The 144,179-nt window shown below is 40.4% G+C and overlaps 1 protein-coding gene and 1 long non-coding RNA gene across 2 annotated transcripts; one reads left to right on the top strand and one right to left on the bottom strand.

Annotated features, from left to right (window-relative positions):
* The first annotated feature begins 29,516 nt into the window (after positions 1–29,516).
* wnt7aa (wingless-type MMTV integration site family, member 7Aa) lies at positions 29,517–51,588 on the top strand. The gene is made up of 4 exons (XM_052017663.1): positions 29,517–29,656; positions 31,283–31,509; positions 33,511–33,782; positions 49,498–51,588. The coding sequence occupies exons 1-4, from the start codon at positions 29,586–29,588 to the stop codon at positions 49,975–49,977; spliced, it is 1,050 nt and encodes a 349-aa protein (XP_051873623.1). The 5' UTR covers positions 29,517–29,585; the 3' UTR covers positions 49,978–51,588.
* Positions 51,589–63,375: 11,787 nt separating this feature from the next.
* On the bottom strand, positions 63,376–85,397 carry LOC127571806 (uncharacterized). The gene is made up of 4 exons (XR_007956517.1): positions 85,332–85,397; positions 78,933–79,072; positions 78,062–78,149; positions 63,376–64,217 (listed from the first exon to the last, which is right to left on the bottom strand). It is a non-coding gene; the product is annotated as an uncharacterized LOC127571806 (long non-coding RNA).
* Positions 85,398–144,179: the final 58,782 nt, after the last annotated feature.

The raw sequence follows: 144,179 nt of genomic DNA, 5'->3' as shown, positions 1-144,179 counted from the left end.
AGAGAACGGCCTGCAACACTTTAGAAATTTTCATAGACCCATGAAGTTGTGTCTCCTATGTTAGTTAATATCATAGCACAGGAGGCGGCAATTCGGCCTACTGGTCTATGCCAACTCCTGGCAAAGCATTCTAATCAACCAATTCCCCCTCTCATTTCCCTCTAACCTATTCTGTCTCAATTGCCCATCAACTCCTTATTTATTGTCCTGCCAATACACTAGGCGTAACTTATAGTTGCCAATTCACCTACCAGCATACCTTTGAGAAGTGGGAGAAAAATGGAGCACACAAATGAAACCCACACAATCACGGGGAGAACTTGCAAACTCCACACAGATAACATCCGAGGTTAGGATGAAACCCAGGTCACTGGAGCTGTGAGGCAGTCTGACACACTCTGATGCATGAACATTCATGCGTCACTCAGCTTGAAGCAGCTATTATTCCACTTTTCTCCCTTCCTGTGCTCAATGAGCAGGTTTCCGGTTTCTGGTTTCTGTCATTCTGCTGTGTGGCAGTTTGTTGCCTGTGACTACAGGCAGTTGGCCCTGATCACTGGAGGGGCATCAGAATTGAACACAATCCAGGCCACAGCCACTCTCCACGTGATATTCTCCAAATGCTAATGAAGCCGGATTGAACATTATGTACTGTTTCTGCTCTCAACTGTATAGAAAGGGTGTGGTACTGCAAGAGAGGGTCAGGAGGAGGTTTACAAGGATGGTTCCAGTACTGGGAAGGTTCAGTTTTAAGGAGCGATCAGTCGGGGCTGATCTTACTGCAACAGAGGAGATGGAACAGAAATTTAATCAAAGTGCATACTATTATGAGAGGTCCAAATATGGTGAACAGAAGGACCCATCTCCCCGAACAGAGAGATCAATTACTGGCAGCCACGGATTTAATGTAACAGCTGGAAAAATTCAAGGGAGCAAAGGGAAAAAAGAGTGGCAGTGACCTGGAACTTACTCTCCGACCTACATGTGTGTCTGCATGGCTCCATGAAACAGTAAAAGCCAATGAATAATAAACATTCTCAACTAAATTTATAAATATAATCTTGCCCTTTTGTATACAAAGATCAACCAATCACTTGTATTTTCCCTTAGTATCCATCATCTGTGTACCTCTGCTTGTTCTGGTGCTCCTACCCTGTGAGTTCCACTGTGGATGACCTTGAGAAGCTTTAGAAGTCATGACATTGGAATGCACCACCTCAGTAAAGGTGATATCAGAGCAGACTGTCTGGATAACAGGTGACAGCAAAGGCACTGGTGGAATGGCAGGGCTGATAGGAAGGATGTTGATTTCCTGATGGAGCCGGCTCCAGTAGAGTCCTCCTCTGTGCCCTCTGTGACAGGACAAGTGTGCGACCTTGCCCATTGGTGAGCTGGCATCTATGCTAATTTTGCCCCCTACCATGGCATCATCATCCTGTCTTCCTGTGTGCTTGTTTTCCCCTGAAATATGAATTAACAGAACAAGTTAAGGTAACAATAAGGGAGGGGCCATTGTTAGCCCATGCAGCTTACAAGTCAGAGGAGAGAGTGGCTTGTTATAGAAGTGGAATGTGAGGAGGAGGATTGGGTATGAGGATATTGTTATTTTTTATGCTTTCAGCCCTGCCGCAGGTCATACCCACAGTAACATGGGCCCTACTAATGGTCAGTACTCTCCATCATTGGAATGATATTGTGCGGGCATATCTGACACACCTTCTCCCTCCGGTTGGCTCCTGGTGCCTCTGATTGTGTAAGACAGGTAAGTGTGCCGGTGTTGCCTGATGTTTTGGGTGTAAATGGTTGTCATGGTTGAATAGCCAATAATGTTTGCAACTTGTGAGACACACGAGGATGCAGCAGTGCCAGTGAGTATTAGCTCTGAGTCCTGATTGATAGCGATGGTACAGTGATTGGGGCATGGTGGACAGAACAATCCCTCAGGATGCTGGTGCAATTAGATGGAGGATGCATTTGAAAATGCTTTCACCGATCTTGATCCCTAATATGTGGTAACTGAACTCCCAGGGCCACTGAACTGTCCTCGGGGCTAGACCTCTGCTTTCACCTCCACAGACTTAGTTTTGTTTGCCATCTGAGGATGTGCCTGAAGAATCTCCTGGTCCTCTGAGAGAGGATCTTCCTTCTCTTCCTCGCCCCCGCACTGAGGCCTCCAGTGCTGTCCAAAAACCTTGGAGCTCTCACTCTCCATTCTTCACTGTTCTAAGGTCAGAGTCACTTCCTGCACAACTATCAGACCATACTGAGAGTTCTGTGTACACGTTTGGTCTCCTTACCCACAAAAGGATATACTTACTGTAAGTGCAGTGAAGATTCAGCAGACTTTGTCCTGCGATAGCAGGTCTATCATACGAGGAAAAATTGAGTAGGCTAGGTCTCTATTCTTTAGAGTTTCACGGAATGAGATGTGACCTCATTGAAAAGGTACAAAATTCTTCGAGGGCTGACAGCGTAGGTACACCAAGGATGTGCCTGGAGTTTTCTGGAGCTCTGGCTGGGGAATATAGAACTAGGGATCACTGTCTGAAATATCAGAGGTAGACCATTTAGGACAGAAATGAAGAGAAATACCTTCACTCAGAGCATGGCGAATCTTTGGAATTCCCTACCTTGGAAGGTTGTGGAGGCTCAGTGATTGATTTCATCTAAAACTGAGATTGATTTTTGAATATTAGTGGAATCAAGGGACATGAGTATAGAGTAAGAGAATGTTCTTGTGGTAAAAGATTAGCCATGATCTTGTTGAATGGCAGAGCAGGCTCCAGGGGCCAAATGGCCTACTCCTGTTCCTATTTCTTATATTCCTATTGTGCATCTTGGTGGAAGGTTAACTTTAACTGGAATTACCCATCAACAGTATTGGTTTCAGATGCATCCAACCAATCTCAGCACAGCTAACACCGCAGGCAGCCTACATGGGATTCAATGGCATGGGTTATGAAGCTTACCCTAGTTTTTGGGATCTGTGAATTTTGTCCTTTCATGTTAGTGCCAGTTTAGAGTAATTTAAAATCCCCGGCCTTGACCACCAGGGGCTGCCGTTAGTTCAAACTCAAAGGCTGTTCGTAGTAGCTGGTTCCTTTGTGGGAGGATTTTACCCTTGATCAATAGTGCTTACCTATGATTGCCAAGATCACGGTGAGGACAGTTTGGAAATGAATAAGTCACAATGGTTTTTGCTTCTAAAATCAATTTGAATCAATTTAATGGATGACCAAAATAGCAAACGAAAACCTTTCTATTGACTGGCCTACTAAATCAATGTCGTAGTTTTGACCTGCCTTAAACCTGTAAGCAGGTGCTGTCTCAGGAATGTACTTCAAAGGAAACTGCTCCATTTACAAATGGGAAAAGCTGAAAGGTCATTTAGTATTGTAGTTTTTGTTTGTGTCCAACTGAGCAAAGCTGCTGTTGTCAGAAACTCCCAAGGTCAAAAAAGGTTTCAATTGTGTTAAATAATCTTACAAAAAAAAGGGGCATTTTTCTGATTTAATAGTTCATCCAACCAGTAAGATCATCAATCTGAGCTGGTCGTTGCACAAGCAAGATATCTAATCAAACTTGTACTTCAACTGATAACAATGGCCCAAACTGATAAATTAGTGGAAGAAAACAAACTTGGAATTTTTCATGAATTTCAGTCCATTTTTCTTTGTAACATTCTTAAAGCTGCTCTGGTCTATAAATATATTTTTAAAAATTTATGATTTCTGCTGGTACTTGGTGAAAAGCACAGTAAGAGTAGGACGATCTCCTCAGCTTTGTTTACAAAGAGCGCTCTTTCCACTCTACAATATGAGTCCTTAACAACAATAGAAATGGGAAATGAAGGCACAGAGGGGTGAATAATTATGTAGAAGAAGATAATTAAAAATAGAAACCAAGTAGAGGCTGTCAGCTGTTGTCAGTAACCTTGACCTCAGAAGGAAACAAAGAATTGGGATTCTCTTTCCTGCCTTCTATCCCGTAAACTGTCTTAAAAAGTGGCTGTGAGCAAGACAGGCTCAGCTGTTGTGCCACAAAGATACAACTTGTATACTCCCATGACAAAGAAATAGAGCAATTATGGATGGTTGACTATAAACTGGGGATGAAGAATTGAATTTTTAGGGTATGACAGGAAGAGGGGAAAGATGTTTGGAATGGGAATTCCAGAGAGTGGGAGGTAGACATTTGAAGGGATACCTGCTCATCATGGGGCAAAGGTTGACCAAAAGGCACAATAGTCTGGAAGAAAAGTGTCTATTTTATGCTGTGGGGAAGTGGACACATCTAGGATTATAGCTGAATAATCTGCCGAGACACTTTGTGAAAGTCACAATTGAAGATGGGTCATTTGGACAAGGTATTGGGGAATTTCCATCATCCATGGAACCATACACCAGCCTTTAGGATAACTGTCAGGTAAACATACAGCCCTACCTCAGCATGTAGGAGTGACTGTCAAGTAATCACCCTCTCTCTCACTGGAAATTAATGCACCCAAACATAGCCACCTGGCTATGCTATTCCTGCTGGTTAGCAATTTTAATTCCCAGGCATCACTAAGGGGAAAATAAGATACCTGGATGCCCCGGAGTTCCTGACACTTCCTCAGAGGCCCTAATGGAGGAGCTCAGGACAAGGTGGAGTGAATAGTTTCACGACACCTACAGAAGAATGCAGGGGAACATCTAGCAGAACCAGTCAAAGTTTCATCTACAATACCAGTCACGTCATCCATCCTAGGCTCCAGATTTAATGCAGGAAAAACCTTGGTGACCTGGCAAGAGTAGCAAGAGTCCCCATTTTCAACCTTACACCATCATATCTCCTGTTTTTTTTTCATTGTTGCTGGGTTAAAACCTCGTAGCTCCCTAACCAACGTAACCAAAGGAACACTGAAGGTGCCCACCCCTTCTCAAGGGAAGCTATGGATAGGCCATAAATGCTGACCTTGCCAGTGATGCCTACATCTCATGAATAAATAAAAGCAGTCAAATATGTTCTGAAACCGACAGAAGCCAGACATTATTCTAAACACCCAAGTTTATTCTGTTGAACTCAGGATTAAGGTCATGTACTGGCTAGTTGTTAATGCACCTGACCAAGAGATGACTTCCATGGCTAAAAGCAGCCAAGACTTAGAAAAGGAGTTTAGTGACCTTAGAACGTCAGGTAAATAATTAGCCCCAGGTCTAGCCCAACAGCATATACTGTTGCAGGTAACCATTAGAAGTCTTCGATAGCCAATGTGAGGTACACTGCTTTGTGGCATTGCTCTTTGGACAGATAAGAGGAACTGAGAGATCACCAGTGCACACTGGATGCTGGCTTCAACTGAAGAGTCCCTCACCTGATATCTAATACACTTCTGCTGGTTGCTGAGAAGATACAAAGCTTAGTTATGCTTAGAAAAAAAGCAATTTGGTATCTGGATATCCTTCTGGCCCTGAGAAGAGTCATTCTTCATTAATTATTTCATGAAGTTGACAATACGCACAATCAGAAGAGTCTGATTTTCTGATTTCTGTTTTTTTCTGTGCCCATTCTGATATCACAATGAGGTACTTACTCTACTGCATAGACTTGGGAGGAATAGCTGTGGTGGGCAGTAACAAGGAGCTCTGGGCGTAGAGTGCCTGGCTGCAGTCTAGGTACTGTCTGGCCTAAATTATTAATTGACGCCAACCAAGGAATTTGCTGAGAGGGGTAGCGGGAATGCTGCCATCTTATTAAAGGAGAGTTTGAGGAGAGTACAGGAGTAATAAGACTCTCCTAATCCTTTTCTAGTGTTTACTTCCTGCCTTGGAAACTAGAAAAATCTCTATCGAGCTGCCTCATGGCCATGTACCCGCCTGGTTGACAGAACGGACCACTTGGTCCATTGTTGCCTACATTGTTGTCAATTTGCAGAAATCCACTGGTAGGTAACTAAATGCACCTAGAAGATTTTTGCTGTAGTATCGTTATTTGCTTTACATAATTGAAAAAATCAAAAACTTCTGATGCCAGAAATCTGGAATTAAAATAGAAAGTTTTGAAAACACTCAACAGGTTAGGCAGCATCTTTGGAAGGAGAAATAGAACTAATGTATCCGATTGAAGACTTGTCATCAGAACACATGGTGATGAAGGATCTTCAATCTGACATGTTAGCATCGTTTCTCTTTCCACAGGTGCTGTCTGAATTGCTGAGTGTTTCCAATGCTTAATGTCATCATATCATTTGTCTTCCACAGTCGAGGATGGTGAAATCATTAGCTACATCCACAACCAACAGGGTTCAATTGTGATCATACTCAGACAAGATGTTTCCAAAGTCAAATGCTTTTAGCTTCCATTGTTGCATTGCAATAATACTGGGTACAGCTTCCTGAGTTAGCTGTTAATGTGCAAGATGAAGAGATGCATTATCTAAACTACCACCTGAACAATGTGTGGTGTCAATACTGAACCTGATGCATGTAGGGGCAAGGCCAAGGAAAGCCCCACCATTAATTGTGCCACATTCTTCAACGGGTCTCTGTACAGTTTCGGGATCTGACAGGAAATATATAGGCAGTTACTGTCAAGGGTAGGCTGAGAGGAAAGACAAGTTTCATTTCGCTATATATGTTGTGAAGGGAATAGAACACAGGGCAAGGTCTTCCCAAACCCTGCAGAATGAACCCTCCAGTCTTACCAATGACCAAAACAGTTTCTTGCCTCTGTCTACGATCTCCAAGACCTTCTCTAGTGGGAACAGAAAACAGAGAAGGTTCACATTTCTCCTGGGCATGACTGCTCTCCACAACCCCCACTAGCTTCATTACCCCAGAGTTGTAGATAGGGAAACTGTCTGGGATTAAAATCAGGCCTGATACATTAAATCAAGGTGACAATACTTCCTGTACCAAAGCTATATAAAATTCAGATCAAGACTAGATGTCGTAGCTGCCACTTGGATGCATAAATGACGTCACAATACATGCTCATAATAGTCACTCTGGATGCTGTATAATGAAATCACCTCAACCCTTGCCTCTAGCACCAGGGAACATGGCCCTTCACTGCAATATGCCATCGATTGCAATCAATACTACAATCTCAGAGCAAGGTGAGAACTGCATTGCCAGTGGCAGTCAAGGTACAAGTCAAGTCAAAAAGAACTGACTATTTTATATTCTCTCTCTTTAGAGACCAGCAGATAAAGATTGTACACATTTTACTAGGGTTGTAAACTGCTCTGGGGTGGAGGCTGCCATTGATTGCATGGCCATAATGTTGCAAGCATTGCACGATTCCCTGCCTTACACCAAATCTAAAGGTTTTCTACTCCCTCAACATGCAGTTGGTGCACAACCATAAGCAGAGAATCAGGTAGGCCAATACCCATGACCTGGCTGTGGTGATGACACATTCACTCTCTGGTGGTTCACAACAATTGAGGCACTATGTCAAACCAATGGGAGGCACCTGGATGACAAGAGCTTTCCTCTGGTGACGTGGCTGACCATGTAGAATGTTCATGAAAGCCGAGCTGCTGCTTGAAAACAGAAAGTGCAGACGAATGGTGTGCTGAAACTGGGCTGCTCTGGAAAATCCCTTCAATACACGGCAGTGTGGATAGTACTGTGGTACGATGGTCTACTGTGTGCTGCACAATCTTGCCATCACAAGGGCACAACCCTTACCTCTAGCATCAGGAAGCAGGAACAGTAAGTGTGCCCTTCAACTGATGTTGCTTGGCAACAGGTTCAACTTCCACAGCAGCAGACAGGGTATTGGGGCCACTAGAAACATAGGAATACAGGAGGGTGCGGTATTGACCAATGGCTGAGGCTTGCAGTGCAGTTATCCATGCACTGGGAGATCCCAGCATGCAAGTGTAACAGATAAGGCTGGAGTATCTGGAACCATTTTTAGTCAGAAGCATTGAGTGGGTGATTTGCCTTGGCCTTCTCCTTCCACTTGCATGATAACAGTGAGTGGCTGGGATCATGTGATATACCCAAGATTGTGGAGCTGAAGCTTCCTCTTTCAGCTGGACATCTAACCAAGCTCTTCCAGCTAGGCTAAAACCTGACATCACATTCGACAAAGTGGTAAGTTGCCAGGGTATGTCCAGCCCACAAATAGCAGGGCAAATCACACCCTACCAGTTATTGCCCCATCAGCCTACTCTCACTCATAAGCAGGTGAATTGTCGACAATGCTATCTAGTGACACTCAACAATAACCAGCTCGCTGATGCTCATTTTATGTTCTGCCAATACCACTTGGCGACTGACCTGATTTCAGATCCAATACAAACATAGTTAAGAGAAATGAATTCTAGAAGCGAGGTCAGAGTGACTCCTCTTGACATCAAGATAGCAGTGTGACACCAAAGACAGTCATAGAAGTTATACAGCATGGAAACACGCCCTTCAGCCCAACTCGTCCATGCTGACCAATTTGCCTACCTGAGCTAGTCCCATTTGTCTGCGTTTGGATCATATCCCTCTCAAAGGTCTCAAATAAGAATTAAAGTCAATGAAAATTGTGGAGAAAATTGTTTACTGAATAGAGTCAAATCTTGTCCAAAGGGAGATGCTTCTAGTTGTTGGGGATCAATCATTTCAGCCTCAGAATATTGGTGCAGAAGCTCCTCAGGGCCAGTGTGCTGGGTGGTAGACTCAACCTGCTGCTTCAATCATTACCCTCCTTCCATTACTAACATTAGAAATGGAGTTGTTTACCAATGATAGTTCCTGTACTGAGGTGTACCTCACTCAGCTCTTCTTTCTGCAGTGTACTTAACCATCCTCTGCCATCGTGAATCCTTTCACTCCTAAACTTTTCTGATAATGGCTGGAATTTTGCCTAAAATAGTAAGTTTATTTAATTGAGGTTATAATCTAGCTAGTTATTGTTATGTCAGAGTTTAATGTTATTGCTGTCCCTTTCTCATTTTACCTTTTGAAGTGGCTTCCTCGACCCTTAATGTTGCTTTGTCCAGTGTATTAAAATTAATATTTAAGCACGTTAGGGGATTTTTCACTTACCATATTTCCCTGCCACATTGCAGCCCTTTGCTATCTGCAACTTTTCTTTGCCATTAACAGTTGAGAAATTGGTATTTCATATCTCACCCAATGACAAGCAGTAACAAATGAAGCTGACATACAGCCAGGATACGTAGGCAATAATTCTTTGCTAGTCAACAGAGCGGCAGTGGGATTGCCCAGCAAGTGTGGCTTTTGTTTCCCGAGAAAGATAGGAAAGTGGTCTCCACCTCCAGAAGAAACCACTCTACAACATACAAATCTGAAGGAGCTGATAACATCCTATTAGTAGCTCTTGGGATGACCATTAGCTGAAAGATAGGCTAATAAAGGGAAGCTTGACCCTTGCCTTGAGAATTCCTTGTCAACATGCCAGAAGGAAATGACATAAGTGGCAGAAGCCTGACCTAGGAGTTCGGTACGCTATATGTATAAGGAAGGGCTGGGTTTGGAAGATGAATCGCTAAAACAATAATTGTCAGGAAGAACCTTGACAGGGTGGATCAGCTGTGATAACTGGCCTTTCAAGGTAACAATGTCTACTGTCAAATAAAGTGATCCTGTGGCAATAGGTCTGTCCTCAGAAGTGCCAAGACTTGCGTGATTACAAATATTATGACAACAACACAGGCCTTGGATGTAGTATTGATTCTATTGTGAACTGAACCGTAGACAGTTTATCCAAGTAACCTGAAAACAAGCAACTTGTAAAATACTGCTCAGATTTAATTCTACTGGCAATTTATTTTTTACTATTCTGGAGCAAATACTGGGATTCTACATTGAAAGATTTAGATATTTATGTCATGGTATTGATTAAACTTTTGAGCCGATGTAGATTTGATGTGATGTTTTTGACAACAGATTGCTCACTGCTGCTTTTGTTAATCTTTATTGCATGGTTCACCCAAGCACAAATACTCCCAGATTGTCACTAGGATCTGAGTGATTTTAAGATGGTTGACATATGCTATGACATTAAAATCTTTACAGTACATATAATGAATGAAGCAACATTGTAGGTCTTGGCCAAATGGTAAAGAATCGTGAAAGTCAGGAACACTTACAAACTATAAAAGGTAACAATCAACATTTTAATTCTATTTTAACAAGATCAAATTTTAAGAATGATATTTTAGAATTACAGAAGTATTTTTTTATGTAAAAAATTCCTCCCTATCAAATTGAGAATGTAATTTTTGTTTTGAAAACCTCTGGGCCTAGAAATTCAGTACCTATCTTTCCATTTTACCAGCATGGAACACGATTACCGTTTCCATGTCAAATTGTGCAACTCTGGAGTTCTGCCTGGTTCCTTTGGCCATGGATTTTGTTTGCACGGATGGTACTTTTCTGCAGTTGGCACATCCACTGTTCCAATTTTGAAGCATGTCTATTGTTGGAGCCTCTTAGCCCTCCCTGATTTTCATAGCCCTGCCCCTGAAAAGGTCCCAGCCCAGCAATGAATCCTAACTCGGGTACATTCCCTTAGTCACATCCTCTCCTTTGGGCTCCCCCCCACTAAAGTATCATCAACCTCCTTCCACTTCCCAATCATGGATCTCTATATCCAACCCACTGATCACCTCCTAACGTGCCCCATCCACTGACATGAAAATCACCCTCTACTCACCTGCAAACTCCTTGCATGCATTTTGGAGAAGACAGCCAGATTGCCACCACCATTGTGTGATGAATGCTTCCTTCTATCACATTTGAATAGCTTAACTATAATCTAAAGTTATGTCCCCTTCTTCTGGAGTGGTTAATTATGTTTAGCCTTAATAGGTGCGTGCAGCAATCATGATACAAGTTCAGTATAATGCAGGCAGTGACCCAGCTGCATACTGTATGCTAATCATTATGATTGCTGTGTATACACAGATACTTATATTGTTCTTCATCTAGAAGTCAGCAATGAAAATGGATATGCATGTGGTGAAGCACTGGGTATTAATGGCTGACAGCAGGGCAGAGGGCAAAGAAGATGCATTCATATCCAAATCATTCATGTATTCAACAAACAGCAAGGGTACCTGTACCAATGCTTCACTGGCTTCCAAACACAAAAATGTTACCCTCTGCCTTCTACGATGAAGCCAATTTGGATCCAATTTGCCAACTTGCCTTGGATTCTATGGGCTCTAACCTTTCAAAGTAATTTCCAATATGGTACCTTGTCAAAGGCCTTACTGAAGTTCATGCAGAACACATCAACTACATTGACCTCATCATTACATTTTATTACCTCTTCAAAAATATTAAATAAAATTGGTCAGATAGGATCTCCTCTTAGAAAGCCATGTTGTTGATTTTTGATCAATCCTCGTCTTCCCTGTATGTTAATCTTACTCCTCAGAATTTTTTCCAATAACTTTACTGTCATTCTACACAAAGGTCTGTAATCACCTGGCTAACCCAGCTGCCCTTCTTGAATAAAAGGTACCACAGCTGCTGTCCCCCAGACATCTGGCATCTCAGCTGTGGACAACAAAGATTTAAAAATCTCTGTCAGAGTCCCAGCAATCTCCTCCCTGCCTCTAGAGCAGCCTGGGATACATGTCACTAGGCCCTTGGGATTTATCCAACTTTAAGCCCACTAAGACCTTTAGCCCCTAAGACTTTAAGCCCTTTCCTCCCTACCTGAATTCTCCAACTACAATGTTCTTGTCCTTAGTGAATGTGGATGAGAAGTATTCATTTATAACCTCACCCTTCTCCTCTGGCTCCATGCACAGATTACCTCTTTGGTCCCTAATGAGCCCTACAATTTCCCTGGCTGGTAAATAGTTTACTCAATAGTATTAATTATTTGCAAGCATTTTATGGTGCCTTAAAATGTTTTAAATTTAATGTTATTTTTAATTATATATCTCATGTGAATGGTTTTTAACTTTCTCTATCACAGACATTTAAAAGAGTTAGCAGCCAGCCATAAAAGCCTATTGGAGAGTTTTGTGGGTGGCTGGGAGCCTCCTCACAGGATGGAGTCGACTTCACTCGAGGGATACTCACTTGCGGAGGGTCAGCTACACCGTCCCTCCGTATCCCGAAAGATTAGTGCTGGTAGGCATGAGCCGACAGCCCATAGGAAATCCCACCCTTTGTGTGGTGACTTACTGTCATTTACATAGTCACAAGGACAGCCTGCTGATCACAATCAGATGAGGCCTGACCATTAAAATGGTCCACGCCTCATAATGATGATGTGGCTTCCCTGCCAATTGTATGCTGGCCAACAAAATATCTCTTGTTATTTTGGGTTTGCCTTAATAAATCCAGGCCAAGCAATTCAGCAGAGCCATTGGATGTACAGCAGGATCCTTAAGTCCTAGACACAGTTTTACTTCACTGGTACTATGTTGTATGGTTCCAATAGGTTTAATGTTGTTTCAATAAAAGGCATCAATCTTTGCCTTTTACAAATTTATCATCCAGATTGAAACTGTAACTGAAACATTCTACAGACCAGACTCTTTCCCATTTCCCAGCCCTGACCCTATTCCCTCTTGCTCTTCTGCCCAGCCCATTCCATATCCATTGCCCCAACACACTCCAGCTGCATTCCATCACATCCTGTCTCCACCACAGTCCTAGAAACAGGCAGAGCTGGCCTTCACACTGCATAGGCTTGTTTCAATGACATCTAAAGGTGATCTGCCTGAGGTGGTCCCAACCCATGGAGTCCCTACTTTGGAGGGGTTCCCTTTGAGAAGAACTTAACTACGGCTGTGGCTTTTCCTTGGATGGCCCTACCACTGAACCCAGCCAAACTGCAATGCTGAGTCTCTGCACTATTTCTTGACCTTGACCATCCCATCTCAACCTCAGCTCATGTCATCTCACAAGCTTCTAATTCTAACTGCCCCCATTCTTCAACCTGACCCTTCAGGTCCTGATCCTCCCCCCAATATGCATCCCTCTCCACCTAAATCCTCTCTCCACCACAACACTCATTCAGACATTGCTGTGATCTGTAAACCACACAACTTCCTCCTTATGCTCAACAGTGGCTGAGTGAAGGAAAAACCTTGAGCATGTTATATGTGGTCTATTAACCACCATACTCTGTACCCCATGTACAGGAGGGGTTTGCAGTGGCAGACCCTTGTATATAACATGCATGTTCTGGTACACATTGCTCTTGTGATTTTCTTGGTGTGGAAGAATCTCAAGGTCGTTACATGAAATGAAATATTATTTTATTGTCAGAAAAGTTTTCTTGTATTCCAAAAGTTCAAGGTACAAGGATCAATCTGGAAAACTGAACTCAATGAAAGGCTGAATGCAGTAAATACTTGCATCTTTTAACAGGGTTCTTTAGGTTACTGTGCATTATAACAGCCCAATAGTGATTAATTACCTGTATTCTCACCAAATTCATCTTTTTATTTCTTTACCATACAACTAAATAGGTTAGATTGGTTGGTGGCAGATTAAGTCAGGTTTGTCCGGTTTGCAATAATTGTATCATGCCTATATTTTTGACTAGATGAAACAAAATGCATAGACAACAGTACATTCTTCTATGCAGGTATTATCCAACCTCCTAGTGTGTGTGTTCTGAATCTAAATAAAAACCTTTTTATGTGCAAGTTCAGGTGATATATTAATCTGAGGTATTAACTGTCTCTCTGGGTGGACTCATTGATATCAATAAAAAGTGGTAACATGAGTAAGGCCATTTGACCTCATCTGCCTGCTCCACCATTCAATAAGATCATTGCAACAAACATCCTTATCAATAGTCTTCCCTTAGCTAAATTCACCACAAAATAGTTCATTTGTTGGACCTTGCTGCCTTTAATGTAGGATATCAAGTTTAACTATGTAAAAACACTGACTGCACTTTCAGAATAACTTTAGGAACATTTCGGGATGTTCCTAAAGATAGTACTAAGCCACTATATAAACAACAATTATTTCTTTTTAAAAAATGCACTTACAATTGTCCCAACTGGCAATGCATTCTATGTTCACCAGACATAACTGCCTCCCTATTGTATCTCTTCCTGTTTTAGAGCCCTTGACAGGCCAAAGACAGACAAGGGATTACCTAGACTGAAAACATGCTGATTTAACTATTTTAAGTAGACATTTTTAAGGTAAATTTAGGAGAGACAACAGCAAGTCAAAATCAAGCACAAAATATGAAAGTTGTGATGAACAATCACACACAATAGTAAATCTGTTTTTTTAAAGATGTTGATTAATCAGCTGTGTATTTCAATTGTTTGCTATTTTTATAATTCAATGAAAATGCTATAGGAGTTAAAGCAAACACATATACTATTCAATATAATCATAAACAAAAAGTACAGAAAAACACTTTTTAATGCTTTTGTTGACATTAAAAATTATGTGACAGTGAAGTCTTTGAGCACTTCTTTTGCCTAATAGAAATCTCTGATTTTCACTGTTGCACCAACTTCCCCCAAGGTTTCTTTTAAATGGAACTGCAATTATTAAAAACATGAAGGGCATGGAATGTTATTTTGGAAAAAGAAAGGGAATTTTGTAGACTCAGGTGGATCTAACTGGAGTTTTATATCTATTATATCTTTATTGATTAATAATGTCACACTTCCCATTTTTTAACTTCTTGCAGTGTCTCAGGTTTCTAATGTAGATAAACTGCAACAGCTTTCTGTGAATGTAACGTGGCATGTAAACACACCCACAGACATGCTGGTGACCTGCTTTACATGTCACAGCAGTAAACTGCAGTAAAAACTCAACTTGGAAAACAGTGTATAATTTTTTTTAACTTAAGTAAAATTCATCCCTACCTAACTTCACACCATTTTGTTTGCTAAACTCTGATGAAACTGTTGATATAATTGCATAAATGGTCAAATAAAGCAAGTGAATGCGTTCACAATAAGCTTCAAGCTTATCTTAAACAAGCATCTTGAAATGAACTTTACATGACTACAACCAGGCATGTCCAAAAAACTCATTTAAGCAAAATGATTGTTTTATATACTTTTCAGCAGCCTACCTATTATGTGCAGTTTCTGAAGATAAACTTACTTGTAATTTTGACTCATGGGGATTGTTGATTCATCTTAAAACTCTCAAGTTCATGTGCAAGCCACAGCAGGAGAATGTAATGCTTGATTGATGAGATTTGATAGGCTTGTTATTCAATAGATTTGATTGATTTACATGACAAGCCCCAATCAGTGAACAAGATACTTCTCTGTTGAGAATTACATAGTACTTCTTTGCACACAACCACAATACTGGCTCATAAAGAATTACAATTCTACCTCACACATTTTCCCACTTAGCTTTCTAAGCAGCACAACTGATCACAGAAACACTAAAGACTAAGCAGACCCACAATAACAACTGCACTTTTATAGTGACACTCATGGAACAAGAATCCCCCAGAGCCCTTATAAGCAAGAGAATAGAAGAGAGTGTGAGGAAAGCTATCTTTAAATTTGAGGAGCTGATTTGTTCGAGGTACTTAGGAGGAAGCTCGAGAAATGCTCTTGAGAGCTCTTTGAAGAACAGTTATGGGAAAACAGGAGCAGCAATAGACCGGACATTATGCTCTATGGCATCTTCATAATTGCTCAAGAGTTTGACCTCTTTTGGTGAAGTAGGGTTAGGGATAAAGGAATAGTAATGCATCTTAGGTGGCATGTAGGGGGTGTATTGGGACTTATATGTGGCAAAGATTGCTGAGATAGAGTGGAATGGGACTGTTAAATTATTCAAGATTTCAGTTGGATGGTGGATTGATGCCAAAAGAAGCTGCACAAAACTTTGCTCTGAGATTCCAGCGTGAAGGCCTGCTCTGACATTTACAATAGCCTGTGAATCTTTCTGTTGTGATTTACACGCTGAACAACTGGATGGCAATAGATTTGTCGCTGTACTGCAAGGTAATGTCTTTCTGAGATGAAGAGAAAAAAATTGGAGAACTATTTGCAAATTTAAATTTTTTTAAATAATTGTATCAATTTGCTTCATCTGCACATTTACATCTGTACATTTATAATGCACTGTTTTTAATGTAAGTCTACTTACCATCATATTTTATGAAGTGATTATACATTATGATTGCATGAAGTTGGCTAAGAGGATGGCACCAATATATCCAGGTGTGTTTGTGCAGAGCAAGGGACTGATATAACCTGTTTGCACTTTGTTTCTGGAGATGAATTACATTTAGGGATAAGACAGTTAAACTGTGGTTATGTTGGCTGGGGTTTTTGCCCTTCGTAGTCAATGAGTGAGTCACTGTATTAAGCAGGAAATTATTCAGAGTGTACCTTCCAAGAATAGGCCCAGAATGCTTGTTGTCTTTTCAGTTCTTCTCAGTTCTTGGCAGATGATGAATAATTGAGTAATTCCCTACCTGCGTCTTTATGAAATGAATGTTACAGTGAAGGCTACATTTTACCTGAGGATGACACATCTTATGGTTGGCAGCAAGAGTCATTGTGAGGGGGTCCTGCTGCTCACTGGACATCCCAGCAGGCACAGAACTAGCTCCATCATGGCTCTGTAATTCTTGGACTGTAATTCATTATAGCTGAATCCCATAGCACAACTATTATGGAGAAGACTGCACTAATCCCCCTCCATCAGCTACTGGTTATAGATGGCACAACATGATGGAGCTTGTACAAAGACAGAACTTTTGACATACAATTTTGATACCTATGAAAGGGTATCCTCTATTACAACAAACGTTCCTATTGCTTTACTGAAGTAATGATTCTACCCCGCTTGAATTGATTAATCTCTTTATTGTCTCTTGAATAATCACTTTTCTGGCTTTAATGTTTTCTTTGCTTATTCCCCCATGCCTTTCTACAAATCCTTTTACATGGCTTGCTTTTGACCAAGCCATTAATAACTGATACTTTGTGGTTTGGTGCATCACGGCATTGTGGTGAGGAACAGCTATACAATGAAAATGATGTTTTCACTATGACAGATGAGCCATACAAACCAGAAGCTCCAAGATTTCACTCCTGGCCTTTGCTGAATTAGTTAAACTTGGGAAGGGTGGTAATTGGGTGCCATAGCCAGCCTCAACACTCCTGGGTTATGAAGGAGGAAACTAATTAACTATCATTTCTGGTTTGTAATAACCAATGCTGCAATGTTGAAAGAAGACAAGAATGGATTTGGTTGTGAAGTACTCCACATTCACAGATCAGGTATTAAAAGGAAGAATTGGTTGTTGCTCCTGACATCCCTCACAGTGGAAACATAAATGGTCTTCCACTGAAATGTGTAAAATAGACTGCACTTTAAATATTCCAACTGGAAAATTCTAGACTTTGTGACAGCAGGTGAAAATCCGTGCAACTCTGTAAATAATTATCATGCATTTAGTTAGTTCATTTCAATTAGACAGCCTTTATATGGAGTATAACCTGAATTGAAGAAAAGCTGGTACTTTTAAGTTTGATATAATTGTTTGACAAAATCTGGTAAACATTGACCTAGACCAGCTACAGATTCAAGTTCTGACCGCTCCCTCTCGGAGATGTGGAAAAGGAAAAGTATGTTCACTTACTTAAGCAATTCGACTGAAAAAGTACAAGCTTTGGTTAAACCCAATAAGACTTTAAAAATTCATTTATTCGTTTTCAGGATCTGGGCGTCACTGGAAGAACCAGGATTTATTGCCTATCCCTAATTGCTCTTGAAAGAGTAGTGCTGAGTTGCCTCCTTAAACCTCTGCTGTCCTTCTGGTGATGATACTCCCATAGTGCTGTTGGGTTGGGAATTCAGAAGGACCAGTGATGTATATCCAAGTAAGGCTGTGTGACTTAGAGGGAAACCTGCAGGTGGTGGTGTTCCCTTGCCCCCATCCTTCCTGGTGGTAGAGGTCACAGAATTGGGAATTGCTGATTGAGTGCCCTGTGTGTGTAACTGAGGTGCATTTTGTAGATAATACACATTGCAGCTCCTGTGCACTAGTAGTGGGGTGAATGAACACTTAGGGTGGTTGATAATGTGCATTTAAGGGGCTGCTTTGATGTGAATAGTGTCAATATTTTTGAGAATTGTTGGTGCTGTATTCATCTGGCTTGTGAAGTGTATTCCATCACACTCCTGACTCGTGCATTGTAGATGATGGGAAGGCCTGGGGGGGGGGGGGGGGGCAGGGGGGTCAAGAGGCAAATAAAGTTTAGTCCAATTGATAATGCTCTGGATTAAATCCTGAAGAATCAGGATAACTACAAATATGACAATGGATATTTAAAATATAATTAGAGAAGATGACCATCGTAAATCTGGAATTCCCTGTAAAACATTGACTGAAAATTTCAAAACTGAGGTTTATGGATTCTTATTAGGCAAGTATATTAAGAAAATGCATCCAAAGTGGCTAAACGGTGTTAAGATGCAGATTGGTCAGGTTCTAATTGAATGTTGGAACCAGCTCAAAATGCTGAATGGTCCACTTCTGTTTCTACACTTTTTTAAATAATGCAAGGATAAACATCTAGGAGCTAGTTTTTCTATTTAGAGGTCATTATTATTACCAAAAGCTGGAACACATTAAGACTATTGTGGCTTTCTAAAAATGATTTTAATAGCATACAAAGATGAGTGAGTATCGTAAGGTAGATCCAGCACCATTAACTTGAGGAAGTAGAATAACCACTCTTTCCAGAAACCATCTGATTCTAGACTTTCTAAACATCCTTCATAGCATGTACACACAAGATCTTTCATCTCATCAGCTTAGATTCAAATCTCTTCCCCAGAGATGAAAGCTTACTCTGAACCTATAAAACTCTCAAATCACTGGATTAAGACAAGTTATAGACAAAAGACAGAGGCCTGTATACGATTCCCATCAAGGGTCTTTTTACCCTTGCAGTTTCTCAACTCTACCCACAAGGATTCTACATCTTCTGATCCTATGTCACTTCTTTCTAAGGATTTGATTTCATTTTTTACCAACAGAGCCACCCGCCCCCTCTGCCTACCTGCCTGTCTTTTCGAAAGGATGTGTATCCTTGGATGTTTAGCTCCCAGCTGTGATCTTCTTTCAATCATGACTATGATGCCCACAACGTCATACCTGCCAATTTCTAACCGCACTATGAGCTCATCTACCTTATTTCGTATACTGTGTGCATTCAAATACAATACATTTAGTCCTGTATTCACTACCCTCCTTCTCAAATTTGTCTCCAATGTTGCCTGAAGTTAAATTCTTGTCCTTTTCTAAACTTTCTGTTTTATTCTTTATTCTGGAGACTTCAGTAACCTCTCCTGCACTCTCCTTCCCTTTTACTTTATCCATATTCTTCCAATCTGTTGAACAACCCCCCCCCCCCCAACTATTTAGTTTAAAGCCCTATCTACAGCCTAGTTATGTGATTCGCCAGGACCCTGGTCCTAGTGTGGTTCAGGTGGAGCCTGTCACATCAGAACAGCTCCCTTCTTCCCCAATACTGGTGCCAATGTCCCACGAATTCAAACCCACTTCTCCCACACCAATCTTTGAGCCACACATTTAACTCTCTGATCTTATTGACCCTGTGCCAATTTGCACATGGCTCAGGTAGCAATCTAGAGGTTATTATCTTTTTTGGTTCTGCTTTATAATTTAGTCCCTAGCTGCTCAAATTCCCTCAGCAGAACCTCTTTCCTTGTTCCACCTATGTCGTTGGTACCCACATGGACTTTTGCGTAGAGTGTTCTTGGGGCAGCCTGCAATTGTCGCCACGCTTCCGGTGCCAACATAGCATGCCCACAACTTTCTAACCCGTACGTCTTTGGAATGTGGGAGGAAACTGGAGCACCCGGAGGAAACCCACACAGACCTGGGGAGAACGTACAAACCGCTTACAGACAGTGGTCAGAATTGAATCTGGTTGCTGGCGGTGTAATAATGTTACATTGATTACTGAGTTTAAGGAGAAGTCCCTTTGCTAAGTTAATTTACATCCTATTCTGAAATTATGGTGTGTGTGCTGGATAGAGAGTAGACGGGAGAAAATATTTTGAGAAGAGAATATTCTTGAGGCATGTGGAGTACTTAAAGGCAACAGTTTTACAGCTGACTAAAATGCATGAAATCCTTATTTCTTTTTGAAGCAGGAATTAGGGTTTATGCATTTATATGCACAGGAAATTTTCCTCCTTATAACGCTTAGATACTAGACAAAATGCATTCTGTCTGTCCTGACCTGACTATCCCTGTAATCGATGGACCAGACCATTTGAATGGTCCAGTCATAAAGTGACACAGGTTTGTAATCTGGCATGACCTTTCATCTAGAAATGGGGATATCAGGAAAGAGTATCCGATAAGCCACCATGACTGAAGTTCAATAGAAAGCAGGAAGATAAATGCGATACTTGCCTTTGCAAGTCTACGGTTTATTCTTTCCAGATCCCCAACTTTGAGTGGAGGAACTCACAAGTCAGTGCCAAACTCTTTCGGTGCCTCGTAGTTTAGCTGACCGGAGGCAAAAGATGAGGGTCAGAATAGTCCTCCCACCTCGATTGCACACTTGCTCTTACCCCCATTCCTGCTATAGGCTCAGACATCTGCTCTCTGCTTACTGAAAGATCCTGGATATTCCAGGGTAAATGAAGCTTGCAAATTGCTGTCATGAATTCTCTGCACCCTGGGAATAAACAACAGCTATGGATTTCTTTTATGACAAAGATCTGGAGAAAGAATAAAATGCATATTTGTCATACCCTACAGGCTTTCTCAGTTGTTCCAAAATGCTTCGCATAAATTGTACTTTTGTTATGATGTTGGCAAATGTAGCATCTACTTTGCACACATCAAGGCCCCAAGAAAAGCAATGACCCAGTTCATCTATTTTTGATGGCATTGGTTGAGATAGGAATGTTGGTCAGGACACACTTTGTTCTTGGAAAATTGCCATAGAATCTTTAATGATGACCTGAGCAGATGACAGAGGCATCCAAAAGATAGCACCTGAAAACAGTATTTGCACATGGTTGTATTGTGTGGTCAATGTAGATTATGCATTCTAGTCCATACATGGGACTGTTATGCACATAGTCAAGGATTTGAACCTATAAATTTGAAATTCAGAAGTATCAATTTCAAAAAAAAACTATGTTGAGTATTTGTTATAACATACAGGACTATTGGGTTATTTGAGTGATAAGGTTATATATTGCAATTAATAACTACACTTAAATATATTGCAATGAATAAATATATTTAAATATGACAAGTGGGGAAGATAGCACCCAAATGGCAGAACAAAATTGGATTATAATATTGGATTTTGCCTTGCCATGTCTCCTGAGGGTGTGGTGTGGTGGAGTTACAGCAAAGGAATTTTGTGAAGCAGGCTGAAGTAAGATGCAGCCATTCAAATCCTAAGCCAACTCTGTAGTAGAGGGGGAGAGACCTGAAGAACGCAGGAATACTTCAATAGAAGCTAAGAGTTCAATAAATACTTGAAAGGAAAATAGTGTCAAAGGTTAAATAAAAAATACATGGTGTCACGTTTGAATGGAGAGGGGAATTTTAACAAGTCACTGGCTTCTTTGTCTTAATAGTGACCCTGAAAAAGACATAATGTGTAATGTCAACTAGAAATGTATTGCAATCTACCAGTATGAATTATGTGTAAAAGTAAATCAGTTTATAAAACCTCTTTATTGCTTTAGTGTACTACTAATGTACATTGTTCTCAAAGCCCAGGAGGGCATACTGTGCAGAGAAACGAACAAGATTTTTATAAGTACAAAAGTTATTTTGTTGAATTTTTTTTCTGATTGGCTGGTTGGCAGAAATCAGACTACCACCTGCCCACACACAACTGCAGCTAACCTGATTATTTCACTTCTCAAGCCCTCTTTATTAATGCTGGTAGCTTGGAGTGGAAATCTAGTTCATGACTTCACTATCATTGGGCTGGAGATCAATCTAGTGCTTCAGAGATTAAAGTTCTATGGCCATTTAAATGCCACTTTATGTTGGACGGGAGGACATGGACAAGCTAGTATAGCAAGATTTATGCATCAGAAACAATTCCTTATGTTTGCATCTTGCAAGAGGGTGCCAATTATTTAGACAATGAATCAGGTGGAGACAATTTCAAAATATGCATTTGAAATAATGCATGAATGTACATCTCATGGCTGGATGTGCTTCATCATGGAGAGAGCAACAGCTTCAGAAGTTTATGTGATTAGGACATTGAACTGAACGTCTATGGATAATAATGACTTCTGGAGGAGCAGCTAACACTGCTGCAAAAAATTTGAACTGCACTCTTTTACAAAGTTTCCAGGATCTAAATGATTCTATTGCAGGTGAGGTTTCTGAGGCTGTGACATGCAGAATCTAAGCAAAAGTAGATGGCCCAGAGTTCTGGGTGACCATGTGATCCACATGCAGAAAGCAAATATTTTCCATGACTTTTCACTTGAAGTGCCACCAGTATAGCTTCTTCCATATTCTACAACATTTTATAACATGAGAATGGAAGAATTCAACTTAGGAAACCATATCCTAATTCAAAATTGTATCTTTTTTTTGCAGTACCAAAATAGTAATAAAAGTCCAGTAAGACGAATGAAGTACTGAGCATTGCCCTCAGTTAATATTTGTTGCTCAGCAATTGTCCAAGGTTCTAAAAAGATATATAAAATCTCCTTTAAAAGTTTAAGTGGATAACCTCTATTTTGCCATCCTTCAAAGTTATGTAGTATTTCACAGGACCAAAATCCGAATTAAGCAAATGTCAAAACCAGGGTACATAATTATAATTATATTCAGTGAGCCACAAAACTGACATTGTTTTAATGCATACATTTCCCCAAACCAGAAGCCCTGGATGAAACAAGAGGTTTGCAAGCTGCTGAGGACTAGACTTGTGTCATTAAGACTAGTAATCCAGAGTCCTGCAAGAAGTCCAGGTACAACATACAGAAGGTCATTGTGAGAGTGAAAAGGTAATTCCGTGTGAAATTAGAGGCATAATTGGATGCACGACAGCTGCATCAGGGTTTGCATGCCATTACTTCCTATAAGGCAAAACCTAACAGCATAAATTGCAGTGATGCTTCACTCCCCGAAGAGCTCAATGCCTTTTATGCATGCTATGAAAGGGAGAGTAACGCAACACCTATGCGAATCCCCACAGCATCCAGTGACCCTGTGATCTCTGTCTCGGAGGCCAATGTCAAAACATCCTTCAAGAAGGTGAACCCTTGCAAGGTGTCAGGGCCCGACAGTGTACCTGGCTAGGTACTGAAAACCTGTGTCGACCAACTGGCTGGAGGGTTCAAGGACATCTTCAACCTCTCACTGCTGTGGTCTGAGATTCCCACTTGCTTCAAAAGGGGCAGCAATCGTACCAGTACCCAAGAACAGCAGGGTGAGCTGCATCAAACACTATCAACCAGTAGCATTCACATCTACCATAATGAAATGCTTTGAGAGGTTGCTTTTGGCTAGAATTAACTCCTGCCTGAGCAAGGACCTGGACCCACTGCAATTCGCCTACTGCCCCAACAGGTCTACAGCGGACACAATCTCACTGGCTCTCCACTCTGCTTTGGAGAATCTAGATAACAGCAAAACATATGTTGGGCTGCTGTTTATCAATTACAACTTGGCATTCAATACCATCATCCCCTCAGTATTAAACACCAAGCTTCTAAACCTGGGCTTTTGTACCTCCTTCTGTAACTGGATCCTTGACTTGCTCATCGGGAGACCACAGTCAGTATGGATTGATGATAACATCTCCTCGTCGCTGAAAATCAACACAGGCGCACCTCAAGGATGTGTGCTTAGCCCCCTGCTCTACTCTCTCTACATTCAAGACTGGGTGGTTAAGCACAGCTCAAACGCCATTTATCATTTCACAGATAACACCACTGTTGTCGGTAAAATCTCAGATGGCAATGAGGAGGTGTGCAGGAGTGAGATAGACCAGCAGGTTGAGTGGTGTTACAACAACAACCTTGCATTCAAGCAAGACCAAGGAATTGATTGTGGACTTCAGGAAGGGGAAATCTGGAGAACACACACCAGTCTTCATAGAGGGGTCAGCGGTGGAAAGTGTGAGCAGCTTTAAGTTCCTGGGTGTCAACATCTCCGAGGATCTATCTTGGGCACAACATATTGATGCAATCATGAAGAAGGCACGTCAGCAGCTCTACTTCATCAGGAGTTTGAGGAGATTTGCTACGTCACCAAAAACTCTTGCAAGTTTCTATAGATGTATGGTGGAGAGCATTCTGACTGGTTGCATCCCAGCCTGGTATGGAGCCTCCAATGCACGAGAGGTTGCAGAGGGTTGTAGATTCAACCAGCTCCATCATGGGCACAACTCTCCCCACCATTGAGAACATCTTTAAGAGGCAGTGCCTCAAGAAGGTGGCATCCAGCATTAAGGGCCCTCAACATCCAGGACATGCTCCCTTCTTGTTACTACCATCAGCAGGAGGGGGGGGGGAGGTACAGAAGCCTGAAGACCCACATTCAATGATTCAGGAGCAGCTTCTTCTCTTCCGTCATCAGATTTCTGAACGGTCCACGAACCAAAGAACACCACCTCATTGCTCCTTTTTTTTTGCACTATTTATTTATTTTGCAATTTATAGTAATTTTATGTCTTTGCACTGTACTGCTGCCACAAACAACAAATTTCAGGTTACATAAGACAGTGAAAATAAACCTGATTCTGATTCTAATTCTGAAAGTTCTTTTCTTTCCTGAACCAAGACTGCTCCTGCAACTTTGTGGACGGATTTTGTGATTGGTGGCTAGCAGCTGTGTCACAGTAAAAAAAAAAGTCCATGAAAATCTGGTGATGTCTATGGCAAAGGCTTCCAGTTTTCCATTATCAGGTGCATTGGTTCAAGGTTTCTGATTTCCAGTGGAAGTGTTGTCATCTAGCAGGCTGATCAGCCAATCATACTGAAGCATTTTCATGGTCAGCAGACTACAAAGTAAAAAGTATTAATTTTACTTTGTAAACATTTTGCAGAAAGCAAAAGAAAGAGCAAGACATCCAATATTAAGGTAGAAGCGAAACTGTTAATAAACTAAAATATAAGAAATATTTTATAAAGGATGGAATTATAAAATAATTGTCATAGAGAATGCACACATTAATCCTCCTGTAATTGATTTTGCAGGGCTGGAAAAGTTGTTAAATATTAATTTTTTTAATAAGTGATTTAAAAACTCAAAGTATTACTTTGCTACAGATGGAGCAGGTTCTTTCTTTCTTTTTACAGTATTTTAATAAAATCCATGAAAACAAAATACAGAGTACATGCATCAAAAAAAGAGTAAAAATACTACTGAATACGTTGTGTTAAATCATACTTAAGATCACAGTACTCTAATTTAATAATCACATATAATAGTACAGTGAAAAACTTGTCTTGCATACTGTTTGTACAGATAAATTCATTACACAGAGTAATTTACTTTTTTTTCCCAAGCAATTGATAATGTTTTCAAGACTTTTAAAAAGTTAGTCCATTAAGCTAGTGCCTTGAATGAAAATAGCTTGGATAAGGTAAGTGGCCAGGGATTCCTGCTTCCCTTCTATTGGACAAGCGCACATTACTATGCCGTGACATGAGTTGATGAGAAATATTGCTGGATATGAACAACTTTTCTATTAAAGGTCAGTTTTTTTTAGTTTTAAAGCAACTTCAATTGCTCTTTTAAAACTACTAGTATATTCGTATGCCATCCAGCAGTATATTCAGAGTTAAAGTACAATAAAATTCCGAATCCGAATGTTTATAAATCATTATCTACTCTCCCGAGGGGGTCTCGATATTCTTTTTCCGCAAACTACTACCCCCATTTCTCTGTCTGACAGAATACATAAATGGAAAGATGGCAATATTCTGAGACAATTGATACATGACGTTTTATAAACATCTAAAACATTCCCCCAACGCACCTCTTGCAAATTATGTGATTTTCAAATAAATCCTTAGGAGGGCACTGTACACTAATCCTACACCGATTGTCACGGTGTCTGGTGTTAAACCTACTTACCTTCATTATAGTGTCCACTTTCACATTAACTTAACACTATACTGCTCCCACAGTATTAACCTTGAACTTTGCTATTTCAATACACTATACTAAAATGACTTTGCATTCCTGTCTAGATATCCACAGTCCTATGATAAAGTTTATCTATTACTAAACTGAAACTTCATCATCTGACCACACTTATCCTTAACTTAAGTACAAGATCAGAGTCATACTGATTCATCTAATTGGGAAAAGTGAGTTGGGGTACATGTTATGCAAATTTGGCAGCAAATCGCTGTCAGGTTCGATCTGACCCCAGATTGGCCTTGGGTTTGACTCGTGCTTTTGAACTGGGCACAGGGTGGAGTTCTACTTAATCGTAGTTGGTGGTCACTTTTAGCATCTGGGCATCTCAGCACCTGTTTTGTTTGGAATGGAATCGGCTAAATGCCATGGGAAGTTAAAAGCTCTAAACCACAGTTAAGATAATATAAAATGAGATGAGATATCTTTATTAGTCACATGAACATTGAAACACACAGTGAAATACATCAAAAGTTAACATTTGTAGGTTTTGAGAGAATGATTCTCAAACTACAGTCCAGTGTCATCCCCTCAGACTCCTGCCTCCAGTACATTTCATTTCTACACCAGTGCACCCATTTGGGGGTCAGACAACCCCTGTTAATTAGACTCCCAAATCTGTGGTAACTCAACCAGACTTATGATTTTTCTTATTTGATGGCTTTGCTTTTGGAAGTAGGTATTTGCAGCGATACTGGTTTGCTGTCAATAAATCCTAAATCAATATACCAACATCTGCTTTTATCAGTATTTTATATCGAAATGGATAGGAACATGAATTCATACCAGTTTACCACCGAGGCACCTGTGCAGCCCAGCAAGGCAAGAGCTTAGATTCTTCGTATTATAGATATCTGCCTTTGAGCAGGTCTGCAGTGTAACTGCAACAGTACAATGTTTGATTTCTATTACATACTTTAAGAAGTGCTCCCCCCGCTACTGCTTTATCCCCTTCTATATTTTCCTCATTTTTGCAGCGACCTTCATCGGATTACGCAACATCCATTAACCCCGTTGTTTATCTGCATTAATTTGTATTCTCCGTCAACTAGTGGCACTAAGGTGTGCTTGGTGCTCGAATCAGCACCTCGAAATATAAGGTGCAACAAATAAAAGTTAGTTGCAAAGTATGTTGTTTGTACTGCGCATGGTTACTGAATGATGAGTTGAATCAGATTAATTTCGCGAAACGCAAGGTTTCCATGAGAGGTCGTAAAATATGTCCAAGTCATAAGTTTTCTTTGAAGTCTGAGAGAGAGAAAGAGAGAGAGAGATGGTGGTGTGTGTGTGTGTGTGTGTGTGTGTGTGTGTGTGTGTGTGTGGTGGGAGCTATAAGTAACATCAAGGTTTCTTCCAGTGATGTTGTTTAGCAAAAGGCAGCTAGCACTAGGCGACCGGTGATGGAGACCAAATTGTGCCGAAGAACACGAGCACCGTCACTGGCCGACTTAACCAGCGAGCTGCCCCGTTCCAATGGTAGCTGCATTGAAAGGGGTGAAACTCCTGCTCTCTGCTTTTATCGAATATAATTAGCTGGGGCGATTTGGATTTGTCATGGGCAACACGAAAAGCGAAGCATCTTCACAGGAGAAGCAGAACTGGATAGCTCATTTGTAATAAGTTATAAGTTAACTTAAAAGTTATTGATGTCTCCCTAACTGGTGGAGATGTTTAATGGATGTTGTATTCAGGGCGTAATATCATGGAAAGTTTCTTTCAAAATAAATGAGAATCGTTATAGTAGAGGAAGATCAGTTCAAACAACATTGCCACCCCAGTATATAACAATCGGTTTTACGTTTTAACTCTGAGCTTTCACTGTGAATGCTAAATTAACAACATTAACAGGAACAAAATATCCACTCAAATAATCCATACTCATTGCAAACCACGTGTTAATCAGTCGGAAATGATCGGATGCTATCGGGTTTGTCCACACCACACCAATTGTCCGGAATATACGGATTTCACAAACTGGGGCCAGTACTGAAGCTTGGACAATCCTGCCTATAAGGAGGAATTGAAAATGCAGGTTTGTCCGCTGGACTCTGTGGATTTCCAATGTTTTATTTAGCCAACTTTTATTTCCGCTTTATTGGTTTTAGGTCATTACATATAAGCAAAATAAGCGTTTGTAATTTCTGTAAACACTTCGCCCCTGAAATGTAGTCAGTCTGATTGTCAAATGTCTCGATTATGAAACAGACTAAGTATGGGTTTTTTTTGTCTGATGAACTTGAATGGGATAATTGGTTCAAAACAACCGAATTCTTTGGGTGTTTGAACTGAGTTGAATTGCTGCCCAGCAATCCGAGCCCTTTCCTATTCAGGGCAGTTAGTGCTATTTAAATCTATACGGCAGCCACCATCTTCTAGATTGTCCTGTAATGACAGCTCCGCGTACAGTTTGCCGGGGTGCTGAATGAGTGAGCAGCTCATTCAGCCGAACAATATTTGAAAGAGTAGGATCGGCTGGTGACAGAAATATAGAAGGGTAATTTATTAATCCAGACTCAAAATGTGAAGTGGGGGTGGGGGAGGGGATTTAGAAGACTATAAAAATCTAACAAGTGGAAAGGACCCAGCTCGTAGTCAGAGGGCGGCGCGCTGGGCGGTTCAGTCACACAAGTGCCTCAGTCCCCTTTTTTAAAAAAAAATCACACAGGATAAGGAAATCTTTACTTCATAAACTCCTCATCGTTAGCACTAAGTTCTTTGCGGCAAACAACTGTAAAATTCATGTGATAAATCGTCAATGAATGTTTATCTAGGGGAAAGACTCTCTTTAAAAGTCGATAAAGCTGACATAGATCACAATAGCAGCGCTCAATAGCGTGCGCGATACACCAGCGATGAAAATATCTTATTAGATTGTCCTACCCAAATAATTAAAACAAGTTCATATTAAGGTTCCTAATCTTATCTAACTTGTGGGTGCAGGATACTCTGGAGGAAATCCATTGGTGCCTTGCTTGCACTTCAGTTCCGCTTTTAAAAATGGAAACTTGTTAGAATTCTGCACGACCTTCGTTGGCAAACCCCTGGCCCCCACCCCACCCCTCCCCCGGAATAAAAGGTGAGTGTGTACTTTCAAAAGGTATTTTGTGGGTCTGCTGCGTTTTCCGAACGTACACGCCCAAATAGATGAGATAGATATATAGAACCTGGAGGAAGATCCAGGTCTCATTGTGGCGAAAGCCTGCGATCCAGTGCGATCTCTCACCCAGCCGCCCATTTCAATTTGGAAACGCGTGACATGCATACAGATGATGGATAATCTGTAACAAAAAGAGTGCGGGATATCAATTCTCCACTGGGATTTACAATTTACGACGGTTTTACTTTGAGTGCACTGTGACTGAGTTCACAAGGGTTGGCTTGTCTCTGAATACCTTGGACTGTCTCTGCCTGGGACTCCAATCAGCACGGGAGGAATCGCAGCCCACCGCACAAAAATACTCCTCAGCATGAACCGAAAAACCAGGCGCTGGCTCTTTCATATTTTCCTCTGCGTGGGAATCGTGTACCTTAAAATAGGGTAAGTGGCTTTCGGGGAAAGTTTGCCTTGCCCAGACGTGCCAGTGTTTTTCATTGCAAGCTTTGACGGCGTGATTATGTTTTTGTGTTTATAATAACAATGCCTGCTGTGTGATTGGGATGGTTAACTCTTCAACACTATCGAGCAGTGTTTCGCTTGCCTAATGCTCGTTAGCTGCAAGTGAGGGTGGCGGGGAATGAGGTGGGGAGGGGAGTGTATTCTATCGCAAATGAATGGAAGCATATCTGTGCAAATCTAATTGTAAATTCAGCGCTTAAATGTAGCAGGAAAAGTGGATAGACACCTGTGTTGCTGCGTTGCCGTAGAACACTGGAGGGCAAAACAATGTTAGCATTTTATATCACAGAAAGGCAAAATGGAGCAAAAAAAGTGTACCGTGTTGCAGAATCCATTCTGGGCTCAAACTTTACCAGGTGTTATAGTTTATAGAGTATATTGGAACGGATCAATCTCAAGCAGAATAAAGTAGGAATAGCTGGCGGGATCCCTTTGGTCACTTTAGCCTTTCTGAAAAATATAATGTTTGTGGGGTAGCAAGTGATCAGGAAAGGCTGCTGCTTTCCCCGATGATCTGGTTCGGGTGCTGCCGACCCCGACCCACATAACTCGAGAATGGAGACTCGGCTCCAACGGAGGACAATGGGACGGCTGTGGTTTACACAGTCGCCGGTGCCATAGTTCAATCAGTATGTGCAGATGAGAACCTTCTGCCACCCACATCTAACCCGACTGTTTCCCGCTTTGACCGTGGGGTTCACCGATGCACCTCGAGTAACACAGCCTTCCAAACACGGGAGCATAAACTATATGCATAAGGAAAGGTAAAGGGGGAGCGAATGGATGAAACAAGTGCCACAAGAGTTCCTCCAGCATTTTGTGTGTTGCTCCACAACCGCTCCATTACAGTCCAGTATCATTCCAATCAATCCACCAGCTAAATTTGTTTTACATTCAATACATTGATAGGTACACAGGTACGTTTTATTTGAATCGTGGTGCGTCTTGATGCACAGGTTACTTTCAACCACGTTGCATGCTTCATGTTCAGTGAGCTGCATAACTTGCCCTTCAAATGTAATGTATTGTTTACGGATGTATATTTCAGTATATTTTTCGTACACGGTTTCCATAATCTCGGTAATTGCGTTGGTTCGCCTTTTGCTTCACAGTGCGGACATAGTTACCATTCCTAAAATGAATGGAGGCTCCAAACTACTAGAGTTCATCAATTGACCCTTCAATTGCAAATTCTCAGAAGATGGTCAGATCAATCCCAACAAACACAGCAGTGGGAATAAGGGACGACCATAGTTAGAAAGGAGGATTTGAAAGTCAATAATAATGCTGTTCAAAATTACGTTGTCTAATTCTTGCGATGTTCAACTTTGATCGCCTTCAGGCAAAGTTAAGAAAATGCTGTCTAAATCTACCTGAACCCATGAAAATGAGAAAAAATCTTTTAAAATGGCATTGTGCAAGTTACCGGGAAAAATTCCGAGGATTTTGGAGGGCCCTGTTGTACTTGTGGTGTGAAATACGTGTTTGAGGTTAATAAATATCTGTCGTGTTGCTTTCTCATTCAATGTGTGCTTATATTTGCCACAGCGGATTCTCATCGGTGGTGGCGCTGGGAGCGAACATAATCTGCAGCAAGATTCCGGGACTGGCGCCCCGTCAGCGGGCGATCTGTCAGAGCCGCCCCGATGCCATTATCGTCATCGGAGAAGGGGCTCAGATGGGAATCAACGAGTGTCAATTCCAGTTCCGATACGGTCGGTGGAACTGCTCTGCACTCGGCGAAAGAACTGTCTTTGGCAAGGAGCTCAGAGTGGGTACGTTAGTTAATGTAAAATCAGCTATCGGTTCCAATCTGTCACTATCTGATATAAGACCATTGGCATGTAAATATAACCTTGTGCCAAATATACAGGCAAGATTCCTTAAAAAATAGCTATACAAGCTCGAATCTTTGGTCAATTTAAATACCTGGAATAGGTTAAATGAAAGAATCACAATCTAAAACCAGAAACAGGAAAATGTGAAATACATTTAGAACTTTGAGCAAAACATCATAATTCCGGTTTATTACAATTTTGAACAAGCATGGGCCCACAGATCTTGTGGTTGTCACTGTAACAGTCAGTATTTGTTCAAGAGGCCATCAGAGAAACTGGCAAAATGGCAACTTGCCTTGGTTCTGTTTTAATTAAGAAATCTTATCTAATGTTAATAATGTAGTTTGTACAGTTCTTTCATCTGTAGGGATCCAAGATTTGCATGTTTTGGATTTCTCTGAATCAAAACAATCAAGAGGTTATTTCCACCTTACTTCCCACAGGTGTACATCTTTTCTATTGTAGTTAAGTTGCTTTGATGGTTCATAAATAGTGCCTCACTCTTCAGTCACTTTAACCAAGTTCATTCAAACAGTAGTCCTACTCTCCTACCCTTGGCTGTGATTCAACAGGACTGGCTTGTTTCTTGGTTACAGCACACACAGGTTATCAGTCATTTTAGTCGGGGCAGTTTATTAAAATCATTGTCAAACTTCAGAGTTCTCCACAGGTACAGAATAGTTGTTCTTTGAAACACCTGGTGATTATTGACTTTTAGGTGCATAAAGCACTGAACTTATCAAATTTGACTTCAAAGAAGTTAAGGTGTAACATTTGCTACCGTCCTTAACCTATTTAACTGAGCAAGTCATCATCCATTACGAATCATACAGCCATTGTTTCAGTATGCATGGCTTATCTTGCATTTTAACCATGCCAAATAAAGGGTGCAATTGTAAATCACATGTTCTGTTTCTATATATCTAGTTTATACCCCCACAGTTTATGTTTCTGTATAAATATTTCTAATCTCATTGGCACAGACTCAAGCAGCACAGCAGCAAACTATTATTTCTCATACAGTTATTTCCTACTAAAGATAGAATTCATTCAGAATGTAAAAAAGGGAGTGGCACAAACAACAACATAACAGAGAAACATTTTCCAATAATTCAAATCATGGGCCATTATGCAATACTAACTGCAGAGGTTATTGCTCTGGGGAAGACTGAGGTGGCTTCCCCCAGCTTATTCCTAAATCTGCAAATATGATTCTGTCATCTGTGACATTCCTCCTAGAGTTCACGCCTTTTGAATTTTATTCAGATGTGAAATATTCAGTTAAAATACATTTAATGCACAATCACTGTAATTTCACAATTGTGGCTAAGAAGTCAAATGACAACAATCAAGGCCACACCTTGGCATTTAGTACTTCATTGATGAGTGTGTAACCCATTTAAAGTGCTAAGCATACTAGTATATAGAAAAAAGACCTTTACAAAAGGAAGTCACAATAAATGGAAGAAACCATCTTTGACAGAGAAATATATGTCAGAGATAGTCTATCAAATTAGATGTATGTTCTGTGCCTGATGATGTGCTGGAACAGGCAATAACTATAAAGCTTAGGCAAAAAGTAATCTTGAATCCATTTTTTAAACATGAAATTAATGTCAGTTTCTTGAAACCATTTGCTGCTGGCATAATTAAAGTCGTTTAATTCCTTTATTTGATAAATGCAAAATTGTTAAGCATTATGCACATTATCACATAATTCATTATGTCATTTTGGATTTTGGCAGACATCAAGCAAACTGTGATTTTAATTTGATATATTTATGGAGATTTAACAACTTCACCTCTGCCAAGTATTATTTTATAGAGTAAAACTTAGCACAATACCTTAATGTGTGTCTGATTGTAAAACATAAAATGCTATTATTATCACTGGTCTATCAGCATATTAATAATTGTGCCCAAATGTCTTGATTTCAGGAAGCAGAGAAGCAGCCTTCACTTATGCTATTATTGCTGCTGGAGTAGCTCATGCTATCACTGCGGCATGCACCCAGGGAAACCTGAGTGACTGTGGCTGTGACAAAGAAAAGCAGGGTCACTACAATCAGGAAGAAGGCTGGAAATGGGGAGGCTGTTCTGCAGACATCAGATATGGAATAGGATTCTCCAAGGTGTTTGTGGATGCAAGAGAAATCAAACAAAATGCCAGGACTCTTATGAACCTGCACAACAATGAGGCAGGGCGAAAGGTAAGAATTATAGCTGCTCATCTTAAATGGAAATTGTTACTGTATGTATATATTCTAATTACTGATTTTTTAAATGACTGAAGTAATGAAATAATAGGTTACAAAATTTAGGTATTTCCCAAATATCATCATCAATGACATAGCATATGCAAAGCTCCATTATCCAAGGTAAACAGATTTTGCTAAAATGATACACGTAGAGCCATTTTAAAAGGCTTTTTACTTTAGTCTGGAATTCTGGAACACATCTGTTCCTTATGTTTCAAGGAGCTGCATTGCATAATTAATTACAACCAATCATACAGGGCAGAGAAAATGTTAAAGGTGATTTATTGCTGAATGCATTGCAGATAACTCCGAAGTTGCTAAGGATATTTTCAAGTATTCAATATTATATTTTCTTGCTGTAACAGAGATAGCATAGGGTAGAAATAATTTTAAGATGAAGATAGTATATCATCACATGGAGGCATTTTCATGGTTTCATTTCAAATTACCAAGTAGTATTTAAGCATGATGAGTTAATAGCATTTTCACAAACTTGATGCATTTTAAGAGCTGAACTCCTAAGATAGTTTCTGATCTTTGAAACTTTGCAATTTTGTCTCCTTAATTAGATTTGGGTGGGCTGATTGGATATGGAATGCCTGTTGCTGCTTCAGACATTGCTTACAAGCTAGCATCATTTCTGAAGATGGCATTAGGCTACCAAGCTGCGAATGTACAGCGATACAAAGTAACGTGGTTGCTTTGATTGATTTTCACTGACACCAGTTGATTTTACAACCTTTTATTCCTTGTGCTTCATCAGTCTGGGACATGTATAAATACCAACAGAGACACTCAATCTAATGGTGCATTTATTTTGAGCTGGGCTTGTAGACTTTCATATTCAAGGTACTGAAATAACAATTCCTCTTTAAATGAAATGCTGATTCACAGATTATAAAGAATATTTTGAATCAAAATATATTTTAGATGAAGTAGTTATTACTTTATAAGTACCCAGTAGAGAAAATTTCATGGTAATTTCCACATAGATGGATATATTACCATCATCATAGAAAAAAATAAACAATCCTTTCATATTTTGGGAGTGGGAGGAATTAGCAAAGCCTCTCATTTTATCACAATGATATTTAATACAAGTGGAACAATGATGAATAGGAATGTGAGCATATTGAATGTATAAAAGTCACATGAAAAATAAGAATTTCAAAATGCCAGATTTGAAAGCAAATATCTTACCAAAATTCAAAGTAATTACTCTGTAAACTGATAACACAAGTCATTTAATGTGTGGTCAGAGGAAAAATTGTTTATCCATCATTCCATATTCTCAACCATAACAACCATGTTTTCTAATTGAATATATCATAAACCATTATTTCAACATTTTTCACCTTAAAATAATTAAAATTAAATTGTGAATGCCTTAGGGTGCTATGGTATCACCTTTCGCTGACCATATAATTTGCTTCCACAACTACTTTATAGCAATATCATAATATCATGTTCCACAGTGACATAACACAACAGCACACAATTTTTACTTTCCAAACATTCTTGTCTTTGAGGAAGTGACATTCCAAGTATACACTGCAAAACAGTTATTTAAGCCATAAAGTCTTCAATACAGCTTTGTATGATAACTATTAAACTTAAGGCAAAACTTTGTTCAGGAAACGACTGAAACACCAAGTATAGTTGGTGAACTGATATTGACTAGAGAGATGCATGATGAAATTAGCCCCTACTACTCAGTATCTAGCTAAAATACAATGCTAGCTCTTCAATTTCACAGATAACTAAACTGAAAAGCTAAGATTACTTGGTGGGGCTGATGAAGCAGAAGAACATTGAAAAAATTAAAGATTCAGTCAAACAATGGCAAAAGAAATTAAAAAGATACAAGTGTCAAAGTCTTTTATGGCATGCAATTAATTAAAGTGTATTCATATTCAAATGAACTAGCTAAAAAGGGCACAACCTGGGACCGATGATAAATTTAACACATAGTCATTGCAGCAACAAACAAAGCAATTGGAATGCTGAGCTCTCGTTCCAACTCAGCAGAGATTAATTCTGAGGTTGTCGCACTATATAGACCTCTGGTCAGGCTGCACTCTGAGTCCTGCAGTCAGTTTGAATCATTGAGATGCAAGGGAATCATTCAAGCTCTGAAGGGAACACAGAGTAGGGCCATGATGCTGACTCCTCTCATCAAAGACCGATGTGGGTGTTGCTGGCAGGGCCAGCATTCATTGGCCATCTTTAATCCTTGAGAAAGTGATGATGAAGGTACTCCTGCAGTGCTGTTACGTAGGGAGAAAAGGCGAGAAAAAAACTGGTCTATCCTTGAAAGAAAGTAAAAGACATTGAACTTTCTAAAATGTGCTACAATGATTAGCTCACAGCATTATTTCAAAATAAATTAAGACTGCAGGCTTTGGGGCATGGGTATAATGTAGGTTCAAGGTTAAAAAAGTTAGGAAAAACCTATGCAAACAAAGAATGGTGGATACGCAGAGAAGAGAGAGCAATGGAGGAAAAAATATTTGAAATACTCAAAGCACTTAACTGTTGTGATTCTGATGCATATCGTTCCAAAGGAAAAAGAAATCAATGAAATAAATCATCTCCCTCATTTGTTCCCATGTTTAATGTTATTGTGAAAATAACACAATGTTGCATCCACTGTAATTTTGCCATTATAGTACAACGTTAATTACAGTAAAATATTTTATTCCTAATTTGTAAATAATTACCCCAATTTTCTCACAGAGTCTACAAGGATGACCACATGGAAAATCATAATGTACTGTTTTGATGGGAAAGTTCTTTCCTCAGTGTTGTCTGTTTCTCTGATATACTAGTTCTCAGAGTCCTTAGGTATTAATTAGTTATATTATGAGTTATGAAACCTAATAGTATTAAATTAATGTAATCATCCCGAAGCCCCTATTCATCCAAATACATTATAGAAATTGGGACCTTAAGACAAAGTTAAAGATGAACGTTTAGACTTCTGTACACTCCAGCCATATATTAATTGTTTGGATGCAATACTGGTATTTTGTTTTGCTGATGATAGAAGATTGTGGGCCCTTGGACATTTACTAATGCAGGCAAGAAACTGGCTTGGCCCTTATGGTCTGTAATCATTCAGAGGTGCACAGCCTGCTTATATGTCCATCCATAGCAACAACCCCTTCAGAACTCATTTAGCCCAAACTGACAGGATTTTATGATGCATAAATATATAAAATGTTGGTTGCCTTCTTGGATTCTGCTGCATTAATGAGCAGCTTCTATATCTTATCCATTCCTTTGTTATTATGTAGCGGCCTCTGGCCATTCAAGTTTCTGTCAAGTTTTCTGTGTTTTTTGCTGATATGAAGCTGGATACTGAACAGAAGGAGGAGATCTGTCTGTCAGAGATCCTTAGGCTTTGGAGGCAATCATTGTAAGGATCTTGGGACGTACTTTTGTGCCTTAGAGGTAGCAGTGGATTTGAAAGCAATAGAATATTCTTTGAATGATGTGGAATTTATCAAACAGCTGCAAAAACATGCTGACCTGAAGCTTTCTGGGATATCAAGTTATTTTATTGATACCATTCTTGGTGCAGCTAGCCAAGAGCTAACAAGACAGGAGCAAAGGCTAGTATAGATGAGAAACAGCTTCAACAAGGTTTATGGAGATCTTTTTATAGTCAGATAATCTTTTCAGAATGGGATGACCTTTTCAGAATGTCAAATGAAGAGTGGATTGTTAAGGAAACAGTGTGCTCTGATTTCCTATCTCACACAATAATCATTCATATTGATTCCTGATGATAGCTCTGAAATTTGGGATGTTTGGGCCTGTGATTTTCACTAACGTGTTAGCCACCCAACTTCCCATCCTAGATATCACAATAGCAAGCAGTATTAAAAATATTGTCATCCCTCTCTCCTCAAAATATATAGGCATTGTGTCCTTCAAAAATATCATTCCATCAACAACTTCTTAAACATACTGCCTCTCACATTCATTTAGCCTCTTCAACCACTCCACCTGAATTTCTTTAAACAGGTTTTCAACCCTCGACAATACTAAGATAGTCTCATTAAAATTAGATATTAAAAAAAAGAGATTTTCAGTAACCCTGGCAAGAGTGCATCATCCTTCCATGTCCTCCTAAACCTGTAAACTTTGACATGCTCCTCCATTGTTTGACTTGATCAATTTGCCCTTTCTCCTATCTAAATGTAATAATAAGGGAACTCTGACTTCCCTTATTACCTCATCTTTCAACATTGGGCATAATAATCCAACCTTTCCTTTCATTTCCTCACTGTCGCATTTGACCCTGAACTAATGTTCTGACCCCAAAGTTCTCTCCATCCCAAAGACTGTTTATTTCCATCTCCATAAGATGCTTTCATCCTCAATGTTTCTTCCCCACTTATGTTTTTCACATATCAGCCTGTCCTTGCTGATCTACATTGGTCCTTTATCCTCCAGTACTTTGATCTTAAATTACTAATTATTGTGCTTCCATTGCCTCATTCCTCAAATTCTCTGGGACACAGTCTTTATATCTAGAAGCTGCTGAGCTTTCCATTCTTTAACTCCAGTGTTGTATTTATGCATCTCCCTTTGTCCCAAGATTGGTAGCCATTTTTTTTAGTTATCTTGCCTCCATGTCCAATTATCCTTTCTAACACCTTCGACCTCATCCTATAGCTGTTGTTCTTAACAATCCCTCTTTGATGAAACTTTCGTCATCCCTTCTAATATCGCTTTGTTTGGCTCAGTGTCTTTTTTCCCCACCTATGAAGTGCCTAGGTGTTGTTTTTCTGCTCTAAAAAGTAAATATCTAAATGAGTTGTTGCTGAGAAATTGCTGTTGCTTTAGTTGTGTCCATGGATTTTTACCAATCCATAGGAATTTTAAAAAAAATTGAGGCCCCTGAATTATTGTACCTGAATATGGACGGACTGCACCTGGAAGAGGCAGAAGAGATAAGGGAATATATTCATCTTTATTGTACTTACCTTTCTCACTATTGATGTGGGTAAGTTTCATCTCGTGCACAGCTGTATACACATAGTGGATGGGGAATTGTTTTGTCTAAATGGGAGCAAGTTTGGGACTAAATTCCTGTCTCAGTTGACAAGCAAAGAAAGAATTTTGCTTCACTCTTGGTCTTAATGGAAGGGTTAACTTCCTGCTTCTTCTGGCCAAGGTTTTCTGATTGGCTTATAAAGTACAAGATACAATTAGAAGAAACTAATATGACATTATTGTTTGTCTTTGTCATTTTTTATACACTTTGATAGTTTAATTATGTCTTGTATGACATTGACAAAATTCTTACATCAGAGGATTTCCCATGATGTTCATTCAGAGCCAGATAATGTGTCGCTATTGGCTGCTTATCAACCATTGCGTTATTAAGGTCATTGCTTTGTGGTGATTGAATAGTTTTTTTTACAACATTTGAGAATATTGGCAACACTTTTGAAAATACATTATACAAATGTGTCCTATTGCCAATCAGATTGTAAATCATGCATTAATAGTTGTCAAGAGCATGTTTTACAATGAAACAAATTTGATGCTACAGTATATACTAAAAGGTTTACAGGGAAATTGTTCCAGATTATACATGAGTAGGAGGATGGAGTAGCACTAAGGGTGAGGTGAGGTGATAAAATCTCAATGCACTGAGAGGGTGGTCCAAGAGGTTTGAGAAGATTAGCAGCCATGGGGAAGGCATGGGAAGGTAGGAGAGTTGTGGAAATATTGGTGAGATGACAGTCCTTTGATGTTGGAGCACTGATGCTGGGTTCTGTGTTTAACGGGGTGATTTGAGGCACAAATGGGAGAGGTGGTTTGGAACCCCAAGGTCTATTTTCAGAAAGGGCTGTTGTTGGTTGAGTGCTGGAAGGGGAGTTTAGAAGGAGCGAGATGGCGTTGAAAATAAATTGGGTGCAAGATATTCAAGGTCAGGATCCAGAAACTGGTTCTATCCACAGCAACAATTTCCATTTACATAGTTACAATGACCCAAGATACCATGCCCAGGAATGCTACTGATCTAACAACTGATTCCAGCCCATTGAAAAAGACATTAAGGCAGATAATCAAAAACTTTCCAAAGAGATGGGTTCGAAGGAGGAAAGAAGTAGAGAGGTAGAAAGGAATTCCAAAGCTGAGGATCTTGTCATTGGAAATATCTTTGTCAGTGATGGAACACTTAAAAAAAGTAGTGAAGGAGTACAGGTTCTCAGAGGGTGTACTGAGAATGGAAGGAGACAAACCATTGAGTCATTAAGTTCAAAAGATCAATATACTTTTGCTCTGTTGCCAAAGACACAGTAGCAAGAGATGACAAGAAGGATTGGAAAAGTGGAAAGGTACCTAGCTCAGGGAGGAATTAGATACGGGAAGATAATAGGATGGCAAATGAAGGGTTAACTATGAAGAAAATTCCAATAGCAGTGAGTGTGAGAGATTGTAGAGTAAAGCAAGAGCGGAAAACAGGGAGTGAGGTATGGGAAGCAGATGATCATGGTAAAATGGCAAATGTGCTAGGAGATAACCAGAAAATTGGAAAATATACTGTTGCTAAGAGTGGAGCAGAATGAGAAGAAGCTAAAGGAATATTATAGACTTCATGAATCCTTTGTTCTCCCCATAAATGAGCAGCAAAAGTTATTGGATAATTAAAGGGGATACTGAACTTGAGCCTTACTAAATACAGAGTACCCTGCGATAAATAATGGGAAAACCACAGTATATGGACATGGCTAGAGTAAAGGATAGTATGTGTATGACAAAACTCTGGTAAATTATTCTAATTTCAAATAAATAGTAGTATTTATGGTACACAGAAAATACTTAAAGTACAATGATTAGGGTAAACCCACAGTAAAGGATGATGAAAACACTCACAGCAAATGGTGGTAACTTAGTTGCAAATTACACTAAAGGTGCAGTAAAAGTATCATAAATAATAAAGTAATGGATAATAGTGCTGTAAATGACATTGGAAGTGCAGTAGATGATTTTAAAAATGCTTTAAATGATTTTAAGTCAGGCATAATGCTGTAAATAATCATTACACAGACAATTTGCAGTGAGTCATGAAAAATGCAGACTTAATAATACAAGTGAAATGAATTATAGCAAATTACAAGAAAAAATAGTTAAAGTTCATTAAATAACACTAAAGTGTTAAAGAACACTATAGATATGACTAGTGTTCAGGGTGTGGCAGGGAGTGGTGGACATATTCTAGGCAGAACGAGAGATAGTGCTAAGTACACAGATACATCATTGAGCATCACAACAGCTTGTCACAAGGCTCTCAGTGTCAGGAGGAGGATATGGGGTTGAGGAGGTGAAGAGATGTTGAGGACCCTTGGATTCTAAAAGTTGCAGCAAAGTTACCACCATCTGCTGCAATGTTTGTCATCTTCCCAAGTTTCTTAGAATCTAGAAAGGTCTCAGCTGATGGGAAAGCAGTAAATGTCACATATGTATTCAAGAAAGGAAGATGAGAAAAATGGGAAATTATAGGTCAGATAGTCTAATACCAATTGTCCTGAAAATGTCGTAATCCATTACCATTAGACTGGTTACAAAAGTATAACATGTTTGGGCAAAGTGAATACAGTCTTATGAAAGGGAAACTGTGTTTAACATTTTTTGAAGAGTTATTTGAAGATGTAGCTAGCAGGATATATAAAAGGCAACAGTGGATGTAGTGTCTTTGGATTTCCAATGGCATTTGATAAGGTGCCACATAAAAGTTTACTACATAAGGACTCATAGGGTTGAAAGGAATATATTAACATTAAAAGAGGATTAGTTAATAGAAAAAAAATGTGTACAGAATATATGGGTCATTTTCAAGTTGAGAAACTGTAACTGCTGGGATGACTCATGATCAGTGCTCAGTTTCAGCCATTAACAGTCTATATTAACGGCTGAGATAAAGGGACCAAACGTAATGCATTCAAATTTGCTGATGATGCATGGATTGATGAGAATGCAAGTTGTGAGCAAAAAGTAAAAGCCTAAAAAAAACCAATCACACAGTCCTGGAGAAATTAATGCATCGTGCAATTGTAAATAGGTTTCACCTGGATTAGAATGCAATAGCAACCATTTCTCTATCTGCATTAGCAAAATTGATTTGTTTCCAGATTGAAATCTGCATTCAGTGACAATAACAGTACAACTCCATTTTCTAGCAAGATATTGAGCCACATTGGTCAAAAAAAGATTGTCATTCACAGACTAACCAGCTTTTACTAATGCTTTTGCTCTGTGCTCCAAGATTTAAAGGCACATTCACATTCAACTTTTATTCTTTGCCAGTTTTGCTTCTTGGCACTCTGGAGTCTGCCTGCTGTCAAATCAATACTGAACCTTCCCTTACTCCCATTTCTACATTTAGAAAATACTTGCTATGGTCATTTCCCAGGTGTTACCACTCTTATTGCTGGAAGACTTAAAGCATTAGAGGAACCACAGGAAATCAGGCACTGGGACCACATGGAAGAAAGTGTGGAGGGGCTTGTCGCAGAAGATCTTACCTAACCAGGATTTGCAGGGACCCATGCCCATATCTAGACTTCTCTGAGAAGCAATGCCTGTGCAGGCTATGCTTCAATGAGACATTCACCCTTGAGATCTGTGCCTTTCTGTGTCCTCAAATACAGGTTCACATAAGAGCGGGGACTGCTCTGACAGGCAAGGCCAAAGACACTGTCACTTTCAGGATCATTCCTAGCCGTTGCTTCTGATCTATGCCAAATTTCATTGATTGCTGCTCAGCAAGTTTTTAGGGAGGTCACACCTTCTTTCATGTGATCCCAGTGCCTGATTTCCTGTGGCTCCTCTAATGCTTTAAGCCTTCCAGCAATAAGAGTGGTAACACCTGGTAAATGACCATGGCAAGTATTTTCTAAATCCAAAAATGGGAGTAAAGGAGGCTCATGGAGGGAGGACTTCATACACTTTTCCTTTAGCCCAGAGGCTGAGCCAGAGAGTCAGAGCAGGCAAATGGTCTTGCCAGCATCAATGCTTTTGCAATATCCAGCAATCACTGATTGAGCCATTCATGCTCCCCCAATAACTGTAAGGAATCCATTTATCCAATATGCAGCTTGTGGCTGACCATCAGAGTGACATTCTCATGGTCAATTCACATGCCTTAGCTCCTTCATTCTAAGATAGCCACAGTTATTGCCTTTCAAAAGTCACACTGCCCAAGCATGCAGGATTAAGAGAAACCTTTTCTTGAAATGGCGTCTCACTCCTCTATGAGATCCAGACATTGCAAATGAGTGATAATGAAAATGGCATCAACACAAGAAGCTGAATGAAGATCGCTATTGGCCTCCTCAATGTGAGATTTTGCTGTTTGCATAACCACGGGGATTTGCTATGGTATTCACTAGCCTTGATCTCCTGCTTTGTGGTTATCCCTTACTTACTCCACAATTTAGCTACCCAGTGTATACAACCCTTTCCTGAGGATGTACATCTAGTGGAAAAGCAGGGGGGAGGCAGGACGAGCAGGTTGAGGAAGAGGATGAAATCTACCATGAGGATGAAGGTTGTCCACATCAGCAGTCTCAACTCCATGAGTGCAATGGCAAGGATGCAGTGGGGAGCCCAATCCTGCAAGTGCTGGGAAAAGATTTCTTGGGGACATAGATTTAGGGTGAGAGGGGAAAGATTTAAAAGGGACGGTTTTTCACGCAGAGGGTGGTGAGTATATGGAACGAGCTGCCAGAGGAAATGGATTAGGCATGTACAATAGAATTATTTAAGAAGCACTTGGATAGGGATATGTAGGAGAGGGGCTTAGAGGGATATGGGCTGAACACAGAAAATTGAGACTAGATGGGTGGTCAGCATGGTTGGCATGGACTTGTTAGGCCGAAGGGCCTGTATCTGTGCTGTATTGCTCTATGACTAAGGCAAAAGCATCAAACATATGCTAAATATCTTCATTTAATAGATTACAAATTCTGCATACTATTCATTGTCATTCATTCATCTTCAAGCACTTAACTAGTCGACCACAAATTCATGAATATGGAAAATATATAAAGGAACAGAAGCAGAAAATGTTGGAAATACTCAGCAAATCAGGCAGCATCAGTAGAGAGATACAGTTTATGTTTCAGGTCATGGGCTCATGATCATGATTCCTGATTTATAGCATCTGCAGTAATTTGCCAAAAGATATAGAGTCTATTTGCAACTGTACACTTTCCCAGAAGGTGCCTCTAACTCTCTTGCACAGGTCTGTATCTCAGGCATACAGATTGAAACCAACTCATCAAAAAATGTCATCGATTGCTGAATTGTTCATAGCTTGACCTTGGTCCACTACGGGCCACTTTGTGAAGGTTGTTGAAATATTTGCATTCAATTACATCTAACTGAACAAATATCTCCTGCTGATCATATAATTAACCTTACTAGTACCCTCACAGCTAACTAGTTCTTCCATTAACCAACTTTCCTCAAGGACCACAGAAGTCAGCTATCTGAATCACATCCTATCCTTTTGACTCTGTGAAAATCAGAAGTGCAAGTTAATCAATGAGTTTTGATGTAGTACAATTTCAGGAAAAATGGGTTAGTAAAAGTTGGTAGTTCTCTGAGTAAATAAGTTCTTACTTAGTCACAGAACAACCAACTTTTACTGACCTTTTTTTCCCCCTGAAATTGAACTATTTAGAAAGTGAACATTTAAACTTGGACCTCACTGAGATTGGTGATCTCCTGCAACTTCAAACACAGTCTGGATGACTTTTCCCATTGAATTCAAAGTCACAGTCACTCTCAGCTTCCTAGCTCAAGTATCATTCCAGTTTGCTGCTGACCTCTGCCACATCTCAGTGTTTGCTTGTCACTGCTGTGTTATAGAGATCATCCAAACTCCCTACTCAAGGAGAGAAGACTTCATGAACTTGCCATTCAGTCCACAGGAGCAGGCACTGTGGGCACAGGAACTTGCTTGCATTGCAGACTTCCTCAAAGTGCAGACTTCCTCAAAGTGCGGGCATCCAGAGATAACACTATTCGTAGACCTCTCTGGCAATCTTGTCTGGAGAGCCTGGTTATATGCCTGGAGAGTCTCCATGCCATCCTTGCACAAATAACATATCTCTTACAGGCACTGTTCCCTCACCAGCCTGTTTAGGTCCCTTTGAATGTGTCCTCCTCCATCCCACAAGAGGCATTCTCCCATTGCTTCCCAGCAATCACAGCATCCATTCATTAAGTAGCATCACCGGCCCTGTAACCAGAATGGTGCTGGTTGTATTGTGGCATGTCACTTAAAGGGCTGGCTGTAGAGGTTGCACTTACGAGACTATGTGCCAGTGCCAGAGAGAACTCAACAGAAACTGACACAGCACAGTATTACACAAGGAAACTCCACAGCACCCATTTCATAATTGAAATTCTTGATTTTAATGGAATTTTTACAAACAGCATTAGTCTGACCTACAACACTATTTTAATGCCATTAAAAAGCTAATACTTCTGTGCCAGGATATCTTGCTACAATTGAACAGGAAATTGGTGAGCCCACATCTGGAATATTAAATATACTTTTGGGGTCTTTATTCAAGGAAATATATACTTGTTTTGGGTGCAGTGCAGTGAAAGCTCACTAGACAGATTCCTGGAATTAAAAGGGTTGTTCTATGAGAAAACATTAAACAGAATGGATCTATACTCTCTTTGGTTTAGAGGAATGCAAGATGATATCATTGAATTATATAAAAAATTCTTAGGAGAATTACAAGGTAGCAGATATTTCTCATGTTCAGATTTAGAAACTAGGGGCATGGGGGATCACTTAAACTTGAGATAAAGAGGAATATGTCCTCTAAGAGCATTGTGAATCTTTATGTGGAAGCATTTTATTGATTCTACAATGGTGCAGAAAAAAAGTTATTTATTAGTGATAAATAACTAATCCCATGTCATTTATTTAAGTTATTCAAGTTATATATAAATAAATAACCTGAGATTAATGAGTTTGGGTGTATTAGATTAACTTGGATACAGCAGCGAGGGAAAATTAGACTGAAGTTCCAAAAAACAGCCTAATCACTTTTCTATCCACTAACTTAATAACTACAATTAGAGGCTTTCCAGCCACATGTTCTTCTGTGCCTTCTTCAGATAATTCTATAGGTTCAGTTTAACAGTTGGAAGATACACCTTAGGTTTTAAGAGGATCTTGAATGCAAATGGAATTAGAACCTGAGTCATCTACTTCTGTCCAAACTTTTAAAGATACTGACCCATTGGTGGATGTTTTAGGAAATGATGCTGAGGATTGGAACTCCCTTGATATTCAAGGGGTAATTTTTGAGTAGTTAGCTGGAGACTAGTAAGGGAAGGACGCTGAGGCTGGGTGGTGAGGGAGGATTTGGAGAATTTGGTCTAATTGGAAATTTTGTTGTATTTATCCTAACTTTATTTTGCCAATGTTAATTACTTTGAGAAGAACAAATTACAGTAAATATAAAATATATGTCAAGAATAAAGCAATAATAGTATCATTGAGTTGATCATGCTGGATCCATCCTGCTCTTCAGAGTCAATGTCCACCATCCCCACCCACGAGCATTTAGCCCCTCTGGATATGGAGGGCTAATCTCAATGTCCCCCACACACTGGTGAGCTTGAATTGAATGCTGATTAAGGTTCAGGCTCAGGCCCTAGCAGGCTTTGAAAGAACGCAAAATCGGGAATGAGCCTCACCTTATGTCCAACCCACGACTTAACTTTAGCAGTTTTTAAATGTCTTTGAAAATCTGAGACATCAAAATCTTAAAATTTAAGTAAATAATTAAAACATACAAATAAATTGAAATTAATTAGTTAATTAAGAACACATTTAAAAATAATTAATAACATTAAACTCAAGTAAAATCATTAAAAAGCTTACACCTGCCTCCTAATCCACAAGTTTACAATCTCCCTTGAACTGAATCTGCTCTTACACTAGGTCTGACCTGATGTAGGATCATAGAGGCAATTCCTCAATGTAATGTTGGGGAATCTCAATAAGACTGGTGCTCAACTTTGTGTGGACTTCACCGACAAAGAGGAATGACACATCCCCTTCATCAATTAGCAAGTCTCAGACTCATGGAAGGTCTGTGTAAGTCTGGAATATACCACCACTGGAATGGCTGAACATCAGTAATTCCAAAGGGAACTGTTGGTGACAGCCATGGAGACATGTTCCATAAGCATATTGATCCAGAATTCACAGTCAGTGGTGAGTGGCCCATGCTCACCACTGAGCTCTGATATAAGATTTATTTCATGTGGTTTCCTCAGTGGGAAATTGCGGGTTCCTTCCCTTGCAGCAATTTCCTGTGTGTCAACAGGACCTTCCTTCTGTGCTCGAATGGTAATGTGTGGGTAGGAATAAGCCCCACCCACAAATTGGATATGAAGACCTTGACAGCTCAGACCTCCTCCAGCATGGTCAGATTTCAAAGCTGCTAAAAACTCTCATACAAAAATTATTAAAAAAGAATTATTCAAACTATAAAAGCTTTTACAATTAAAGACAGGGAAAAATACTTAAAATAAAACAATTAAAAAATAACAAATACTTACATTAGTCCTTTGCAGCTATTCCCCTCCATTGAAATTAATGCCAGGACTAATATCAACATGTCGCACATTAGTCACCACATGTGACATCAAACAAAAACATGACCAAGCACACAGGCAGATAGACTTGGTCAGATATGGAAAATGTGTTCAAAGAAAAAACACTATGGAACATGATGTGGTTGGCATTTCAAAGACTCGCAAAGGCACAGAAGGCTACAAGCCAAGTGCTGGAAGATGGGATTAATGCAGGTAGGTGCCAAAAATAGTCAATGGTGGGCTGAATGGCCTGTTCCATGCTGTATTACTCTGACTCTAAACCTGGGAAGATTAAAAGCTATGGAACCAAAAACAAGAGGACAACTGGGAATGGAGGAGCAGGAATATGGCTAAATGGTGTAACCACACAGTGGAAGGAGAGTAGCTAGTAAAGGTGGAAAGGCAGCAGAATAACAAATGATGTGAGGCTTTGATATGAGATGTCCATTGACTTGTTGATAGCAGTGATATAGTAGGTGAGTGTGTAAGTGCAGACATCAATGTGTTGTGCCCTCCCCCCACCCACGTTCCTAAAATAGAGAGAGTATTCACTTTTCTTACTTAGAATTGGATTAAGCATTCCCAATACATGGAAAGATCTTGAGTAAATGATTCTGGGCTAGAAATTACTCAACATGTAAAAACTAGACTGTAGCGCCACTGCACAGATGAACCATACTTGCTTTAATTGCAGCTGCATGACTGCAATATTCCAAAGCATGCAGGTAATTAATTAGAATTGCAAATTATGAGCTTTGTGCACACAATTAGACATGTTCAGCCTAAAGTTGGCTAAGTGCAAATTTGCCTCCACTGAACCACTTCTCAAACTACTCAGGCCACATTGGGGCAGATTTGCCCTCAAATGTAGAATGTGTGGCAGGGCCTGGCACCAGACACCTTCAACAATTGATCAGGCAGGCTGCTGCTAACCTGGACATTCACAGCAAATAACCACACCCCCTCATGACTCACCACTATCCATCGCCACCCTCAACACCCAGAAAAAAGAAACATTTAAAGAAAATGGACAATGACAAAACAATCCTAGAGGAAGGAAGTGGCACTCTGCTGCTGGACTCCCTGGCAGCATCCCAGGTATAGATATGCTCTTCAACAAATCTGGCACCCACCTACATCCACTATATATGCTATTCATAAGAGCGTTCTTAATTGTGCACTGCACGTTGATTGACATCACGGTATAAGTACAGCAAGCTCCACACATAAACATATCATATGCACAGGGGACTGTACCAATATTTTCAAAAGTGTTTGCTCACATGGATTTTATCTGAAACCCAATTGATATATGCAAACAGAAAATTGAACTTCCAGACCCCTTGTTGAAGGAATATATGCACCTCAGACTTGTGCAAGACCTACATTGAGGTGAACTTTCCATAATCCATACCTGGCTTCTAAATTGAGCCACCTATTATTGCAAAACATGGTTAAGGTTTGTACGTTGCCATCGGAAAAAGAAACGACTGGCTAATCAAAGCCAAAAGTCAAACGAGCCAGTTCCTAATTCACCAAGTAAATATGTTTATTTTCATCGTGGGGTGTATGCCTAGCAATGGTTTGATTTAGTCATTCATTTTATCCTGGATGGAACAAAGGCATCAAATACCAACATTGCCACAAAACTAACTGAAATGCTGGAAACTGCACTAAAGTTGTTAATAGATAAATAACCATTGCCCAGGTACTTCCATTAACAGTCTGTTTGTAAATGTTAATGCTGTCATCCTGAATTTTGACAGCATCTCAGCATTTTCTGATACTTCAGCTGAATTGTAAAAGTTGAATCCTTGAAGATCAATTGATTCTGGTATCTAGTTTTCTGTAACATATTGACCTATACCACTTATATAATCTCATCACCGTTCCAGCCAGACTCTTACGTAATAGGTACATTTAAGATTCTTATAAATTGGAGCAAGTACAAAAAATAGCTGATATTTTTATTGTGGGTTTGGTCATATGTATTGCATTTCCTTCATTCCAGATCCTTGGAGAAAATATGAAATTGGAATGCAAATGCCATGGGGTGTCTGGATCTTGCACCACTAAAACATGTTGGACAATGCTTCCCAAGTTCAGAGAACTGGGCTACATCCTGAAAGAGAAGTACAATGAAGCAGTTCAGGTTGAACCAGTAAGGACGCACCGAAACAAGCGGCCAGTCTTCTTGAAGATTAAAAAGCCACTTTCATATCGGAAACCTATGGTCACAGACTTGGTGTATATTGAGAAATCTCCTAACTACTGCGAAGAAGATCCAGTCACTGGAAGTGTTGGCACACAAGGGAGAATGTGTAACAAGACATCTTCGCAAAATAACAGTTGCGACTTGATGTGCTGCGGACGAGGATACAATACTCATCAGTATTCCAGAGTCTGGCAGTGCAATTGCAAATTCCACTGGTGCTGCTATGTTAAATGCAACACCTGCAGTGAAAGAACAGAAGTTTATACATGTAAATGAAATTGAATCTTTTATAGGGAGGAGAGTCATAACTCCAAAGGAAATACTCCTACGTTTGCACATCATCTCAACCTAGTGGCTGTGAGTTTGCAAATATTGTCTCGCTCTCTTATAGAATGCAAAATGCTTGAGGATCCCTGTCCAGTAATATTGCCAGATTCACAAGCCTATCTGGATTACAAAGAGATAAAGCACCTATTGCCATCTCCAATAAATATTTCAGACAGAATTTAAATACTTAAAAACCTATTTCAATTAGTCCATTGAAATGAATCCAGATCTGAAAAGAAAATGGCACAAAGTTAAGAGCCACAGTGAAATCAGCAGTAGCTTGGCTTCAACATAAACCTTTAAAATATGGACAATAAATAGGACACAGTTGACAATGCCCCTGTGAGACTTCTGCTGAGAGTGTGGATTATGCAGATTTAGGTTTCTGCATTTGTGAAAAGCTTCTGCTTGTCTTGCCTGTCTGGATCTCACAGGATTGGCTTCAGCAAGTATTACTGTTTTCAGTTTCCCATAGACACCGACTTATCAGCTTTTTTCTTTTCTGTCACATTTTTTCACAGCCATTAAGAACACCATGGTGGACTGAGGGTGGGGTGGGGGTAGGGTGACTTGGACAGAATGACCGACTACACCATTAATAAATAGTAATGACAATATTTAACAATATATATAGAGAAAAGAAAAACTAATATTAATTTATTTAAAAAGAACTCTGCTTAACTTGGGACATTTCTACAAAGAAAGAGGTTTACTCTCTTTGTGAAATAATTTCTTTAGATACAGCAAGAATTGGATTTGTTTGGCTGTATATATTAGATTTTTGCTCAGATATTTCTAATAGTTGTATATGCAGGACCATTCTGTGTTCTGCACCATTGGTTTTTACTGACAGAAGCAGGCATCTTTTGTAAATCTTCTGCTGTTTGGCTGCTAGTTGTCTGGAACATCAAACTGGATGTGATCATTTTAAACTCCTACAAACAAAAACTTGATTATTTTCCACTTTGAAACATCAACTAATTATAAACCATTTGAACTAAAGCAAATTTGATACTCCAGACAAACCCCATCTTATGGAAAAAGGAACCATAGGTTAAAAGAATATATTTTGTAAAAGACTATTTTTATATGAATATTTTATTTATACTGTTTCTGCTTGTATAACTCTATAACCAGTACTTTTCTTAAAACATGCATAAAAGCTGTGATTGATTGTAATAGATCTGAGAGAATTTAACAGCATTAAGACTGATTAGTTTATGGACAGAACAGCAACTGGCTGGAGAAATTCAGATTCAAATGGTAGATGCATCAAAATGCACAAACGAACTTTCTTAGGTTAGCTCTGTTGGGATGTGTGTGTACAAACTGGCTCATTATTGCATTTCAAACTGCAGAATATGCAAAACAAGAACAGGGTATGTAGCATCAATTTTGTTAGTTGGCTTGAATTCATGATTGGTATTAACTGGATACTCATTTATCCCTTTCAGAAAAAAAAATTGAAATTGCTTCCCGCATGCGTCAGTCATTAAAATGTGGGGTTATGACTAGCAAATGTGCTGTGTGTGCTTTGAGATAAAGCTCCATATTGTGGAAGTGTCAGATTGATTTTGTCATTAGCAAGCTTCAGACTGTGACTGTACAAACTAGAACTATACACAATGTCTGATTCACACAGATGACAGACAGAGCTGTTATCTATAACAACAATGAAAAGTGGTCTATTTCTTTCATAAAGAATGCTGAGAGTTCAAGAAGGTTTCATTACCAAGAATACACTCAATGTTTGTAGTACTTTACATCACAGGTAAATATTGTATGTTTTTTCAAGCGTACCGCAGCTAATTTGTCATTAAACTTTAAAACTAAATTATATTTTACCAAAAGTACATAAAAATTGCTGCATTTTCTGCAGCTCAGAAACATAGAACACAATCCTATCAGTTTTTGTAAAATGTTCACTTTTCTCAAACAATTCACGTGCCTGCCTCAAAAATATTTGCAAGGTTTTTTGATGTTCAATTTTTAGATTGTTTCCTGGGGAACATATCTTAGGTATACCTAATCATCTTACTACAACTGAACATTCAATTTTGATAGCTGTCTGTTGTTGAAAAGGGAAATGCAATATCTTTGCACATCTTTGAAAAATTAATAATTACAAAATAATTCTCAAATGTGTAATCCTGTTGACCAGAAAAGGATAAGGGATACACACAGCAGTCTGATAAAATATAATCTATCCTTGTTTTGACCCTAATATTCAGCCTGCCTGTTAGGAGTTCTTGTATGGACCTCCATGTGGCTCCCAAACCCCAGTGATGTTTATTATGCCATTTGATAATCTTATCAGAACCCATAGAGTTATTTTGTTATGAATGATTGTCAGATACTGAAGTGCTGCTTTATTAACTGCTTTATATAATTTCAATTCTGCAGCATTTAAACTTTTTGTAACCCTGTTTGCATGGCACAGAAAGTTATCCAATGTCAAAAGTATTTCGAGACATTAAATAATTAGTATAAGTTGGATGTGAGGAAGTAAGAAAGATAATAGGTTTTTGCACATTGTAGTTCCCTTTCTCCTCTGACCCATTTACGCATAAATCATTATCATTGCTTTCATAAAAAAAGGTATCTGCATGTTTTAAATCCCAGATCAATCCAAGCCTTTCAACTTATTCTCTAAGTCAGTTGTATTCGCAAATAAAACTGACAAAGACATCATAGCATAAAGTTCATATCTTTTTGTAGATGAAATTTAAAGTACTTCCAGTTCTACTGTTATAAAGATCCTGAAGGTATACAACATGCTTACTTAAGAAAGAGGTGATTGGAATGCTAAATCTAACAAGGCAAATGTGAATGATAGCTGGCAAATGGTCAGTGTTTCATTAGTTTAAGCCCATCAACCAAGGGCCTATGAAGATGAACTGATAAATTATCCACAGTAATATTGTAATGTCTGACCATTTAATAACAGGATGAAGGAACGCTTTGCTAACAGTTTATGGTGATAATTATGCAGCTGAAACTGTCATTCTGATGACTTGCTTGGACAGGAGGAGTGGTAACAACTTAGTGATAGATTGTTTTTGCACAAGACTGCCACAGTGACATCTGTTTTATTCAAAGTTACACACAAGTTGCTACAACAACGCCAGATTGCTTTGGAGAATGCTGTATAGTTGCTGAGAGAATCTTGACTACCCATTACTGAAATGTTAACTATGCAAAACTAAATAACATTGGTAACCCTTTGACTGAAAGTCAAAAGTAATGTCGTGATTAAATGGGGGGAGGAAGAAAAGCAGAAGTTTATACAGCTGATGATAGTCATTTCTCTAAAAAATGCACAAGGCTGAAGGAATTCTGAAACCACTTAATTCACATTTATAATACGTATACTAAAAACCAAACCATATAGATCACTGACCGACAAAAAGCAGAGCTTCAGAGTTTTGAGGCCTTGGCCAACTCATCTCACATTTGCATATTTCTGTTATAAATTTGATGTAATATATTGCAGGATGCTTTTAGTCCTTAAATTTGTCACTCCATCTATTTTCTGAGGGAGACATTAGCACTTCAATTGAAATTTTACAGACCGCATTCTCAAAATTTTCAGAGTTAAACGTATTATACAAACTACTGGAAATGGTTGAATCCAGAACCCAAACCATTTTTCATATTCCAATTGAAGTCAGCAATCTTTAACAGACAGACATTTCCATGTGGGAAAACAAATTATATTAAAATATAGTTTAAGCAAATTATTTGAATCCACAATTTCCATAGCTATTTATAATCTGCATTATCTCTGTTTTCAGATTCATTTACATTTTGTTGCTTCAAAAGCCCATCATAGTCTCCAATCAATCGCAACGCACTCTGCCTTGAGAGAACATAAGAAATAGGAGCAGGAGTAGGTCATCTGGCCCGTCGAGCCTGCTCTGCCGTTCAATAAGATAATGGCTGATCTGGCTGTGGACTCAGTTCCACCTGCCTGCCTTTTCCCCATAACCCGTAATTCCCCTACTAAGCAAAAATCTATCTAATATATTGTGTCTTAAATATATTTAATGAGGTAGCCTCTCCTGCTTCCTTGGGCAAAGAATTTCACAGATTCACTGCTTTCTGGGAAAAGCAGTTCCTCCTCATCTCTAAATCTACTTCCCCAAATCTTGAGGACATGTCCCCTAGTTCTAGTCTCACCTACCAGTGGAAACAACTTTCCTGCCTCTATCTTATCTGTCCCTCTCATAATTTTATATGTTTCTATAAGATCCCTTCTCGTTCTTCTGAATTCCAGCGAGTATAGTCCCAGATGACTCAATCTCTCTTCATAGGCTAACCCCCTCATCTCTGGAATCAACCGGGTGAACCTCCAAAGAGCTTTTTGGTCAATTGTAAGCACTTTGAAATTATTCATTTGAGAGAAAGTGAAAAGTACATTTTTTTTAGATATTGCTCCTCTTTATTATTTTTTTCAAAAATGACCTGTTAATCAATTGGTTTTTTGAGAACATAAACTATCAGTACCATACTCCATTGGAGGAATATGTTGTATCCCATCCCATTTCCTCTTCTCTGGAGAAGACCATCCTGAACTGCAGAATATATTCTCCAGAAAGAATCTAAACACAAGTTCTGTCCAAATATTTAGCTTCCTGATGAAACATCTCGCAGCATTAAAACTACATTGGTCTAAGTATAAAACTTTGAAACACTACTCATACAAGCAAACTAATTAAATTGAATAATCTATAACAATTTGATTAAATGTTATTTTAGCAGAAATAATAAGGAAACAGGGATTTTGTTTATAAAGACATGTTAGTAATTGAAAATAGCAGGCAAGTCAGACTTTTTACCAGATCACTTCAAATATGCACCATTCCAACCCAATGCTCCAATTAACATAACATTAACCTTATAAATGAGCAGTAAAAATATTCTGAAATAATTGAAATTGAAACCATGAAAATTAATTACAAATTTAAAATGGTAAATTGAATTATATTAGTTATGTGCATAATAGTGCATATACTTAAAGAATGGAATATAATTTTGAGGAAGATGAATGAAATTTCACTGTCATTTGTCCTAAAAGCCTGCTTCTTATTCCACCTATTTGCAAGTGAGCAGCCAAACTATCCAGTCATCCTCTGACATGCCATGTATGTATGTGCAAAGAGATTTTTATCAATGGCATGTTATCCACAAAAAAGTCAACTTCAAATTTGAGCATCTGACGGGTGTAATCAATTTTACAAGTTTCACAACACTTTAATTACCTCTGCAGTGTTTATTGTCATTACTTTTCTAGCCAAATTCAGAATGGTGCTAGGTAGGAGATAAAGAGATAATGAGAAAGCCACAGAGACCTTACTACAGCAATATAAAGTATAGGTTCTGTTCACTTACCCTTAATATACTCCAAGAGTTATAGTGCGACTTAACTGGTGCACTTTCTGGAAGAGAGATATGCAGATATTCCTCCTCTTATAAATAAGAAAATATAAAGTATTTTGTCCCCAGATATTCAACATTATGTAACTTTATGCTCACTCTTTTATGTTTATGTTGCTGCCTTTCCTGTGAATGCTATCACTGATGTTTCACTTCACAGGTATTCACAGTACTCTGTATGATTCTCCCATTTGCAAGAATAATCTTATATCAGTTGAATTAATCATGGCTAAGGGATATTTGTCAAATTTGCTTTTTATTAGTGCACTGAGTCAGCAGTTTGTTGGCTCCACTTCCACACTGCACAACAATCTATATGAAATCTCCAATGCAGTACTGATAAGGTACTACATTTTTGAAGGTGTTATCTTTCAGATCAGCTATTAATCCAACGTCCCTTCAGTTCTCTCAAGTGGATTCAAAAGATCAGATAACGACTGTTCTGAAAAATCAAAGTGATTCTCCTGTATTCAGGTCAATATTTATCCCTCAACTAACACCACTCAGAGATACATCTTCTGATTATTATCACCTACACTACACTGAACACCATGGTGAAACAAAATAAAATGCTAGTTATTTTCTGCCCCATTATGAAGATCTTCTTGGCTTTTTATGATGTTTTATTTTTATAATGAGTGTTTTAGTTAACAGTAAGTTTCAAGATATTTATGGAAAAGCATAAGGATGCACTGGAAACTGAGGTCCTCAGTTAGGTGATGGGGGGGGGGAAACAGATTTCAATATCATAAGAGAGGACCTGGCAAAAGGTAGGTTGGGCCACATCCAACAAATTGGAGTCATCCCAAAATGAATTAATGTGAATTCAGAGTCAATGTATTCCCATAAGGCTGAACGGCAAGGACAAGGAATCCTGAATGTCAAGGAATATCAAGAGTTGGATAAAAAAAAGGAAGCATATGGCAATACAGAGAACTAAAAACAATGGAGACAGGAATATAGAAAGAGTGGGAGTGGGGGTGATAAAAAGTTTCTAAAAAGCAATTAAAAGGGTAAATAGGGTGCATGAAATATCACTGGCAGACAAGATTTAGGAAATCCCAAAGCAATTTATAAGTATATTAAAGGCAAGAGGATAACCAGCAAGAGATTGGGCCTATTAGAGACTAAAGGGCAATCTGTGCATAGAGCAAGAGGATGTAGGTGAGAACTTAAATGAATACTTCTCATCTGATTTTGCTAAGGAGAAGGACACTGCAGCTGGAGAACTCAGGGAAGGGCACAGTGAAATCCTAGAATAAGTTACCATTAAAACAAAAAGAGGAGTATTGGATGTCTTGGTTGGTTTAAACATGGATAAATCTCAAGGACCTGAAGAGATGTCTCCGAGGCTGACATAGGAGGCAAAAAAGGAGGCTGCTGAGGTCCTAACAGAGAAATTTAAATCTTCACAGCCACAGGCGGGGTGCCAGAGAATTGGAGGACAGCAAATGCAGTATCTTTATTCAACAAGACCAGCAAGAATAAACCAGATAATTACAGGCCGGTGAGTCCAACATCAGTGGTACAGAGATAATTGGAAAAAAATTCTAAAGTACAGGATTAATGTACAGTGGAGAGGACAGATTAATCAAAGAAAGTCAGCTTGGTTTTGTTATGGGGACGTGCTACCTGACCGATTTGACTGAATTTTTCAAAGAGGTAACAAAGTATACTGATGAGGCAAGTGCAGTTGATGTGGTCCACATGGACTTCAGTAAGGCTTTGATAAGGCTGGGTTGGTAATAGGAAGCAAGGGCTTTTGTAGAAAGTTATTTTTGTAATTGGAAGCCTGTGATCAGTCATGTATCACAAGGATTGGTGCAGGGACACTTACTGTTTGAGAGATACATTAATAATTTGGAAGTAAATGTAGGAAGCATGATTAGTAAGTTCGCAGTGCCACAAAAATGAGTGGTGTTGTTGGATGAGAAGAGTGTAGGCAATATTGCTGAGTTGGTAAGATGGGGAGAGCAATGGCAGATGGAATTTAATCCTAGTAAGTGTGAGGTGATGCAATTTGGGACTAAGACATACATAATGACTGGCTGGGCTCGAGGGAGTACTGAGGAATGGGGGGACCTCAGTGTAAAAGAGCAAAGACCCCTGAACAACACACGAAGTGCTGGAGGAACTCAGCAGGTCAGGCAGAATCTATGGAGAGAAATTTGACATTTTGGGTTGAGACCCAGCACAGGTAGATAATGTTTTTTTTAAGAAGGCATATGGGATACTTGACTTCATTAGCCAAAGTCAGGAAGTTATGATACAACTGTTTAGAACATTGGTTAGGCCACAGCTGGATTACTGTGTGCAGCTCTGGTCACCTACAAGACAGACATGATTGCACTGGAAAGAGTGCAGAGGAGATTCACCAGGATGTTGCCCAGGATGGAGTGTTTCAGATATGACCAAAGACTGAATAGGCTGTTTTTCCTTGGAGTAGAGGAGATGCCTGATTGATGTATACAAAATTGAGGGACATAGGGTAGAAACTACCAAAAATTTTTCCCCATAGCAGAGGTTTCTGAAACCAGGGGGCATATGTTTTAAGGGGTAGGAGATTTAGAGGTGATCTGAGCAAGAATTTTTTCACCCAGAGAGTTTGGAATCTGGAATGCACTGCCTAGGGAAGTGGTGGAGGCCAGGACTTTCACAATATTTAAGCAGCATCTGACGAGTCCTTGATTCACCAAGGCAGAGAAACTTACAGGCCATGTGCTAAAAAATAGTTGGCTGTGTTGTATGACTCCGGATGTCTTTACGTGGATCTGTCCCTCCAATCAATTTCACCACAGACAACAGTCTCCTTTTCAAAGATTTTTACCCTTTAGGAATTTAAAGCCCTTTGGGCTCAACTTCTATAGACGTTCTCCCAGTTATCAGCAGTAATTCAGCAAAACATCTATGGAAAACTGAAAGTGGCAGCAGGTGATTGGGGAAAATCCTCAAAGAAACATCAAATAAATAACTAATTAGAATGGGAGCTCTGAGGGAAGTTCCCTCATTATGTAGCTTATGCTTTTAGATATTTTCTCACAACGTAATGAGCCAAGGTGGGGGTACCTTGGTACCAGGTATAGTCCACACAGTCGCAATTTAATAAATTTCAAAATCTACAAGTCACTGTTATGTGAATGTTCATCATAGTGGGTGACTAAAAGAAAACCTATTTTGCTCCGTGTTGAATACAGGGAATGAAGTGATACCAAAGACAAATGCTGTTTTAAAATTGTTTAATTATATTCTCCCCTTTTTTTTTAATTATCCCTTTTCGGTTTATTTGCATCATCTATGTTTCTTCTGTTGTCATCATCCTGAAACATTAATTTGATGTCTCTCCACGGATGCTGTCTGACTTGCTGAGTGTTTCCAGCACTTTTGTTTTTATTGGTGAAGTTGTGATCCCTCTGTCCTTATCTTTCAGGGTAGTATTAAAGAAGTGACAAGTTGTAGTTCATTTTGCAAAAAGTCCATGCCACAGCCATTGTGCATTTTCCTATCTTCAGTCCTGAAGAAGGGTCCTGACCCGAAACATTGACAGCCTGCTTTTCTCCATGGATGTTGCCTGGCCTGCTGAGTTCCTCCAGCATCATCATGTATCCCCACCCACCTTCCCCACAACCCCACCCCACCCCACCCACACCATGCTTCTTCTCTTCTTCCCTTTCCCAGCCTCTTTTTTTTTAAAAAACCTTTTTTCCCCCCCTCTCTCTCCTTACCTTTGACCCATCCCATGGTGGATCTGCTCTCCCCTCCTCCCCTGCACCTGCCTATCACTGTCTCTTAACTGCATCTACATATCACACCCTGTGCCCACCCCCACCTCCCCTCTTTTGTCCACCTATTACTTCTCTGCTTTTCCCTCCTATATAGTGGGCTTCCCCTTTTCCTATCTTCAGTCCTGAAGAAGGGTCCTGACCCGAAACGTTGACCACCTGCTTTTCTCCATGGATCTGCCTGGCCTGCTGAGTTCCTCCAGCATCATCATGTTTTTCACCTAGATTCCAGCATCTGCAGTTCTTTGTTTCTCACTGTGCATTGTCTACCTGAATCAGTGGTGAAGGAATGAGTGTTTGCTTAAGGTAGTGAATCATGTGCAAATCAATTGGTTTGCTCTGTTGTGGATATTGAGCTTTTTGAGTATTGCTGGAGTTGCACATCAAAGCAAGAAGAGTGTTCAATCACAGGATATCTCAGTGACAATATTGCACGTCATTATTTCCACAACTGTGAATTGACTCCTTTTGGGTTGGAATCAAAAGATAATACAGTTTATCAGGTTAACAAACACAAATTCACTATAAATATGGCAGCAAATCTCAGAAGAAATTTTGAAAAATAATGAGATTGGAAGTCACAAGGCACATCAGTTAAGACAGTGAAGCTTGCAATGTTGCAGCATCAAGATCACCTCTTTCATGCACTGCTGACATAAAAATTGACGCCTATCTAGAAAGGCTTATTCCACCCACGAGGATAAAAACTGAAGGACTGCGGTACCCAAACACAGTTACCTAGTTCCTAGTTCTAGCTGAGGCTCGTTTTAAGGAACTCATGAGAGTAGTATATCCAACTTGCCACAGTCGATGCACGGATTGCTTACTCTGCCAAGGTGGGAGGGTAGCTACGGAGAACAGAAGTACATTAAAACTTATCTCAAAAAATATTTTTCTTAAATAGGTCCAAAACTACCACACAAAAAGCAAATCAATGTGATCTGTTATACTTCCATAAGTTTAGCAAAGGAAGGATTTTGAGAATAGTAATGAAGTGGACTATGTTATTTTGTGCTTATTGGGTGTTCTGTAGGAACTATAAAAACATTAAAAGTATTGCTTCAAGCCTTCTCTGCTTTCATTGATAGCCTCTTCAGTTTTGGCAATGCAGTTAACAATCAAATACAAATGAATAACACCATAAAAATAGACAATTCCTTCTGTCAGTAAATTGAAGCACACAGTTAAAACCATAATCTGTTCTACTTGGTCCTGAGTGAAGTCCATTATGCATCTTGGTAAAGACAAGTAGGCATGTAAGTCAGCAAAAATAAATGATGAAAGAAATGAAAAGGGATTGCTGATTTACCATCACACACAAAAAAAAGAAAAGTACCCTTAGGGACAATTAGGACAGAAATTTGCCTGAGTGCAATGGTTGTACCAATGCTAAAGTATTGGCTACAGTTTCTACTTTCCTCTAACATTCGGATTCACAGCCAAACTAACATTGATCTGTGCATGAACATTAATCAGTGTTTATGAACGTGAGAGGGAGTGACCTGGAAAGTTATCATAGCCTGTCTCCAGGCAAACCTGCATCCATCACTTTGCCTTGTTTCCTTCCAAAAATATACGCAATTGGGATTTTCATTGGGAGGTCTGTTATCCCAGAATTGGGGACATAGTTAAAAAAAAGTACACAGCCAAAACTACAGAAGAATTCTGATTAATCTCTTGTATGATTACAGGAAAGAAAGAAAAAAGATAAATAAATAGCTGGAAAATGCTAAATCAATTTGCACCGTAGGGTACTCTATTTTGAATAGAATAAATTGTACTCCAAGTACTTATTATCCATAGATGGAGTTATAATTCAATGTTACATTAGTTTGAATGAAATCTAAAGGTTATCACCGATGTTTAATGTTAAAATAATTAACTGCAGCTTATGGAGCTACTTCCGGCACATGTAAAAATTTCATTTGTGAAATTACCACGTGGATGTAAATATGGCGTAACTGAGCTGTACCACTCTTTTTTAAGATTACTTGTTTCTTCTTTACAGTCAATAATCAAGTCTGAGGATCTCTAATGAATCCAAACAGAGAAAGGAACAGTCGTAGTTGTCACACTAATCCTATTCTTGGTGCTGTGAGACAGTAGGGTCCAAGTCCTAAAGCAGCTTAGAATGAGAGGTCGGCTATTTAATGCCAAGATGTAGGGAAGTCTTTACCCCAAGGGTGGTAAATCTCTGGAATTCTCTCTCTATAGAGGGCTGTCATAGCTCTGACATTAGATCCATTCAATCAGAGATTGATAAGTTTTCAGATATTAAGGGAATCAAGGGATAATGGCAGTGCAGGAAAAATGGCATTGAAGTGGAAGAATATCCATGGTCTTGATGACTACAGGAGCAGGCTTGAAGGGCCAGTTGGTTTACTTCTGCTCCTGTTTCTTATGTTCTTCTCTTATTGCAAATAATAACAGAAAGTACACTTACAATGATAGACGATAGCAAATATTTCAATCTGATGAAGCTGCAGAATGTAAAAACAGTGAACTACATTTAGACGAAGCCTTTCACAACGTCAGCATGTACCAAAGCCAATAAAGTACTTGTAAAATAGAATCATTTATGTCATGCAGGTGACACAGCTACCAATTTGTGCACTCTATAGTCCCACACACAGCAACACGGTGATGGCCAGATAATTTCATAGAGCCATAGAGCACTACAGCACAGAAACAGGCCCTTCAGCCCATCTAGTCCATGCCAGCCTGGTTTTCTGCCTAGTCCTATCTACCTGCATCGGGACCATAGGCTTTCATACCTCTCTCATCCATGTACCTATCCAAATGTTGCAATTGAACCCGCATCCACCACTTCCGCTGGCAGCTTGTTCCATACTCGCACCACCCTCTGAGTGAAGTAGTTCCCCCTAAGGTTCCCCTTAAGTATTTCATCGTTCACCCTAAACCTATGACCTCTAGTTCTAGTCTCACCCAATCTGAGGGGAAAAAGCCTGCATGCATTCACCTTATCTATACCCCTCATAAGTTTGTATACCTTGATAAGATCTCCCCTCATTTTCCTGCACTCCAGAGAATAAAGTCCTAACCTATTCAACCTATCCCTATACCTCAGGTCCTCAAGTCCTGACAACATCCATGAAAATTTTCTCTGTACTCTTTCAAGCTTATTGGTATCTTTCCTGTAGGTAGGTGACCAGAACTGCACACAATACTCTGCCTCACCGTCTTATACAACTTCAACATAACATCCCAACTCCTTTACTCATTGCCCTGATTTATGAAGGCCAATGTACCAAAAGCTCTCTTTATAACCTGATCTACCTGTGATGTCACTTTCAAGGAATTATGGATCTGTATTCCCAGGTCCCTTTGTTCTACCGCACACCTCAGTGCCCTAACATTTACTGTGCAAGTGTTACCCTGGTTTGTCCTCCCAAAGTGCATCACCTCACACTTGTCTGCATTAAGTTCCACCTGCCATTTTTCAGCCCATTTTCCCAGCTGGTCCAGATCACTTTGCAAGCTTTGATAGCCTTTCTCGCTGTCCACTATGCCCCCAATCTTGGTGTCATCCACAAATTTGCTGATCCAGTTTACCACATTATCATCAAAATCATTAATATAGATGATATACAACAACAGGCCCAGCATCGATCCCTGCGGCACACCACTAGTCATAGGCCTCATATTTCATTTTAAATATTAGCCCAAGCAATGAGGAGAGCTCCCCTGTTCTTTGCAATGTCGCCATGGGATATTTTATCTTGAACAAAGAGTTCAGACTGCCTTCATTTAACATGACATCCACAAGTTGAAACTTTCTGTCAGTTCAACATTCCCTCTACCGCATCAAAGTATCAGGCTGGATTATGTGTTCAAGTATCTGGTCAGAGAAACAACCCATAACATTCAGACTCAGAGCAAGTGGTAATAATTACAATATTTTTTGTGTTTAGAGGTAAATTTCACTTCATTGATTTCTAAAAAGAAAAGAGCTAATTGAGTGTTTGTATTTTGGTTTTAAGGGTAATAGATAGAAAACTGTGGGCTGGCAAGGTGCAGGTGGAATTTTTACCCTCAGGGTTTTTTTTTTAAAGATTTGATTGAACCAAACCTGGTTTTTGGACTGCCGTTGGATGGCCTGAAGCAGTGAATTTCTTGATGGAGTTGTATTTACAAACATAAATTTTATTGCATATTTCTAATAACACCTGTGCACACCTGGAATGAGACAGCACATGAGATTTACGGTGAACACTCATGAACTGGGTTGCTGGAGATTTGCCATAACCCAGTGTCTGTTACTGCACGGTTCAGTGTCAAACCAATCAATCCAGTTTACAACAGAGCCAATCTGCAATTCTCAACTGGATTTTCTGATTTACTACATCAAGCTACAGTATCAAGCACATAATTTTCTCTAATGGGACACTGTGTCCAATTAAACTTTTCAATGTTTTTATGCAAAAATGTATTTACATCATAAATGTAGAAATATAACCAATTATCCATCTTAAGTAGAATATTTGCAAGCAATAGTTTGCTTTAAATTGAACTAATCATATCCATGCACTCAATCTGTTTTACTACTATGTGTCCCCCATGAACCTGATTCCAAAAGCAGTGTGCTGAAGCATCCATACCTTATGTCTTGACTTGGATATTAATTGCTCTGGCCTACCGATGCCTTCAAAAATTGGTCTTTTCACATTAATCCATTGTTCAGCGTTCAGTTTGACAGCACCTCGGCCTGGATCTTTACCGCCTACAGGAGCAAGTCCAATGGCCAAAAGGATCTCCAAGGCTTTCACCAAAGTGCACAGCATTCTGCCTTGAAAGTATATCATCAATACTTCAGTGTTTTTGGGCCAATAAACTCCACATCTAACGAAGCTTCAGGGGGTACTGTCTCCAGTGGTTCAAGTAGCTCACCACCACTTTCTCAAAAGTCACAAGGGATGGGCAATAAATCCTGGCCTTGACAGTGATGCTAATGTCCTATAAATGAATAAGAAAAGAGTTCCTCATAATCACAAAAACCTCACCATCTCAATTAATCTCATGTTAGCAGTTCAAAAAGATCCACCTCTTTCAAATCAAAACCAAAGTCTTTCTGTGATTGACACAACAACTTTTTCTATCCAATTCACTCAGAGGTAAACATTGGTAATGGCCTATTTTAGGAGGCATAATCATTGTATGCTTTATCTCAAAGGTCTGACTTTGAGTCTCAAGCCCCTTTTGATTATCTGGAGGAGCTAATATCTCCTGTCACATCTACACCAGCACTTCATCTATTTTACCCAGATGTAAAATTGGGGCACTCACCTCACTGGCAATAACCCTAAGCAAGTCCTGGAAATGGGAGGGAATGACCTCCAGTACTGTAGATTTGAGGGAGAATTCCTGTTCCTCCTGGCACCGTGGCAGTGTTTTACAAATATATTTTATAAAAGTTCTTGCCATAGGTTGTTTAGGCTGTAGCCTCTGCTGAAGAATTCTTGCTGTAATGTAATTGAAGCCAAAACCAGAATTTAGGTCCTTCACTTACTTATGCAAAACAGGTTTAATGGCTGGTATTGACACCTGTTTATCCAATAACTTTTAAGCATCCATGGTGCATGAGATAATTGTGCCCAAATAAACTACTGTTGCAGCTGGATGACTGGTTTAATAGGACTATGAACTCAATTTTGATTTTATAGGATTCTACTGTCATACATTCATAGCAATACTGCCAAATGACAATGTGACATTTTCCTAATGAAATTGCATTCCAAAATATGAAATCTTTTGTTAAGAATTTCCTTTCATGCAAGTTTTTATTATAAAACTATAGATTCTATTCAATGTTAATAGGAATTTTGACTGATCATTCTGTCCAATTAAAATTTGGATGCAACATGCTAAGTACTTCAGAACTCTTGTTCAAACACTCTATACAGTAGTTTCAAGATATACACTCAGTACAAACTCAGTAGTTTCAAGATATACACAGTTACATGATTACAAAGATTAAAAATCCAAACTACTGTTCAATGAATTTTAATACATATTAGTGTTATCTTGATTCAAATCCAATACTATTGATCAAAATGAGAAGGTTATTAATCAATCTATAATCTTAAACAGAATACATTGATAAATATTTATGATCTGGTGCTGAATACAACTTGTGTAGCCAGTCATGCTTGAAGAGCATTTTAAATTTAGTAAACCACAATCTTAAACAACAAATTCTATAATTTCTGCAAAAGCAGATGTCCATTTAAGATTTATAATCCAATAGGGATTATTTAAGCATGACCCCAGTTTTTGAAAAGTTATTAGCTCCTGCTGATTTAACCTCTGTATACAAGTTGTAAAGGACTTGAGGAGTCAGGAAGTGAGCCATTTGCTACAGCATATCTGGCCTCTGACCTAATCTTGTCGCCAGCAAAAGTTTATGATTGGACCAGTAGGTTTCTGTTCAATGGTGGTATCCAGGATGTTGATGGTAGGGATTTGGTGATGGTAATACCGTTGAATGCCAAGGAGAAGTAGTTAGACTCTCACCTGGTATGTGTTTGACACAAATATTACTTGCTACATTTCAGGCCATGGATAAATGTTGCCTAGATCTTGCTGCATGCGAGTAGGGACACATTCATTATCTGAGGAGTTATGAAAGGAATTTTCTCATCTCCGTCGCACGCAGGATGCCTCCAGCTCAACCAGCACCTCAATGATTCTTAGTCTTAGGCAGAAACAGTTTTTGCAGCTATGGACATTTGTGACAACGTCATTATCCACAATGTACAACCATGCGTCATTGTCATTTGTTCTTGATTAATTACTACTTGGGTATCTGCAATTTATTTCAGTTGAGTTCTAGATTTATTGAATGGGTTAAATTATCTTGATGTGAAATAAACTGATCATTAACTGTACTTAATTATATGGTTATTTATTTGTTATTAGCGTGTGTACAGACAGTTAAATTGGATTGATTCTCATGTTTTCCAAGGAAAGCTGACCTGCTACTTGGGAAAAGGGGTGGTTATAAGGGAAGCTTTAAAGCAGGAGAGAGGCTGAGAATTTAGGGAAGGAATTTCAGACAGTGGGGGTCCCAGTATCTTAAGGATACCATTTCCAATTCTAGTACAGGGAAAGGACACCAAATCAGGCCCATGGAAGGTTTGATTCAAGTTGTAGAGATGGATGATATTACAGGTATAGTAAGCAGAAGATCATGAAAGGATTTTTACATTAAAGTCAGGGCTTTAAATTTGAGGCACCCTGGGGATTGGAAACTAATTCAAATGGGATTAGAAACCAAGAGAGGTTAGCCAGCACTTGGGTGAATAAAGCAGGCAAAGCACAGAAAGCCTCAACATTGATAACCATACCCATAGTTATCATTTGATTGGATCTCTGGATCCTGCCAAGAGTTGGGCCTGCATTGAGGGTATGAGTAGGTTACACTAAAGGCCTGGCTTGCCAGATACAACTCAGGAGGCTTGAGAACCTGAACAACCAGAGCATACTTCCATATATGTCTTGTACCTACTTAAGAGAAGAAATATATGGGGTCATTGCTGTACTGATGCGAGCGTTCAGAAATAGCAGAAGCCCAAGGAGTCCGAGTTGGAGCAGTGAGAGTGAAGGGAGGTTGGCTTGTCTTCTTTCAGGAGAACAAAACACGTTAACGTACATGAGCCATGGACTGTGCTATAGTGAACGTGTGGAAGGCTCAGCTGCATGGGTTGAGGCCTGGGTGGGGCAAGGGAAAGGGTGGGTTGAGAGGGGGTTTTTGGAAAAAAGAAAAAAGGGTAGGGGATTCAATAGTTAGGAGAATAGACATGTATTTCTGTGACAACAGATGTGACCAGAATGCTAAGATGTATTCCTGGTTCTAGGGCCATTCACTGAACAACTGCAGGGCATTCTGAAAGGGGAGGGTGAAGATCCAAAGGTTGTGGTTGACATGTGTATCAATGACAGAGGGAGAAAGTGAATGCTGTTCTGCAGACAAAGCTTAGGAAGCAAGAAGCTAAAAAAAAAATCAGGATGTTTAAAGAAAATAAACTCTGGATTACTGCCATTGCCATTGGCTGGTGAGTACTAAAGTATGAAAGGGAAGAAAAATGAATGCCTGGAGAGCAGACATAGAAGAGAATGCTTTGGCTCGCCGAGGATCTTCTGGGAGAGGTGGGACAACATACGAGCAAGGTTTGCATCTCAACAGGAACAGGGAGCCCAAGGGTAGAAACAGAAAGGAGAAAAACTAAAATGGGAGATAGAAAATAAGAATATTTTGGAAGGCAAAGAGAAAAGAGAATGCACTAGTGCAGGACAATGACAGAGGTAATGATAACCAATGTTTTAGGAAGGGGCAGAGCAATCGAGTACAAGGGCACATTAGGAAATAGTAGGGGAAGATGATGAGGTAAAATTAAAGACTTTATGTGAGTGCACTTGGTATTCAGAACATGACAGATATATTGAAAAAACAACAAGATGCTGGAGGAACTCAGCAGATCAGGCAGCAGAGATGGTCAACCTTTCGGGTCAGGACCCTTCTTCAGGTAAGTCCTGAAGTAGGTTCCTGACCCAAAACGTTGACCATCTGTTTTTCTCCATGGATGCTGCCTGGCCTTCTGAGTTCCTCCAGTATCTTGTTTTTTTTTTCCCCATCTAGATTCCAGCATCTGCTGTCCTTTGTTTCTCGTAGGAATGAGGTCCTGAAAAAAGACTATAGAGAATTAGGAAGGAAGTTGAGAAGCAGGACCTCAAAGGTAGTGATTTCTGGATTACTGCCTGTGCTAAGTCACAGTCGGTATAGGAACAGAATGAGGAGGAGGTTAAATGCATGGCTGAGGGATTGGAGTAAGGAGCAGGGATTCAGATTTCTGGTTCACTGGGGCCTTTTTTGGGGAAGGTATGACCTGTTCAAAGAGGACGGGTTGCACTTGACTTCCAGGGGGACCAATATCCTGGCGGGGAGGTTTGCTAAGGCTACTAGGGAGGGTTTAAACTAGAATTGTTGGGGGGGTGGGATCTGAACTGGAGAGACTGGGGAAGAGCTGTTTGGCTCTCAAATAGAGAAAGCTAGTAGTAGGTATGATAGGCAGGTGATAAAGAAGGGATGTGCTTAGACAGGTTTGAGATGTGTCTATTTTAACGCAAGGAGTATTGTGAACAAGGCGGATGAGCTCAGAGCTTGGATCAATACTTGGAGATATGATGTGGTGGCCATTACGAAGACTTGGATGGCTCAGGGACTGGAATGGTTGCTTCAAGTGCTGGGTTTTAGATGTTTCAGAAAGGACAGGGAGGGAGGTAAAAGAGGTGGGGGAGCGGCACTGTTGATCAGAGATAGTGTCACAGCTGCGGAAAAGGTGGACGTCGTGGAAGGACTGTCTACAGAGTCTCTGTGGGTGGAGGCTAGAAACAGGAAGGGGTCAATAACTTTACTGGGTGTTTTTTTATAGGCCGCCCAATAGTAACAGGGATATTGAGGAGCAGATAGGGAAGCAGATCCCAGAAAGTTGTGAGAATAACAGAGTTGTTGAGATGGGGGATTTTAATTTCCCAAACATCGACTGGTATCTCCAGACAGTGAGGGGTTTAGATGGGGAGGAGTTTGTTAAGTGTGTTCAGGAAGGATTCTTGACACAATATGTAGATAGGCCTACAAGAGGCGCGGCTGTGCTTGATTTGGTATTGGGAAATGAACCTGGTCAAGTGTCAGATCTCTCAGTGGGTGAACATTTTGGTGACAGTGATCATAATTCTATCTCCTTTACATTAGCACTGGAGAGAGATAGGAACAGACAGACTAGAAAGGTGTTTACTTGGAGTAAAGGGAATTATGAGGCTCTCAGGTAGGAAATTGGAAGATTAAATTTGGAACAGATGTTCTCAGGGAAAAGTACGGAAGAAATGTGGCAAATATTAAGGGGAAATTTGTGTGGAGTTCTGCATAGGCATGTTCCAATGAGACAGGGGAGTCACAAGAGGATACAGGAACCGTGGTGTACAAAGGCTATAATAAATCTAGTCAAAAGGAAAAGAAAAGCTTACAAAAGGTACAGAGAGCTAGGTAATGTTGGAGATCTGGAAGAGTATAAGGCTAATAGGAAGGAGCTTGAGAAGGAGATTAGGAGAGCCAGAAGGGGGCATGAGAAGGCCTTGGCGGGCAGGATTAAGGAAAACCCCAAGGTATCCTACAGGTATGTGAAGAGCAAGAGAATAAGATGCAAAAGAATAGGGCCTATCAAGTGCAGCAGTGGGAAAGTGTGTATGGATCCGGAAGAAATGGCGGAGGTACTTAATGAATACTTTACATCAGTATTCACTATGGAAAAAGATCTGGGGGATTGTAGCGAGGAATTGCAGCAGGCTGAAAAGCTTGAGCATGTAGATATTAGGAAAGAGGAGGTACTGAAACTATTGGAAAGCATCAAGTTGGATAAGTTGCTGGGACCGGATGAGATGTACACCAGGCTGCTGTGGGATGTGAGGGAAGAGATTGTGGAGCCTCTGACGATGATCTTTGCATCATCGATGGAGACTGGAGAGGTTCCAGAAGATTGGAGGGTTGCGGATGTTGTTCCCTTATTCAAGAAGGGGAGTAGGGATAGCCCAGGGAATTATAGACCAGTGAGTCTCACCTCAGTGGTTGGTAAGCTAATGGAGAAGATCCTGAGAGGCAGGATTTATGAAGATTTGGAGAGGTATAATATAATTAGGAATAGTCAGCATGGCTTCGTCAAGGGCAGGTCCTGCCTTACGAGCCTGACTGAATTTTTTGAGGATGTGACTAAACACATTGATGAAGGGAGAGCAGTAGATGTAGTGTATATGGATTTCAGCAAAGCGTTTGATAAGGTACCCCATGCAAGGCTTAATGAGAAAGTAAGGAGGCATGGGATCCAAGGGGGCATTGCAGTGTGGATCCAGAACTGGCTGGCCCACAGAAGGCAAAGAGTGGTTGTTGAAGGGTCGTATTCTGCGTGGAGGTCGGTGACCAGTGGTGTACCTCAGAGATCTGTACTGGGACCCTTACTATTTGTGATTTTTATAAATGACCTGGATGAGGAAGTGGAGGGGTGGGTTAGTAAGTTTGCGGATGACACGAAGGTTGGGGGTCTTGTGGATAGTTTGGAGGGCTGTCAGAGGTTACAGAGGGACATAGATAGGATGCAAAGTTGGGCTGAGAAGTGGCAGATGCAGTTCAACCCAGATAAGTGTGAAGTGGTTCATTTTGGTAGGTCAAATATGATGGCAGAATATAGTCTTAATGGTAGGACTCTTGGCAGTGTGGAGGATCAGAGGGATCTTGGGGTCCGAGTCCATAGGACGCTCAAAGCAGCTGCGCAGGTTGACTCTATGGTTAAGAGGGCATATGGTGTATTGTCCTTCATCAATCGGGGAATTGAATTTAGGAGCTGAGAGGTATTGTTGTAGCTATATAGGTCCCTGGTCAGACCCCACTTGGAGTACTGTGCTCAGTTCTGGTCACCTCACTATAGGAAGGATGTGGAAGCCATAGAAAGGGTGCAGAGGAGATTTACTAGGATGCTGCCTGGAATGCGGAGCATGCCTCATGAAAGTAGGTTGAGGGAACTTGGCCTTTTCTCCTTGGAGCGACGGAGGATGAAGGGGGACCTGATAGCGGTATATAAGATGATGAGAGGGATTGATCGGGTAGATAGTCAGAGGCTTTTCCCCAGGGCTGAAAGGGTGGCCACAAGAGGACATAGGTTTAAGGTGCTGGGGAGTAGGTATAGGGGAGATGTCAGGGGTAAGTTTTTTTACTCAGAGAGTGGTGAGTGCATGGAATGGGCTGCCAGCAACGGTGGTGGAGGCGGACACAATAGGGTCTTTTAAGAGACTGTTGGATAGGTACATGGAGCTGAGAAAAATAGAGGGCTATGGGTAAGCATAGTAATTTCTAGGGTAGGGACATGTTCAGCGCAGCTTTGTGGGCCAAAGGGCCTGAATTGTGCTGTAGTTTTTCTATGTTCTATGTAATAGATACATTGATGACACCAAATGGGTTTGATCTGTTTGCCATTGCAGAGATATGGTTGCCACGTGACCAAGGATAGACACTGAATTGACAATGTGGAAGAATAGACAGATAGGAAAAGATGGTGTAGGAGCTTTATTAATAAGGGACTTTTGGGATATAAAATCAGCTTGGATATTGATGAGAAACAGTAAGAAGTCAATGATGGGAGTAGTTTAGAGGTCCACAAACAACAGTTGTACTGTAGGAGAAAAAAATGAATCAAAAAGTAATAGGGACTTGAAAGGAACTGCGATTTTAATCACCATATATGTTAGGCAAACCAAAGTCCATAGCATGTAGTTGGGGTGTTTTTTTTTAAGAGTAATATATGGAGGAACCAACCAAGGAGAGGTTATTTTAGATCTGATGTGATCTAATGTGATAGAATTAATTAATGATTTCATAGTAATGTACCTTTTAGAAAGGAGTGATCACAACAGAGTAGAATTTCAAATTCACTTTGAGGGTGAGAAACCTGGGTTGGGAGTTAATGTCCTAAGCTTGATCATAATTAAAATAACACAAGGACAGAGTTATCTAAAGTGGACAGGGTGAATAGATTAAAAGGTAATGAGGTTCATGAGATGTGGCTGACATGCAAGGAGATATCTTGTGAATCTCAGCATAGATATATTCCAGTAAGAAAAAGGCCCTGAGAGGAATGCACCATCCTAACTAAAGAGGTGAAGAATGGTATCAAATTAAAAGGAAAGGCATTCAGTGTGGCAAATATTTATGGCAGGCCAGATGAGTGGGAAAGCAACAAACAATGACTTAAGGAAATATAGAAAGTGAGTAAACTAGCAAATAGTATAAAAACTAGACAGAGCTTCTACAGGCTCTGTCTAATTCTGTCTCTATCTACAGGCTCTGTCAAGGTAGAGGTACATTCATCTCTTAAAGGACGAGACTGGGGAATTAATGGGAAATAGATATCAGGGAAGTTCTGAACAATTATTTAGATCAGCCATCATGGTAGAAGACACTAAAAATATTCCAAAAATAACAAAAAAAAGAGAGGGAAGAGCTTAAAATGATCTCTATTACTAAAGGGAAAGTACACAGCAAAATAATGGGTTGTAGCGACTCACCATCCGAGCAAGCGAACCAGCTCGGTGGTTGGGTCGCGCGTCGTCAGAGCGGCGAGGCCCAAGATGGCGTTGGGCCTTCGTCTTCCCCGAGCAATGGGGAGAACCCGCGCGTGGGAAAAGTTTGATGACGTAGCGCATACATCATTTCCGTTTTCGGTGGGCGGGAACCGTTCCTCTTAAAAGGCCCACGCAAGGCTGGAAAATAAATCAGTTTTTGTTCTGCAGCCCACCGACTAGTGTCTTGCTTTCACATTGCGGTAACAGCCGCTACATTGGTGACCCCAACGGTCCAAACGGATTTTGGACCTGCACAATGGACGACAACGCAGCAGCCAACGCAGTGGCACTCAAGCTGCCCACCTTTTGGACACTTCGGCCCAGCGTCTGGTTCGACCAGGCTGAAGCACAATTCCAACTTCGGCAGATCACCTCCGACTCCACAAAGTACTACCACGTGGTCAGCTCTCTGGACCAGGAGACAGCCGCCCAGGTCGGAGACTTCATCCAGTCTCCTCCGGAGGAGGATAAGTACCCGGCTTTCAAAGACCTTATTCAGACCTTCGGCCTCTCCCGTCGCAAGTGCGCCACCTGCCTGCTTCATCTCAATGGCCTGGGGGACAGATCCCCATCGGCCCTAATGAACGAGATGCTGGCCTTGGCTGAGGGGCACAAGCCTTGCCTAATGTTCGAACAGGCCTTCCTCGAACAACTACCCGATGACATTCACCTGCTGTTGGCCGACGCCAATTTCAGCAACCCATGTGAGGTGGCTGCCCGGGCAGATGTCCTGTGGAAGGCGGAATGCGAGAGCGGGTCATTCGTTGGCCAAATCGCCAGGCTGTGAGCCCAACACCTACCTAAACCACTCCCAGCAACCGAGCGACCACAGCCCAGAAACACAGATGACGACACTGGCGACCAGCTGCGTTTCTACCATCAGAGGTGGGGCGCGGAGGCCTGTCGATGCCACTCACCCTGCAATTTCCAGGGAAACGCCAGGGCCAGCTGCCGCTGATAGCTACGACAGCTGGTCACCAACACAGCCTCCTATTCGTTCGGGACAAGCAGTCCGGGTGTCGTTTCCTCATCAATACTGGAGCAGAGGTCAGTATTTTGCCCCCGACCAGCCGCGACGCTCGTAACAGGCAACAAGGTCCTGTACTCAATGCCGCAAACGGCACAATGATATGGACTTTCGGTACCTGTACAGTTCAATTACAATTCGGTGACAACCATTTTACCTGGAACTTTACCCTTGCCGCTGCCGCCCGGCCACTCCTGGGAGCCGATTTCCTTCATCCCTGTAGCAGCCCGTATCATGCGCCCTTTGTTCTCGCTGACGTCTGGCTAGGGCAAGGACATCACCTGGAACGACGAGGCTGCAGCTGCCTTCATTAAGGCCAAGGATGCCCTGGCAGAAGCCGTGATGCTGGTACACCCTAGGACAGACGTCCCAACCGCCCTCACGGTGGACGCATCCAACACCATGGTTGGTGGAGTACCGGAACAACTAATCAAAGGCTGTTGGCAACCCTTGGCATTTTTCAGCAGGCACCTTAGACCACCCAAACTGAAATACAGTGCTTTTGATCGGGAACTTCTAGTGCTGTACCTGGCAGTCTGGCATTTCTGGCACTTTTTAGAAGGCAGGCCTTTCACCGACCATAAGCCTTTGTCCTTCGCCTTCTCCAAGGTCTCCGATCCCTGGTCAGCTCGTCAGCAGTGACATTTGTCCTATAGTTACGAATTCACAACGGATATCCAACGTCTCTGGAAAGGACAATGTCGTTGCTGACGCACTTTCCAGACCAACCATCCACAGCCTGTCCCTGGGTGTTGACTACATGGCCCTGGCTGATGCACAGCAAGCCGACGACAAGCTGCCCAGCTACAGAACCGCCGTCTTGGGCCTGCAGCTCCCAAGATTTTTTTTGTTGATCCAGGTCAGCAGACCCTCCTTTGCGACATCGCAACAGGTCAACCCTGCCCTGTAGTTCCTGCAGCCTGGCGGAAACGCGTTTTCGACTCGGTACACGGGTTGGCGCACCTGTCCATCAGATCAACTGTTCGACTGGTTGCCAGCAAGTTCGCTTGGCATGGCCTGCGCAAACAGGTCAGTGAGTGGGCCAGGACTTGTCCACACTGCCAGACATCAAAAATCCAACGACACACCAAGGTCCCGCCACAGCAGTTCGAGCCTACCCGTAGAAGGTTCGACCACATCGACGTCGACCTCGTTGGTCCTCTGTCAGTTTCAAGAGGAGCCCGGTACCTCCTTACCATCGTGGACCGGTTCACGAGGTGGCCAGAGGCAACCCCTCTATCTAACATCACAACTGATTCCTGCGCCCGGGCACTGCTCACAATTTGGATCTCATGTTTTGGTGTTCTAGCCCACATCACTTCAGACAGGGGCACCCAGTTTACCTCCAGCCTCTGGTCTGCATTAGCGAACATGCTAGGGATGCAGCTGCACACCACCACGGCCTACCACCCTCAATCAAACGGGTTGGTGGAACGTTTCCACCGCCATCTGAAATCAGCCCTGATGGCCCACCTGAAAGGTCCTAACTGGGTCGACGAACTGCCTTGGGTCCTGCTCGGCATACGCACTGCCCCCAAGGAAGATCTCCATGCTTCGTCAGCTGAACTCGTGTACGGTGCGCCCCTGGTTCATCCCAGGGGATTTCATACCCACCCTTCGGGGCCAAGAGGAACAACCCATGGCAGTCCTGGAAAGACTGCGTGAGAGGCTCGGCAGCTTGGCACCGATTCCCACTTTGCGGCACAGTCAAGCACCATCCTGTGAGCCCAAGGAACTACGAGACTGTAAGTTCGTTTTCGTTTGCAGGGGCACACCCCGGGCACCGTTGCAACAACCATATGAGGGGCCGTTCCGGGTCATCAGGAATAATAGGTCCACCTTTATTTTGGACACTGGGGGCAAGGAAGAGGTCTTCACAACGGACCGCCTCAAACCAGCCCATTTAGATCTACAACAACCGGTCGAGGTCCCAACACTGCAACGCAGAGGCCGACCTCCTAAGCAACGGCTAGCACAGCCCGCAAACCTTGGGGACCGTATCGCCACTTCGGGGGGGGGGGGGGTGTAGTGACTCACCATCCGAGCAAGCAAACTGGCTCGGCGGTCAGGTCGTGCGTCGTCAGAGCGGCGAGGTCCAAGATGGCGTTGGGCCTTCGTCTTCCCTGAGCGACAGGGAGAACCCGCGTGTGGGAAAAGTTTGATGACGTAGCGCATACATCATTTCTGTTTTTGGTCGGGCAGGGAACCATTCCTCTTAAAAGGCCCATGCAAGGCAGGAAAATAAATCATCTTTTGTTCTGCAGCCCACCGACTAGTGTCTTGCTTTCACATCGCGGTAGCAGCCGCTACAGGGTCAAAGAACTGACAGGTCCCCTGGATCTGATTGTCTGCATCCTGGGATCTTAAAAGCAAGCAGCTGTAGAGACAGTGGATATATTAACTGTAATACTGGAGATGTCCTAGAGGATGGGTAAACCACAAATGTAACACCACTATTCAAGAAAGGGAGACAAAAGTCAGAAACTATGGGGCTGTTAGCCTCACATTTGAAATTGGAAAATTGCTGGAATATATTATTCAGAAGGTTACAGCAGGGAATTTAGAAAGTCATAAAGCAATCAAGCAGTCAACACGGCTTTAAGAAAGGAAAATCACATTTTACATTTGCTAGAGTCCTTTAAGGATGTTACAAACTGGGTGGATGACACAGAATCAGTTAATATAGTGTTTTTAGACTTCTAGAAGGGTTTGGTAAGTGCCAATTAAAAAGTTACTTCACAAGACGTGAATGCATGGGGTTAGGGTAACATATGGCATGAGCAGGAGAATGGCTAATTATTAGAGAACAATCGGGATAAATGGGTCTTATTCGGACTGGCAATTAGTAACTAATGGAATGCTACAGGCATCAGTGCTGTGGCCTCAACTATTTACAATCTATATAAATGTCTTGGATGAAGGGACAGAGTATAGTGTAGTCAAGTTTACTGATGAGACCAGAGTGGGTAGGGTGAGCAAGTTGAGACAGGACACAAAAAACATGCAAAGGGATAGAAATAAATTAAGTGAATGAGCAAGAGATTAGCAGATTGAATGAACTATGGGAAAATGTGAGATTATCCACTTTGGAAAAAAGAATAAACAGGATAATAGTTATTTGAATAAAGTGAGACTGCAAAATGTTGTGGTAATATAGGGATCTGGGGGTCCTAGTGCATGATACATGAAGGATTAGCATGAAGCTAGAGCAAGTAATTAGGAAGGTTAGTGGAATATGGGCCTATATTGCAAGGGTATGGAGTACAAAAGTAAGGTATTGGTATATTATTGTCACTTGTACCGAGGTACAGTGAAAAGCTTGTCTTACAAACCGATTGTACAGGTCAATTCATTACACAGTGCAGTTACATTGAGTCAGTACAGAGTGCATTGATGTAGTACAGGTACAAACAATAACAGTACAGAATAAAGTGTCACAGCGACAGAGAAAGTGCAGTGCAATAAGGAAGTTTTGATGCAACTTTACAAGGTGGTGGAGAGAGCGCAGCTGAAGTATAGTCTATACTTCATAGTAAGTCATATTGGTCTTCATATTAAGGGATGGAGAAACTTGCATTGGAGACAGTGCAGAGAAGGTTCATTTGGTTGATTCCAGAATTGAAGGGGCTGATATATATAATACACATATAATATGTATTTTACAATAAATTGAACCAAGGTCTCTGATGCTGAGGTAGTGGCTCTACTATTTGTGCCAAAATTCATTTGGAATGCTCAAATGGGAGTTGAAGGAATGAAATCATGTTGAAGGTATCAGAAGTCATGGAGGATAATCTCTTGAATGTGGAGGCTGGGATAGAAGGTGAGTACCAGAGGAACTTCAGCTGGAAGGAAAGGGAGTGAGAACAGAAGTGCTGGGAATAAGAGAGATTCATTTGGGAGCCCTGTCAATGATGTGGAGGGCAAGCCACAGTTAAGGAAAAAAGACTAGCTTATAAAATTATGGGAAATCTACCACCCTTATCCAAACTAATTTATATGTGACTCCAGATCCACCAAAGTGGTTGACCCTTAACAGCTTCCATAGTTCAAGGTTAATTAGGGATAGACAATAAATATTAACATCTGGAATAAACAGGTTTAAAAACAACACTAACCTAGGTCATTGTATGCTATGTGTCTGGCTGTTGCCAGGCTTATAATGTGGTTACTTGTTAATTTTTGATTTATCAATGCATCAACATTAGTTCTGCTGCATAATGTTCAGCAGGACTAATGTTCATCATTTTTCCCCACAGCAGGATTGTGATTGAGCAACATCATTCTGCAGCTTTTCTGGTTTTCCCCAGAGAGAGATCAATTATATTCATTATGCCATTTGGGGATCTGTGGGCCCTTATTACATTCTGCATTAACCAAAAACAATTTTATTCCCTCAATATCTAGCTGGAATGTGCTCACCCATATCAAACTTACCTAGGTTCTGTCTAATGCCTTCACTTCATGCTAATTACATGTCCAAAACATATTTGAAGCATCTTCTTGGGGTTATAGGCTAATTACAGCAATGGCTTATCAGAACATGCCCGAACACCAATTGCAAGGAGCAAATTGAATGAAGTTTTTTGTAAATTATTTTGAAACATACCAGTGGGTTCTTGAAAGAAAACTTCAGATGTTCCAACCAAAGAAAGGCATTTAAAATAAAACTTTGTGTTGAAGCCACAAGATGGTCACTGAAAAACAAGATGAAGACAAAGTAGGAAGAGATAAATTAACATAAAGAATAATCTTGCAAATTTTTAGAACTTCAAGATCTGTTACAAGCTGATATCTACACTTGATGGAATATTGGGCCCCAAGAAAGACCATCTCTCCACAATATTTTCCTGCTAGGTTCCTAATTTAGTTATCTCTTTCTCTTGTTGGACATTACTCAAAGATAGCACTTCTGCAGAATTATAGATGTACGAGTTAAAAAACCTCCCCAGAAACAAGTACACATAATTGTTTCTCTGGTTTCAGGTAGCCTAGGTAGATGCAAGAAATACTTTAGCGCTAGTTTCTGGTATCCTGGTCAACTTGAATAACACAATTAACATCACCTAAAAAAGTCTAGTTATTTATCTCATTGTTCCTTCCAAACTGTGTTATTTTTCTCCCATATTTACCAGCATCATTACACTTCAAAAATGATTCAATACCTTGGGTACACTTCCAGACTAAGGACGTGAATGGTAATATATAAAGAGAATTTTTTTCAGTCAGCCATCAAAGTCAATTGTGCTGCCTTTATATCATCTGTGGTGTGTAAATGTGGTTGGTATCATCTACCACAGAACTTTCCTTTGTGGTTTCTTTGAAGTGTGTAATATATAACTTTTTTTTAAGTAATTCTTTAATAATGAACAATCCTACTTAGATGGCGTGATCCATGTTTGTAAATAGGCCAAAAGTGATCTGAATCAATGGTTGTAACCATTTCTTGTGACAAATGTGCTGGTTAGCAAGTACTTTACCTTCAATAGATGCGAACACTTCCTCCTCCACATCCCCATGCAGTGTCCCTCACATAAAACCTGCTTCTCAATATCCATTGATATAGTGGTCAGGATAACACATGGGGTCAACAAGTACCAGCTTGCTCTTCGGAGGTTGCCTGATAAAGTAATAAAGAAGAAAATGTCAAATTCTTGCCTCTAACCATCAACTTTAAACATTAAGGCAAAGAAAAAGTTTGCAGATACTGGAAACCTGAAGTATGAAGAGAAAATACTAGTATTTCCAGAAGTAGTCAGCAGGTTAAGCAGTGGAGAGAGAAACAGAATTAACATTTCAGGTTAATGACCTTTAATTGGAACTGGGAAAAGACATAAATTAAGCAAGTTTTAGGTTGTAGAGAAAATGGGTTTGGGCAGACGAGATGGACATTAGTGACGGAGTGGAGGCCAAGTGAGTGACTGGCACAAGCACTGCTGGTGCCAGTTGAAAGATAGTGGTAAAGGTTAGTGAATTCACCTGAAAGGGAGACTCTGAGATTTCAGTCACTTTAATTCTATCCCAATCTGACCTCCCTATTTTTGGCCTTTGATGCTGTTCCAATGGAACTTAACAAAAACTCAAACAAAAGGAGCACCTAGTCTTCTAATTTGCACATTACAGCCTTCCAGACTCAACAATGAATTCAATAATTTCAGATGACGTCATTCCAGTCTTGTATCTCACATTTACTGCATTCAGTTTTTCTCACCTCCCCCCCCCTTTTTTTTTAAAGTGTTTCAGATTCCATTCATCTCCTGTTTACAACTGCCCCAGGCATACTGTTTGTTATTCACCAGCCTTACTACCCTCTTTCAGCTAGCACCTGAGTCTTTCATTCTTTCCTCATCTCCACACAATCACAGATCTTTTTCTTTGTTCTCCACACCACTTCTCCATTTCTCTACAATTTCAGACTTGTCTCATTTCTAACTTTTCACAGTTCAGATGAAAGGTCATTGACCTAAAATGTCAATCTTGTTTTTCTTCATGAATGCTGCCTGACCTGCTGATTATTTCCAGTGTTTTCTGTTTTTTATTTCAAGTTTATTCATTGTTTGACCTGTGATTTTACTGCAGTCAGATGTGTGTCTGCGCACACGTGAACAGACAACTCTCTGGTGATGTGAACACCAACTTCAGCTTGAAAAACCCTCTAGCTTCTCCATTGCTCACTCTCAAACTGCTTTCACTGCCAAAAATTCCAAGGCAATCTCTTATAAAGTCAATGATGAGAATTATTTCATTTGTTCATGGGATATGGACATCATTAGCAAGGTCAACATTTGTTGTCCATCCCTAACTGATCCCTTGGCTTTACCAGAGGCTGGGCAGAGTCAATTACTGCAATTGCACATGTGCTGGAGTGGGTAAGGATGACAGATTTTCTTTCCTGAAGAACAATGGTGAACCAAATGAACATACGTGTCTGTTATCAGATGTAAAAAGCAACTATGAATAGCAGGCAGAGGAAATATTGGAAATACACTGAGGAATAATATTGTTACTGAGTGCACAGATTCAGGGTCACATTCCAGCATGAAACCCATTAACACCCGTATGCATGGAGTTGGCAGTTGGAGTGGCAAAGAAAATCTGGTGAAAAAAGAAAAGTGGTACTGAGGGAGAATGAGCTGATGTATAATTTAAACCCAGCAATCACAGTAAATAAATAACCACTGAGGTAAGTTAAAGAAGTGATGTCATTATCAACACGCAGGGGGGATTTATCAGAACACAAGGAAATGAAGTATATTGGGTCCTTTGTGTATTAAGTAGCTTTACTGGTTAATGTTCACTTGGAACAAATAACCATTTAATACCAGCTCTAGTGAGTGGAGGTCAAAGGAAATATTTTACTGAACACGAATACTGATCTTATCAACACTATGTTTATATCATTGTGGTGTTTCGTAGAAGTGGAATTTGGTAGATGTGATGAAAAATGACTGGAAGAATACTTGCTGCTACAACACCTGATTTATATGCAGTGAGGTTTGACACCAAACTTTCCCCCTCCAGGCAGGTTCCAGGAAGAAGGTTTTGCCAGCTCATTTTCTACTTTGCATCACCTCTGCACTACCTGAGGGTTGGTATTCCTGGAAAATCCTTGATACTTAGTACCTGGAATGGGAGTCCGGTCTTATGATGAAAGGTTGATAAGGCTAGGCTTGCATCTGAATTAGAGCTTGGAAATGGGTCCTTCAACCCAACAAGTCTGTGCCAACCACCCATTTTTATACTAATTCTAACATTACCCATTATTAAGCAACAACCCCTTCCAAACTCTATCACTCATCTACACTCTAGGGACAATTTACAGTAGCTAATTAATCTAGCAACCCCACAAATTTGGGATGTGGGAGCAAACTCACACAGTCACAAAAACACCATGCAAACTCCACATACGTCAGGATCAAACCAGGGACGCTGGAGCTGTGAGGCAGTAACTCTACTCATGCCACTCAATGTGCTACCCTGCTGACCCATTCCACTGCTGGAGTTCAAACACACAGAATCCTGAGGGGTCTTGATTAGGTAGATGTGGAGATCATGGCCCCTCTTGTGAGAGAAAATAAAGGGCAAGACATATGAGCTGATTATTTTTTCCCTCTCAGTGTTGTGGGTCTTCAGAACACTCTTCAGAGTCTTTGAATATTTTGAGGGAAAGTAGATGGGTACTTCATAAGTAGGGGGTGAAAGATTAACATGGGTAGATGGGAATGTGAAGTTGCAGTTACAATCAGATCAGCCATGAACTTATATGATCTTATTAAAGGTGAAAGGATGCAGAAAAGATTCATAAGGATGTTGTCAGGACTGGAGGGCTTTAGTTATAGGGAGAAACCAGATAGGCTGGATCTGTGTCCCCTGGAGTGAAGGAGGCTAAGGGTGGCCTAATGAAGGTTTATAAAATCATGAGGGGCAAAGAAAGGTGGATTCTCACAGTCTTTTTCCCAGGATAGGGGAGTTTAAAACTAGAGGGCATAGGTTTAAGGTGAGAGGAGAAAGATTTAAAGGGGACCCAGAAGGGCAAGTTTTTCAACACAGAAGGTGGTGGGTATATGGAATGAGCTGCCAAATGAAGTGGTAGAGGTGGGTATGATTACACTTAAAAGACATTTGGTTAGCTACAAGGGTAGGAAAGATTTAGAGGGATATGAGCCAAATGGGATTAGCTCAGGAAGACACATTGGTTGGCATGGATGAGTTAGACCAAAGGACCTGTTTTCCAGCTGTATAACTCTATGACTCTAAATGGCAAAGCCGGTTTGAGGGGACAAGTGACCTACTGCTCCCAGTTCATATGAAGATGTATTCTCAATCAGGGATAAGTCCAAGCTGAAGTATAAAGCATTATCAAGTGGCACACTTCTGCCATTGCACACTTGCATTTCCTATTTAAGAGCTTTGTGAACTTTTTCTATGACGTATGTCCGTTTGAGTGAAGTCTTGGATACAAGCAGGAGGTGGTCAAATCTTGCAGGAACTACAAATCCAGGAGGTCAACATGCTATTTTTTAAATTTACTAATTTACTGAGTAAATTACAGTGTAAGCAAATTGAAGATCAAAACCAACCCACTACATAATGTGACTGAATTAAGTTTTATTTATTACCTCTGGAGTAGATGTTGTGTTTAACCCCACAACCCCGGGTTCTTGTTTAGGTATGTTAGATGGGCTTTAATAAATGTGGTTTTTATTGCATCTTTTCACTCTACATGTGGAAGAAGAAAGTGTTCTGAGTTATAAAGGGCAGTAAGATTTCCCCAATCCCCACCATTTTTAATACTTCTGACATTGTCAACACCTGTTACCATGCTCTAACATATCAAAATAAGAGCGTCATCCAAAGGTATTCCTTTGATAAATCATTGCAGGGACACAAAGAAACAACTTGTTCATATGTGCTTCAAAATATATTTTAAATATTCTAGGAAGTTGCATCAGAACATTGTCCACTCAGTGAGAAGGCAGGCAGGCATATACCATTTTACCAATGGTAAGGAGAATTACACATCTGCAGCAAAGAGAAATATGTTCTAAAGATCTGCCAATATTCTTCCCTCTTTACTCCTTTCTCTAGGCATTCTGCTTCTTTGGAATACAGCTGAAGGGGTTCTGCGCCCACTCAGATACTTCCTGACCTTTATTCATGTGTGCTTTGACGGTAAACACTGACAGACCACTTTATAGCAAAGCTTGATTCTAAGTCCACGTGAGATCCCAGGATATACATTTTCAGGTCAATGGTAAACGGCTGTAGCAAGTCTGTCCATTTTTTGACTCACTAACCTGAGATGTCATGACCATTTGTAGTAATTTTTTTCACAACTGACTTAAATGATCTAACACTATGAAGGTTGGAATGATCTTGAAATCTCCCTACTTTGTAATGTTTAATGACTTCCTGAATAAAGTTGCCATGTCATTGAGGAAAATGTTTAGCTTCTAGTTTCCCAAACAAATCAAAATTTTGGTCATCGTGGAATGAAATGATGAGAATAACATTACTTTTCACAGTTCAACAAATCTGTATCTATCCAAAGTAAAAGATATGATTTCTGACAAGTTGCATTTAAAAATCAGAAGTTAAATCTGAGTTCAGTGCAGAACAGAATAATTTGCACAAATGACACCAGGTCAAGTCTGTTCATTTGGGATATGGTTCAAACTTGTATTGTAACAAACTTTTGTTGGTGTTGAAACACTATTGGTAATTTAAGATGCAGCTATTCTACCTTTGACACGTTAATGCGTAGAAATACACAAGTATAAAGAATCCACTTTACTTGTCCTCACCCAGCATCAAAGGGACAACAGTGGGTCAGTTACCCTTTAATCCATTGCTTGGTTTTCCCTTCCATAGACTTTGTCAAACAGCCAAAGTCCATATAAATCTTAGACCAGAGTTACCATTGATTCCATGGTCTATTACCAGTCTTACACAGTTGATCAATTTATATTACAGACACAAATCAAATTTAGGAAACTGATCTATATGCATCATGACTGCATGGTGCTCAACTACTAAACATTAGAATTTTTATAAAAGTGTACTTCTAAGTATCAAAATGCAAGCTCCAGATAAGATCAGCTTTATGTATTATGATGTCCATTTTGTTGCAGCAAAGTCTTGTGATTATATCATGTCAGGCACAGGATTAGGGCTGAACAAACTAAAGTATTGTAGAAGCTTGAAATCTGAAGTAAATAAGATGCTTGAAAATTCATTAGGTCATACAGCATCTGTGGAAATAGTAACAATTAACAGTTCTGATGAAGGGTCTCAGACTGGAAACAATACTTATTTCTCTTTCCTCATACCTGCCTGACCTGCTGAGATTTTCCAGCATTTTATTTTTAATTACAGGATTTGGACTACTGTTCTTGCAGATTAGAAACGTCACATGGGTTGAGTGTTCCCTTTGCTCCTTTGTAATTTCACTATGAAGTGGGTTGTGTGGTGTCAGGAGGATTGTCAGTACAAGTTCCATTGTGGTTAAAGTTATTGCAAGAATATAAGTTTGCTCTTTGGTGTGTCATCATGTGATACTTTGATACCTGACAAGCCTAAAGAAAATTCAGCAGCAGTAAGCTGCGAGCAGTCTGCATACAATGAAAAGGTAATTGAAGGTTTAATTAACTGTTATCAGATAGCAAGTTACAACATATCAGAATTATGCAGAACCATAATTTAATAAATTGTATGCATACATTTCTTTTAGTATTTGAGCTAGGAAAGTAATATTTCATAATGCATTCAGTTTAAGAGATAAACATTTATTGGGCTCTCTAGAGGAAAGTGTTTTGCAATTTTTTTTTCCTGTGGTGGAATTCTAAGACAGTTGAAATTTGAGACAAACTGTTACTCTTTAGTTACAGTAGGGAATCAACAGGTATGGTGTTGTGGTGCAGATTAGCCAAGAGCTAGTACAATAGCAGTGTGTTCAACGGGCTGAGTGGCCTGCTTCTGTTGGAGTTCCTATTCTAGCCTGAGGGCACTTAAATGGATCGTTTCTACTGATGAAATACCTCAGGAACAAAACTGAAACAAACTTGCCTTCCAGCCCAGTAAAGTTATTTTGGAAACAGATACCTGCATAAGACCCTAGTGTCTTGTAAAATGGAAACTTTAGCATACACTCTTCATTTGAATTGTTCCAAGTTAAACGCACTTTGAAAGGATTCAGGGTATTGCCGCATTATTGCAAACGCAAAAGAAATGTTTTAAATAGGATCCAAATACCAAACGTTTTTTTTCAGTTGGTCATTTGAATGTAATTGCTTTGCGAGGATTGGACGGGAGAGAAAACTGGAGGATTTTAATGGGATAAATCGAGATGACTTCGTTCTTCCCCTCCCTCCGAGGCTTACCTTCTTCAAATGCAACCGATGAACGAACAAACTCTCCCCCAAGGTGTTGAAGAGCGAAGACTCCGCTGAAGCCCTGCTCCAGGGTGGGTGTTGATTGCCTTAAGGGCGGAGTCTCATCTCCTGTTAAAGCTGGGAGACTTTGGAATAGTTTTTAACTATCAACCTTGTTTTAATTTAACTTTAATTCAAGTGTTATTTAAAACACTAATAAATAAATTAAATCAATAAAATATAGTAAAATGAGTAACAAAATAAATAATCCACATTTTTCCTCCTAGCCTCTCCTAATTACCTCCGGAGTTGTGAATTCCCCGTTCAAATAAATAGGGACAGATTAGGATCGCGGAATCAGATTCCCGAGTGCAATAGGCTGACATTCGGCACTCAACTGGACCTGGATGGCTGGTGGGCCTGTACCAATCCCAGATGCAGTATCCGAGAGGGGCTGAAGGCCTTTGGAAGCACCAGCCATGGGCTGTATGATTCGGTCCAAAGAGCTTCTGCAGTTTAGTTATTGAGGTTAGAGTATGCGACAGATAAACTTTGGAGGAAACCTGTCTTTGGGGCTAAATTTTCAAGTGAACGCTTAGTGGCAAGAAAAGTCACTCATGTTTTCTGTCCAGATTTCACCACACGGGCCTAGTGTGGGTGGAAGGCAGGAGAATTGGGGAGACGGGAGTTGACAGGCCCACGAGTGAGATTAGGTTACAGGGATACAAATGGGGGAATTAGATTGATGAGATTATGCTGTGAGCTGACATAATCTCAATGGGCCAAATGGCCTCCTCCTATGTGAAAAGAAAATACAAAAAATGGGAACATGAGGGGGCAAAGAGTGGGAAGAATTTCTGAAGTGTGTATAAGAGAACTTTCTTGACTAGTAAGTTTCTAACCAATGTGGAAGGTGGCATTGGTGGATTTAGTTCTGGAAAATGAGCCGGATCAAGTGATCAGTGGGAGCATGGTTAAGAACTAGTGACCCTGATGTCATAAGCTTTAGAATTGATGTGGAACAGAATATAGATTACTCCAAGGTAAGAAAAATAAATTGAAAAATGGCTATTTCAATGGGACAAATGAAAACACATTGCCCTGGGTAAATTGGAATCAAAATCTGACAGGCAAAACTATTTGAACAATGGGAAATCAAACTAGGGATATTGCTATGAAGGAGAAAGATTGGGAAATTAAAGCCAAATGAACAAAGAGAGAGAGAGAGAGTAAAATAGAGTAGTAAAGAAAGAGCATATGACAAATGCCAGTTGTTAACACAAGTGCAAACATAAAATTACATAAAATCCAGGAAGGAAGAGCAAATAAGCAAGAACATGGGAAACAACTGGCATCAAATATAAAAGAGGGTCCAAAGATGTTTTGTAGGCATGTGGTCAGGAAAAGGATTATTAAAGAAGAGGTGGGGCTGGTCAAAAAGATCAGCTCAGGGAACATGACTGGGTATTATGTTAATACTTTAAATTGGTTTTTACCAAGGAAGAAGATGCTGCTGAAAGTTCTGTAAAGGAAGGAGTAATTGAAAATCTGTTTGGTCTGAAAATTGATACAGGGGAAGTATTGGAAAGGATAGTTGTGTTTAAAGTGGAGAAATAATCTGGTCAAGGTGTACGCATTCTAGATTACTGACGGAAGTGAGAGAGGAAATTGCAAATAATCTATAGATACTGGGGGTTGTTGCCAGATGACTGGAGAATTGCAAATATTACACCCTTGTTCAACAAAGGATGTAGGAATAAACAGACAGTCAAATATACGTTGCTGATGGGGAAAATTTTAGAAAGAATAATCAAGTACAATGTTGGCAGTCACTTAGACAAGTGTGGATTGGTTAGAGAAATCAAGCATGATTTGCTAAACACATTGCGTCTATCTTAATAGAGTTTTTAATGAAGTAACAGAGAGGGTAACAAAGAAAATGCATTTGATGTGGGGGCTATGGACTTGGAAAAGGAAGTTTAATAAGGTGCTGTGTAAGGTGGTCTTCAAGACAAGGCTATTGCAAGATGGATGAAAAATTGGCTAAGTAACAGGATTCAGGGAGTAGTAGTGATGGGTCTATTTATTTTGGATTGGAGAGAAGTGTACAGTGGAATTTCCCAGGGGCCAGTACTTGGAGCTTTTCTTAGTATATGTTAATGATTTGGACTTGGATGTAGAGGAGACAATTTCCAAAATTTGGAGGGAGTGATACTCAGAATGATATTTGGCATTCCAAGGATTGCAGTAGAAAGAGAAATTGCACAAATGGGGGTTGTATGTTCTGGATCTTAAAGCATTAAAGGAAGAGTTAATCAAAGTCACATGGTATTATAGGGACCTGAAGAACTAATCAAATGAAAGGTACTTCTGCTAGTCGGGGAGTCAAGTACTGGTACCATAATCTACAAATCAGAGCAAGATCTTTAGGGAGTGGAGTTAAGAACTGTATCAATATGCAAAAGTTGTCGAAGTATTGAACTCTCTTTCACAAGTGGCAATTGATGCTTTTCTCATTTGTAGAATTTAAATCTGCTTAGGGCAAACAAACTGTAAACCAGTGTAAATAATTACAGAGAATCCAGCACACAGTGGCACTAAGCACAAGCCACACATTAAATTCTGTGATGTGTAACAGTATTTCATTTGATTCCAGCCAGGTTAATCTGATATCTGAGTGAAACCTCCAGACTGAAGTGTTCAGGAGAGACATTTCCCTGGAGTCTTGACAATCTGGCAGGTAAAAAGACTCCCGGCACTGCTGCTGTGTGTGTGCGGTTTGGCCATGTTCACTGGCAGGGTGGCAGAAGGGGAGGGGGTGTCCTAACCTTGACTTTTAACAGAAATTTGACATTGCATCCATGAGCGCACAAGTTTGAAAGCTTCAGCAACAAAATAAAAACAAAATGCTTATTTCTACTGTCACCTCTGATTTGTGAAGTTGTTGGAGCTTTTATTCTAAGTATTTGGATTGAGATCATATTATCTTTTGTCACAATCCAGAAACTGGGTTAGCTAATAGTCGGCACCAATTGCAGATTTGCTATTAGAACTTATTTGAATTCTGAGCCAGGGCACATTGCCAGCAAAGGTAAGGCATGACAGATAAAGCGCCTCACTTGTTCCTAACAACACAGTATCTGTCTTTGCAAAACTGAAGGGTATTAAGGAACTTTTGTTTAATGCTTTCAGATTTAGGTAAAAAGAAATATGAGAGCCATTTCCACAGTAATTCACATACCCTTTGATTGTATTCCTTGAAACCTAGTCCAAGTTTAATCCATTTAGTCTAGACCTAGCTTGGTGTTGTGGTTAGAAATTTAAGCTCCAAGTCACAGTTCTTTTATCAAAAGTAAGACGTAAAGATATAAGAAAATCCATAGAAGTGTGGTATTGATAATTTGGCCTTGTTGCCTCGGGGTTTAATTTAACTCCCCCATTTGCTGTCCTAGTGTTTTGCTGTTCATTTTGTGTATGTCAAACATGAAATATGACAACAGTTTGACTCTCTTAGGTACTCAGTTATCATTCTTGCCATAAAGGAAATTAATTTAGTTGTAAATTTGTCATTAGACTTCAGCAAAGTCAGAGTTATGTGTTCAGTCGGTATTGTTTATCTTGGTATGCAACAGCATACTTTGTGTACTTCATTTCTGAAACAAAGGTTGGCATTTCCTTCAAGTGCACCATTTGCAATTTCTTGTCATATCTTGTGATCTTACTTCACAGTTAGCCAGCCCTGTGATCACAGGCCCTTATTTACTAATGGGAGTTTTTTTCTTACCTGTTTCCAATAAACATTTTAGAGAAATGCCAACGTATCATCTTACATTTATACAAAAGTGCCCACTCTTTCACAGCAAACAGGGATTCATATAGGGGAAAAATGGGTAGATGGCTTTCTCTCATGTCTTTGCAACTTCCGCCCTCTTACTTGTTTCTGGATGTGCGTAAATGGGTAACGCAGTCTTCATTTGTACCCTTACAGATGCTTTTGATAAAGTAGCTTGCTGCTATTGCAAGGGCCTAACCCATGCAGGAACATAATCTGGGGAAGACCACAAAGCTTTGGCCTGTCTTTTCTATGAATGTTTCTTATGGATATGATTTACTTTGAATAAAATTTCAACAAGAAGACATAAATTAGTACTCAAAAAAAATAACAAGTCCACATGGGGGTGGTGAGCTGCAGTTATTCTTGTGGGGAAAAGATGCGCTGTTATGTTGCGATTGAATCATGTGTTTTGTAATTGAAGAGTTTTACTTTTGTCTCAATTATTGAAATCCAACACATACTGAAAAAATTCCAAGAACAATTTTCCTAACCAACATATCATTGTAAAAATGAATAAAGTTTAATTCTTTTCTGATCTGTTTTAAAAACCAAGGCAGAAACTTTGATAAGGCACATTACCACTTTGACTGTAGTGTTGCTCACCTTTTATGGAACTGCTATTAAATCCACAATTAACATACTTGGAGATTGTGATGATGGTGCTTTATCCAACTTTGACATGGTCATGCATGCCATACTCCTCCATGCTTCTTTACCAGTATTCTACTTAATGGGACTGACTTGGATGAGATACAATTCCTTCTGGTTAAACATTGGTGAAAACTAAACCACCGTTTATGCTTCTGCTGTGAAGCATAAACATTTTCATAGCTGCTTGTTTTGTCCCACTTCCTGGCTGATGTCTTAGGGAAACCCTAGATTCTTAATCAGAACCACTCCAGTCTTTACCCTCCTTGAACTTCAGCTCATCCAAAAGTCTGGTGGTGATTTGCTTATAGACAGATTTCTTTCAGAAGGTTTTATTTTGAATACAATTTGAGCAATCTGAAACATATGGTAATTGTGGCATAGGTGGTAGGACTGGGTGGTCTTTAACCTCAGATTTAGTTTTTCACCATTAGGTTTCTCCTTGCCTTGTGTCTGGATCTGCTGTAGACTAATCGATAAAGACTGTTTGCAATGATTAGACTGCAAATTCTTCATTGTATCCTGGGGTAATGAGGATAATAGGTTAACTAGACAGGTCTTTTTTATCCAGCAATTCTATGACCTTATGCCACACGACTAACCCTATCATCCCTGATTACATTGGCTCTCAGGATCTTCCAATTAAATTATCATCCTTGTGTTTTTCCCTAGCTACGTAACTTCCTTCAAAACTAGAAATTTCCTCTCAGTCTGAGTTTTAATGCCCAAACCCATAAAAAATGGAACTCTTCTAGGCTTTCATGGTTCTGCAGTCATCTGGGTCATAGATCAGTTACTACTTAGGTGACAAGGTTCTCACTACACTGCGTAATATAAAACACAGTATGAGGACAAGGACATAAGTTTGGGAAGGAATCTGATGAAGCTCTGGTAGTTCTGTAGTTTTGGTAGATATCATACAGTCAAACAATTGAAGGTTGATAGAATTATTAAATTTTACCAATATATTTGTAAGTTGTTCATTATTAGTATTCTTAAATCAGAAACAAAGGCAGACATATTAGGTTACCTGAAAGCCTAGTCAGAAAGATGGAAAAAAGGAGGAGATGGAGAGGGAGCAAGATATGGGGAAGGAATTTCAGAGAGTGCAGCCTGAATGCTGAAGCAAAGCATGAAAATGAGGAAGTGGTCAATGTCAAATCAATAGTGTACACAATATTTAAGGTCCTTGATTTTGTTGTTTTTAAAAGTCTGAATTAATTCTGTTATATAAAACTGAACACAAAATGCATGTACAAAAAATTGGCAACTACAAATTTAATTTCAACTTTTAATTGTTCGATTGCATGGTATTCAATAAAGTTACAGAACCACCAGAGCTTCGTAAGATTTCTCCCTGGCCTTGTGAACTTGTCCTTATCTTGTGTTTTATGTTGTGTAACATCTAAGTAGCAATTGGTCTGTGACTCAGCTCACTGAAGAACCATGAAGCCTAGAAGTGTCCCATTTTTTATTTTACTTTTCTAATATCAAACATCAGACTTGGTCCACACAGCAAGCAGCCTTCAAAGTCCTGAGTAGTGAAATCATGACACTTGGCTTGTGCTGTTGAGCATTAAGTATACAGTGCCATCAAAAACAATGCCAAGTCTCCAACGGAAGCATGAAACTTGGTGGAATGAGTAGGTGAGCACTGGGGGAAGGAATGGATTGGAGGGAAATCCTAATAACCCCAGGCCTTGGTTGTCTTCTGTATATTCAGGAAGTGTTGAAGGCGCAGTGCTTAAGTTACCAGACCATTAACCTGGACCTTGCAATCCAGAGATGTGGGTTCATATCCCATGATATGGTTGTAAATTTAAAGTCAATTAACAATATAGAATTAAAACAATATAATTACCTTTAGTAATGATATTCACAAAAATACTAATTCATCATACATCTGGTTTATTGTGGCCATTGCAAAAGAGAAATTTGTCATTCTTGTGTTTGGAACCTGATGTATATATGACTTCTGACCTGCTGCAATGGGTTGAATTTTATATGCACTATCAAGCCTCTCATTGTTATTATAACCACTACATTAATGCAGAAAATTATATCAACCTTGGCAGTCAATTTGGACACGATAGAGTCAACCATATGAAATCCTCCTCGTAAAAATGTTCCTGTAAGTTAGAGTCGTGTCTAAATTGGAAGAGCTATTCTACAGAGTAATTGACCAACTGCCTTCCCAGAATCGCACTGTACAGATACCATGCCAGACTCCTTCATTACAATCCCTAGGTAACCCTGTACCACTAGGCAGGCCACAGCCACTAAAGGGGGGGGTTGGTTGTTGGGTGTGGGGGGGGGGGCGTGTGTGTGGAGAAGTGTGGCACAGCCGTATACAAATGGAAGGAGTAGCCCTGGGAGTCATCAACATTGACATCAGATCCTGTGAAAGGTCATGACATCAGTTTAAACGCAGACAAGAAAATATGATTACCACCCACCATCCTCCCCCAGGTGATGATTCAGTGCTCCTCCACGATGAACAACACTTAGAACATAGAACAATACAGTACAAGAACAGGCCCTATGGCCAATGATGTCTGTGCTGAACATGATGCCAATTGAAACTAATCCCATCTGCCTGTACATGGTCTATATCATTCCATCCTCTACCTGTTCATGTTCCTATCTAAATGCCTCTTAAATATATCTTCTTCCACTACCTCTCCTGGTAGTGCATTCAGGCACCTACTGTGCTCTGTGTAAAAAAAATTTGCCTCGCAAATCTTTAAACTTCTCTCCTCTCACCTTAAAGTCTGTGCCCTCTAGTATTTGACATTTCCACCCTGGGAAAAAGACACTGACTACTTACCCTATCTATGCCTCACATAATTATGTATACTTCTATTACATCACTCCTCAGCCTCCAACACTCCAAGGAAAAACAATCCAAGTTGGTCCAACCTCTCCTTATTGCTAATACTCTCTTATCCAGGAAACATCCTGGAGGAAGCACAAAAAATAGCAAGGCTCAATGTACTCTGAATGAGGGACTTCAATGTCAATCACTAAGGGTGACATAGTAGCAAAACCACTGGCTGAATCCTGAAAGCCACAGTTATCTGATTGGGTCTGCTACAGATAGTAAATGAAAAATATGAGAGACAAACCTCCTTGATTTTGTCCACACTGATCTAACTATGGAAGAGGCATTATGTTGGTAGAAGTGGCCACCATACAGTGCATGTGGAGGCAAAGTCCCATCTTCATTCTGTAGATATCCTCCATCATGTGAAGTGCTGCTATAATTTTGCAAAGTAGAACAGGCTCAGAACAGATCTAACAGTTCAAAATTGGGTATCCATGAAGGATTGTGCACCAACAGCATCAGACAAAAAAACCACAATCTATAACCTCATTGCTCAGCCAATGCATAACTCTACCATTACAATCAAATCAGGGAATGGTGGTGGACAATTTAACAGCTACTGTGAGGTAGAGGCATCAAGAGCGTCCTTATTCTCAGGGATAATGGGACTGGACACGTGAATGTTAAAGGCAAGGATGAAATATTCAGCCAGAAGTGCCATGTGGATTACTCATCTCAGCTTTCTCCTGAGCTCCCCACTGTAACAGAAAACAATTTTCATCTGACTCCATACAGCCTAGGTGATATCAAGAAACGTCTGAGAGCACTGAATGTAGTAAAGTCTATGGGATCAAATAATGTAGTACTGTAGTACTGAAGACCTGTGTTCCAGAACTATCCATGACCCTAGCCAAGCTGTACTAGTATAGTTGCAACACTAGCATCTGCCTAACAATGTGGAAAATTGTACAGGTATGACCTGTTCACAAAAAGCAGGATAAATACAACTTGGTTAATTAATGCACAATCTGTGTGCTCTCAATCATCAGAAAAATGATGGCAGATTTTATCAGCAGGGCTATCAAGCAGCACTTCTTCACCAATATCCAATCTGGGTTTGCTCCAGATTTCATCATAGCCTTGGTCCAAATATGGATCACAGAACTAAATTCCAGAGGAGGGGGTTACTGTCCTTGACATCAAGGCAGCAAGTGTGGCATCAAGGAGCTCTGGTACAAATGAAGTAGATAAGCACCAGAGAGAAAACACTCCAATGACTTGAGGCATACTTCACACAAAGGAAAATATTTGCGCTTGTTGGAGGTCAATCATCTTAGCTCCAGGATGCCACATGAGAGTTCCTCAGGACAGTGTCCTGTGTCCATTTTAAGCTGCTTCATTAGCTTCTACCTTATTTACCAGGTAGATCTACTAACTCCTTTTTCCTTGCCAAACACCATCGCATTTGGAAAAAAAGGAATCAGAATGCTTAATTATACCTATATCTTCCTAGCCTATAAGATTTTCTGTTTGTGCTTGTACACTTAGAGCACTGTGTGGAAAGTATTTTTAAAGGAAAAACCACATGAATTATTCGAAAAGGCCTTTCTAGGGACTTTATTTTTCAGTGTTCTTTTAATTTGCTGGAAGTATTGCTCCAGCTTCTTGTTTGTATTTTTCCTGCTATGATTTAATAGGAAATGAAGTTATGATGTTACTGTGGTGACAGCAGAGGACCAGCTGCTGTTTCGTCTTCATTACTTTTTTTTCATCACAGTGGTGTCTTTTGCAGAAGAGTGAATGTATCAAAGGTGTGGGGGTAGGGTGGAGGGGGAATGAACATCACCAGTCAAGACTCTCTCAGTCTGTACCAGGCTCAGGCAATTTCTAGTTTAATTAATAAGACAGTTAATTCCTTTCTGCCATGTGCCTGGTAAACATATACACATTAAAATTTTGAGAAATAGGTAGTTGATTTTCCCCTTGACTGATTCCAATACTTTTTGTCCTAAGTTAATGGATTCATTTCACCTTTCATTAAGCTTGTAACAAAGATGCTCTTTTGTTTCGCTGAAGAGGTTTTGAAAGGCAACCATTCCACACATTTCTGTACTTATTACTTCTGCATGATTTTCAGTGTCATTATTTTTCAAAAATATTCCAAAAATAGCCAACTCAAATAGACAATAAATCATCTCAAAAGATGATTCTGATGCACAAGTGTTGATTGACCTTAACCTTGAAGAACCTTACCATTGAGTGCTTGAAAACAGAAGCTGTGAGGGCAGTTGATTAATGAAGAGTTGGCATTGTACATGCACAACAGGAAGGATAAAGAAACAGGCCAATGCCACCAATATTGTGAATTTATAGCCTGATTGTTTTGAAAAAAAAACTCAAACCTGTTGATTAATAGAGAGCCATTTGTTTCTTTTAAAGCAAATGCATCTTACTAAGTGTGGAGTGACCTCAACATTAAGATTCCAACTATGAGTGAAATAAGAGAAGCAGAGCAGGATGTGACTTTCAATTTAAAGCTATTAGGGTTTTGACATCTTTGAGGATGGATAATCTATGCAAAGGCAACTATCATTTCCAGTGAATGCTAGCTCCTGACATTGCAACGCATTGCAGTCACTCCCTAAGGTTCTCCAGAGGTATGATAGCCAGGAAACTACCACCTACTTTTACCCACTCCCTTCCCAATTCAGTTGGAATGGCATGGCTTGGTGGATGGAAAATAGATGGCAGGAGTTGGGAGGGCATTGTGCTGCATTCCTGCCAAAACACACACATAACCCCCCACCCCCAACCACTCAACCCCTGCACCACTATTTTAAATGCTAGGTCAGGCAGAAATCAGTAAATGAGGGAAAGAGTTAAAATCTTTAGTTGGGTGGTCCTCCAACAACACCCACTCTCTCCCCTCACACTTCTCTTATCCATGATTTCAACCTCATTTCAAAACTGAGATTTGATGTATTTTTCTTAGCATAAACCCTTTGTAGTCTTGGCATCACCATTCAGCAGTAGCTATATAAGTGGCCATATCTCTACTGTATTTTGAAGATCAAAATATAAAACAAATTGACTAATTAACAATTCTAAGAGTGAGACATATCTGATATAAAACTATCTCTTATACTTCCAGGTTTTTTCTCTTTCTCAATTTCTTGTGTATTAATCAGTTCCTTGCCCTGTTCTCAATATTGTCCTGAGAGTTTGGGGTTTGGAACTTTTTTCCATTGCTTATCTATTCACTGTCCTCAGTTAGAAGAGTAGACCTCAGTTAGGTAAGTCTGCAAGTTACAGGGTTGCAGTGCTGGCTCACCTCCTTCCCAGCACATGCTGCTTTTTCCTCTCTAAGCTGCTTCAGCTCTTTAACATGCTTTGAGCCACTTGTGCCCAATTAATTCAGCTGCAGATTGACATCAGGAGATCTGACAGGACTAGTGGCCAGGCCGCTAGGCAGGGAGAAGTGCATGCGTGCTACACTTCCATTGACACAAGCGTGAAATTGGAAATCTAAAAAGAAATGAGAAGCAGCAGTGTGTGATGCAAAATGTGCTGAGAAGATGAGAATAGAATTCATTCCACAGAAACCACTACAGGTTCTCATCTCTCTTCCAACGCTGTTACTGCTGCTCTTTATTCATTACTTTGTCTAGGCTTTTAATTCCTGGAGCAGTTTTCCATTTTCTCCCTTACTCAAGCAGATATATGATGCAACTGAACTCATCTCTCTTCTGGTGGAGCAATACATGTCCCATACTCGAATTACCACATCACCCCATTTTGTGCAGAGTCCTGCTCTGCATGTATAGAGAGTTGAATATGGAGGCAGGAGCAAAACCCATAGGGTCCAGATACCCATGATTTGGTTTTGGTCAGCTTAGGGTCTGGAGGTTGAAACAATGGCAGTGTGGCCTGGATGCTAGGTGTTCACTGCAACATTGACTGCCCAGTCCAGTAGTGTTTACGTTCAGGGCACTTTTATTCTCCCCTTCTGAGGAAAACAATACAATTTATACCACTTGGGCAGTACACCCACTGGTCCCTGGTGGCCAGTTGTCCCAGACCACTCCTTCATTCGGCCGAAGACTGATTGATGTTATCAGGTGCATGTTTGACTTGATGTCAAAAAACTTTGCTAAATGATACAATTTTATGAATGACTTAGATGAGGATGTGGAAGGGTGGGTTAGTAAGTTTGCCGATGATACAAAGGTTGGTGGTGTTAAGGATAGTGTATTGAAAGATGGTTCATGAAGACATTGTTTGGGGCTCTAATTGGGGGAGTGGAAGAGAGAGGTGCTTGCACAGAAGATGTCAAGGGAAAGGGATGGTGTATTGGGTTGGTTTAACGAACAAACTAGGGTTTTTCAGAGGGAATATGCCTTGGAATGTTGAAAGGCAATGGGGGTGGGGTGGGTTGAGATATAGTTGGAGCAGGCAGATGCAGCAACACTCTTAATATGGTAGTGACAGTAGAAACACCAAAAATAAATTGGTGATCTCTTTGTAGAACATCTCCATTCATTCTGCAGATATGATTCTGAGCTTCTAGTTGCTTGTCATTTTAAGTCTCTACCCCACATTCCCATTGTCCTCAGCCTTTTTCATTGAAAACTCAAGAAACATCACTTCAGAAATCAACTAGGCACATCTAAGGGCCTGATGGGATATATCTCAGGTTATTGTAAGAGGCAAGAGAGGAGATTGCTGAGGCCTTGATGAAGATCCTTGTATCCTCACTAGCAACAGGCGAGGTCCCGGAGGACTGGAGAGTAGCCAATGTTGTTCCTTTGTTCAAGGAGGGAAATAGGGATAATGCAGGAAATTATAGGCCGGTTATTGGAGAGGATTCTTAGAGATAAGATTTACACTCATTTGGAAAAAAACATGGCTTGATTAGGGACAGTCAGCGTGGCTTTGTGCAGGGCAGGTCAAATCTTACAAACTTGATTATGTTCAGGAGGTGACAAAGGTGATTGATGAGGGGAGGGCAGTGGATGTTGTCTCCATGGATTTTAGTAAGGCATTTGTCAAGGCCACTCATGGTAGGCTGATCCAGAAGATTAAGTTGCATGGGATCCATGGTGACTTGGTAGTTCGGATTCAGAATTGGCTTGCCCATAGAATACAGAGAGTAGTGGTGGAAGGATGTTTTTCTGGCTGGAGGTCCGTGACCAGTGGTGTTAGGCAGGGATCGGTGCTGGGACCTCTGTTGTCTGTGACATATATAAATGACTTGGATGAAAATGTAGATGGGTTGGTTAGTAAGTTTGCAGATGACACAAAGATTGGTGGAGTTGTGGACAGTATAGAGGGCTGTCAAAGGATACAGCAGAATATAGATCAGTTACAGATATGGCAGAGAAATGACAGATGGAGTTTAATCTGACCGAGTGTGAGGTGTTGCACTTTGGGAGGTCAAATGTAAGAGGAAAGTTTACAATTAACGGCAGGAGCCTTAACAGCATTGATGTACAGAAGGATTTTGGGATCCAAGTCCATAGTTCCCTGAAAGTGGCCACGCAAGTAGACAGGTTGATAAAGAAGACGTATGGCATGCTTGCCTTTATTGGACAGGGCATTGAGTATAAGAGTAAGGAAGTCATGTTGCCATTATATAAAACTTTGGTTAGGCCACATCTGGAGTATTGTGTGCAATTCTGGTTACCCCATTACCGGAAAGATATGGATGCTTAGGAAGGGGTGCAGAAGAGGTTTACCAGGATGCTGCCTGGATTAGAGGTTATGAGCTATAAGGAGAGGTTGGACAAACGGGTTGTTTTCTCTGGAGCATTGGAGGCTGAGGGGAGACTTCTATCAGAAGTTTATAAAATTATTTGAAGCATAGATAGAGTATAACGTAAGAATCTTTTTCCTTGGGAAAAAATGTCAAGTACTAGTGGGCATGCATTCAAGATGAGAGGGTGAAAGTTTAAAGGAGATGTGCGGGGCAGGTTTTTTTTACACAGTGAGTGGTTGTTGCCTGGAATGGTCTGCCAGGGATAATGGTGGAAGCAGATACAATAGTGATGTTTAAGAGGCTGTTAGACAGACACATGAATATGCAGGGATGGAGGGATATGGATCATGTACAGGCAGAAGAGATTTAGTTTAATTCACCATTGTGTTCAGCACAAGCATTGTGGGCCAAAGGTCCTGTTCCTGTGTTCTATCTCAACTTCCTGCATTGAACGTTGAGTTCACTGGCTCGAGCTCACTGCCTACCTGCCCTTGGTCAATGCTATTTTTTTCCTGCATGATCCTGGCTGTGGTCTTGCTTTGGACATCTGCCTTTCTGATACTAGCATGGCACAGTGCAGTGCAAGTGCTCTTCCGGGGGAAATGGCTGACTGCACAGACAACAAATTTGACACCCAGAACGGTCCCATAGAAGGCTCACCAGCTACAAAGCTGTCATGAGTATTGAACAAAGGACTTAAAACACATACTTGAAATAACTTCAAGACACTTTAACTTAAGCTAATCAAATAAAAAATCTCGACTTACCTTTTCTCCTGGCAGCCAATTTCTCCCATTTATTTTAATGTAAGCATTGAACTTGCACCAATTGAACTTGTGTTCAGTGGGCAAATTTAACAGCGGATGTTGGCACTGCACTGGTGGATTCCATCCATGCCGTGCACATAACCCAAGGCCACAGCTCTGCTGGGTGGAAGCCTCAGTAATTTTATCTGAAAAATCCATTCCTTGGCTTAAGTGTTTTGTTAATAAAGATATCAAATGTTCATTTTGCACTGTTCACAAACTCTAATTGAGTGACGATCAAATGGCTTTTATTACAGCTAATCATAGATCACACAATTTTGTTGCTTCAGTACAATGCATGATGTAGTTATTTTGTATTACAGCCTTCACTTGGGAATTGCTGTCATGGGGCTTATCTGTTGGAAGACCTTGGTGTATCCCAGCAGAAGATCTTATTTTCTTCTTATTCTCTTTCACACCCTCTCTAGATCCATTATTTGTCTTTTAATGTGCCAATTTCTTGCTCTGTCAACCCTCTTGCCAGTTAATCTCTTCTTCCTTCCCACTTTTAACAGTTTTTTTTGTTCTGTCCTTCCCTTCCCTGCACCTTAGTACTTATCATTTCTTTATCCTTTTCTGGTCTTGATGATTGCTCATTGAAGTGAAGCTATTTCTCTCCAAAGATACTGTCCAAATGCTGAGTAATCCTAAAATATTCTGCTCTAATTTCAGATTTTTAGAATTGCAGTATATTGATTTTATAATTCACTAACTATTCAAATCTCTGGAGTTCTCTTGTAAGAGCCCAGACCCCACTGCAACATTTAAATGCTGAAATTTCAAGAAACAATCAAAATTAAACATAAATTAAGCACCTAACACTAAACCATGACTTGCAACTGAGTACAAAGTTTGCTAAATCATCTAAGAAAGCTAGATGTTCTCTGGATTCTTAATCCAGCCTCCTTTCCCTACTCCTCCATTTCCTTCATATCACTGATGCTGTGTTGAGCAGGAAAGGGAATCTCATCATCTTACCTATTTACTATTAGGTCATAGCATTTATGCTATGACCCAATCCACCCAGCATAAATAAGTAACAGGTGTGTTGCTCCAGATTCCAGCATATGCAGAATCTCTTGTGTCTCAGGTATCTTGATTTCTTTCTTGAATCCTTCAACACAGTCATTTTAAGATATCTCAGTATAATATTGATAACATTGCTTAACTTTCCTTGTTGTGAACTGCTTTCTAAGTATAGGTCTTCTTACAATAAATGAACTAAAAACATTTCAAGTTGTGATCATAGGTGCAAACTTTATTTCTGCCAAGATAAAGTAATTTTATCCGAAAAATCTGAGCCCCAGCTTATTTTTTTTGTTACTAGAGATATCATATGTTCATTTTGCACAGTTCACAACCTCTAAATGAGTAATGTTAGAATAATATCAGTTTATTACAGTTGCTACAGTTTTGCTACTTCATTGCATTGGCCTCTAACTATATGTTATAGTTAATTATTGTTAAAATAATAATCTAGCCTTGTAAAAGTCGTAATAAATGGTCTTGACCTCTATTGTATTAATACGTCAAAATTCAACCAAAACCCTAAGTTTGCAATCAACTAATGTTTTGTCAAAAAGATAATATCTGATGATATCATCAACTATGTTAATCTTTAAGCAAAATGTTTGTATACATCAAATGATAATGATCATATTTTTGTTATCAAGAAGAAAATATGAGATACCTCACACAGGATCCTGCTGTCTTGAAGTCATTTTAATAGCTTTCGTCCACTCCTTTCCATGCATTCTATCTCTTCACGCATCATTCTAAGTTTCAGTTGTAAAGCCATTCCAAAAGCTTTTGTAAATGGATGCAGCAAGGGAAGTAATATATGACCTAAAACATTTCCAATTTTCGTCATGGCCATCTGTATTCAACACAATACCTCCTTATTGCAATAGGTACAGATAGAACTTGAAAATCAAATTGGGCCGCCTCTGGGGAAAAAAGGGGCAATAGGTGAAGACAGGTGCCAAGAAAACACTGATTAGGAATTACAGAGCACAAGTACGAGAAGCAATAAGTAGAAAATAAGTTCACAGTAGTGATATTAAATAGAAAGGAAGACAGTCTAGTAAACTAAAAAGGATGATGAGAGTGCAGAAATATGTATACCAAGCAGGGCTCATGGCCACATGTCTTCCTTGTAGGCCACTGCTCCTGACAACTTCTCAAGTAAAGCTAACAGTTATGGGAAGCAAGTTCACATTTCTTAGTCAAAGAAAAATACAGTAATTTCATTTGATGCATCCTTACCACCCCTCACCCCCTACCTCCCTCCATCGCACATAACATGTTTGCATCCTACTTTCCCAGGGTTGTCTTATGTGAATTGTTACTATTCATCTCTTGTATTGTTTAGACAGCTTGGACACTCAGAAGGAAAGTAGATATTGACACTGTAGGCTGCAGAGTTACATATGTTCAGAATTTGTTTGTGTCCTCCAGGAACTGAAAACCTCATGAAATGTCCAAGGTTCTCCTTAAGTATATATACACACAAAACCACAGATATACTTAGAATTGTGCATCAATAATAATCAGTTTGATGCTTCTTCATTCATAGCAGAAGTAAAGATCATGACTAAGTATGAAATAAAATATTATATTTCAAGATATTTGCTACATAAGGGAGTGAATTATTCGTGCACAAAATGTAACACCAACATTTCCAGTTTTCTACTTCAAGTCCGTTGATTCCATATTGTCACAGAATTATATGTTCAAAATACAGTCAGACAGCCCAGTGCTATCCTTTTGTACTCTGGCTACTACTGATTCTTATTCACGCAGGTCGGTTTCCACTTTCAGTTCTGCATCCTGGTCAGATTCCTCAACACAAATATCATCCATTGAGCATCTTTTGTATTAGATGGCACAAAACTGTTGTAAATGCATTTCAAGAGATGCAGAAAAACCCCATCACTTAAAAATATTCAGTAAACTTTGCACATGTTGCTTACACTGTCACCGAGAGCCTCAATATAATTCAGTCCTGTAACATCATTCTATGTGCATCAGATATTGTGAGCTCTAATTCAGCAAGCACTTATGGCAAAAAGGTGTAGTGACTGGTATTTGTATTCTTTGAACTAATTCTATCCAGTCCTGCAATAGAATGAAGATACTATCCTTGTTTAAGAGCTGATTGAATTTTTCACCAGCAGCATACCTCTGCTAGGCTACACAAACAATTTTACTTTTACTTCCATCTTGCATTAGACTTCAACAGTTAATGGTATTTAAACTTGCTTATGTTCTAATGGTTAATCCTGGAAGCTCTCATTCTTTTGCGGCTGGCTGGAATTTCAGGACATCAGGTTTTGGATGCTTCTGGTGGAAGCTGCATTCCAGTGCTAACTCAGGATTAGAGAGAAATGAGATTCACCCATGGTTTCTCTGACCTCCAGAGGTTCAGATTTTCTCTCAGTAACAACTTCCTCCATTCCTAGAATAACACAGCTGTACAGACATGCTAAGTCAACAGAAGATGTTCCACATAATTCATATAATGTGCCATTTCAAAATACTTCTGAAAATCACAAATTATATAACAAATGGAAACAAAGGAATCTATGGCATAATATGATACTGACAGCTTTAAGATCAACAAATTCCATGTACTCACCACTACACTGGTGGAGAATAAAGACTCTTTTATTCCAAAACAAACCTTTTCTCCTTTCAATGAGTTTGAAATACATAATTGGTCATTTTCATTCCAAAATATGTTTTCCTTTTAGATACATATGGATTTTTAAAGTATTTGTTCTGGGTGCTGTTAACAATGTTTGGGAAGGTTGTGGTGGACAATTGTGGGATCCTTATGATGTTGGTGCTCCCAAAATGATATTGGATGACAATTATATTATTCTGAGCCAATGACATGAAGAAACAATAGCCAAGGAACTTGATTGTGCAGGGCAGGCATTTTAGACACTATGTGGTGCAGTTTCAATTTTATCCAGAGCAGATCATGCCAGAGATAATTTCTGGTTGAACTTGTGCCAGACACAAAATTGAACAAGGCACTCTGTTTACTATACCCATTAGTATGGCAGACGTATTTCTGTTGTTAGGAGTGTGCCACATGACATGGTTATTCGCAGAATACATATTTCTGCCTGTACCAATGTAAATTGTAATGGAAAGCTCCACATTATGATGGACGTGCCATAATTTTGTTAGAATTAGAAGCACATTGTGCTAGTTCGTTGTTTTGTTTTGTAATTTAAAGGGATGCTGCCCTGTCTTCAGGAGATCCAACTAGGCAGCTTCAGAAGTGACTACAGGCTGCCCAAACACCATTGAAAGGGCACAGACTACACTAAAAGTAACAGGATTTTATTCCTCTGGTAGGGGATGTTGGGGCAGCTGAAAAAGATGTCCATTGATGAATGTCCATAGACTCTTCAGAGAGATCATATCCTACCTTGACCTCTTTAAATGAACAATATTTTGCCAACTCGTGCTCTCCTAAATTGTCATTACTGATTTATGTTACATTGTGTAACCCTATCTTTAGTCATGATCTTGTATCTGGACTATCCTCTTAGTGGAAGTCAATGTCAGGTTGACTTTCAATGGATTGTTCCCCAAGCACCTGCAACAGATCTTTACTGTGCATCAAAATTTCTTCCTCATCGATGCATCAAAGAGGCTAACCAGGCATTAAATTCAGGAAGAAATCATGTCAATGCTTTGATATCAGTGAGGAAAATGTGGCTTCTGAGCACTGAGACTTCCCAAGAGTGCAACCAGTTATTGATTCACTCATACACCCATGAGAATGTTGCCCCAGAGTACTTTGTGTTCTTGCATGAAGTCATTCATGAGTACCTACTTAATAGCCTAGTCCTTTTTATGAACAGGAGAAGGTTCCACTCCTTCCACATATAGATTATTGTGGATTACAGGAAGAGTTTCCTCATGGTGAAGTCTTAGGGAATGACTTCTTCATCCGCAGAGAGTCTGCACTGCTCAATATTTTGATCAGTCAACACTGCTGAGAGGAATGGATTTGAGTGATCTACCTCCCTGGCTTCACATGCTAGTGTGCTTTTGAACTGGCTGTACTCATATATGGTGAGAACCATCAACTAATTGGAGGAATAGAGGAAATCATCAGAGGTCTGCTGAAAATGAGATTCAAGCTACACAAACTTGCCAGTTGAAGGCAGGACAGTGCCAGAGAGAGAGCAGCAAGGAGACCCGGAGGCTGAAAGTCATGAGAGAGAGCCTAAAGAATCATAGAAGCAAGAGGACCAAGAGGAAGAAGGCAGCCACAAGGGGGAGTCCCCGCTCAGCATCTGTTGCCTCATCTTCAAGCTGAAGGGAGGAGGGAAACATTGTTGCATGGGCTGTAATGCATTCCCTGATGCGAGCTTCTCCCAAACATCCTGTAAAATCATAGTCCCCAATGCAAGTTGAGTGACTCTCCCCACTCTTCAATACTCAATGCCAACATACTACATCAACAATCAGTTGGCAGAACCAAGATAATGCACAAAAATCCCCCATATTCTGAATTGCAGGTCCACACAGATTAATATTTCCCTGTTTCAAGTATTTACTGGTTTACAACAGCTCTGTGTTTGCTGATGCATAACACATCACTTAAAGGACTCAGGCATGGAATATATTTTGTGTGAGGATCTCCAGTCTGCAGTTATGAACTGAAGTGTGCCATTCACCTTGATATACCTTGTGAGATCATGAAACTCTCCATTTTGCCTGTGTTTTCTCACTCCTGGAGGAGACTTTTGCAGCCACCTCTTGACAGACTCTTCTTATGGTGGGCCTGGCAGGACTACTGGCCCTTCTGATGTTGGGAAACTTGGTCTTTTGTTGGCGTTAAGGATTGAGTAATGGAGACGATCAGTTGGCTTGCATTGGGGACTATAATTTTACAATCTGATTATCTTAAACTTCTATCAGAAAGTCCTTTGCGGCCCATGTTGACAATACCTTCCTTTTCCATATACCTGGGAGATGATTTCCAGGTATGTTTCTGGTTACCAGGACCTGTATGTTTCTTTGGATGAATATAGGAGCTCTTTTACTCTCCATTGCAGTTTTTGGGTTGTCCCTGGTATCTAGTCTGTGTTTTGCTGCTGTGTGGATGTCATAGTGGTTTCAGTCGCTGATATACTTCTCTGAAAGGTGCATAATAAAATATCAGGATGTGTGCAAAATTAAATGATATCCTGTTGGGAATGCTATGGGAACCATTTTGGCATTCGTTTGTACGTATAAAGTACTCTCATGCTGCTTCAAACTGCATTTTGACCAGTTTCACAATATTTTGCCAAGGACCCAATTGGGCATTAGTGCTGAATACAGCCATATTTTAGGACGCCAAAAACAGATGCAATCATGTTCCTTGGTGAATGATGTCCATTGGACTCAGTAGAGGTCTTGGGTTCACACACACTGAGATGATTATTTTCCTCAGTAACAGAGGTTGCAGGGGAGAGAGGTGCTATCGAAATAACCTGTGGATTATACATGCTGTAGCCATAGTAGAGTCACACAGCACAGAAGCAGGCCTTCAGCCCATTGTCTGTGCTGATCATCAAAGACCCATTTTACACTAATTCTACACTGATCCCATTTAATTATTCTAACCGCACCCCCCCCCCACCCCAAATACTCATCAACATGAGAACATAGAACAGTATAGTGCAGGAAAGGCCCTTTGGCCCATGATGTATGTGCCGACCATGATACCAATTTAAACTAGTCCCATCTGCCTGGACATGATCCATATCCCTCCATTCCCTGCCTGTTCACGTGCCTGTCTAAATGTCTCTTAAATGTTGCTATTGTATCTGCTTCCACCACCTCCCCCAGCAGCGCATTCCAGACACCTACCGTTCTCTGTGTAAAAAAACTTGCCTCATAAATCTCCTTTATACTTTCCCCCTTTCACTTAAACCTATGCCATCTAGTTTTTGACATTTCCATCCTGGGAAAAAGCCTCTGACTCTACACCCTATCTATGCTTCTCATTATTTTGTATACTTCTATCAGGTTGCCCCTCAGCCTCCGACACTCCAGAGAAAACAATCAAGTTTGTCCAACCTTCCTTGAAGTTAATACTCTCTAATCTGGGCAACATCCTGGTGATCTCTTTTGCACCAAAGCCCCCACATCCTTCCAGTAGGGTAGTGATCAGAACTGCACACAGTACTCCAAATGTGGCCTAACCAGTTTTATACAGCTGCAACATGATTTCCCAGCTTTTATACTCAATGCCCCAACTGATGAAGGCAAGTACACCGTACGCCTTATCACCCTTTTATTTGTGTTGCCACTTTCAGAGAGCTATGGACTTGCATCCCAACATCCTTCTGTACATCAATGGTCCTAAGGGTCCTGTCATTTAGTGTATCCTTTCCTCTTACATTTGACCTTCCAAAATGCAACACCTCACACTTATCCGGATTAAACTCCATTGCCGTTTCTCTACCCATATTCCCAGCTGGTCTATATCCGACTGTATCCTTTGACAACCTCCTCACTATCCACAACTCAGCCTATTTTTGTGTCATCTGCAAAGTTACTAATCAGCTCATTCAACCAAATCATTTATACATATCACAAACAAACCTACCATTGAACTGGATATTGAAGCCACTGAGAGAGGAATACTGTCAAGTGAATGCTACCTCCGTTCCTTCTGAGTACAGGTGGGTTAGCGTCATTACTTGACCAGTTACTTGGTCAACACATTACTTGACTGTGCTACTAAATGAATTCCCCAGTGGATTAAATTTTGGTTTTCTTTTGCCCTGAGAAATGTAGAATAAACCTCCCCTTGCTTATAAATTTATGATCAGAGTTCTTAATCAAGAGAATAATAAAACACACAAATGGTCCTGTTTAAATTGTCATGAATGAAAACAAACTTATTTTTGTTATCAATTTTCTAAATAATGGATTTACACACTGTATGAATCAGGAATACACTGTGATTTTAATGGCTGTTTTCAATGAGATTGTTCCTAATTCACATGATTGGAGATTTCCATCATGGGAAATGGGCAATTTGTTTCCCTGAAAAATGTAAATAAGAAAGATATGTGTTAATTAAGGGGACCAAATATGATCAAAGGTCAAGATGATGCAGGATGGAATTAGGTATTCAAGCAATGTTTCTTCTTATAGGATGCATGATATATTTAACGGGATGACTCTAAGATTGTATAAGTGTTACATTTTATATAGCCAAATAAAATATTAATAAATACTCCCTAAACCTTTTAATGATATTTAGGGAAAGGGTGAACTGTTTCAAAGTCATAATGCTGCCAAAGGAACGGAACAAAGCCCATTCATATACGTTCCAAGCCAAGTTACCTGAGTCAGTGAAATCCAGCAGGTGTAATCAGGGACCTCGTGGAAGGTTACACAGAAACAATTTCACATGGGGTATGTATAACATTTTGCTGGCATGAGGGCGTAAGTTCCGGAGGCTGTACTCAGAACAGCAGACAATCACTGGCAGCTAATAAAGGATGCATTTATGTGATATGTCAGCAGTTACTGCAAAGCTTAAAAGAAATGAGATGATGCAGTAAGATAGCATTCTCTCTATCTCCCAAGGGGAAGAAGGTTTTACTGTTATTACTATAAGCCATTGTTATAGCTCGTTCTTTGAAATAAAATGTGACACTGTATTGTCAGTTGATACTTGTGCGATCCCAATCAATACGAACTGCAGTTTTGGAAGAGTACAAATCTCCAATTACAAGAGCAATACAAAGACAAGTGCTGTCATTGGCTAAAGGATAAAAGTAAGATTTCTTGTTACTGTACCAATAATGTTTCTAACAGCCACAAAATATACCCCAGGATAACAGGCCAGCATTGCTTCATGTACCTATTGTTCTATTTATGCAAATAGAGGTATTAAGAATGCAGATATGTGGGTCTGGGGTTTCCATTGCAATGATTTCTTTCAGTGCAATTCTACTGGTAGTGGTGTAACTGGTGTAAATGTCAGGGGAGTTTTATGTGCAAAGTTCTTTTGACATCAATTGATTTTTTGCCATCTTCTGTGCAATACAACCAAACAAGAAGCAGGCCAAACCCATGAAACCTACCATGCCCTAGGTAAACCAATTGTCATTGGGAATTTTTCTAAATCTGCTCATGTATATGCTTTTAGGACGGCTCCCAGCTTTAAGCTGGATCTTTGGAATGCAAGTACACTATTTCTTAAAGTTCTGAATTAATTTGTTTTAAAATTTACCAAGACGATCCCAATCTAGCTAGAAAACAGTTTTTAAAAGTCATTAGATTAGATTTCTCCAAGATTATGGGTTGAAATTTTGATTTAAAAAGAGCTTACTTTTTAATCTTTAAAAACCCATTCAACCATCTTAACCAAACTTTACAAAATTACAGTTCAAGTATTCCAAGTATAGCAAAGACTATCTTTAAAGTAAACATTTTTCTGTTACCTTTTAAAAGTTGCCTGATTGCCACTGGTATGGTAGAGTTTGGCACAGAAAACCTTTCAATTTACAGTGGCCAATTAATCTACCAATCTGCACATCTTTAGGATGTTGGAGGAAACCAAGGCATCTGGAGGAAACCCTTGCAGTCACAAGGAGAACGTACAAAATCCATGTAGACAGCACCCAAGGTCAGGATTGAACTTGGGCCTCTGGCGCTCTGCGGCGTTAACTCTACTAGCTGTGCCACTGTGGCACTCTATGTGTTCACATTTAATTTGCTTGTTTAATTTTGTCTGCTATCATAACATTTGTACTTTCTATTATTAATTTGCCTACAATTTTCAATACAACAGTAAAATAGCACATTTGGAATACTTTTATCATCATTTGCTTGAACGCTAATAATGACCACTTTTTCCAGAACATAAACACTTTCTATGCCAAACATTAGACAAAAATATTTGATTGGTTCTCAGAGGAATGATCCAGTCAGGATGTAGCAATTTGCTTGTGGCTGACACTAAATAAATACTGTGTTCTGGGACAAAAGCTGAGAGTTGGCCACACTTTTGGGACCCTCAGCCTCTCGTCATATCAATCTCACCACATGAGAAAATAACATGTGGGCAAAAAAAGTTGTGCAATTGGCCTGTTTTTAATAAGTCTCTGCTGAGCCCAGTGGCCAAACATGAGTTTATTTCCATTTCTGGATGAGATCAAACAAACCACCACCTGCAAAGAAGGCAGGTAATGATTTTCTTCAAGCAATCATTTTCTATATACAATATAAAACATTTCAATATGCATGGAAATAGTTATGCTAATATGCACTGTCTGCAGAGTTCATAATACCAGTCGTAGTACTTTGTAAGAATATAAAATGTGTCAGTGCAATTTTTCATCATGTTAAATGGAAGATGTTCTTAGGGCAATTTCTTAGCAAAAATTTCTTGTTGTGATAAATAAGAGTAGTTTTTTCTGGACATCTTGAAATACATGGGTGTGCCGGGACTGATTTTACAAGAAAGATCACCCAGCCATAATGTAGACTACCTGATCTTCGGTTGACTATTTTTGAATGGATAGAAAACTGGACAATTACAACCTGATGTTCAGCTGTGGACAATGACGAGATCCAAAACAGCAACACATCAGAAAGTCTGTACCTGTAAAATTGAACAAACCAAACCAAACATTAATAAATATTAATAAATATTTTGTGGTAGCAGCCACAAAACAAAAGATACAAGACTATGAATTGATCAATAGAAACCTTTCATTATAATTAGTTAAAGTTGAGTTAGCTTAAAATAACTAACTAATTTTACCTTGTACCTACAACCATTAACACTATGGTGAGACAGGACAAAGAGACTACCGGTGTACTTCAGGCATCTGGCTTAATTAAGAATGGTGAAAGGCTTCTAAAAATTAAGTGGCCCTCCCCTGACCTGGATGGTGACGATCCCTATGCTTTCTTGCAGATGCCCATAATTGCAGGACCATGAATTTTAACCCTATTCCCTTGCCCACTACGCCAATTTTACCAACTGGTTGCACAGTGGAAATGGAAACACTGCCAGACCTGCCACACAAATTTAAATTTTCCAGGGTTAGTAGCTCACTTGATGAGTGTTTAATGATATTGTCCCTTTACACTTATGGTGGCATTTTGATGTAAAGAGAGTAAAATAATCTTCTTAAGATCAATTCTATTAGAGAATTAGAATGCTTCCTCTTTCAGGGATAGGTGTAGGCTAGCACCCAGTTGCTGCTTGTTTATACAGTATTCCTTGAAAATGGTCTGTATCCCAATTTTCCGTAAAGTGATGCTGTGTCATCTGCACATGTATCAAGAAACACGAATTGAGAAAAAAAATGTTGTGTTTATTTATTTACTGTTCCACATAAATTCCGTGAGCAAGTATTTTATTCAGTATCTTAAATTTTTGGGGTGGTTTGTGAATTCTGTAAGGGTCAATTTCTGTAACCCAAATAGCCAGAACACGGGGACTGCCTGTACTGCGGTGCCTGAAGGGCATTAATCAGCCAGTCTTTTTAACAACTTTCCAGTGGTCCATCCAGGTTTTATTACAGGTTTACTCCAGGTTTTATTCTTACAAGGTTTGACAAGCTGCTTGCATGGAGAATGTTTCTTCTGGCTGAGGAGTCTAGGACCAGGGGTTACATTCTCAGATTAAGAGCTAGACCATTTAGGACTGAGATGAGGAGAAATATCTTCTGCAAGGGGTCAGGAGCCTTTGGAATTCTCTACCCCAGGAGGGTGTGGAGGCTCAGTCATTAAGTTTGTTCAAAATAGAAAATGATATATTTCTGGACATTAAGGAAATCAAGGGATATGGGAATAGGGCAGGAACATTTAGAAGGTCAGAAGTTGTCTTCATGAATGTCAGAGCAGGCTTGAAGAGCCAAATGTTCTTATTTACTTAAATTCTTTAGTTCCCCAACTATCCTAGTGGTATACAAGGATTGACCAATAGCCATGTCACCTACATAGTTAACCACAACACTATTGTACCCCAACTCTAGGGGTGACATTTGGTGGCATGTAATTCTAATGGCTTTACAAGACAATCTGAATTCTTCATAAACTAATGCACACACAATTCAACCCACATGCACAGATTCCACAGAAGTGCTTTGCCTCTGGCGCATAGCAAGTAAGAAACAACTCCTACCTCAGAGCAAATGAGATATTTTTTGAAATGAGATAAATGACTAGTTAATCTGTTTTTGGCAATATTTCCTGAGGGATAAGTGTAGGCCAGGTTGCTAGGAGAACTCCCCGATTCTTCTTCAACTGGAGTTAAAGGATATTTTATTTCTACTTGAGAATGCAGAAGGGTTTTAACATCTCAGGGAAAGATTGCAACTCCTACAGCTTTCTCTCTGTACTGCACTAAAGGATCAATCTGCATTGTGTTGTCAAGTCTTTGAAAAGGTTTGAACATATCACCTTCTGGCTCAGAAGCATGAAAGACAAAACTGAATGAAACCTGTGTGAACAGTACAGGAACAGAGGCTCTGAGACCATGAATACAGAGATAATAAAGGCCCTGAAAGTGTGAGCATAGTGAGAACAGTGGCCCTGGGAGTGTGAACACAGTGGGAACAGAGGCCATAGGAGTGTGAACACAGTGGGGACAGAGGCCCTGGGGTGTGAACACAGTGGGGACAGAGGCCACGGGGTGTGAACACAGTGGGGACAGAGGCCACGGGGTGTGAACACAGTGGGGACAGAGGCCACGGGGTGTGAACACAGTGGGGACAGAGGCCACGGGGTGTGAACACAGTGGGGACAGAGGCCACGGGGTGTGAACACAGTGGGGACAGAGTGTTGTTATGAGAAAGGTTCTTTTGGATCTTAAAGATAGAGGTATCTGGACACACAGTTTTTGTACTTCAAAACGGAGAATTTTATTTACAAAGACAGACGCGGGCGCAGAATGGGAAGGAACAAATGCACACTCGCACTTGGGTAATCACGAAATTTGAGGGGAGTCGCAACAAGGGTGAAGTGTACACGCGCATGCGCGTGCGCACACACGCAACGAACTAGTACAAATGATCAGGGAACGAACAAATACATTGTCTGAACCCCCTGAACCTGGACAAACAACGGCTCTACGTTACTGGGAATCTACTTAGGACACTCCTAGACCCCTGTGGAAGTGCACCCTCTCACCTGTGGTCTCGACCCCAGCAGCAATCGGAAAAAAGAGAGAGAGCTGCCCATGTGTACCATCTTTTATAGGGCTGGAGCTGGGTGGAGCCCGCTCATGTAATTCAAACAAGCCAATGATTCAGGGTCGAGAACAAAGGTGTGGTCTTGATGGGTGGGGTGGGGCGGAGCAGAACCCTTGATTGACAGTGGTGTAGCTTCCGACCCGATGGGCAATGCTATCATCCGACCATGAGGTTCAGTAGTGTTGTCACTGTCATCTGACAGCCATGGCCTTTCACACTACAAGTGTGAACACAGAGGGAATGGGAGTGTGAACACAGTGAGAACAGAGGCCATGCGAGTGTGAACACAGTGGGAACAGAGGTCATGGGAGTGTGAACACAGTGGGAACAGAGGCCATGGAGTGTGAACGCAGTGGGAACAGAGGGCATGGGAGTGTGAACACAGTGGGAACAGAGGCCATGAGAGTGTGAACACAGTGGGAACAGAGGCCATGGGGTGTGAAGACAATATAAAAGGCCAAAAAGAAAAGTGAGATGGGGAAAAGTGGTTTGCACAAGATTACGTCAGTGTAAGAATTTTATTGGGGTCAGTCAAATTGATAGAGAAATAATAACCAGTTTACTCTGCAGGGTACTTGAATGCGCGAAGTGTGGTGAATAATGTTAGTGAAATACTGGCACTGATAGCTGTGTGGGAGTATGAGGTGGCGGCAATAATAGAAACCTGGCTCAAACATGGTCAGGACTGGGCATTAAATTTTACTGGAGACAAAGTGTTTAGGAAGAGTAGGGAAGAAAAGAAACAGTTGAGAGGTTACAGTGTTGATAAAGAGAATATTATAATGCTGGAGAGAGAGGTTGCAGAGTGGTCAGACAGAAAAAGAAGAGGGAACATTACTCAGCTTGGTGTACTCTGTAGGTCACCAATGAGTGGGAGAGATATAGAGCAGCAAAATTGCAGGGAAAATACAGATAAGTGCCAAAACTGTAGAGCAGTTATAGGGGGACTTTAATTATCTCCATGTAAACTGGGATAGTAATAGTGTTAAAGCAGAGAGAGTGAAGGGTCTCTAAAATATGTCCAGCATAATATTCTAGATCAGTATGTTTTTGGTTCAATGAGGAAGGAGGCAACGCTGGATCTGATTCTGGGGAATGAAGTGGGTGAAGCACAGCAAGTTTTGGTGTGGGAACATTTAGACAATAGTGATCATAACTTCTTAAGTTGTAGGTTATTTATAGAAAAGGAGAAGCAGCATTCCAAAGTAAAAATAATTAATTGAAGGAAGGCCATCTTTATCAGGATAGGAGTGGATATGGCCCAGGGATATTGGAACCAAAAGTCGACAAGCAATGGGATACTTTTAAGGAAGAGATGATTTGGGTACTGTTGAGGCACATTCCCATAAGGGGAAAAGGAGGAACAAACAAATCCAGAGCTTTCTTGATGATAAAAGAGATGAAGAGGAAGATAAAGTAAAAAAATTCTGCATATGACAAGTGTCGGGTTGTAAACACTAGTGAGTACCAGGCTGATTGCAAAAGAATCAGAGAAGAACTGAAATTTTTAAAAAAAGAGACAATTAAATGATATGCCAAAAGATTAACTGCCAACATAAATAGGAATCCGTATGTGTTCAACAGCCATGTAAATAGTAAAGGGATTGTATATGGAGCAGCGAGGCTCATTAAGGACAAAAATAGGAACTTGCACATGGATGCTGAAGTCAATGTTAAGGTACTAAATGAGTACTTTACATCTGTCTTCATCAGGGAAGAGGATACTTTCAAAGTGATAGTGAAGGAGGAGATAGTTGAGACACTGTAAATGTTAAAAATTGTAGCATGGAAGTATTAGAAAATTTGTCTGAACTTAAAGTAGATAAATCGTCAGGACTGGATGGAGTGCATCCCAGAAGCTTTAGGGAAGTACAGGAGAAAATGAGGGGGCACTAAACATAATCTTCCAATGCTTTGGATACAGAGTTGGTGCCAGAGGACTGGAGAACTGCAAATGTTATACCCTTTTTCAAAAAGGGAGTAAGAATAAGCCCAGAAACTACAGGCTAGTCAGTTTACCTTAAATTGTGGGAAAGCTTTCAGAAACATTAATCTGGACAGGATAGATGGTCACCTGGAAGGAAATGGATTTATAAACACAAGGCAGCACCGATTTACCTGGGACAAATTATGTTCAACCACTTTGATAGAATTTTCTGATGATGTAACAGATAGAGTTGATGAGAGTATGGAGTAAATATGATGGACATGGACTTGCAGAAGACTTTTAATAAGGTACCACATAACAGGCTTATCAGTAATATTGAAGCACAAGGCATAAAAGGGATATTAATAGCATGGATATGAAGAGAAACAAAGGACTGCAGGTGCTGGAATCTAGAAGAAAAACACAATGATGCTGGAGGAACTCAGCAGGCCAGGCAGCATCTGTGGAGAAAAGCAGGTGGTCAACGTTTCAGGTCAGGACCCTTCTTCAGGACTGAAGACAGAAGAGGGGAGGTGGGGTGGGCACACCACCTATCTACATATCACCACCTTGTGCCCACCCCGCTTCCCCTCTTTTGTCTACCTATCACTGCTCTGCTTTTCCCTCCTATATATGGGGCTTCACCTTTTCCTGTCTTCAGTCCTGAAGAAGGGTCCTGACCCAAAACATTGACCGCCTGCTTTTCTCCACGGATGCTGCCTGGACTGCTGAGTTCCTCCAGTGTCATCGTGTTTTTCAGCATGGATATGAAGTTAGCTAAGTAACAGACAACAGAGTTGTGGTGAACGTTGACTTTTGGACCAGAGGAAGGTGAATAGCAGTGATCCCCAAAATAAATGTTAGGCCATTGGTTTTACTGATCTACATAAAGACCTAGCTTTGGAGGTGCAAGCCACAATTTCTAATTTTGTGGATGACACAAAATTTAGCGGTATTGTGAACTGTGAAGAGGAGATTGAAAGACCGCAGCAGGATATGAGCAGACTGGTGGAACAGGCAGATGCATGGCAGATGAAGCCTCATATGGAGAAATGTGAGATGGTGCACTTTGGTAGGAAGAGAGGCAATATAGAATAAAGGACACTGTTCTAAATGGTTCCAGGAGCTAAGGGACCTGAGGGTAGAGAAAGAAATTGGTTAATAAGGCATACACAATTCGGGGCTTTATCGATAGTGAGGTGGAATACAAAAGAAGGGGAACTATACTGAACCATTATGAAGCATTGGTCAAGCCTCATTCCAGTAGTTCTGTATTCCTTTCTGGTTACCACATTATAGGAAGGATGTGAAGGCATTAGAGACAGCCCAGAAAAGATTTACTAGAATGGTTCCTGGGATGAGGGACTAGCAGCAGATTTACAAGGGTACATTAGAGAGCTGGGTCTGTTTTCTTTGGAGAAGATTGAAGGGAGGTTTTATTGTTAGATAATGAGAAGGGGTCAGTCTAGAGTGGATGGTGGGACTAGAAGTAACAGATATAAAATAAAGGGGAAAGGAATTAGGAGTAACATGAGGAAAACCCTTTCTATGTGGTTGGAATCCACAATACATTGCCTGAAGACGTGGTGGAGGCAGGTTCCATTCCATTCCAAGAGGGAATTGGATAAATATATGATGACAAAAAATTTGCAAAGGCCCCTGGAGAGTTGCTCTGGTAGATGGGCTAAATGGCATCCTTCTGTGCATAGTCATTCCCTGATTCTTTGAAAGGAATGAAGAAAGACTAGCATTATGGTCTTTTTGTCTCTTTCTGGATGTCTAAAGCCCTGTCCAGTCCTTAAACACTGGGAAAAGAAACAAAGGACTGCAGATGCTGGAAAAGCAGAGCAGTGATAGGTGGACAAAAGAAGGGAGGCAGGGTGGGCACAAAGTGGTGAGAGGTAGATGCAGGTCAGAGATAGTGATAGGCAGGTGTGGGGGGAGGAGGGGAGAGCAGATCCACCGGGGGATGAGTCAAAGGTAAGGAGAAAAAAAAGGGGGTAGATAAAAGGGAGATAGACTAGGAAGGGGAAGAAATGAAAAGGCGTAGTTGGGTGGGTGTTGGGGGGAAGGATTGCAGGCATTACTTAAAGTGGGGGAATTCAATATTCATGCCGTTAGGCTGTAAGGTTCCAAGACGGAAAGTGAGTGCTGTTCCTCCAGTTTGCACTTGAAATTCTCCTGGCAGTGGAGGATGCTGAGGGCTGACATATCTATGATAGTGTGGGAGGTGGAGTTGAAGTGACTGGTAATGGGAAGATGCAGATTGTGGTTATGGACAGAGCGCAGGTGTTCTGCGAAACAGTCACCTAGTCTGTGTTTGGTCTCGCCAATGGATGGAGGTGATGTAGGGGCAGGTGTTGCACCTGCACCTCCCTTAATATCATCTACTCACCTCCATCCAGAGACCCACACAGTCCTTTCAGGTGAGACAGAGATTCACCTGTACCTCCCTTAATATCATCTACTGCTTTCGATGCTCCAAGTGTGGCCTGCTCTACATTTGTGAGACCAAACGTAGACTAGGTGACTGTTTCGTAGAACACCTGCGCTCCGTACGTAACTGCAATCTGCATCTCCCCATTGCCAGTCACTTCAAATTCCCCCCCTCCTCCCCCCCACTATCACTGATATGACCGTCCTCGGCCTCCTCCACTGCCAGGAGAATTCCAAGTGCAACATGGAGGAACAGCACCTCATTTTCTGTCTTGGAACCTTGCAGCCTAACGGCATGAACATTGAATTCTTTCACTTCAAGTAAACTCCCTCTCTTCCCCCACATCCCCCTCAACTATGCCTCTTTTCTTCCCTTTCCCAGCCTATCTATCTTTTTTCTACCTCCCCTTTGTTTTCTTCTTACCTTTGACCCATCCCCCAGTGGATCTGCTCTCCCCTCCTCCCCCACACCTGCCTATCACTATCTCTTACCTGCATCTACCTATCACCACCTTGTGCCCACCCTGCCTCCCCTCTTTGGTCCACCTATCACTGCTCTGCTTTTCCCTCCTATATATTGGGCTTCCCCTTTTCCTATCTTCAGTCCTGAAGAAGGGTCCTGACCCAAAATGTTGACCATCTGCTTTTCTCTGTGGATGCTGCCTGGCCTGCTGAGTTCTTCCAGCATCATAGTGTTTTTCATAAACATTGGGAAGTGTTGCCACCATTGTTATGAAGGAAATATTTTAGCTGATTTGTTTCTAGATATAACAATGTGATAATACACAGATAATCAATTTTAGTGACCATGATTAAAAGACAAATATCAACCGAGGACAAGTTTCCTGCTCTTTTGTAAAATAACATTATTGGACCTTTCACATCCTCCTAGGAGAGCAGTCTTATTGCAATATTGTTACAAAGATTGCACCTGCAGCAATGCAGCATTCACTTGCTACTGCATTAGAACATCAGCCAGGATCTTTCTGCTCAAGTTTCATGAGTGAGACTTGTGAACTCTGGGTGAGTTCTCCCTCTTGGTTCTGGTGGGGTAATGGCAGAGAAAGTGAAGGGTGAAACCATACCCACACTTCAGGATACTTCAGCCCCCTGTACGAGGTCTTGCTTCCTGCTGCCTGTCAGTACACTTCACGATTAGTTATACAAATGACAAACATGCTTGTCCTGGCTGAAAGGCCCGTTTCTGTGCTGTACGGCTACGTGAGAGTTGCTATCACAGGGAATACTCTTCCATTGCTGAAGATGCTTCCCACAGCTAACTGTCAAAAATTACTGTAGAACTATTGCATGGTCAAAATGACTACTATCAAATTGTCCCTTGCAATCAGTTCCAAGATAAGGTAACAAGAAATGATTGAGAATGGTGATGGTACATTCACTTCTATTGTTAATATGTAGGTCCACGTTACCAGAGAATTCCTTTTCTTGTTGAACTCCGTTATCATGAGATTTAAATAAAAGGTGCAGGAATATCATTTCAGAACCTAGTCATTATAGAGTTACAGTTTAGCTGTGGGCAGTGAAATATCATTTATATTTTGCAGCACACACATTCTCACTTGCAGTGTGATGAATCATTCCACATTGTTTATGTTTTCTAAGGCATATTGTGTTGGAAAATTCAGACAGAATAAGTTAAACTGATATTATCATGCTAAAAATGACGGGATATGGCAGATCTCACTTACCTTTAATCTGTAGCAATTTGTCGTGATAAACATTTAAACTACAATAATTTGTTTTTTCTAACGTGCTAGCCATAAGCTCTGGATTGTGCATTGCTGAGACTCCAATCACAGCTCAGAAAATTCTTCAGTAACTATATGGACTTGTAATCAAGATTGCAGATAGGTATATAAAATATGATATAATGCTTATATCTTTAAAAGAATGATCAGTTCCTAAGCAAAAAAAAGTCAAAAATCTTCAACCTAAACTAAATAAAAGGAAAAAGTCTTGCATTTATATAGGACCTTTAATGACTTCAGTGTGTCCCAGAGCATTTAACAGCCAATTTGAAGTTTGGTCAAAATAAAACTGTTGAGGCAACATATTCATGTTGATAAGATCTTTATCCTCTCTGAGAAAGTACAGATCTATTCAGCATTCAAAGGCAAAAGTGTATTTTCTGCCTTTTCAGGATAAAGCAAACTAGCTGTGTGGTATCAGCTTGTTCCAGATAAAATTTAAAAATGTTTCCCTATAGACAAAAGAAAAATGAGTCAGAGGTACCAGAGCATCACTAGAGATCTCCTAATCAGAATTCAATCTGAAGTGAATTCTGGAACCTCTGAACACATGTCCTTGGGCATTCAGAAGAACAAATCACATCTGCCATACAACCGTGTATAACATTCCACACCAAGAACTAGCTTGGACCAACAGGCAAGATTTCACAAAAATGTATCTGAAGACCTTTCATTCTTTGCTGCTTTGGATTATATTTTCCATGATTCATGATTGTGTTGTCAGTAGCTATTTTTAAGATCTTTTCAGTCAGCTGGAAATCTTCCTTGGTACAACTAAAAAATAAAATGTATTCTTCAACAAAGAGCACATATATGCCAGGATCAGTCTGAGGTTCCATCTGAGTTGTGGGACGAGCTCCAAACATTTGTGCCTGTGTTGAGGACAAAACAGACAAAATGGCAGGAAATTGAATTTACTCTTATTAATTGCAGTAATTTGCAATTTGTTTCAGTGGCGGACCCCGAGCCTAATCAATCATGCCCATACATTGGAGCAGTGAAATGTAAGGCCCCAAGGGATCTGTATTAAAAAAAACATATTTTGAAGGTAACAGACTCCACAGACATGATTTAGTGGCATGATGTAAATATTTTTAAGAAGTTGTAATGCCGTTTGAGCTGTTTTCTCTATAGAAACAAATTCCAAATTACTGCAATTAATAAGAGTAAACTTAATTTCCCGCCATTTTGTCTGCTTTGTCCCCAAAACAGCCACAAATGTTGGAAGTTCACCTCACAATTTAGATGGGACCTCAGATAGATCCTGGCTTATATTTGCCTGGGTCTTTCTCATGGGACTCAGTGTGTGAGTCGGGTGATCATTCGGTTGACTGGAAGATCCTAAGTTTGGGGGGTGGGAGCAGTTGGCAGAATTTTGGAGGAGGTATGTAGGTGTGCTGAAGGATAAAAAGGAAAGGTAAACCTCAAGGAGAGTCCCGGTCCAGTGCTGTGCTATGAAGACCTTATATAATGAGGAGTGCCCAATGGTGGTCATTCCTTGGAAAATGTTGTCTAATTCTTCCTGCAATATGCCAAGTATTGCCTGGGGAATGATTTCAAGTGTGAAATGTTACCTCTTGAATTGTTATTACAACCATCTCCAGGTTGAATCGTATCAGTATGAACAATTCAAGAGGTAACATTTCACACCTGAAATCATTCCCCTGGCAATACTTGGCACATTGCAGAAAAAAAATAGATTTTCAAACATTTAGCACTGAAAGAAGAAGCACAATGCATAGCAATATATAGTTCTCAGTCATCGCATTTTATTGCAAATTCTACTAGTATGATCTTCTGCATTTCAGAATTGGATTAACCAGGATAATAGTCACTCACTTTGTCAGGGATACTTTGATGCAATAGATAGACTTCATGGGAATTTGAGCTGCATATCTTTACCATCAAATCCAATTCTGTTTGAAGTCAGATATATTGGATGAGGTAGCAATTAACAATTATTTTCTTGTGATTGTCATGATTTTAGAATCTTTTTTTTGCTTACTTGAAGCTGATACAAATACAATTGCCCTGGCTTTTAATTGAAGTTTGCTCCTGGAGCAATTGATTTTACAGACAATCGAATGGCAGCAATATATTGCTTCAGGAACATTATCCAGTTGCTATGAAATTCCTAATGTCAGATGAAACATTCATTTTACACTGTAAAACATTTGTGTTTGATGTTATCTTTGTGCAATTATTTTTAAGACTCTGGATTTCTTCTTCAATAAATTAACAGCAAGTTAATTCTGTTCATTTCAGCATTTTTCACTTTCTGTTTGAGACTACATATGGAGAATAGGGTTAAACACAGACAAAAGAATTAAAAATCTTTCTTTAGGGTTGGTAAATTATTCAGGGCACTGTTTTGCTGGTCAGAGGAGACTATGTTCCGTGGTAGCCCCAGTGAGAGAAAATCGCTCCTGAATGAAGCAATAATTTTCAAATTGTCATGCACACAGCAGTGATAAAGCTTCCCATCACATTTTTCTGCACAGTTACGGGCGCAGTCATTCACACAAACTGTCACAGCTTCTTTAAGCCAAACAAGTAACCCTTCCGGCCTTGTTTGCATTAAAATGTGATAAAACCGAAAGTGACTTTCAACACAGCTGCGCAGAAAACTGGATTAGGTCAAAGTGACAGAGTTCGTCAGGGTTTGCCACAAAGATAGCTGGAGATCCTTCGTAAGTATTTATGTGTGAAAGGAAATGGCATCCCAAATCAAGCCATTTGTAAGGCGACAATGACAAAAAAAAAGTCACATTTCTTTCATGCAAGCACTATTTGTGATGGCAAACATCCAACTCAATGGCTGTGCTTGCTGGAGTTTAGAAAGGCAAAGAATCCAATGAACAGACCACTGTCACTTTTCACCCTAAGAAGATTAACAATACAAACCCTAATACTGAGTCTGAAGCCTACGCTGTAGGAAACTTCCCTTCTAAATGTATTACTGAAAACTTGCACAACTCCCATCAAAGGAGTGCTTAGGAGACATTTATTTTAATTTTTCAGATCTTATCTCATTACAACTGAAAAAGGATAGGATTACTGCTTAAATCTCAAAACAAATTGAAGTGGTCATTTTTAGCTCTGCAACTTAATAAATACAACCAGATATTTTAAAAGGTTACTTATATATTTAGGTAAATTTCTGTCTTTGGCAGGCTTTTGGTCAAGATATTGTATTGAAATAAAGTATGTTATTCATCAATATAAAGGGCAGGCTTTGTGAACCCAATTAAAGGGAATAATGATGGCGTTTTAAAAGAGAAATTTGTCTCTGATTGCTAGCACTGAAAGTGTGTGAAAATAATTCCCGCTAATTGTACTTACCCCACACACATTCAGTGACTCCAAAAGAACTGAATATTGAATAATGTGTACAACCAGTGGTACACATCTCCTGCCATGTTTTGGTGCTAGTGACCTAGTATGAATTACTCCCACTCATTTTCATCCATTGGATCAGCCAGCCTTTATCCAAAGGGAATGTGTACCTGTCAGCACCATTCTCTATAAAAATGGCTACAGTAAAATTTTAATGCCCACTATACCATCTGATAGCAATGCAATGTCACAATGTCAATATTCAAAAATCATTGTATGCTTTTGAAAATAAACAACATTTTTGAAATAATTTTAAGAAAATTGACACTATTTTCACAGTAGTAAAATTAGTTAATGTTTTAGAATATGATTAATACACTAGCTTTCAAACCCTGGTTTTCTATCTTTTTTGAGGAAAAACATGTTTTACTTATTTGCACCAAATAAAACTGAATGATCTCTTAAAGAATATGATCATAAGTATCCATGTAACTCTTGTTAATTCAATTGACTGCAAAAGGCAGTAAACTTTATACATTTGTGTAATTGTCTTTGTAAAATTTTTACTTGATTATTCATTGATCTCATTTATCTGGCTGAATTTGCTTTGGAATGTCAAACTGGTGACTCAGTGCTGTAATTTAAAATCCAAAGTAACAAGTGATCAGGAGTGTTCATGCTCTTTCCCTCTGGCGATCCTTCTTGATGTTTCGAAAAGAATATTATGCAAAATGTTTAATTCAACTATGAATTCCTTCTTTCAAATATTATCTCATGGTTTATCTGAATGAAGCATCTATTGCTTGCCAGTAAGCTTTGCAACAACATGCATAAAAAATGCACATCCAGCCTTGGACATTAACAATAAACAACAAACAATGCCAGAACCTCTATCAAATAAAAGACACAAAAAAAATCTACAATGTACACAATACACTTTTTGGTTTAAAATCAACTTTTTTCCCTTGCTTTGGTTGTGGGATGGTGGGATGGGGGTTGGGGGGAGAGAAGGGGGTGTGGGGTGGGAATGTATGCTGTCAACATAAATCAATTTGTTTGCCTGAAACTTTGACGGTCGGGCAAGACAAAGCATAGAACTGATATTAATTTTTAAAACTGAGCATTTTGGCACCAGCATGCTCATCACAGGTATTAACTTGTTGGCTCCTTGGGAAAAAATTTGAAGCAGAAGTATATGTGGCAATGTGCAAAAAAAAACTCCCCATAAAGACATGAACAGCAATTATTTTACCAGCAATTCACCTAAAGCTTGAATAGTACAGTGCAATGTGAATGAACATATGCTAATATGGTTTTTAGTGTATGTAATCCTGATATTGGAGGGGAAAATTCTTCAGTGTCTGTCTTCTGCAAGTTCTTGCTGGTTTTCCATTGTCTGGAATTGTGCATATGTGTACGATAAATTCCTCAATATGTTCTCTTTCTGCCTACTCAGCTCCACGCTTGAAAACTTTGTCCTGATTCCCTTCCAGCGACACACTCTTTTGCAACATCTTCATTAGCAATGTAAATCTTCTTATACATACCACAGGCAATTGCAATGTGCAAGTTGTGTCCTGCATAAACCTTGCCAGTTTCAAATAAGCATTATAGGCCAGCCAGGTTCTCGCATGTCAGGAACTAATTCCACAAATGTTGCACTTTCCACTTATTCTTGCTCCATGGACCCGTAAGCTGTAGGATTGCTCTTAGTGCTTCCCTCCTGTTGGATATCATGTAACAGGACAATGAGATATGACATGGAACTGTAGGCAACATCTGCCATTGCAGTTGCTTGGCATTGTCTGCTCAGAACTACATGGTAGAGAAACAATTAGAGCATTGCATTTCCTTTGTGTAAAAATGCAGACAATTTCCAGCAGTATCACTGATAATTGAGGTGCCTATGACCTTCGACTTTTATGTTTCTACTTTCTTCAAAACTACCAGAGGAAACAATCTGCAGAAAGTCAATTTGCTGTGCATATATCTAACAAAACGGTGACTGATGTTTTGTTCTGGCACTCTCATCTTTCCTGTCAATAGATATTTTTACCAGTTTCATCAGATTATTCTATACTATTGATTATTGAACAATGCAGGCAGTATGTACATGCCCATTTGGCTCTCTAGATACAATACAATGGCTGAAAAATACAAAGTGGACTTTTACGTCAACTTACAACCGGTCTATGGCCAACACTGCCTGAGTTGGCCAGTTTTTTTAAATCACTCATTCATGGGATTTTGCAATGTTGATATGTTATTGTTATGCAACGTTGGTACATATCCTTTTGAAGAATACTCTGTGTACTTCCTCTTTAAGACAGACTACAGTTCTGGACATGCCTTATGGATAGGATGTGGCAATATGGAAAACAGCCGTTGTTCACATCAGTGAATCCGTATAATTAATTACAAATACAAGGGTTTAACAGTCACAGCTTGCAAGACACGTCTTTATTGCCCATTCCTAATTGCCATTGAACTTAATAGCTTGCTGGGCCACGTCGGCTACATGGCTGTTGGCAAGGCAGGGGAAAAGGGCAGATTTCCTTCCCTAAAGGACATTAATGAATCAGACAAGTTTTTGGGCCAATCTGGTGAGCTTGTGGCCACTGTTATGGAATTTAAATTCCCAAGCTGCTATAGTGGGATTTAAACTCCAGCCTCTGGATCATCAAACCAGACATCTAAATTGACAGCCCAGTTACTTAACCAATCCCTTTTCCCCCAAGCACCTGCCATGATGCTTTAACTTTACCAGTGGAACTTTATAGCAAAACTTCGGATTCAGACCATTAGGAGTCTTATGGTACAGAACCACAAGATTAATAATGTCTGTCACATGCTGCATAGCTTTAAAATATAAAATGGCCAAATAGTGCATGGAAAAAGATACCAGAGCATAATACAGACACTGAATGCATATCCCACCTGAACGACATATAAAAATGCACTCTTAAGGAAGGAGCAACACAAAAGGCACTGGAGGAACTCAGTGGGTCAGGCAGCATCTTTGGGGGAAATGAACAGTCGAAATTTCAGGTTGAGACTGTTCATCGGGAATCATCTTCAGCCATGTGTCTCAACCCAAAACGTCAATTGTCCATTTCCCTCCATGGATGCGGCCTGACCCACTGATTTCTTCCAGTGCTTTTTGTGTTGCCCCAGATTCCAGCATCTGCAGTCCCTTGTGCCTCCGCTCTTAAGGAAGGCTTCAGATCTTCAGCTGGCATTTGATTCAATCAGAAAACCACTCCAGATAACATCAAGAAGTGGTGCAAACAATGATTTCACCTAATTGCTGTCACGTGTCGGTCATTTGTGACTTCTGAAACTTGATTTTGGGTGACTGCTGGAAGAACACTGCATTTATGTCTTGAAGATACAAAGAAGGAAAATCACTAAGTGTGTGGTAGTGCCACAAAGCCAACAGTTAGAAACAAAATATATCAGAGCCTGTTTTTGGTTGATTGAGGCTCATAGCAGGAAACCTAGAGAAGAACAGGAAAATATTAAAAAGGAAAGCCATGGAAGCAATGGCATTGATATGGAGGAGTCTATGAAAGAAGTTCTATTTGCATTAACAAAGGATAGATATGGGCAGGAACCCAATTATAATAACCAAAGCTGAATAACAGAATTAACAACAGACAATACAGATCTCAACAGCATAAGTATTTGTTTCCAGTATTTCCTGAATAGACTGGGCCATGTTGTAATGACATCAAAATCATGACTGACCAAAACAGTACAAACTTGCAATTTATTCAAAAGTGAAAATGAAAGAAAGATTTGCATTTCAAAAGCTCCTTTCATAATCTCAGAATGTCTCCAAACACTTCACAGCCAATGAAGTACACTTGAAAAGCAGTCACTATTGTACTGTGGATGAAAATGGGTTTAAAGGGGGAAAGACATGTTGTAACATTTCTTGTGCAATAGAATTAGTACATTGAGGGTAAGAAATTCATCTGTACAAGGCCAAAAAATAGTTTTGCTCTGCTGAAAATGCACCAATCCAGTGTGGTGCAAGACTGTGCATATTTCTGGGTTCGACTCACATTTGGCTGAGATTTTCTCATTCACCAGCACTACTTTTCCAGTATGAACCTCACCCAAATGATGTGAAACATTATGCAATATCCGAAGCGCATCATCAGTCAGATTTTAATCCACGTTGGTCTGAAAAACCACAGTCTCTCTTCATTCAAATAAGAATTAACTCACGCTGAAGGCTCAAAATTTTATTTAAAGGGCCAATCATATTATATCCGCACACAAAGCTGCCACCTTCTTCTCATAAAACTAATTCCAGTTTTCCTATTCCTTTCTGAGACTTAGACTACCTGTAGCAGGTGGCTAGGCTCTTTAAAGCACTGGAGAGATACCACCAGCTTTGCCTCCCCAAAATCCTCCAAATCCAATGAACTAGATTCAGTGTCATTTCCCCAGCCAACATCCACAGCACTGATGCTCTAATTACACTCCAGTTTTCAAAAGGCAGGCCAAGTCATTTGCATGCCCTACACTAGGCTCCCAAAATAGGCATGTCACTGTGAGCTATGACATGGGGAGATATTACCAAATGAGCATGTGGTGAAGGTTCAAGGATGTTCTTAAAACCTCACTGAAAAGGTGGAAATCCTTCAGAACCTTGGCCCATGACTGGAGAAGTTGCACTTGTGATGATATTGAGAAGCATAAATCCACATGTTGGGGGACTTAGCTTAAATGTGCAATCGAATTAGTACACCTCACAAACAACCCACCCATCTGCTTCATCTCACAAGCCACCCACCCATCTGTTCCATCAGGCACCGCCTGCCCCATCTGTGGTAGAATCTGCAGGACTCCATATTGGAGTCACCTCAGGGCCAAAAGAACTGGAGTGCAAGCAGGTCTTCTTCAATCCTGGGGGACAGCCTAGGAAGGAAAAGAACACAGCTCACACCAAAGGCTGACCCTTCCGTGCATCCTCAAACAACCTGCCTTCCAATCCCCATTTGTTTAGATTACACTCCTCTTCCTGGATGACTCAGGCATACATCCCAGGCACCACAGTCACCCACAGGAACCATGCTTCAGGAAGCATGCAAGGATTCAGCATGCTATCCTTTATCCTTCCAGTCTTATCAAGGAGCCACACTCTATCTGCTCTTCTTGGAGGAGCAATGTCTACATAGGCTATGCTCCAACATGTCTGTCCTCTCTCACCTCATGAAAGCATAAGTGGAAACTCATGTATGTGCCTGCTCAGCTGTCACCTTTGAACATAAAATAGGAGACATGCAACAATGTTTTATTTCTGTAAGAAAACTTGCAGCCTTAATGGCATGAATATTGAATTCTCCCACTTTAGGTAATCCCCCCCCCACCCTTCCCACAATGCCCCCCCCCACCACACATCTTCCCTTTCCTAGCCTCTTTTTTTCTACCTTTTTTCCCTCTCTCTCCTTACCTTTGACCCATCCCCCAGTGGATCTGCTCTCCCCTCCTCCCCCGCACCTGCCTTTCACTATCTCTTACCTGCATCTATCTATCACCACCCAGTGCCCACCCCGCCTCTCCTCTTTTGCCCGCCTATCACCACTCTGCTTTTCCCTCCTATATATTGGGATTCCCCTTTTCCTATCTTCAGTCCTGAAGAAGGGCCCTGACCCGAAATGTTGACTGCCTGCTTTTCTCCACGGATGCTGCCTGGCCAGCTGAGTTCCTCCAGCATCATTGTGTTTTTCATCTAGATTCCAGCATCTGCAGTCCTTTGTTTCTCTTTTATTTCTGTAAGATGGCACACGCAAATTTATAGGTCAATAGTTTGTATATTTGTCCATAGTGAAAGAACACCACTTGCTGTTCACCTCATTGACAGCTGCCACACAGTTTTGCAGCTTTCAGGACAGGGATTTGCTCTCTTCCGGTATCTGGTCCAGTGCAGCATACTCTACAAGGGATATTGGTAGTTTCTGTGTAGAGGGAAATATATAGTGAGGCTTTTCAAAATGACACAGTCCATCATTGTGTAGTTGGAGTACAATTACAAAAGGTCATTTCTGTAGGTGTGTGCAAGATTGCCAAGCAGCTGGCATGATGCCTCTGTCCTGCAGCAGCTACCTACCCCTATCTATTTGCACCTGAAAGCAAAGTTGCTGGCCAGCCCCTTGGAGAAAAGGACAGCCACTTAAAAAGTGCCTGATGACATCTTTCAGAAACACGAGGAATGAGGCCCACAAGCAGTAAAATGAATACCATACCATCACCAGATGTGTTTTCAAGCAACTCAATGGCATGCAAAATATGTGGTTCAAATACCTGGACAGATTTAGAGGCACAGGACTGGTTGGAGGTGCTGTGCTCTGCAAAACATAGTGCAGCAGCAAGAAGTTAGATCTACAGGAGGGAGAAGGCATTGCATGGAGCCACCCCAGAAGGAAGATGAGGGGCAAAGGGAACGGAGCTGCAAAATGCAAGAACATTGCAAAGGTATCACATGAGGCCTGTCAATGGTGGCTAAGTTTGCAGATGCTTCACTCTCCACCAATGTTGCTTTTCCTCTCCTGCTAACACAGAGCAATCCTGCAACCAGCAACTTCCATTGCTCAGTATGGATGAGTCATCATAAAACTGAAAGTAGCACTGAAGAATTTTGTGACTCTATATAAAACAGAAACTTGATGTCGTGTCAATGTGCAGCACACCCACACATTCTACAATTGCAAAGTTTACTCTTCTGAACACTTTGATAAGGTGCAACAGCTTGTGCTTAGAGCTGAGTTGGAGCAAGGCAGCTCAGCTCTGTGCCTCAACACCTGAGGTACTCTAGGAAAACATCTTCATGGTCTTGGAGCCTACTGTTTTCCTGCCATTGTTTGATTGTCCTAGATTAGTAGTTCAGTGCATTCTATACAAACAGGTGTTCATAGTGATCCATTGATAAAAGACGCCACACTCTCCTGTGGTCGACACATTTGATGCTCCAATGAAGAAGGCATCATAACAGGAATGTCTGCCAGACATCGTTGATTCTATGCCACTGCTTCAGAATAATTCTCGTCATTGGGGCCCGTGGTACAGCATTGTAGGCCCCCGTGGCCCTCTGTGCCTCTCCTGTGCCTGTGGTCCCTTCTGCAAGGAGGGAAAGAAGAGAACCATGAGTGAGACTAATGGTATGGGTAGAACCGATATAAGGAGAGCACAGTTTGTAGTTCTCTGGACCCTCCAATGTCTTTCTCCACTATTTAGTCTAGGCTAGTATGAGTCACTAGGCTAGATTCAACCATCTCCCTCAGCAGAGTCTGAGGATCTAAGCTGTGCATGGAAGTACAACCCCAGAGAGATTGGTCTCCTCCAAGGAGTCATTGCCAGTGACTTAGTCAACTCCCAAGAGGTGCATGAATACACTGTGTAAAAAAAAGAGTGAATACATTAGGTAAGAATGTATAATGTTAGCATTGTGCAGATTATCTTATTTCAATCATTGTTGACATTAAGTCAGGGTGAAATAGTTTTGAATGTCATGTGGCATTCTGATATTTAATTTTGTGCCTGGGTATTTGCGAACCCCTCATTACGCGTCTCTGATCACCAGGCATGCTGAGACTCCACTCATTTTCATACCCTGTTATTCTACATTTGTTAGCTATGACATGGTCAGAGGTCCTCTTCCCTCTACCTGCCAGCTTTGCCCTACAAGGAAGGGGATGACCACAATGCAAGTATGGGGAGCATTTGATGCTGAGAATGCCTACAAGGAAAAAGGAATAGCATTGGATAAGAATGAGCTTGATGGGGATAGGGGAGAAATGTATGGATGGGAAGGAATGGGTTTACCTTCTTGTAATAGTGATATGCTGAAATACAGTGAGGGTGAAAGTTGGAATGAAAATAGGAAGTAGGTGAATGCACCACTGTTCTTATCTGCCTTGTGCATTATATCCAGGAGCATGGCACTATCTTACTGCTGCTGACTTCTTGTAGCACCATTAACTATCCCTTCTTGGCTTCTCCAGGTAACTTCTTCTGCTCATTGCTTGTGAAGGGATCTCTCTCTGGGTCCTCATAGTCCCCTGCAACACATCAAGGGACATGTGGCAGAAGAAGCATGCAGCCTTTGACCTACCTTTCATTGCATGATTTGTTTATCCCTCCTTCCCACTTCCAACTGCTTCCAATTGCATATTTGGAGTTTCCCTTTAAATAGTGGTGTTGAAATCACATAATGCAGGTTGTCAACACTTCTACAGTTGCTAATGTGTGGAGAAATTAGGAAATCATTTGGTAATACGGTGATTTGATTAAAATATCACTGACAGACAAACAGCACTTACCTCTAGTTTTCCCACAGGCTTCCAGATGGCCCATTTGGCCCTGTTTATGGCACAATTCTAGCCCAGCTTCTACACAAAAGGATCTGTGAAGTATATCAAAAAGCTAAAGCAAGGGAAAGAGAAAAAGATGGCACCTTAATAAAAAGAAGAAAGGAAGTGATACTGCAGAGCAAAATACTTAGAAAGCGATACAGAGAGTCAGAACAGAATGGAGACACAAGAGAGACTGTGGGTGCTGGAAATCTGGAGCGACACACATAAAATGCTGGAGGAACTCAGTAGGTAAGGCAGCATCTATGGAGGGAAATAAACAGTCGCTGTTTCGGGCTGAGACCCTTCATCAGGACTGATGGAGAATCTCGGCCTGAAACGTGGACTGTTCATTTCCCTCCATAGATGCTCCTGACCTGCTGAGTTCCTCCAGCATTTTGTGTGTGTTGCTCCAGAGAGTCACAGCTCCAGGGACCTTGTTTTGGTCATGACCTGAGGAACTGTGCCAAGTTTGCACATTCTCTCAACGCCATGTGGGTTTCCTCTGGGTGCACCTATTTCCTTCTGCATCTCAAAAGGCGTGCTCATTAGGTTAATTGTCTTCTGTAAATTACCCCTAAGTGTGGATTAATGGCAAAAAGAAAATCCAAGAAGAGTTGATGGGCATGGATGAACACGTGTGAATGAGAATAAGTTGCAGGGGAATAAGGAGAGAGGGACTGGAACTAATATTGTTGTCCATGCTGCTACAGGTATAACATCAGGAGGTAGTTAGTGAAAATGGAACTGGTCCAGGCTTGGTGAGCAGCAGTCAGCTGCCATGCTCACTGCTGATCTCTGACCAAGTTTGCACTTAACTTAAAACAAAATAGTGCAGACACTGGAAATCTGAAGTAAACAGAAAATGCTGGAAGTACTCAGTAGGTCAGGCTGCATCTGGGGAGAGAGGAACAGCATTAATGTTCGATAACCTTACATGAGGAGGTGGCCAGATCTTTGCAGGTGAGGCTGCATGTAGTGCCTGGCTCTTCAACTTGTAAACCTTGGCATGTGGCAGGGTGGGAGTGGCAGAAAAAGTGCTTCCTGTAAAACTGATGGAATGAAAAACTTTGACAGATCACTGAGTCACATGATCTGACTCTAGTCACTGGCAATAAATCTAATATTCAGAAACATTCAAAAAGATTTTAAAACTATTGAAAAATAATTGACTGTTAAACCTTTATAAATAATATTAAATTTAAAAATGTACAAACAATTTGAATACTTAAAAACATTTAAGTCAATCAAAAGATTGCCACGTCACAGTGTGTAGCTACTCCAGAGATGCTGCCCGACCTGTTGAGTACTTTCAGCGTGTCATGTTTCTCCAGCAATTATTATTGATGCCCAAATAAACTAGATGGAGGTTGAGAACAGTGACTGACTGTCATTATGGGGAAACGGAACAGTTTTGAAAGGGGAGACAGATGAGGTCAGAGGGTTCAGACGAGAGAACATACAAGCAGGTGTGGCCATAAGGAAAATAACAAGTCTGCACCTGAAAGAGCAGCACTAAGTCATTGGTAGACAGTGAAAGTAATTTTAAATATGGCTTGGGTATTTGCACTAAGGAAAGGAAATAAATCAGTGTTTTAAATCCACAGATGCTGAGTATTTATCTGAATGATATCTTTCAATTGTGTTCAGATTTACAGCTAATGATTTTAAAGCTAGTGAGGTTGAGGTTTCCTCCTCTCTGGGAGGGACCAATATCAGTTCATAAAAGGAACGTTTTTATTCAAACAATGTCACTGTATGTCATCTTTAAAATTCTTCCCATTCCATCAGCCCTCCATTACTGTTACTTTTCATGACACTTTTTGGGTTATTTTAACACTTGCTAACTACAGTAAACAAGTTTGATCATGAAATTGGTATCATGACCCCTCACTATTTGTTATAGCATTGAGATTGGTTGAATTTTGCATTGTTCGGTGCTTTCTGTCCTGCAGGTTGGCTGGAGATATCCCTGGCAGATAAGGTAAAGGAGAATCCTAAGAGATTCCATAAGTATAATGAAAGCAAAAGGGTAAGTAGGGAGAGAATAGGCCCCCTTAAGGATCAGTGTGGTCATATATGTGTGGAGCCATGGGAGATGGATGACATCACAAGTGAATACCTTTTGTCTGTATTTGCCATGGAGAAGGTCATGGAAGCAAGGGAATTCAGGGAAGAGAATCGTGATGTCCTGAAACATATTGACATTATGAAAGATGAGGTATTGGCAGTCTCAAGGTGCATAAATGTTGATAAATTCCCGGAGCCTGACTAAGTCTATCCTACGACATTGTGGAAAGCAAGAGAAGAAATTGCCAGGGCCCTAACAGAGATTTTTGTACTTCTGTTGGCCACGGATGAGATAGCAGAAGACTGGCTATTGTTGTGCCTTGATTTAAGAAGGGCTGCAAGGACAAGCCATGGAACTACAGGCCGGTGGACCAAACATCAGAGGTGGCAAAATTACTGGTGGGGATTCTGAGACACCAGATCTATCTGCATTTGGAACGGCAAAGACAGATTAGGAATAGTCAGCATGGCTCTGTGCATGAGAAGTAGTGTCTGATGAATTTGATTGCATTTTGGAAGAAGTGTCCAAGAGGACTGATGAGGGTAGGGTGGTAAACATTATCTATGTGGACTTTAGCAAAGCTCTTAACAAGATCCTGCATGGTAGGCTGGTCCAAAAAGTTAGATCACATGGGATCCAGGGTGAACTAGCTAATTGGATACAAAATTGGCTTGGTGGAAGGACACAGAAGGTGGTAGTGGTAGTTTTTCAGATTGGTGGCCTGTCACAAGTTTGTTGCAGGGATTGGTACTGAGTTCCTTGTTGTTTGTCAAATATATTTATGATTCGGATGAGAATGTTGTTGGCATGGTTAGTAAGGTTGTAGATGACACTAAAATTGGTGATATAGTGCACAGTGAGGAAGATTGTCTAACGTAACAATAGGATCTAGATCAACTGGAAAAGTGGGCCAAGGAATGGCAGATGGAATTTAACTTGGACAAGTGTGAAGTGATGCGTTTTGGGAAGTTAAACCAGGGCAGGACATACACAGTGAATGACAGAGCCCTAGGGAGTGTTGAAGAACATAGAGATTGAGGGGTACAAGTATTTAGTTCCCTGAAAGTGGTGACACAGGTAGACAATGTGGTGAAGAAGATGTATTGGGTACGCTTGTCCTTGTTGGATGGGGCATTAAGTACAAGAGTTGGGTGTCACATTACAGCTGTTCAAGACCTTGGGGAGACTGCACCTGGAATATTGTGTGCATTTCTGGTCATCATGCAAAAGGAAGGATCTGATTAAGCAAGAGAGGGTGCAGAAAAGATTTACAGGGATGTTGCTGGGACTGGAGGGTTTGAGTTATAATGAGAGATTGTAGAGGCTGGGTCTGGTCTCCTTGGAGTAAAGGAGACTGAGGGGTGACCTTACAAAAGTTTATAAAATCATGAGGGGCGTAGATAAGATGGGTTATTACAGTCTTTTTCCCAGGTTAGGAGAGTCTAAAACTACAGAGCATAGGTTTAAGGTGAGAGGGGAAACATTTAAAGGGAATCTGACATTTGGACGGGTATATGGATAGGAAAGGTTTAGAGGGATATGGGCCAAATGCAGACAAATGGAACTAGCTCGGGAAGGCACCTTGGTTGGCATGCATGAGATGGGCCAAAGGGCCTGTTTCCATGCTGTATAACTCTATGGAGTGATTTAAGATGAGCTTCATCATAGATTTCCCTTTTATAGAAGAGGGGGAGGCGGTTAGCCTGAAGCAGGATTTGGTTTGAAGAAAGGAATTCTAATGTGAATGCATCATTTTAAGATTAACCTGGCGACTACCTGTAACAGCAATGATAAGGAAAAAGTGAAGTAATGCTGCAAATATGTTGTTTCATGTTGGAAATTATGAGTGAATGTCCTATGTATCTACTTGTACAGTGGATGTGTACATTCCAGAATTCCTTGAGCATGGAATCAAGACTGAATCCAGTTTTGGCAATAGAACTAAACAGTGCTGATAACAATATCAGCCTTTGTTCAACCATATGCTCTAAACATTGTGGCCTAGAAATTTCATCACCCAGTGCACATGTGCATTTTGCAGTGCTTGCTTGAAAGTGGGCACTTGATGGATCATCACGTTGGGCAGTGTGATCCCCACGTCTTGCCAGTGCACCGCCTTCTGAATTAGATTAGGGTCCAGGGTGACTATGACCTCACGATCTACCTTGTTGTGAACTTGCACCTTATTGCACTGCACTTTCTCTGCAGCTGTGACACTTTACTCTGTACTGTTATTGTTTTTAACCTGTACTACATCAATGCACTCCGTACTAAATGTAACTGCACTGTGTAATGAATTGACTTGTACGATCAGTATGCAAGACAAGTTTTTCACTGTACCTCGGTACAAGTCACAATAATAAACCAATACTAATACCAAAAGTAACAAAACAAATCATTATAATGTTTTTGTATTTTTCTTTTGTGAATTTGCTTGGTTTGCAACTAACTCATTGCATAATGAATACACTCAGCAACTGTGAAGAAAGCCGAGGATGGACAGTCAAGAAAGGGAAGGGAAGAGTCAGGAAAGGACTGTGCAAAACTGAAAGCAGGGTGGAAATTGGCAGCAAAGGTGATGAAATGTTTCAGTTCCGTACAACAGCAGGAAGTGGCTATCAGTGTACCACAAAAAAGAGGTGAGGGAGGGAGCCTGAGCAGGACTTAAACAAGGACCGTTCCATAAATCTCTCCAAGACTCGGGCATAGCTCTGGATCCTGTCGGGCTTCCATAGCTCCACCTTTGATTTGAAGGAAGTGAGTAGAGCTAAAGAAAAAGTTGTTTGATGTGAGACTGACTTCACCCGGGTGAAGGGAGATGGTGGTGGAGGGGACTGGTTGGGTCTTTTGTTCAAGGAAGAAACAAAGGATCTTCAGGGTAAAGGTGTGGAAGAACTGAATCACCATGGTGAAAATGAGCCAGTTGGCACCAGGACACTGAAAACCATCAAGGTGAAAGAGAGCATTGGTTGTGTACCAGATGTAAGTGGGAAGAGCCTGGACAAGGGGAGAAAGAATAGAGACAAGTTAGGAAGAAATAAATTCTGTGAAAGGTATAGGCTGAAATAATGGGTCCATCAGCAGAGTTCTGCTTGTGAATCTTGGGGAGAGGGTAAAGGTAGGCTGTGCATCGATGGGAGACCAAGAGGCTGGAGGCTGTGGAATGAAAATCTCCAGAGGAAATGGGTTAGTGACTGTCTGGGAGATAATGTGATGGTGAAAATAAAAAAAAACTGCAAATGCTATAAAATGAAATAAAATCAGTAATTGCATGAAAAACTCAGCAAATTAGGCAGCATCTGTGGAAAAAGAAACAGTTAACATTTCAGATCAAAGACATACACATTCAGATGTACTGTTGGAAGTATCCTGACTGATTGCATCATGGTCTGGAATGGCAATTTGAATGCACAGGAACAGAAGAAGCTGCAGAGAGCAGTGGACTCAGCCCAATACATCACTCAGACATCCCTCCCTACCATGGGTAGTATCTACATGAGGCGCTGCCTCAAGAAGGCAACGTCTATCTTCAAAGATCCCCTCTATCCGGCCTATGCCATCTTCTCACAGCTACCATCGGGCAGGAGGTACAGAAGCCTGAAGTCCCGTACCACCAGTTCAAGAACAGCTACTTCCCTTCAACCCATTTGGTTCTTGAACCAACTTGCATAACCCCAATCACTACCTAGGTATAGCAACACTATGACCACTTTGACTACTTTGCACTACGAAGGCCTTTGTTCTTTTTTGTTCTAATTGTATTCTTCCTTGTATAATTTTGTATAATTTATGCTATTCATTTATGTTTTTCTTGTGAATGTTGTGTATCTGATGCTATGTGCCTGTGATGCTGCTGCAAGTAAGTTTTTCATTGCACCTATGCATCCATGTATTTGTGCATATGACAATAAACGTGACTTTGACCATTCATCAGTGGTGATGTCATGTTCCAGTGGGACATATAAAGAAGTTAGTTCTTTGTTAGCCGAGTGATGCAGTCAGAGGTAGGTCAGTGAGGTTGAGAAAGGACGGTGGAAGAATTGAGACAGGCATTATTATGTTGGCAGTTAAAATGAATAGGTCCAGTGAGGGTAAGAAGGAAGAAGAAGGGGTGTAGACAAGTTGGGAATTCTGAAGATAGGAGAAAGGGCCTGGAGGCTGGAGTAAATAGAAATGGGTATGGAGGAGAAGTTGGAAGAAGGAAAGTGTAACATCTTGCTGGATTCAGAATTAATTCAGATGAGGATATAGGTGAATGAAACTGTGGCCTCTTCTGAGATAAATTGATCAGGGTCAGAGAGGGGATACTGTAAACACAATAAGGTCTGTGAGACTATGGTGTAGAGATAAGGTCAGGGCAAGGTGAAGGGGGAGAAATGGAGGAATGGTAAAGTTCAAGTGTTGCACGGTAGCATAGCGGTTAGCACGACGCTATTACAGCGCCAGCGATCGGGGTTCGATTCCCGTCACTGTCTGTAAGGAGTTTGTACGTTCTCCCGTGTCTGCGTGGGTTTCCTCCGGGTGCTCCGGTTTCCTCCCACATTGCAAAGACGTACGGGTAGGTTAATTGGGTTTAAAATGGGCAGCGTGGACTCGTTGGGCTGGAAGGGTCTGTTACCACGCTGTAAATAAAATTTTTTTTAAAAATTTATGATCTTTGATCCATGAAAGGAAGAAATCTTTCTTTGAAGCACCAGATGTGTCAAAGGCTATGAGGTAGAATAATGGTCCAGGACAGCTCTAAGATTGAAAATGCTGGATACACTCAGCAGGGCAGACAGCATCTATGGAAAGAAAAATTGATTTAATGTTTAAGATCGAAAACACTCCATTGGAACTGGGAAAGTGAGAAAGTAAGTTAGTTTTACATTACAGAGAGAACATAGAGGGTGGGGAATGTTGCAAAGGACAAAGAGAATATCCCTGGTAGGGTGAGGCCAGGGTTGATGTGGTGATAAATTGTTGATGAAGTTGTCAGGCTGATAAGTTAATGAGGCCAGTTAGAGAGACTGAACACAAAGAAATGGACATGTAAGAATTGTGAAGGCAAGTAAGAACTGTTCTGAAACCAAAAGGACAATACTGAAAGTGCCGAGTAACTCAAGAATTGCCTGTGGAGAGAAAAAAACTGAATTAATATTACAGATGGATAAACTTACAGAGAACTGTTCAGTTCTGATACAAACAGGAAGAGTGAGTTATATGAAATTGTTGAATTTGATATTAAATCCCAAAGGCTGCAATGTGCCCAGACAGAAGATGAGGTGCTGATCCTCAAGTTGGAATAGTATTTCTGCTTTTACTTCATAGTTATCGCATTGGCAGTTCTATTTACATTTCAGCTTTAAGGTAGAGAGAGTTGAATGAGTTTGTGCTGGTGGAGAAAGAGAGAGAGAGGGAGAAAAAGAGAGAGAGAGAGAGCATCTATGTGCTGATAAATGGCATTAAACAAAGATCTTATGTTGCAATGAGTACAGTGATTCATAAAATCCTGGAAATTTGAAGTGTGGAATATTGGTTGGAACCCACATAGAATAAATCAGACAGTTGGTAAGGAAGGAAAGAGTTATGGTGGTGGCAGCAGGTTTTGGTCAGCACCTTACCAAGAAATAAGAAGGGAAACTGAAACTGTTGAGGGTGTACATGTTAAAAATGACCTGTGGGAGAGAGGACCAGAGCTACTTCAGGGTGGGCATTTCTAGAAGAGGAGTGGCCATGAATTAAACAATAATTGAAAAGCACAATATTGCATTTTGCTGGAAATCTAGGATTAGTTGTTCACTGAGAGCAGCTTACTGCTGCTTAATTCTCTTTCTGTTCTTTGCCCTCTTCTTGTGAACAATATTTGTTGATGAGAAACAAAATCCAGATTTTTTACACTCAATAATTTAGTTCCATCTACTATATATTATGTAGTATTTAGTTCCATCTATATTAGATATGATTACAGGTATGATTAAGAGCTAAGTGTGCAACCCCAGTGCTCCTATGAGGATACACTGATGGCTGTAGTGGGGTTGTGTGTATATAGATAAGATATCTTAAACAGAATGAATAAGACAGCTTTGTCAGTTCTGTTTTTAACTCTGCCTTTTGTATTCCATGGTATAATATTGTACTTCAAGCATAACTGAGGAACTGCAGTAAAGAAGTCGTTTCTGCATCCTGCATCCCACCCTCCATCAATCACTCAATCACTTCCCCCCCCCCCCCCCCCCCCCCCCCCCCCCCCCCCCCCCCGCTCCGGCTCCTGCCATCACCCACAATACCCATTTCTCACCTGCTACTGCATTTCATTGAGAGCTTTCTTCTGAGGACATCATCCTCTGCTGGATAATGCTCACAGTTCTGTATTCCTGCACATGCTTGCTGACACTTAGAACTGAAAGCATGCAAGGTAACCAATGGGCTAATGCTCAATGGTTGAAGTCATTTATATATATCAAATTATTTGTAAATTTCAGATCATTAGAAAAGATAATAACCATTTGCTACTGTATGTTCCATTGATTTTTTTTAGACTAAAGGCTATTTAAGTTAGAGGTATTTTAAAAGCTCTTTGGTGACAGATTGGTGACAGATTCAATGATTCATGCCTGATAATGTAGAGATCCTTCAATTGCCAAGACAAGATGATGCATTAAGTGGTAATAGTTTTGCAATGTTAAATTAGTTTCATATTTGAGTGCTCAAAGATCCTTCATTAGAAACGGATAACTAGTGAAAGGAAAATTGTTCTTGAAATATTAACTCTGTTTCCCTTTCCACTGATGCTACCTGACCTGCTGAGTGTTTCCAGCATTTTCTGTTTTTTTTTTAAGTATGATTGAATGATCAATCATTGGAAGAATTGGCCTCTTTGATTGGACCACTTGTAATGTTCTTTTTCAGTATTAACTTCCTTGCAACGTGCAGCAAATTATCCTCTTTCTTTTAGAAGCAAGTAATAATTCAGTATATCCACCATTTCCTTATTATCATTTCCAGTATCATGGTTACCAATTTTTAAAGGCCCCAAATCACTACTGACTATTCTCTTTCCTTCCAATATACTTATGAATACAGTATATTTTATTGATTTTGATATCCCTTGCAAGTTTCTTTCTCTCCTTTCTTCCTGTAACTGTTTGATTTCCCCGTATCTCTTCGTCAGTAGGATCTGTGTGAGCTTTGTGTCCTTTTAATTTTATGTTATGTTATATTTCTTAAGTCATCAAAGGCTTTTTTTTTGGTCAAGTACACCATTTCCTCCTCACGGGCCGTAAATTGATTCTGCATCACCTTAAAGACTTCTTGAAAACCTCCCACTAATTCTCTGTTAACCGATTTGCTCAGCTTCTCATGGACAGAAGGGTCTCTGATTCATTGAGTTAGAATTAGCCTCACCTAAATCTGAGCAACAAATTCATGTTCTCCCTTTCAAACATTACATTAAACTTGATCATATTGTGATCAATATCAGATAGGTGTTTACACACCTTTAGGTTGTTAACTACGTCTATCTTATTACTCATTGCTAAACCAAAGGTCCGTAAATCAATTGATTTCAGTGAAGGTTATGTTTATCTGACACTAAAGTAACAAAGAATGATGGGTGATGCAACCTGTAACCAGATGAAAATCACGGGGCATGTTTGCTTCGTTGAGATAAAACCGGAAGTAAATTGAACTAGCTCAATCGATTTCTTTCTTTTATCTACCCTGCCTGACAGCTTTCACGAACCAGACAGCTCCAGTACTTGGAAAGCTCTCAATTCTTTCACAGCACACAGGGTGAACAAATTTAGTTTTAGCCATAACAAGGATTATGCAGGATTAAAACCTCTGCATGACATGAAATAATGTCTTCCTGTTTATGGATGAAATTAATTCACAAATCCATCGCATGGCTGCCAAGATTGTCTTTCAGTTTTGGTCAGAAGCTGAGTATAGAAAACATGACCACATCATCCAAGAGTGGCAGAATTAAAACTCACATCCTGGGATTAACCATTTATTCTAACTGAGTTAGCCGTGTGACAGCAGTTTATGCCAAACTACGCTGAAGTGGTCGTTTGTGCAATATTTATTGACTTGTCCAAACTGAGCTCATTGCTCCATTAGACGCAGCTCACTGCAGTTTCATTGAAATTTTGTAATGTTCATTTGGCAACCCACTGGTGAGTGTGACCATATAAACTCAAAAGTTCATCAAGTTCTTATCACACATCTGAATGCATTTTGTGCATTTGATTTGCTGACATGAGAATAATGCCATTACAGCTCATACTTGGAATCTTCCTCATGCAAGAACCTATATACCACATCGGAATTGAAAAGCCAGGCAGTAAGCTTGTTTAGTTGTGAACTGATACCAGCTTTTTTTGTTAAACTAGAAAAATGAAGCAGCTCCACTGACCCTGGTTCGATCCTGACAACAGATACTACCTCTGTGGAGTTTGCATGCTCTCCCTGTGACCATATGGTTTTCCTGGCTGTTCTGGTTTCCTCCCACATCCCAAAGATGTGCTGCTAGGTTAATTGGCCACTGTAATAAAGTAGCAAAAGAACCAAAGGGAGCAGGGTGACGTGAGAAGGAATACTCTTTTAGGATACAGGGGAATGAGATTATTGGGATTGCTCTATTGGGAGCTTGCATGGGCCCAGTGGGCTGAATGGTCTCCTTCTGTGTCATAATACAAATAAGTACATGGATAAGTATTTGGATAAGTATGAATAGAGTGATATGGCCAAACGCGGGCAAATGGGACTAGGTTAGGTGGGCACCTTGGTCGGCATGGACCAGTTGGGCTGAAGGGCCTGTTTCTGTGCTGTATGACTCTATAATAATAAATATAGGACAATTAAATTCTCCTGAATGAGCAGACAAGCTAATAAAGGGGATTGGAGCCAATGCAAGCAGAAAGATCTTAGAGCCCATTCTGTGATGACAAAATGTATAAAGAGGAACTGATTCTATTGCTAGTAGGGTGTTGGATTCGACTGTTTTAAGTAGTTTTTTTTAACATGTACAGTGTTTAATACACCTCAAATGGCTGCACAAGGAATGGCCGCTTCTTAGCTTATTGGTTCGTCCATTAGGTGAATAAGTGTTTTCTCATTGGTTGGTTTTGCCACAGGTATCCAATAGGTTTTCTGAATGGACTATTGTTAGCTAAGGAGTACCTCTTATCTCAAGTATAAAAGGTATCATTTTTTGTAATCTCTCTCTTGCTCTCTCCGCCCCCCCCCCCCCCACCCCCCGTCCCTAGCTCATTTTTAGTTCCTTTTGTCTCGGCTCATCTCCCAGTAGTAAAGCCAGTGCCACGTGCTCTGTGACTATTTCTTTGTTTTAAACTTTTCCAATAAAACTTTATGAAGCACCAAGTTGTTTTCATCTCATTCTTGGACTCCTGAAAGAACCTCTGGATTTGAAAATAACTGGATCCGACAAGGGCAAGGAGCAAAGTATTCAGATTTGCAAATGGAAAGAATCAAAAGTGAATTGAGGAAAACCTCTTTCAACTATTTGTATCATTGGTGTGAGCAGATTCGGTGGGGTTTTACAAAAATCAATTAGTTAAGTACTGGAAAGAAAGACATTTGTAAATTTAAAATAAAGAAAGACACTCGCACATCTTCAATACAATGAACCCCACCTTCTATGATATAAACATTCTATGATTCAATGATTTCACAGTTGTCCTCCATGTTCTGTAGGTGAGGAGTAATGCAGAGAAAGGAGAAGGTATTGAAGGCTGTCAGTAGTAGAAAAGGTGGATGTAACGTTGGGATAGGGTTGGTGATATGGTAGAATTGGGAGGAATCTGTAGACAACTAAGTAACTGCCCTGACTATCACCAAATGACCATGCTATACAGTGTGCATTTGTGGATATATGGTCAGGATCTGACTGGGCTTACAAACAATCTTCTGGAGGGACTCAGTGGGTTGAGCAGCATCTGGGGGAGGAAAGGAATTGTCGATGTTTCGGGTCGAAACCTTGCATCAGGACTGAGAGTGGAGAGGCGAGACGGCCAGTATAAAGGGGAGAAGGGGAGTGGTGAGACAGGGGTCTGCAGTGATTGGTGGACTGAGCAGGGGTGTATATGACAGGCAGGTTGTGCCAAGTAGGGGAGGGCAGGGGGAGTAGAGTTGGGCGACAGGTGAATGATAGATGGAGGCAGACAAAGAGAGAAAAGAAATGAGAGGCAGATGGAGTGAGGTGGGGGGAGGGGAGTGTGAAGGTTCAAGACAGCTGCTGGAGGGTAATAAGCAGAAACAGAAAGTGCGACCTGTGCTGGAATCTGATGTAAAGGAGGTGATAATGGGAACAATGAGGGGAGAGGTGAATGGCAGGTGGAACCAGAACCAGACGGGGAGGAGTGGAGGGAAACCTGTGGGTGTAATGGGTGGATAGAACCAGGAGGGGGAGGGGGATAAAGGTGGGTGATGGGAGTGGGGGTCTGTGGGGTGGGTTGAGGGAAAGGGGACAAAAATAGGAGGACCAGAGAAGGATTGGAGGATCAGAAGGAGAGAGAGAGAGAGTGGGAGGTAAGGGGAAGGAAAGGGAGGGAAAGGGGGAAAGAACCCACCGGAGGGGAGGGATACCTAAAATTGGAAAAAGTGTTCATGCCATTGGGTTGTAGACTACCCAGGTGGAATATGAGCTGTTGTTCCTCTGGTTTGAGTTGGGCTTCACCCTGGCAGTGGAGAAGGCCAAGGACGGACAGGTCAGTGTGGGAATAGGAAGGTGAATTGAAGTGGCGTGCAGCTGGGAGCTCGGGATGGCCATTGCAGACCAAGCATGGTCGCTCAGTCTGCGCTTGGTCTTGACAATGTAGAGGCCACATTGGGAGCACCGAATGCAGTAGATGAAGTTGGAGGAGGTACACGTGAAATTTTGCTTCACCTGGTCTCTGGATGGTGGTGAGGGAGGAGATGTAAGAACAAATGATTGTAGGGGAAAGTGCCAGGCTCAGGAGGGGTGGGTGGGAAGGGATGAGCAGACCAGGCAGTCATGGTAGGAGCAGTCTCTTCGGAAGGTGGAAAGGGATAGGGAGAAGATGTGGTTGGTGGAGGAATCTCATTGCAGCTGGTGGAAATATGATTTGGCTTAGCAACAATGAGCTTTATGATACAATAAATTATTGAACTATAAATCTCAATACTGCTAAGCCTATTCATATCCTTATCGGATATCCACGCGTGCATACTGTATAACATGCTCATTCAGACTGTACATTGGCAATATGAGCAAGATACCACTATACTGTTAAACTGGAGTTAGGAACAGACCTTAGTTTCAATAAAGGAGAAAACTGATAATTTTTGAGTAAAAGTAATGAATTGCTATCTCAGAAATTAAACTGAAATCATTTTGTTTTCTAAACACTAACTTTCTTCTCATGGAATCTCACAGAGCTAAATACAATGTGTTTTGCCCGAAGTTGTCTGGAAATAGCAAAAGAAATAATTTTGTTCACAGATTAGGAAAAAACACAAAAATGTAAGATTATTTTTCTTTAGAATACACTGTTAGTCTGCTGGAAAATATTAATCAGTTGAAGCACCACACAAGCAGAGCTTGATAATCTCACACTGTTAGAAAGGAGAATATTAAAAGCTATTATCAAAGACAATATAGTAGGTCATTTAGAAAAAGTCAAGGTAATCAGGCAAGGTCCACATGACTTTGTGGGTCAGGCAGCATCTATGGAGGAAAATGGGCAGTTGATGCTTCTGGTCAAGACCCTTCATCTGGACTCCATCTGGACTAGTTCAGATGAAGGGTCTCAACCCGAAACATTGACTTTCCATTTCCCTCCATAGATGCTGCCTGACCGCTGATTAAACAATAGTTTATTGTT

This window comes from Pristis pectinata, chromosome 6 (assembly GCF_009764475.1).
Source record: "Pristis pectinata isolate sPriPec2 chromosome 6, sPriPec2.1.pri, whole genome shotgun sequence".
Classification (NCBI taxonomy): domain Eukaryota; kingdom Metazoa; phylum Chordata; class Chondrichthyes; order Rhinopristiformes; family Pristidae; genus Pristis; species Pristis pectinata.
The sequence above is the reverse complement of the archived record's forward strand: the minus strand, read 5'-3'. Positions and strand labels throughout refer to the sequence as shown.

Excerpts from the sequence above, each read along its gene's own strand:
- wnt7aa (XM_052017663.1), top strand. The coding sequence starts at position 29,586 with ATGAACCGAAAAACCAGGCGCTGGCTCTTTCATATTTTCCTCTGCGTG. Across the intron at positions 29,657-31,282 it reads ATCGTGTACCTTAAAATAGG|CGGATTCTCATCGGTGGTGG; the intron begins GTAAGTGGCTTT and ends TATTTGCCACAG. Across the intron at positions 33,783-49,497 it reads ACAATGAGGCAGGGCGAAAG|ATCCTTGGAGAAAATATGAA; the intron begins GTAAGAATTATA and ends CCTTCATTCCAG.